The sequence below is a fragment of the Oryx dammah genome, unplaced genomic scaffold (genome assembly GCF_014754425.2).
Source record: "Oryx dammah isolate SB20612 unplaced genomic scaffold, SCBI_Odam_1.1 HiC_scaffold_21, whole genome shotgun sequence".
Classification (NCBI taxonomy): domain Eukaryota; kingdom Metazoa; phylum Chordata; class Mammalia; order Artiodactyla; family Bovidae; genus Oryx; species Oryx dammah.
In genome coordinates, this window is record NW_024070205.1 from 16,589,175 (window position 1) to 16,711,070 (window position 121,896).

The 121,896-nt window shown below is 45.6% G+C and overlaps 2 protein-coding genes across 5 annotated transcripts in view; one reads left to right on the plus strand and one right to left on the minus strand.

Moving 5' to 3' along the window:
- NMNAT2 (nicotinamide nucleotide adenylyltransferase 2) overlaps positions 1–44,319 on the plus strand; it is a 221,413-nt gene extending 177,094 nt beyond the window's left edge. For all 4 annotated transcript variants that reach the window (XM_040263835.1, XM_040263837.1, XM_040263836.1 and 1 more), the window contains 10 exons: positions 6,225–6,313; positions 7,128–7,195; positions 9,374–9,452; positions 13,054–13,180; positions 14,412–14,492; positions 15,637–15,681; positions 20,502–20,578; positions 36,477–36,578; positions 36,712–36,779; positions 39,598–44,319. In XM_040263835.1, the coding sequence (XP_040119769.1) occupies positions 6,225–6,313; positions 7,128–7,195; positions 9,374–9,452; positions 13,054–13,180; positions 14,412–14,492; positions 15,637–15,681; positions 20,502–20,578; positions 36,477–36,578; positions 36,712–36,779; positions 39,598–39,700 (839 nt within the window). In that variant the 3' untranslated portion in view covers positions 39,701–44,319. The remainder of the gene's footprint in view (positions 1–6,224; positions 6,314–7,127; positions 7,196–9,373; positions 9,453–13,053; positions 13,181–14,411; positions 14,493–15,636; positions 15,682–20,501; positions 20,579–36,476; positions 36,579–36,711; positions 36,780–39,597) is intronic.
- A 2,200-nt stretch (positions 44,320–46,519) lies between these two features.
- Positions 46,520–117,488, minus strand: LAMC2 (laminin subunit gamma 2). Its single transcript, XM_040263821.1, has 23 exons — positions 117,218–117,488; positions 94,536–94,724; positions 87,965–88,100; positions 84,911–85,009; positions 81,465–81,601; positions 80,536–80,658; positions 78,759–78,948; positions 75,140–75,252; positions 72,274–72,492; positions 71,465–71,647; positions 70,375–70,620; positions 67,970–68,115; positions 61,015–61,171; positions 60,510–60,715; positions 59,261–59,340; positions 57,360–57,509; positions 56,705–56,849; positions 55,854–56,003; positions 55,077–55,191; positions 53,425–53,624; positions 51,344–51,502; positions 51,151–51,250; positions 46,520–48,208 (listed from the first exon to the last, which is right to left on the minus strand). Exons 1-23 carry the CDS (start codon positions 117,294–117,296, stop codon positions 47,955–47,957), a joined length of 3,576 nt encoding a protein of 1,191 aa, XP_040119755.1. The 5' UTR covers positions 117,297–117,488; the 3' UTR covers positions 46,520–47,954.
- Positions 117,489–121,896: the final 4,408 nt, after the last annotated feature.

The window sequence follows — 121,896 nt, forward strand, 5'->3', positions numbered from 1 at the left end:
ATTCTTTAACTGTTTGCTGGACTTCTCCAATGAAACCACATAGGCATTATGCATTTCTTATATTTAGAATTTGATTTGATCTTCATAACAACCTTGCAAAAAAGGCATTTTACGGATATGGAAACTTAAGGCTCAGAGAAATTCAGTGACTTACCCAAGATACAGAAGTCTTATGAACCCAAGTTCAGTGTTGTTTCTACAGTATTATAGTTCCGAGTTACTAATGGATACTACTACATAGAGTTTTCCACCATATAAAATCTCTGCTGCTGCTGCCAAGTCGCTTCAGTTGTGTCCGACTCTGTGCGACCCCGTAGATGGCAGCCCACCAGGCTCCCCTGTCCCTGGGATTCTCCAGGCAAGAACACTGGAGTGGGTTGCTATTTCCTTCTCCAATGCATAAAAGTGAAAAGTGAAAGTGAAGTCGCTCAGTCATGTCTGACTCTTCGTGACCCCGTGGACTGCAGCCTACCAGGCTCTTCTGTCCATGGGATTTTCCAGGCAAGAGTACTGGAGTGGGTTGCTATTACCTTCTCCAATAAAATCTCTATGGGGAAAAAAAAACAAATGTTAATTGTATCTGCTCCTGGCCATTTTTGTTTAGCTGGGTTCCAGTTTTTTTCTTGCCTGACATTCCATTAAGGATAATAAAGGTTAATAAAAGTTATGACCAACCTAGATAGCATATTCAAAAGCAGAGACATTACTTTGCCGACTAAGGTCTGCCTAGTCAAGGCTATGGTTTTTCCAGTGGTCATGTATGGATGTGAGAGTTGGACTGTGAAGAAGGCTGAGTGCCAAAGAATTGATGCTTTTGAACTGTGGTGTTGGAGAAGACTCTCGCGAGTCCCTTGGACTGCAAGGAGATCCAACCAGTCCATTCTGAAGGAGATTAGCCCTGAGATTTCTTTGGAAGGAATGATGGTAAGACTCATTGGAAAAGACTCTGATGCTGGGAGGGATTGTGGGCAGGAGGAGAAGGGGACGACCGAGGATGAGATGGTTGGATGGCATCACTGATGCGATGGACATGAGTCTGACTGAACTCCGGGAGTTGGTGATGGACAGGGAGGCCTGGCGTGCTGTGATTCATGGGGTCGCAAAGAGTCGGACACGACTGAGCGACTGAACTGAACTGAAGGCAACAAGTGAATTGCGGAGAATAAAACCCAGTGCTATTAGTACAGTCATACATGTCTGGTCTGAAAGATTGATGACATGGCATTGATACGTCCAACTGAGGAGACCCAGAGGCAAAGCAAACAAGATGTCTAGAGAGAGGAGGAAATCCATGGTCCCTAAACGTTCCCTGGGAAGTTTTCGATGGGTCTTCTTCCTTTGGGTTTCCCTGGTGGTTCAGGCAGTAAAGAATCCATCTGCAATGCAGGAAACCCAGATTTGATCCCAGGGTCAGGAAGATCCCCTGGAGAAGAAAATGGAAACCCACTCCAGTATTCTTGCCTGGAGAATCCCATGGACAGAAGAGCCTGGCGGGCTACAGTCCATGGGGTCACAAAGAGTCAGACAGGACTGAGCGACTAAGCAGGCACACACGCATTTCTGCCTTTATTCCTCACCACCTGGCCCAAAAGTTCCTGCCAGGAATGACTGTCTCCTTTAAGGTAGGATTTTTCACCACTTCACTGTCTGTTCTGTGAGTTTTTCTTCTAGTTCAGAGCATATCATTCCTCGTGTTAAATAGCCTTCAGTGATTCCTTACTATCTGTATTTCTCAACCTTATGGTTATTGTCAATGTACGTCTGTTGCTCTCAAACTTTTGCGATCAGAAACATCACCTGCTGCTACTGCTAAGTCACTTCAGTTGTGTCCAACTCTGTGTGACCCCCTAGACGGCAGCCCACCAGGCTCCCCCGTCCCTGGGATTCTCCAGGCAAGAACACTGGAGTGGGTAGCCATTTCCTTCTCCAATGCACAAAAGTGAAAAGTCAAAGTGAAGTCGCTCAGTCATGTCCAACCCTCAGCGACCCCATGGACTGCAGCCTACCAGGCTTCTCCATCCATGGGATTTTCCAGGCAAGAGTACTGGAGTGGGGTGCCATTGCCTTCTCTGAAATATCACCTAAGGATACTAATTTTAAAAGTGAAAGTGAAAGTCACTCAGTCATGTCTGACTCTTTGCAACCCCATGGACTATACAGTCCATGGAATTTTCCAGGTCAGAATACTGGTGTAGGTAGCCCTTCCCTTCTCCAAGGGATCTTCCCAACCCAGGGATCACATCCAGGTCTCCTTCATTGCAGGTGGATTCTTTTCCAGCTGAGTCACAAGGAAAGCCCAAGAATACTGGAGTGGTTAGGCTATCCCTTCTCCAGCAGATCTTCCCGACCCAGGAATCGAACTGGGGTCTCCTGCATTGCAGGTGGATTCTTTACCAACTGAGCTATCAGGGAAACCCTAGACTAAGTCTCAATCCTAAAGATTTTGACTCAGAACTTGAGCAGGACCTAAAAACCTGCATTTTAATAGCCTCTCCCTGGTGATTCCGACCAAGTGGTCCACAGAATGCATGTTGACCAGTGACACAGAGGTCACACCCCTTGGCCTGGCTTTCAGGGCCCTCACAAGTCTGATGCCCACTTGCCTAGCCAATAGTATCCCTCCTTCACCCTCACCACACCCCTACCAGCCCCCCACAGCCTAACCCTCATGACTAAGACTAAACTAGTGGATGAGCTTTTTTTACATTGTGAAATTTCTTGGTATTTGCTGGACTTCTTGCTCTCCTTGGAAAGACAAAATTATCTCTCCTGTCCCTCCTCCCCTTTGCCCTTTGTCTCATAGAGTTGTTCAAGCAGAAGGGTGCCACACCTAGGTTGTGAGCAGCTTTTTACTTAAATTTATGACTACCAGAATAAAATACACTAGACAATATTGTAACAGTTGTTTCCATTAATTATGCATAAACATACATATGTATGTGTTGCATCAGGATATAAAATGTGTTTCTTACTGTGGATTATAGTAAAACACTACCACCGAGAACAACATTGAAAGCCGTGGCTATGGCACTCACCCGCTTTGTCTCTCATCAGAGCCATCAGTATAGCATTCTGTTTCTCCATTATTGTGAACCTGTGGAGAATAATAAATAAAGCCACTCTTATCCCTTTGGCATCCAGCATGGTATTTTGTGCTCAATAAATGTTAAATGAATTGAATTGCCTGCATGATCACCATCATGACTTTTCTGGGTTTAACTACTTCAGATCAAGAATCCTGTTTTCAGGGTTAGGGTTGGGGCTGTTTGTTTCAGAAATTGCTTCTTTGTGAGGCAGTGAGCAGTGGAGCATTGCCAGGGGAAGTGACCGCTCATATTGGCCAGAGGAAAAGGGTAGTGTTTTCTAAGGCAGTGAGGTTGCTTGGTGCAACCTATTTCTTTTGGAAATCCCTGTGTGTAGTCTGAGGAACAGAGCTTGGCTCTCTGGATCAACGTGGCCCAGTGGAAAGAACCCCTAAGGGAAGGTGGCTACATGAGCCTTCTAGGTATGAGCACTTGTTGAACATGTATTGCTCAATGAACAAGCCACTATACCAAGTGCTCAAGAGCCTAAGAAGTCTTTGGCATGGGAGACAGACTGAGCGACTTTTGGAACATGGAAATGTTTTCTTAAGCCTGCACAGTGGCAACTGAACAAGCCACGGTTGTTTCAATGTAAATCATCTTATTCTCAGCTTGTTCTCACACGTATGTTAATTGTACATCTTCTTATGAGTTTGGGACCTCTTCTCTACAGCAAAGTCCCCTGGCTTTGAAGAATTCTGTACAGAAGAGGAGCAAAGACATACACTTTCAGAAGCAATTTCTGGACCAGGTCCCTTGAACAGGGTGATCAGGGAGCTAGTAGGTCAGTAAGTCTAGCAAAAGGAGATGTTGCCAGGGCAGGCATGCCAGACATGGGGTAGAGCTGAGCTTCAAACACAAAACTTGGGAAAGTGGAGAATAAAGAGAGGACATTTTCTGTAAGACAGGGAGAGGAAACAAGGTCTGGCTTATTGCAGCACAGGATCTGTGATAGCCAAAGGCTGTACGAAAATGATCCTAAGGAAGACTGGGGTATAAAGGGCAAAGGGAAGAGGGGAGGCTAAAGAATTTATTCAGATTTCAAACAGGTTTTGTTACAGGGTCTTCAGTTAATCCTTGACCTCAAAGTAAAATTTGGAAATTAGTGAAATAGTATCAGTCATCTTTTAAAAGGCAAAAGTGGCACACTTGTTAGAATGGTTCAAATAGGAAAACAAAACTGGTAATACTGAATGCTGGTGGAGCAGCAGGAACGCTCATTCGTTGCTGGCGGGAATGCTAAATTGCGCACCCGCTTTGGAAGACAGTTTGGCAGTTTCTTACGAATTAGACATACTTTTACCATATGTTCCCACAATCATGCTTCTAAATATTTACCTGAGTTGAAATGTATGTTCACTCAAAAATCTACACGTGACTGTAACATCAGCTTTATTCATAATCTGTGAAAACTGAAAGCAGCCAAGAAGATCTTCAGTTAGTGAATGAATAAACAAACTGGTCTGTCCGGACAATGGATTATTATTCAGCAATAAAAAGAAATGAGTTCTCAGACCAGGGAAAGACCTGGAGGAACCTTAAATACCGATTGCTAAGTGAAAGAAGTCTGTCTAAAGAGGCCACATGGTGTATGGTTCCAGCTATTTGGCATTTTGGAAAAGGAAAAAACTACAGAGAGAGTAAAAAGATCAGTGATTACCAGCGGCAGTGGGGAGGGAGAGAGATGAATAGGCACAGCACAGTGGATTTTCAGGGGGAGAAACTATTCTCTACGAAACTGTAATATGGACACGTGTCATTATGCATTTGTCAAAAGCCATAGAACCTTACAACACAAAGAGTGAATCTCAATGTAAACTGTGGCCTGTAGTTAATAATAATGGGTCAACACAGGCCCATCAAATGTAACAATTATACCACACAAGTGCAAGGTTGTATAGGGGTATAATAGGGGAAGTAGGGTGTGGGGGAGATCAAAAGATAGGGGGTTGAATACATAGAACTCTATGTACTATCTGCCCAATTATTCTGTACATCTAAAACTATGCCAAAAAATAAAGTTTACTATTATTTTTTTAAGATCTCTTTAAAAAAAAAACTCCAAGATTTCACACTGAAAGAAGGAAAAGGCAAATGTGATGAGACTTATTTATTATTATTATTTTTTAAAGAAACCACAGAGAAGATACAATTTGTTTTTTGGGGTTGGCGGGGGTGGGGCGCTGTGCCGGCTCTTCTTCATTGCAGTGTGTAGACTTCTCTGGTTGCAGAGTGCAGTCTCTAGAGTGCACGGCTCAGTCGTTGCAGCACGCGGGCTCATGAGACAGCTTATTTTTAAGTTGCAAGAGAGCCAGCAAGGTAATCCCAGAACCTTGCTTGTAAACGACACAGACAGTTCTGCTGCCCAAGGCCCTGGTCCCTTACAGACTCCCTCGCCTATTCAGTAAATCCATGCCACCTTCCCTCAGCTCTAGATGCTCAGTGCTATTGGATTTGCACAATGAGCTGCCCTAGAAGAAAGATGGAACCAAAACCCTTCACCCCTTCTTAATTAGCTGTATTGGCTCATGAAAATGAAATTGGGCTTGTCTGGTAAATTTGAAAAAGCAACATCACAGATTATTTTCAGCAGAAAAAAAGGGGGAGATTTTTTTTGGCTGAACTTTTCTCAACCAACTGTAATGACAGTTTTCTGGTCTGATTGTTAATTCTCCCTAATTACGTAGAAGGCCCTTGAAATTTGTTTTGATGGATTTCCTCTTCTGAATAACTAGATGAAGCAATCAGCCCACCTTTCATATTATAAGAAGGTTCTTCTTTTTTCTTTTTTAAAAACTACTCCTCCGCTTTGGAATAATTTCTGCTAGTGATCGTAGTGGTAAATTCCAATCAGTTGCTTTGAGGCAGGTGCTTGTTTTAAATCTCTCTAAACTCATCCAGCACTGAACCTTTAAACCTGGATTAATCCCCTTGAGTTCTAAATCATTTTGCTTTGGGAACTGAAATCTGGTTCCAGCACCTTTTGAATCACCCACGTTTGCTTTGAAAGTTGGCACTTTCCATTTAAATGGCAAGAAAGATGGGGAATAAGCCTTACAGAGCTGAAGGTATTGATCTCAACGATTACTTTTAACTTACACCTTTCTTGTTTATAATATGAGGTTTTCTTCTCTTAATTAGAAAGAGCCAGGGATTATCTGCACAAAACTGGAAGGTTTATTGTCATTGGCGGGATCGTCTCTCCTGTCCACGACTCCTATGGAAAACAGGTGGGTTTCTCCTTTGTCTCCATCCTCCCTAAGCCCCGTTCCTGACCTGATGATGCCACTGGCGTAAAACTGCCCCGCTGCCGTAAAACTGCCCCGCTGCCGTCTTTGCTGCGATTCTTAGAGATGCAAAACCCCCAGTAGCAGGTGTCCTGCTTCCCGTCTCTGGACCACAGTCAGACCTGAGCCAGTGGGATTTGGGCAGCAGCTGGGAGAAACAGCTGCCCATGCCCAGCCCCAGTCAGAACGCGCTAGAAGCGGAGCTGGCCCCCCTGCTGAGGGCCAAGGATGCCAGACTGGTGGCTGGTTATGGGCCGGGCAATCTTTCCTGGGATTTTAGGAGAAAAGGCCTCTGCCTCTTATAATCTGATTTACAATTCATGTTCCCTTTCCTTCCCTCCCTGCCACACATCTCAGGAAATCTGGACGCTGTCAAAGTCCTTCACCTCCTCCCCCAGATACAACCTGGTGGACTCCGGGGAAGTCACCCAGCCCGATGGAGCCGGGAGACCAGGCAGCACTTGCCATGTTGTCTCATCCCTGTGATGGGTGCGCCCTGGCCGCCCTAGTCGGCAGAGGCTCTGACTCTGATGGGGAGGGGAGCGCACCGCTCACACCCTCCTTTCTCTTCTCCCCACTCCGGCACATCTGCTCCATGGCTGTGTGTGGCAGCCTGACATGTGGAGGGCTCCCACTCTCATTCTCTGTCATCCCTGAAAAATGGTGCCCTTTTATAATGGGCTGGCTTGGGATGGCATCTTGGGGAGGCTGTGGGGAGCAGGGCCGGCCTCTTAGCGGTCGCTCTGTTGCTTCCCAGGGTCTTGTGTCGAGCCGGCACCGTCTCATCATGTGTCAGCTGGCCGTCCAGAATTCCGACTGGATCAGGTAGGGTGGGCCTGAGGATGCCAAAGTGGGCGGCCCTGGGACTCCCTGGGGCTGGGTGGGAAAGAGGAAAGGTCCCCACAGCAGTTTGGAACCCACAGGAGTGGGGAGCATGGGGGAGATATTAGCCCCATGCAGGCGATAATCATGTAAACATTGTGGGGTGGCCTAACTGGTGACTCATTTTTTTAACCAAGCCATGGAGCCCGTGAAACTAAAGAGGGAGCTTTCAGTATTTCATCTGCTCTGGCACCTGTGGACTTACGAGTCTGCTCAGAGTTTCCAAAAATGTCATGGGGATTGGGGTGGGGGCCAGAAAACTCAAAATGCCTCTCCGCTTCCATCCCCACTCGCTTCCATGAGCTCTTCACTACCTTTCAGGGAAGGTTCCGGCCTTGGCTCTTTTCCGTTCCTGTTCAGGCTCCCTAGGGCCCCGTGCCAAGGGCGGGACAGAGGTGTGTGTTGGGGGCTGGAGGGAGGTGGGTATGAGTGCACACAGCTTTTCCCTCAGAGGGTCCCTGGATGGGCCCCTTGCTAAGATGGCAGACACCATTATCCGCTGAGCTGGCTGTGTAATTAACGCAGGCTTCCACTAAGTATGCTAATTATGCTCCCCACAGCTCCTACAGTTATAATTTGCATGAGAAGATGATGATTTTAAAAAAATAATGACACACCATGTGTCCCGTAATTCCCCCTCATGAAAGAATAAGCAGCACCTAGAGGTTTCCATGAAAGGAAGGAAATGAAGGGCCGCTGACCTCAGAATGAGGGCTGCAGAGAGTTAGCAGGGGAGAAATGAGGTGGGCGGAAATGAGAGCAGTGAAGGGAAGCAAAGATGATAATTAAACGGTGATCCGTGCCATTTGTGTGCAGTAATTTGTGGGAGCAGCGCATGCCCTTTATAGACTTTCTCATCCCCCCCCCCCCAACCGCCGCCCTGAGATAGAGGTGAGGTCGGGAGACGGCTTAGGAGAAGTCAAGGAGCTTGCGAGGGAAGCACATCTGTGGTCAAGTCTGGGTAGAAGCAAAGCCTCTTAGCTCTGCCCATCATGATCTCGGGGGAAGGAAGGGTCCAGTGGGACAGGAAACGGTTCCTGCTTGTCTGTGATTAGAAGACTCTGAAATAATTCCCCCTTTCCTTCAACGCATATTTACTGAGTACATAGTGCACGGCTCCAGGGGCTGGGAACATCAGAATTTTGAGAATTGAGATCACCAGAGAGGTCGCAGCTAGCTCTGAAGATAGGAGCTGGGCCCGCAAAGCCCCTGGGCGCCGGGGAACCTGTTCAGCCAGGTCCGGGGTCTGCCCAGCTCAGAGAGGATGCCTGTCTCAGGTCAGGGATCTGAGAGGGTCAGGCTCAGGGCAAGCCGGGTCCTCTGAGCATTTTCAGTTTGTGAGGCCTGTCTCTGGGAACCCTAATTGTGCTGCCTGGTGGGAGGTGACAGAATGCTCAACTGCTAAGAACGTGTTTGAGAAAAACGTCCCAGTTTAGCAGCTCATTAAGTTGGTAATGAAGCCGGAGCACTGCCTCCCTCTGGGCCTGGGTCCTGGCTCACTTCATGTCCTGGGTGAAGCAGGAGTGGCCGGTCTGGGAACTGTGCCTTCCAGTGTGGCTGCCGCACCCACCTCCATGCCCACCACACGCAGGAGCCGACACAGGCAGTTTCCCCAGTTCAGGTACCTGCAGTCACCACTTGATGAGGACGTGGCTAGTTTCATTCTTATCAGAATCCTGTAAGGTCCAGAAGAGAATTCCCCAGAATGGGAGCAAGATGCTATTCTAAGCACTCTGCATGTACAACTCACTGACCCCTTTTAATAACTCCACAGGAGAGTTATTATTGTTATTCTCATTTTACAAATGGGGAAAGTGAGCACCCAAAATCACATAACTTACTCAAAGCCCCACAGTTGGGAGGGTCTGGTGCTGGTATTAAACCCGGCCAGACCAGTGCCAGCATCAGTTCATGTAAGCCTGTAGCATTTTCCTCTCATTTTACAGAGGGGAAACTGAGGCTCAGGAAGGTATTTCAAGCTCATGTTTTATTTGATTTGAGATCTAAGTACACGATATGACCAAGTCTGTGTAAGCTTTTTGAGCTCTGCCTTTGGAAGGAACCTGTAAGCGAAGAGTGTGAGAATGGAAGCCAAGGGAAGTTTGTCTCTCCGATCGTCAGGGTGGACCCGTGGGAGTGCTACCAGGACACCTGGCAGACGACCTGCAGCGTCCTCGAACACCATCGGGACCTCATGAAGGTGAGCTGGGCCGGGCTCTGGGCCGGGGGCCCGCAGAGGCCAGGCAGCCTGGGAAAGGGGGACTGCCCCAGGTGTTCCCGGCTTCTCCGCCAGCCGTGGGGAGACCAGCTCTGAGCAGCATCCAGGAGGGCAGTGAGACTGGGAACCCAGAACAGCCCCAGAGCCTGCTCCCTGCCTTGAACTCCTCCTGAATATGACTGGGGGCAGCTTTCATCTCCCGGCAGCAAGTTCAAGGCTGGATTCAGAAACCCTGCAGCTGGGAAACTTCACAAAGTGATAAGAGAAGGAGGAGAAAGGAGCGCTGGGTGGAGGCACAAGGGGCCAGGTCCTCCCACCGCACCTCCGGAGGACCCGGCGGTCCCCTTGCCCGGTGCTGTGCCAGGGCTGCAGTACTGCACTCCTGCAGGCATTGTACACCAGGCACACTCTTTCCTCCTCACAGGAGTCCACGCACAGACAGTGTGTTCTCACCTCTGATTTATTTGTGGGTAAAAGGAAGCATGGGCTTCCGTCTTGGCTCAGTGCTAAAGAATCTGCCTGCCAATGCAAGAGACGGGGGTTCGATCCCTGGGTGGGGAAGATCCCCTGGAGGAGGAAATGGCAAACCACTCCAATATTCTTGCCTGGGGAATCCCATGAACCCACCAGAGGATCCTGGGGGACGACAGTCCATAGGGTCACAAAGAGTCGGACACAACTTAGTGCCCAAACAACAACAACCAGGAAGCGCAGAGAGGTGAACCAGGGTATCTTAGGACCCACAGTGACTGCCTCGCCCACCCTGACAGCTGCCTGGGGCTTGTGGCCAGGTGCAGCGACCAAAGAGCTGGTTGCTAGGAAAGCACAGGTTCCACGCCAGCCAGCAGCAGCAGTCGGCATGTGCAGAAAGTACCCTTCACAGATGGATGCCAACCCATCAGCTCCACCGTGACAGGGTGAAAAGCAGTACCATTGATGGCAAGAAGCCCGGCCCACGGAGACAAGACGCAGGGCTTCCTGCTCGCCTCCACTGGTCCTGATGCAGAGCCCCCCGCCCCCCCGCCCCAAACTGTGATCAGAGTGGCATCATCCTGACGCAGGGAGTGCGCCCATTCCCTCTGTATTCACGGTCAGAGGGCCTGTCAGAATCTTCTCCTTGGGGCGCTCTCAGCAGCCTCAACCATCCCCCTACCCCCACTCTACCCGCGTTATTTGAACAGACGTGGACCTGGGACTCCAGACCATCCAGGGAGTTAAGAGCAAGAGGAGTAGAAAGGACAAGCTGGCTGGTGCTTCATCTATTAAGCTGAAGAAAACCCAACCCCCTTCTCTCTGCTTTGAGAACCCTTCTAAGACATCCTGAGTCCCCTCGACAGGACAAGGTGGCCCTGACCTGCTCCTCTGGGCTGGTCTCAACAACAGCAGTAATAAAGATGTATCCGTCAGGGCAGGCTGAGATACACAAATATCCTTCAGATCTCAGTGGCTTCACAGAAGCTTATTTCTCACACTGTGGGTCAGCTGGGGGCGCTGCTGGGGGGCTGCGCTCCTTTCAGTCACCGGGAGCCTCAGGCTGCTCGATGGAATGAGGAATCAGGGGCCCTGCAGGCATTCCTGAGCCCTGGCTCTGCCCAGCCAGAAACCGTGGCTGCTGTTCTGCTGTCTAAAAGTCTGGGCTTCCCGAACCCTCCCTCTGTTACTCATGCCCAGAGGCATCAGTCTGGGCCTGAGATGCTTGGCCAGGAGCCACAGCTGTTGAGTGATGGTTACAAGCCAGCAGAGAATGTCAGTTCTGATGGTCCCCCGCCTTGGAGCAGGAGTGGGAGCTTGGAGCTGCTGGTAACTCTCAGTCTCCCTGGTCCCAGCATCAGGCCGGTGTTCCTGGCATGGAAAGTGGACCTGTCAGAGAGATAGACACAGGGCTTAATAGGCGAGGCAAGGCTGTGAGAACGTGGGAGCCTCTGGAGGGCAGAGCAGGGCAGGTGGCCAGCACGTTTCTTCTCCAGCACAGAACAAGTCGAATGGGACTAATGACGCATGCCGCAAGAGGAAGATGTTCCTCGGCTCCCAGACTGAGAAGGTGGCGTTTTTCTTTTCTGGAGGTGAAGTCATAATAAAAGGGAGGCAAGCTGTCCCTTCCACTCGACCAGCCACAGCCGGCCAGAGAATCCCACAAAGCAGGCTGAGATGATCCCGTGGTCCCCAACCTCGGCTGGCTCCCAGATGCAGCAGGATACTGCTATGCCCATCTCCCATCACAGAAGTGACAAGTCAGCCCACAAGATCAACGCCTGCCCTTCCAGGGCTCAGAAAGACTCATGTGCTGCTCTGCCTCCAGGGTGGCATGTGGAAGATGCCTTTGGAGGGTCACCCCAGCCCTGGGACCTGGGGGTCCCTTGGCAGCCTGTGTGCTCAGTCATGTCCGACTTGTTCCGACCCCGTGGACTGTAACAGCCCGCCAGGCTCCTCTATCCATGGGATTTCCCAGGCAAGAATGCTGGAGTGGGTTGCCAACCCAGGGGTCAAACCTGCATCTCCCTCTTGGCAGGTGGATTCTTTACCCTTGAGCCACCGGGAAGCCCTCCAGCAGAGGGAGTCAGTAATCCAGAAAGGGTGGTGGGCCAGGGATGAGGGGAAGCTGGCTCTCAGGGAAGGGACTTTGAATAAGCAACAGCCCTGTGAAGCTCAGCAGATTGAAAATTCATCCTTTGTTATTCTGTGGCCCAGAAGCTGCTCTTCCACCCTCCATGGGCCAAGGCCAGGGGTGGGTGGGGGGGTTGTTTCTGGGTCAGCTGTGAAGAATGCTGCGTTATCAGCGCTGTGTTTGCTGTGGCACTAAGAGAAGTGGCAGCCCAGATAACACAGCACAATGGATAATACACAGAGCATTTCCGTTTGGCTCTGGAATGTGTATTTACACTCTGAGCAGGCGCAGAGTTCCCAGAGCCCCTCCTCCCCCTTCTTGCAGCGCAGACATCCTGCTCCGCCCAGCACCGCTCCCTAGCCTGGCCCTGTCGCTGGCATCTCTGGCCTGGCACCGCTCCGCGGCCTGGCCCTGTCACTGGCATCTCTGGCCTGGAGAGGCAGCAGGTGGTGATAGCGCCTGGTGTTTGTGTGACCTTTCCCGAGCTTGCACAGCCCTTCTGCAGACATGACCTCATTTTGAGTCCCATGAAGCAGGCGGGAAAGGCACGCGCATTCTACGGAAAGTCACAACATGCGCAGTTTCTTTCATGTGCCAGATGTTCTAAAGGCGCTCCATGTATGGGCGCTCGTGTAAGGCCGCCACAACCCAGAGAGATGGCTCTTGTTGCCGCTGTCAGTGAGGCATTCGAGCTGAGGTTCAAGACCAGGTAAGTTAACTATCCAAGGTCACGCAGCCAGAAGGGGACAGAACTCAAACTTGAACACAGGTCTGTTCAACAACACATCCAATGCATTTCCCAGGGAGTCATCTCGCCTCTTACCAGCCTAGTGTAGTCTAGGGCACAACTAGGGTCTAGAACCCTCCCCCAGTCCACTGTCTCAGCTCTGGGACACCTCACCATGATGGCCAAGCAGATGAATGTTTGGGGATAACTGGAAAAGACTTCACTGACTGTGCTCTTCTTCCTCCCCGCAGCGGGTGACTGGCTGCATCCTCTCCAACGTCAACACACCCTCCATGACACCTGTGATCGGACAGCCCCGAAATGAGACCTCCCAACCCATCTACCAGAACAACAACGCGCCCAGCAAGCCCACCGCAGGTAGGGAAACGCTGGTGTAGAGCAGAGGCTCTCGAACTTCAGAATCGCCTGGAGTTCTTGTTAACTCAGATCACTAAGCACTGTCCCAGAACTTGATTCAGTAGGTCTGGAAGAAAGAAGAGAATTTGCATTTTTTAAAAGTCGATGGTCCAGGGACCATGCTTTGAGAACCCGTAAGAAACAGCATCAGAGAGAAATAGTCACAGTGATAGAGACAGATTCAGGGACAGAGAGAGACAGGGGTTGATGGTATGTATTTTAACATAAATATGACTGCCCTAACTGGGAATTAAAGGTACCAAAGGGAACATTTTCCTCTGCCTTTTCCAAGGAGGTTGCGCATCCTGCCAAGGTCACACGGTAGGAAGTAGCAGGGACAGAGGTCAAACCCAGGCAGTCTGCTGCCAGCCCCTAACCCCAGCCCCCCAGCCAGCTTCAGTCATCCCTTCAAGGGCCCCCAGCACTTACCCAACACTTCTGCTTGCCCAGTGCTCCGTGCATTACACAGATTCTCATTTAATGCAGTAATTCTGTGATATAGATACTATATTCCCACTTACAAAAAGAAAATAGCTCCAGAGAAGGTAAGTGATTTGCCAGAGGTTACGCAGCTCAAAGGTCTTTCCCCCGTGGCTCATCGGCAAAGAATCCACCTACAATGCCGGAGCCGCAGGAGACTCAGGTTCGATCCCTGGGTCAGGAAGATCCCCTGGGATGGGGCATGGCCACGCATGCCAGTATTCCTGCCTGGAGAATCCCATGGACAGAGGAGCCTGGTGGGCTACAGTCCGTGGAGTTGCAAGAGCCAGACACGACTTAGTGACTAAACAACAAGAAATACCTGCATAGTATGCATAATAAAAATGGAAGAAAATAAATAATATATGACTACTTCAGTGGCAGTTATCACTAGCGGTAAAATTATGGATACTTCTTTTCCTTTTAATATTCATTCTTCTATATTTTCCAATTTTTCAACACTGTCATAAACACCACCAGAAAATAGATTCTGATCTAGGGCTCAGATTGTTTGTTCCGTGGACTGGAAATGAGAAGCAGGAATGGGGCCGTCACCTTTCTGTTCTTTCTCTCCACCCTCCTGCCCCCCATGACCCAATCCCCACCCCTCCACGCAGCCCCATAGTTTCCAGGGCCCCAAGGCGGGGCTGATGAGACTGTGAGTTATGAGTGGTCCTCTCTGTCTGCCCGTCTGTCTTGCTCTCTCCCGTAGCCAAGATCCTGGGAAAGGTGGGAGAAAGCCTGAGCCGGATCTGCTGTGTTCGCCCACCAGTGGAGCGTTTCACCTTTGTGGGTAAGGGAGCAGCCACCCTCTTTTTCTCCTCCTCCCTCTTTCATGCAGCAGACACCCCTAGCACCTGCTGTGGCCTGAAGCACTTATAGCGCAATGATTGAGGGAGAATAGAAGATGTCACTGGGCCTGCAGAGCCCATCTGTGACGGGAGCCAAGGGATGCGACCATCCTGGCCTGAGGCTCCTGGAGATCTCCCGCACTCACCTTCCTTCTCTGGGCTGTGCTGGTCCCTCCTTCCATGGAATGTGTCCACCTATCTGAGAGTTTTCAGGGGCCCAGTGGCCCCTCTCAGGCCCTCCCGGCTCTGCCCATGTCAGTACTTCTGCTGAGAGGCTAAGAACATACACGCCCTTTTCTTCATTTTCTCCATTCTTTTGGAGAAAAAAAGTGGATGACTCAGCATGGATGAGAATACCCACCTTTAGGTCTCTTTCTCCTACAAACCCAGATTTGACTCTGCAGGAGAGCTGAAGGTCTAGCCCTCATTCTTTTGACTCTGGGACCAACTACTGCCATTTCTCAGGTTTCCAACTTCCAACCTTGAACCAACAGAGATGGTCGAGGAGGAAGGGAGGCAGGGGGCCAGGGTGTCATCTCTGTGGTGCTGTGCATACCGTAGGCCCCATGCGGGGCGCCCCTTCAGCGCCCATGGCAAAGCCTCTGTCTCTTTGACAATTTCCTGGGGCTTTGCCTTCTGCCATATGAAAAATCTCAGCCTACTCAGTTTTGCTTGTTCTCTGAACCAGGTAACCCTGAACAAGAGAGGGCCACCTCCTTGTGACTCTGCCAAACTGCCTCCTTAGGTTTGAGGATGCTGCTTTTGTGGCCAGCCTCCTCCCACTCCAATACAAAAGGAAACAGAAGGCTCTCGGCGTGAGTGCGTGTGTGTCCATCACTGGCTACCCAGCCAGGTGGTCTAGTTCTGAATTCCCAGAACAGTGAATCCTGCCCTGGAGCCTGAGGAAGTGTTCCCTCTCCGTTTCAAGCTGGACCGTGCTCTCCATTTATGCTACTCAGATGTCCCTACTTGCACCCACCCATCCCAGCCCGTGTTCTCCCTCTGAGAAGCCCCTCAGGCAGATTGAGAGTCAGGTACCAGGAAGCTGGTTCCCTGATGCTTCTGCATTCCCTTTTGCCTCCCTAGATGAGAATGCCAACCTGGGCACGGTGATGCGGTACGAGGAGATCGGTGAGTGGGGCTGGAAAAGTGGGAACGTTCGGGACCTCCTGCCTCCAAAGGGTACAGTGGGGGAGGGGGAGGGTTGCAACCCCTGGAGGGTGTTTGCAGCAGGGTCTGCTCTTGGAAGGGTAATTAATTGCTCTCAAGCTAAGAGCATGTTCTTAGTTATCTCACCTGTACCATCTCCCAACTGGACTCCAGCAGGTTCCCTGGAGGTAGGATGGGGTCCGTAGGTAGTTTCCCCTTTAGAGCGTCTTCATCTCATTCAAAAGACATGGAAGTTCAGTTCATTGCCAGCCAGAGATTCTTCTCTTGCCCGCAACACCATGCCCACAGAAGATCCCCTACCTTCCTCACTGGAGGGGTCCAGTGCTTGGAGCCATGTCTGTGATCTCCCCCACAGCCTTGGGTGGACACTAAGACCCTGACTGTGTGAAGGCAGTAAAGGCCCCAGGCCAGAGCAGGTGGAGGGTGGTTACACGGAGCTGTCAGGATGGGAAGGCACTGACTCCCCTAGAAATGAGATGAGTCCTGAGCAGCCCTAGGAAACAAGCCGGGAAGCACATTTTCCCAAGGTTCCAGAGTAGCTTAGAGACAGAAGTGTCTGAAGCCGGAAAAGCACAGACACGAGAATGGAGCTCGAGCTGCTGCAGGTCCCAGGTGACAAGGAGGGTCAGTGACAGCTGGAAGTCCCCAAAGGACTCAGCATGGATGAGAATATCCATCTTTGGGTCTCTCCTACAAACCCAAATTCAACTCTGCAGGAGACCTGAAGGCCTAGCCTTTGTTCTTTTGACTCTGGGGCCGACTAATGCCATTTTGGAGAAGGAAATGGCAAACCACTCCAGTACTCTTGCCTGGAGAATCCCATGGACAGAGGAGCCTGGTGGGCTACAATCCGTGGGGTTGCAAAGAGTCAGACAAGACTGAGCAACTAACACACACACTGCCGTTTCTCAGGTTTCCAATTTCCAACCTTGAACCAATGGGATCGTCGAGGAGGAAGGGAGGCAGGGGGCCAGGGTGTCATCTCCATGGTGCTAGGATGGGGGGCAGCTGGGTGTCCAGTGGGCATGCTCAATCTTCAACTTCCAGCTGCAAAGATACTCCAGGCTCCTCTCCTAGGGATGGAGGGGCAGGGGTGCACCCTGGGCACTGGGTTCTCCCAGGAGGCCCAGCAGATGTGACATCATTTCTACGAACTTTTCTGGGTCTTGTCCTCTGATCTCCGGGAGTGATGCACCTGAGTTGACTCATACTGACCTGCTAGAACCATTTGAAAATTTTCAGAAATTTTACCAGTTGGTTGTTAAACTCAGTCAAAAAAATTAAATTATACTAAGTAGCAGTTAAATGGGCTTCCTGGGTAGCTTAGCTGGTAAAGAAACCACCTGCAATGCAGGAGACCCCCTCAATTCCTAGATCAGGTAGTTCCCCTGGAGAAGAGATAGGCTACCCACTCCAGTATTCTTGGGCTTCCCTGATGGCTCAGACAGTAAAGAATCTGCCTGCAATGCAGGAGACCTGGGTTCTATCCCTGGGTTGAGAAGATCCCCTGGTGGAGGGCATGGCAACCCACTCCAGTATTCTTACCTGGAGAATCTCCACGGACAGAACCTGGCTGGCTGCAGTCCATGGGGTCCCAAAGAGTCGGACATGACTGAGTGGCTAAGCACGGCAGTTAAATACCTTGTATTAAAAACAGAGGTGATAAGTACTCAAAAACTCCTCAATTCCTTAAGTTTTAATAGTTTTTATTTACCAGCACATGGCTGTCTGAAGGCCACAGGAAAGAGTACTTCTCGGTGCTCCCCAAAGCCAGCAGGAGCATTCACCCCCCGGTTCCACAGCCACAAACACCCAAAAGCCTTGTACTCCTCCTGCCTGGCAGTTCCACAGCTGGCCAGGAACTATTGTCTTGGGACAAAGTCTTCTTGACCAGCCGCGCTCAGAGCAGTCTTCAAACTTTCAGCTGTATTCCAGTGTGTATTTTCCTCCCATACCTTGTTCCGGGAAGAATGTATTGTGAGCCAGCTTCACCTGGGACCTCGTTCACCTCCCCAGCGCCCAGGGTCCGTGTCAGGTTGCAGCCTGGGGAGTCCCCCCTTGGACAGAGAGGCAACACAGTGGCCATGCTCCTAGCATTCCTTGTGAAGCTTGGCCCCATCTGACCCCCATCTCAGAGAAAGGAAAGCTGAGTGGCCACAGTCGTGTGGATGGATTCGTGGCCTGGCGTGGTACAGGTGGCGGCTGCCTCGGGGTGTGATGGGAGCTGGGAAGGGCCTCGGGGCCTGGGACTTCACAGAAGCAGGATTCCTGGGAGGAGAGTGTGACAGAGGAGGGCTGACTCTGGCTCCCTGGATCCTGAATTGGGGAAGGAAGTGGGACCGAGAGGAGCAGCCTGGCCCCAGACCACTGTCCTGTGAGGCCCTTTGGCTCACACCTCCTCTTTCTGAAATCCCCTTGCACACTTCACGAGAAGGAAAAAGCCATTTCTCCTAGCTCAGTTAGCATCCATGGCGCCATTTCCACTTTTTTAACCAGGCCTGCCCCAGACTTGCAGGCTGAGAACGTGAGCCTTCATCTGCTAGGGTAAACCGGAGAATCCACTGCTGCCCTCCAGCGGCCACACATGGGATTCCCAAGCCCTGCCGGGGCCTCTGGTCTGTGACAAATCCATCCGTTCTGGTGCTGCAAGCAAAGGTGGAAACACCGCCCCCTGCCCCCCACTCCCCCGCTTTAACTTGCTCTGCTTTGGCTTTAAAAATAATCTTACGTTATACTCGAGTGAGAAAGTGAGTCTCTGGATCCGGAATTGAAAAGAGATTCATTTGCGTGGCCGCAGAGCCGGGTTTCTCAACCACACCACCGTTGTCATAGGAAACAGGCGTAACCCTGAGGTGTGGGGGCTGGCTGTGTGCCATGTGGACTTTTGAGCAGCGTTCCTGCCTTCCCAGCACTAGGTGCCGGTAGCACACCTCTCTCTCCAGCCTTGACGACCAAAAAAACGTCTCCTGACCGCGCCAAATTCTGGAGGCAGAATCGCTCCCGGTTGAGAACCACGGATGTAGAAAAAGCTAAGGGCCAGCATGTCTCCTGGACGTGGCCTCCAAACCAAAGGTTTAGGCCCACGGTTATAGAGCTGCAGCCTTTCAACAGAGCTGACCTGGAACTTTGGGCGGCTCAGAGCAGGGGGCAGGGAACATCAGGAACCCCAGAGTCAGCCCAGTCTGGCTCCTCTCGGCCATCCCGAGGCTGGAGGCGGACCATGACCAGGGCCTCCATGCTGCAAGAGCCGAGGCCACAGTCACCATCTGGCTCTGCCATCCCGGGCTACCCAGAAGGCTCTGAGACAGTCTGCCCGCATGGCCTCTGTGGCCAGCCTCTCTGTCGTTTGATCATTCAACACATCCTGAGTACCTACTGTGCGCAGGTCACTCTGCTAGGTCCTGGGTATATAAAGATCTATTAAGGTCCCTGGATATAGACAGAACATTAGATGACAGTGTGACGGGGGGGGGGGGGGTAGGTGGGAGGCTGCAGGAATATTTAGGTGTTAAGACCCTGGTGCTGCAGGGGACTTCCTGAGGAGGAGCTGTGCCGACCGGGACTGAGATGTTGACCCTGTCTTTCATCAGCCCAGCAGTCTCCCACTGAGCCTGCACCCGGGGCGAGCTCACCACCTGAAAGTCCTCGGCAGGTCCCTGAGCTAGCTACGGGGTCTGAGGAGGGCAGAGCTGGGGCCAGGGTGGCAGCGGTCTCTGGAGGCTCAGACTAGGGCTGTGTCACCGGTTCCGACAGGATGCCCACAGTCACAGCCCCTGATGATAGAGCCTGGTGGCTGAGACCGTAAAGAATCCTCCTGCAATGAGGGAGACCTGGGTTTGATCCCTGGGTTGGCAAAGATTCCCTGGAGGAGAGCATGGCAACCTACTCCAGTATTCTTGCCTGGAGAATCCCATGGACAGAGGAGCCTGGTGGGCTACAGTCCATGGGGTCGCAAAGAGTCGGACACGACTGAGCAGCTAAGCACAGCATCTGATGAAAGAGCCTGGAGAAAGTACCCAGGAACCAAACACATCACCTGAATCTCAACCCAGGTGGAGCTCTCTCCCCACGTAGTTCTGACAATCCCAGGATTCTTTTTCACCCCTGTTGCTCAGTTTGCTGCCTGTTTTAAGCGACAGTGGCCTCGTTGGGATAATTCAGACTGGGCTTAATGAGGGAAGAAAAACAAGTGATAAGCTGGAAATGTGCCTGGGAGTTGGGAAGCTGGGGGCAGCCTCGGTCCTCAAGCCCTGTGCTGAGGACAGTGGCCACGTACAGGGAAGACGTGTGATGAGCTGAGCCAGCTGGTGAATTGAGGGTGCACGCCATGTCCCCTGCCCCCATCACGCCACGCTTGTGATGGAAGACAAACCCCACAGGATGCCCAGCAGCAGAGAAGCCAAACTCCACTGGCACTTTGGTTTGATATAGAGCAAAAAAGAGAGCCTCTTAGACCTCACACAAGGCGTGTAGCTGCCTTAGACTATGGGTGACCAGTCTTCCTGGTTTAGCATGAAACCCATCCTGGAAATCCTTCAGTCCCAGCAAACCAGGACAGTGACTCTCTCTGTCTGCTCCATTCCGCGGGAGAGAGGTTCCTCCCGCAGGGAGTGAGAGTGGTCTGTAAATGAGCCTGGGGGAGGGGTGAGCAGAGGTTTCTGTGTAGCAGCAGCCCGGTGCCTGCTAGAAGTGGGCTCTGGAGCTTCCGTGCTGGTCGGAGGAAGAAGGCTGAGATTTGAACGTTTCCCTCTCCCTTTGCTAACCTTGTCCCCCCTCCTCAGAGCTGCGGATCTTGCTGCTGTGTGGCAGTGACCTTCTGGAGTCCTTCTGCATCCCAGGACTGTGGAACGAGGCAGATGTGAGTAGCAGGGTTATGGCCTGCCCACAGCTGGTGTGGGGCAGGATGGGGAGGGGCACTCGACTCTGACCCCTGGTCTTCCCTCCCCACCCAGCCTCCCTCCCCAGCTTGAGTTTCCCATCTCCCGTGAGCTCCCAGGAGGGCAATCCGTTCACATCATGATGGAAAAAAATTCTCACTACCCCCAAGCTTTATCTCCTCCTGTATTTTTACACTCACTCCCCCTCATGCTTGCTCCTGGAAAGCCCCTGGGAAAAAAGCAACCTGAGTCATAGAATACCTTCACCAAACAGAATTTGGAGTATGTGTGCTGGTGGGGAGAGGTGGGGGAGAGAGGTCTTTTTTAAAAAAAAAAAAAAAGCCTTTGCCCTTTTGAAATTATTATGTGCTTTGTTTTCCTTTGATTCTTTTTGAAGAGGTGGTAAATACCACCCTAGAATTTCCTTAACAAGAGAAAAAGGGTCAAGAGGGGAGAAGTCAATGATAAAAGGTCAGTAGGATCCTTCTGGCAATTGACTTGGGATTTAGGGAACCGGGAATTGAAACTTATACCATTTAGAAGCTCAGTGGACAAGTTGTTACCAGATCTGGCTGAGATGGTCTTAAACTAGCTAATCCATAAGTTCCTCACCTTTTAGACATACATTCATTTTTGTTCTTTCATGAATTCATTCATCTGATAGTCAGACCTCATGCTCGCTCCCAAGCCCATGGCCCTTTGAAAGTGGGTTTCTCCTGGCAGATATTCTAGACCTGGTACATTTTTTTGATTATTTACTGTGACCCCATGCAAATCACTCAACTCCTTTGAGCCTTGGTTGTTTTTTTAAACCTAAAGAATGTTATCTGTAGCATTCTGAGATTTTAAAAGCAATATACAATAGTCTCTGCCCGGAAGTATTAGGTAGCGAGATGTCAGCTTATGAAATTTTTTCATGTACATATATGTCTCTGAGGCTTCCCTGGTGGCTCAGACGGTAAAGCGTCTGCCTGCAATGCAGGAGACCCATGTTCGATTCTTGGGTTGGGAAGATCCCCTGGAGAAGGAAATGGCAATCCACTCCAACACTCTTGCCTGGAAAATCCCATGGATGGAGGAGCCTGATAAGCTACAGTCCATGGGGTCGCAAAGAGTCAGACACGACTGAGCAACTTCACTTGCACTTTGACTTTATGTCTCTGAAGAGAAAGAGACAACCTTCAGGGTGAAACTCAAGATCTTAGTTCTGCTCCAGCACAGCTCGTGACAAGATATATTACAAGCATCAGCTTTTCCCATCTCAAAAATGGCCATTGTAATAGTAACCCTTTCATAGGGTTCGGGAAGAATTAAATGAGATTGTCCATGTAAAGTGCCCAGCCTAGCACCTGACACCCAGAGACATACAACAACTGTTAATAAGTGAATCTACCTAAATAGACACATGAATAAACACAGAGACATTCAAGGCGAAGGGCATAAAGGCTAACACGCCGTGGGATAACCAAGCAAGGAGGGAGAGTTTCAGGGGAAACGAGTTATACTGTGTAAGCCCTTTCCTCTCCACGCCTGAACAATTTCTTGCAGGTGAAATTTTAAACCTCTTTTCAATTCTGGATTAAGTGGCTTAATTAACTTTTACTTTCCTCTCTACTTTGCAAGCTGCTTTGAGAGGAAAAAGTAATGCGGGCGAAGTTCTGTACAAGATTTCAGCAAAGCTCTTTCAAGAATCCAGGCAAATCCGGGCAGTAGCCTGAGGCCCCTTCCCACGGGGAGGCCCTGGCAGCCAGGGAGGGGATTTACAGGGATAAAGTGACAGGGCAGCAGCCTGAAGGACCAGCACGTGAGCAGGACGTCTCAGGGGCCTCCTTGCTACATGTGACTTGTAATGTGTGCCTCTCAAAGGCAGACACGGGCTTTCTGGAGCCTGAAACGGACACAGCTGGGGGCCCTTAAAGCACAGCCAGCCCCTCTGTGCTGACTGCAGGGCCTCTAGCTTCTCTCCCAAATGGCTGCTCCTGACCTTGTCAGGTCCGACTTATAGAGACCAGGGAAAAGAGCCCCAGGTCACTCCTCTTCCGGCTGGTCCCTGATACTGAAGTGGGACCAACCAGAAAGGGAATGCGTTGGTTAAAAGAGAAAAACTGAGAAACCGAAAGCTGTTGTACTGGGGCTGTGGCAGTGACGCTTATTTATTCAGTCATCTTCCCACCTGACCAGCACCCTGGGGATCGGAGCACCCAGCCTGGCTACTCCCAGAGGTGCAGCAGATCCAGACCAAGCGGGGACCCCACGTCTGTGCAGCTGAAGGGGCTGAGAATGCCCATCCACAGCACGAGCAGAAGGGCGATTGGGTGAAGCAGACCCTCAGGGCTCACTCCAGAGGATTTTCTAAAGCCTGGAGTGCCAACTTCCCCACCCTCAAGCACCCACAAAGACTCTGTGGGATCCTTAGAATCATGCCATGTGAGGTAGAGGCAAAAAAAAAAAACCACACACACACATACACACACACAAAAAAAAAAAAACAGAAAAAAACATGGAGCTGTTTCCTTACATAATGAGTGTGACTCTCAGGCCACAACAGAGGTGTGCCAGAAATATCACATGTAATTTATTCATACCAAATGAAAATTCAACTCCAAATCACTATCCCCAGGGATGATGGGAAATAGGTCTCAGTCATTGCTGACCAGCAAAACCTGAGAGGCTCTCGTGGGCTCCGAACATGACCATCTCTTCATTGGGGTTGCCACACACATCTTCCCTCTCGGGACCTTGAGGTGGGTGGCCCTCCCCTCTGTGCCCACCTGGGGAATGGGACTCCTGACTGAGTCTGGAGGCCCCGTGCTGGACCCCACCCACCTATCATCCTGCCCCTGTCGTCTTCTGCGGCTTTGCCCTTAGGGCAGGGGGTGGGCTTCACAGATCTCTAGCTTCTTTCTAGTGTGGAAGGAGCAGGGGGCAGTGAAACCTCTTCTTTCTCCTCGGAAGATAGCGCCCCTATTGTCTCTTCCCTCCTCAGGACCTCAAGGAACATGTCATCAGTGTGTTTAAAGCCAGTGACTTCAAAACGTTCTGCTTTCTGCCCTGCAAATTCCTTTCGTAAAGGCTCTGGTTCTCCGCTAGGATAGGGTGGGGACTGGAGAAAGGCGGACACGGGGAGCATGAAACTAGCTAGCAGCTCAGTGGTTATCCCACTGTCCCTACTGGAGGAAGGTTGGAGCTCACGGTCTCGGAAGGAAAGGTCTTTCTTTCAAGACTGGTCCAGGGTGAGCCCTGGTGATTCCAACAGGAAGCTCTGATCTCAGGTAGCCTCAGCCTGCAGTGGCTTGAAGCAGGGTTTCAGTCCTGCCCAGAGACTGAGGCTGGGTCTCAGAGATGAGAGCACCAAATCCTAACCGCTAGACCAGCGGTCTGAGACAAGACTCTAGCCCTTCAACTCTGCAGAAAAGAATTCCCACAAAGACAGCAAGGAGTGTAACAAGTGAAGTGTTTATTAGGAGGAGAAGAACACGGTACGTGTGGATAGACACATGGGCGGACTCAGAGGGCTGCGCCCTTGTGATAGTTTGAATCACTTTTATGAGACATTTCTTCCAGGTTTCCTTTGGCCAATCATTTCGATCTGTCTGGTTCTGGGTATGTATTTGGTATATCTCAGGATCCTCCCGTGTCTATGCACATCTCTCAGCCGAGATGGATTTCACCCAAGAGGCCTGTGGGTAGTTGGCGTCACTCCACTTTTGACCTCTTAAGGAGATTTCTAGTTGGGAGGGTTTCCTTGACTTCGAGAATGAGAAATGTGTAGTCTCTTATCTCTTATCCAGGCAGGGCTCAGCCTCCTTTCTTGATTGTACTGCTACTGATGTTTCAGAGTTTCGGTCCACAGGGGATGAATTCCAGTTGCTTTCCCTGGTGGAGGGTGGTGGGGTGGGGGCATGCTCCATCTACCTCCTGCCTCTCTTCTACTCTCCAGAGTTTGCCTGGAAGCAGCTTGTTTTAGGGGTCTCTGTTCCTAACTATGAGATTACCTGGGGTGAGGTATGTGAGACCCACTTCTGCCCCTAGTTTCATTCATTTAGTCCACCCTTTATCAGAACACATTTCTTTTCATTACCCCGTGTCCCGAGTGATACTTGATGGCCGCAGACCTGTGCTCAGTGACCATGAGCCTGAGGCTCTGAATCTGCCAATGATGGGACAGAAAGGTAGGGAAGAGAGCCAGGTTTCTTGGAAAAGTCCTAGGTCCTTGCTCCGCATTCCAGCTTTCCATATCATCTCCAGAATCCTCAGAAACAAACCAGGAGAGAAGCCACTAGTCAAACAGTTCTGGGAGGAACATAGGAGCCTCTCCGCCCTCTGTAAAGAACGCTCACCAGAGGCCATGGGGCAGCAGTGTCCCCACCCAGTCCGAAGCAGCTGGGACAGTCCGTTCCACAACAGGGCTGCCAAGGCCTCTCTCGGCACACTCACAGACTCTCCACTGAGTCAGTCTTGCTCGTTCTTTTGATTTGGATTCCTGAACCTATGCTCTCCATCCAGAAATGTAATTACACAACCACGCACCTCAACCCAAGCACATCCCTTGGGCATTTCCCAATAGACACAAAGATCCTTTAGCCCATAGTGAATTCTGACCTTCTCTGACCAGTGACACACACCCTTCTCCTTACATTCTATGGAGAGAAAATGCCATACATATTCATCACATTTCTCTCCATGGAACACAGAAGAGTTGCTTCTGCATGGTCTGGCACTTGGCATTTTCATTCTTGATTCCCTAGAGAAAGCAAGATCCAGTTCCCTGGACCCGCTTTTGGAGATGGGGACCCAGTCCCTCCCAGCCCATCCCATTCCCAAGCTTTTAAACAGAATAGTCTCCCCAGGAGACCTGATCTCCCCCCAGGAGACCTGATCTTATCAGAATAGTCCCCCCAGGAGACCTGATCTTTGCTGTGCTACATCCTGATGCTGGGCTTCCCTGGTGGGTCAGGTGGTAAAGAGTCCACCTGCAATGCAGGAGACCCAGGTTCGATCCCTGGGTCAGGAAGAGCCCCTGGAGAAGGGAATGGCTACCCACTTCAGTATTCTTGCCTGGAAAATCCCATGCAGAGAGGAGCCTGGTGGGCTGCAGACGACAAAGTCACAAAGAGTCGCTGAGCAACTAAGCACACAGCAGACACACATCCTGACACCAGCAGGGAAGCAGGGACCCAGGCCTGGACCAGGGTCTGTGAGAAGGCAAGGCCAAAGCCTAAAGGGTCAAGTCATGACAGATTTGTGAGACAGGAAACTCTTACCCTCCTCCCCTCCCTCAAACAAAGCCCATCGTCTAGTGATCTTATGCTGCCAGCTGCTTTTTCCATTACAGTATAATGGAAGGCAATCTGGCAAATTAATTCTGATTCAGGCGTTCTTTCCTTCCATCAATCTTTCAGCTAATCCTGAGTGCCCAGTATGAATGTAAGTACTTTATTTGTCCTGGCAGCACTTGCTAAAAATATCTTACAGTTTTTATTCTGTTAGCTCATTATAGTACATGAAATGAAATATACAGAAAGTTTAAAAGAGTTCTTGAACTTAGTAAGCAGTCAATAAATGTTGGCTGTTATTTATTCATGGGTTTTAAAATATCTATTGAGCACCTGTCATGTGCCAGACACTGTTCTAGGGCTGAAAGAACAAAGAAAACAGAATGCGTCAAGTTTCCGACCATGTGCTTTGCCTTCTATGGGGGAGACAGACAATAAACACTCTTCTTGTTTCTCATGGCTTATCTCGGTTAACCCCCGGAGCCCTCCTGAAAGTGGAGTCCGTTTACAGATATGGAAACCCGGGCTCACTTGGACTGGACTTGCCCGAGCGTGCACGCACATCCGCATGCTCAGTGGTGTCCGTCTCTTTGCGACCCCATGGACTGCAGTCCAGCTTCCTCTGTCCGTGGGATTTCCCAGGCAGGAATACTGAAGTTGGTTGCCATTTCTTCCTCCAAGGGATCTTCCCAACCCCAGGGATTAAACCCTCATTTCCTGCATTGGCAGGCGGATTCCTTACCACTGCACCACCTGGGAAACCAGACTTGTCCAAGACCACTTAGCTATTAACAGCAGAGCAGGACTTTGCACATGTTCAGTTCCCTAATGCAGGTAAGACAGACAAGTGGGAAGAATGACATGTAGTTCATAGCAGCCCAGCTTCCCTGGTGGCTCAGACAGTAAAGCGTCTGCCTACAAAATGTGGGAGACCTGGGTTTGATCCCTGGGTTGGGAAGATCCTCTGGAGAAGGAAATAGCAACCCACTCCAGTACTCTCGCCTGGAAAATCCCATGCACAGAGGAGCCTGGTAGGCTATAGTCCATGGGGTCGCAAAGAGTCGGACATGACCGAGTGACTTCACTTTCACTTTCTTTCAGCAGCTTGAGCTGGGCTTTGAATGATGGGCAGGACTGGATTGAAGTGAGTGCAAAGAGAAGGGCTTTGGGGGTTGAGAGAAGGCTGCCAAAGATCCGGTGGTAGGAATAAGACCTTTTGGGGAGATGGTTCTCCTTGGCTGAAAACAGAAGGTTTATCTTGATCTTTGCCTAGGAAGCTTCTGACTTCTCAGCAAGCAGACAAAATCATTTCAGTTTAATGATTACATGCATTTGCCACTTGAAAATGGTATTTGCATTTTAAATGAGCAAGGGTCAATATTTAACTCAAAGGAATGAACACCTGGAGGTGGAACATCAGGCACCAGAGATGGACTAATGAGGAAGTTTCTTATTTTATTTTTTTCTTTTTCTTTCTTTTTGCACTTTTCAAAGCCCAGCATTCCACAGGCTGGCTCTAATTGGCTGTGTTCTACATTTTTCCAGCCAACCAGGCATGGGCTAACTGCTTCCTACAGCCACCAGCTATGGGAAAACAACCAAAGAAAATAAACAGAGGAAGAGCCTGGGGCACTGGCCACTCCAGAAGAAATCCCAGGGCTCCAGGACAAATGGAGCAAAGACAAACATTTGGCTTTTCAGGCTCAGATGGTTTTTATCAGACAGTCCCGCCCCAGCCAGGAAGCGCGATGGACACTTCCACCCCGGGGATTAGGCCCCCACACTGATAAGCCTGATGCTGTGTTTCCAGCCCAGGGAAAGGCAGCTTACCTCCTACCCTGGGAGATAGGGTTCTCGTGTGAAAGGCGCTGTTGCTTCGGTTTTCAGGCTTTTGACTTGAGGCTGGAATCCCTTGCCTTCCCACACCCCCAAGCAGATTGGAAATGGGTGTGGGGTTCCTCTGGGAAATCCCCTGGAAGGGTCATTCATTTATTTGCACTAAGGAAGCCATCCTGAAAATGCATTCCCTCACTAGCCTCTGCTCAGCCCTCCCTCCAGAGAGAAGCCGGGTGCAGAACAAGGGTGGAGGATTCTTGCCTGAAATGGGAGGAGCATGTTTCAGATGGCCTTCACCTGCTGCGTGGCTTCTGCTGGATGCTCTCGCATCTGGTTTAACCTACTCACAAGTACACAAAATTACATACTCTAGGGGGCGATGTGGAGCAATGAACCGAGGACATAGCCTGGAGAAAAAAATAAAGCTAGATTATATTTTCAAACCAAAAAATTTCAAGTCACTAAACTGCGAGTCTTAAAATGGATCTAGAATTTATTTACAAAACAGAAACAGACTCACAGACTTCGAGAACGAGCTTATGGTTGCCCAGAGTGAGGTGAAAGGAGGAGTGGAAGGATAGAGAGAAGGGATAGTTAGGGAGTTTGGGATAGGCATGTACACACTGCTATATTTAAAACAGATAAACAACAAGGACCTACTGGAACACATGGAACTCTGCTCAATGTCATGTGGCAGCCTGGATGGTAGGGGAACTTGGAGGGGAAGGGATCCATGTTTATGAGTCCCTTCGCGGTTCACCTGAAAACTATCACATTGTTAATTGTCTGTACCCCAATACAACATAAAAAATTTTTTAATGGATCTAAATTAGGCATGGTGTGGTTAAAAAAAAGAAAAGAGCCTTTAAAGCAGACAAGAGTGGATTCAAATTCACTTACTAGCTGTGCAGCTTGGACTAGCTACTATATCTCAATGAGTCTTGGTTTCCCTGTCTATAAAGTGGGAACTGAAGCACAAATCTCAGAAAACGGTTGTTGTAGGGATTAAATGCATTAATAAATAAATCTCCCCGTACTATGCCTGGTGCATACAGGTACCCTGATAAATGTTGCTTCTCCTTCCTGTTGGTAGTCCCCTGTTCATCCCTGAATATTCTCATCTGGAGAACAAGTACAAGTGAGCCCAAGAGACTCAGGTCCTCTCCCTTGAGAATGAAGAACTGTCTGGGGAGATGGTTAGGATTTCGAACTCTGATCTCAGAATGATTTCACAGAGGGTCTTACCAGTTAGACTTGCCTGGGCAAGTCAATGTAAATTGGAATTTGCTGCTAAAGGAAGTCAAGCCCTCTGTTTAAAATGCTCTAATGCTTTCTCTTTGCATTTGGAATGAAATCCCATCTTTATCATGATCTGGTTCTTCTGTACTTCCCCTACCTCTCTGTGCTCCAGTTACACTTGTTTGTATAGTTTCAAACTTCCTTGTTTGAATAGTTTTTCCCACTTCAGGGCCTTTGCACTAGCTGTGGCCTCACTGGGAATGTTCTTTTCCCAAGCATTCCTATGCCTGGCTCCTTCTTGCCATTTAGGTTTGGGCTTCAAGGTCGTTTTGTTTTATATTCAACATTGTACTTAGCTCCACCTGATGTTTTCTTATTCACATATTTATTTGTTTATGATCTCTCCTGACTGTAGGTGAGTTCTATGGACACACTAAACTTGTCCATCTTATTTGGCAACACTGGGACAGTGCCTGGTTCACCATATACACTCAATAGAAGTTTTTGAATGAAAGAATGTAAGAGTACCTGGAAACAGCTTGGTTGGAGGAGTTCAGCCTCCACAGTGGGATGTGGCCCAAACTTTTGTCAGTTACCCAGAAGACAATTAGCCACTACAAGATTTTAATAGTAGTACCACTTAATAGTAACCCACCTTATCTTTCAGAGCAATACAGTTGAAATCATTCATTATTTGTTTAATGTCTCCCACTAGATAGTGATTGAGCCAAGAGGTGAAGCCATATCTGTCATGCTCAGCCCTGGGGTGCTGGGAAGCTCCCAGTTAAGTAAGTCCACAGGGCATCTTCCCGGCCAGGTATAGGGCAGGGCTGGAAATTCTGCCTCCTGAGGGAGGATGGTAATTCCGCATTCCTTCTAAGAGATCTGCTGCCCAGTTGCCCTGAGTGTTCTCCCTCCCAAGGCCAGGCTGCTTCCTGCCCCAACATGTGTCACATCCTTTCCTCAGATTCCCCACGAGGAGGGGAAGCAGAGTCTGCCCCCTCCCACTTCCTCTCCCCAGCCCTACTCCTGCTGCCCCCAGGGAGCCTTTGCCCCGGAAGACGAAAAGATGTGATCAAAGCTGAGCCTGTGAGCCGGAAGTTGAAGCAGGATGAATGGCACAGACCCCCACCTCTGAGACAGGACAGGCCAGAGCCACCCTGAGAGACCACTGTCTGCTGCAGGGTGGGGAGAAGACTGTACCCCGATCCTGCTCACCGCGGTGTGGCAGAATGAGGTCACAGCAGACACTCAGGAGAGGGACTTGCCAATCAGAATGCCTCTGCCCACCCACCTCCCCTCCCCCAGGCAAGACCAAGACCAGCAGCGACGTCTCCGTGAAGACACAGGAGGCGTTGGGCCGCTCAAGCTGGAACAGAAGCGCCATCCCAGGGCTCCGTGGGCAGGGAGAGCTTGAGAAACTCTCTATTTCCTAGGGTCAGATGTCTGCCCTCATCTCTCTAGGGCATGGGGGTGGGGGAATGTCCTCATTTTTGCTGGAATTCCCAGAGTGCCCATCCCACAGCTATCTCATTTTGACTTCATTCTACACTAAGCCAGGGTATTAGCAGCTTAGGCAGTTGCCTATATTGTTTTGTAAATTTGTGTTTTGTTTATTTATTTATTTTTGGTTGCACTGGGTCATCACTGCTGCACAAGGGCTTTTTCTAGTTGTGGCGAGCGGGGGGCTACTCTTGGTCAAGGTGCATGGGGCTTCTCATTGCAGTGGCTTCTCTTGTTGGGGAGCACTGGCTGTAGGGCAAGTGGGATTCAGTAGCTGCAGCAGGCGGGCTTCAGTAGTTGTGGTACACAGGCTTAGCTGCCGTGAGGCAGGTGAAATCCTCCTGGACTGGGGATTGAACCCATGTCCCCTATATTGGTAGGTGGCTTCCCATCCTCTGTGCTGTGCTGAGTCACTCAGTTGTGTCCAACTCTTTGTGACCCCATGGACTGTAGCCAAGCTCCTCTGTCCATGGGCTTTCCCAGGCAAGAGTACTGGAGTGGGATGCCATTTTCTTCTTCTGACTCAGGAATCGAACCCAGCTCTCCTGCATTGCAGGCAGATTCTTTACCATCTGAGCCACCAGGGAAGCCCAAGAATACTGAAGTGAGTCGCCTATCCCTTCTCCAGGGGATCTTTCTGACCCGGGAATTGAACTGGGGTCTCCTGCATTGCATGTGGATTCTTTACCAGCTGAGCTACCAGAGAAGCTCTTCCATCCCCTGCACCACCAGGGAAGTCCCTGTCTATATTGTTAAAAGCGACAATAATCCCAAAATGGGTGCACCTTGGGAGGATTAGGGAGCTTTGTAAAGACAGAGGTTTGGGTCGATTGTAGACACGTTGTATCAAAATCCCTGGGCCTGTTATTGTTTGTAAATCTTCCCCCAGGTGATTCCACTGACCAGTCAGATGAAGTTTGGGAACCTTCAGAAGTAAAATTACCCATGCTTTTCATGGAGACCTGAAAGTCTCTCTAGAGTCACTTCCTGGAGTCTCTTAGAGTTCCCATTAGGTACACTGGGGCTGCCTTCCACATCCTAAAGTGGAAGAATATATCAGCTAACTAGCTCCTAGAGAGGACTCTGCAGGAATCCTCTTCCTCAATAGTATATATTGAGCATGTATGATCCTCTTCACCCGGGAACATGGCAATGAATGAAACACAAAATTCCCTACCTTCATGAAGGTTACCTTCATAGGGAAGAGAGAAAGAGCAAAGGTAAGGTTAAACAAAGAAAATATACAAGATGTTAGAGACATATGCAATGGGGAAATGAAGAAGAGTTAGGACGTGGGGACTCAGAGGGTTGTGGGGAGGGTGAGGGTCTCTATGCAAAGGGTTGGAGGTTGAAATAGTGTGGCCAGTGGAAGTCTTTGTGAGAAGGTGGTATTTAAGTGAAGGGTTTTGAGCCAAGGAACCACATAATTTGACTGATATTTCACCTTATTGGTTTAGCTGTTGGGAATAGACTGGAAAAAGGCAAGAGAAAAACAAACCAGAGCAATCCAAGTGGGAGCTGATGGAGACGGACAAATTCTGTGGCTGCAAACTTCGTAGCTTAAAACTACACACATTTATTTTCTTTCATTTCTGGAAGCCAGAAGCCTGAAATGGGTTTCACTGGGCCAAAGCTAAGTCATGGTCAAGAGCCGTAGTCCCTCCTCAGGCCCTCGGAGAATCTGTTTACTTTCCTTTTCCGACTTCTTGAGCTGCACTTGTTGCACGCCATGGCCCCTTCTTCCATCTTCAAGGCTAACAATGTAGCATCTTCTCTGCTCCATCTTCATATCAGCTTCTCTCTCTTGAATTAAATCTCCCTCTCCTTCTTCTTGTAAGGACCCTCATTATTACATAAGGGCCCACCTAGATCATCCAGGACAATTTCAAGACCCTTAGTTTAATCACATCTTGTAACATTCAGAGATTCCAGGGATTAGGACCTGGGTGTTCGAGGGGCCTGTTATTTAACTCACCAGAAGAGGCTTGAAGCTAGAAGTGATGGAAATGATGAGGAATGAGCAGGTTCTTGGATTTCTTTTGAAGACCAAGTCAGCTGAGTTGTTTTATGGACTAAATGTGGGATATGAGAGAAAGAGAGGAATCAAGGATAATACCAAGATTTTGGCCTGAACAGTTGTAGAAAGAGTTTCCATTTACTGAAATGAGAAAGGAATAGCATTTTGGTGTGTGGGATGGCAGTGGAGGGGACTGACTGACGTCAGAGAATTCAGGGGCTTATGGAATATTACTCTTGAGACACCTCATCCAAGTGGGCCTGTTGAAGAGCCCACTGGATATATGAGTCTGAAGTTCAGGAGAGAAGTCTATGCTGAAGATATAAATTTGAGAGCCTTCTGTATGTCTTTAAAACTTTGAAATGGAATGAAATCATTAAAAAGTGCAAGTGTAGATAGAAAAGAGGTCCAAGGACTGAGCCTAGGGGACTCCAGTCATTCGAGATCACAGAGATAAGAAGGAACAGCACAGGGACTTCCCTGGTGGTCCAGCAGTTAAGACTCCACATACCCAGTGCACAGGGCGCGGGTCTGATCCCTGGTTGGGGAACTAAGATCCCACATGATGAGCAGCTGGAAGAAAAAAAAAAGAAGGAACAGTACAAGGAGAAACTCCAAAAGAGCAACTAGTGAGGTAGGAGGACGCAGGAGAGGGTGGATCCTGGAGGCCACATGAAGACAGGGGTAGGGATGAGGGTGGAGGTGGGCAGGGCAGCTAAGCTTCTGGAAGGAAATGGGCACCATGGGATGAGGGCAACGTCACTAGCTCTAGGACCTGGCACCTCCTGTCACCCCGAAACTCACACCCACATACACCTTCCAGCATAAAAATCAAGCCTGTGACCTCCAGTGTGGCCAAAGGAGCAGAACAGGTCTGCAGTCTGGTCCAGACGTCTGTAGAGATGCTACTGGGATGTGGTAAAGCTGGGAGTCTTGTCTGGTAGACCCATCTCCTCCGCCACATCTGTTCCCAGGGGGCACATCTGTCACCTGTTTCTGGAAAAGGAATCCATCTCAATCAGTGAGGCCTCCATCTGCTTGCCACCCACTGAGCAGCCTGTGTGGTTATTGATTAGGTGCTCAGGTCATCAATTTCTGAGTAGAAAGCAGCAGCTGCACTAATGTCACCCAGAGGGCCGTCCCCGTGAGGCCTGACTGCCATTCTGAGCCGTTGTTTTCATGCTTTAAACTAGAAGGCTTATTTTTTTTTAGGTTTTTAACATTTTTATTTATTTATCTTAGGCTGTGGTGAGTCTTCATTGTTGTGTGTGGGCCCTTCTCTAGTTGCTACATGCTGGGGTCTACTCTCTAGTTGCGGTATGTGGGTTTCTCATTGTGGTGGCTTCTCTCATTGCAGAACACGGGCTCGAGGGCATGCAGGCGTCAGCAGTTGTGGCACTTGGGCTTAGCTGCTCCTCAGCATGTGGGATCTTCCCACACCGGGGATTGAACCAGTGTCCTCTGCATTGCCAGGCGGATCCTTAACCACATCCCTGGACCAAGCACCAGGGAAATTCCTGGAATGCTCACTTTAAATAGACCCACTATTTCATACATCACACATGAAACATCCATCAGATTCTCAGAATCAAACTGAATTCAGATCCGACAATTGGCACCAAATATCTCAAAACACCTGCATAGCAAGGAAGTTGAGGAATCTCCACGTATACCAGCTGGATGGATTCTCTTCTCTTAACTTTTCCTTCCCATCCCATTCTCTTTCCATCCCTTCTCTTTTGTCTCTCTTTCTCTATGGTAATAATTCCCCTGGAGTTTTAATTCACTACTTAGATCACTGGTTCTTTTTTTTTTTTTTTTTAATTTTTTTAATTTTGAGATCAGCCCTTGGGTGTTCTTTGGAAGGACTGATGCTAAAGCTGTGATCACTGGTTCTTAAACTTGGTTACATATTAAAATTAAAATCTAGAGAGTAAAAAAAAAAAATACTAATGCTTGGGCCCCATTCCCAGAGATTCTGATTTAATTGATCTTGGGTATGAGCTGGGCTTTGAGGTTTTTTTTAAGCTCCTCACGTGATTCTGATGTTCAGCCAAACTTATGAGCCAGTGTCTTCGATTACCTTCTAAGTAGTGGTGCAATATTCTAAATACTATGGCAGGAGGCATTGGATCCACCTCCACTCCCTGCCTGCCCATCCCTAACATTCCTGGTTCCTAGGACAAAGACTTGGGGCTAGTACCTCATCTGAATACCACCAATAGAAGCAGCATGTTGTGTAATGTTCTGTATCTTCCAAATGGCATGATCCAATGGGGGTTCAGACATGGTACATCCACAAATTCCCTCCTGGGGCACCTTCAGTCAACCTTTAATTGCAGCTCTAGCTCCAGTTGTAAGCAAAGGGAGAAGTAGGGTGAAGGTGGCTGCAAATAGCCATGGGCACACACGTGCACACTGTGCGGGCACACACATGCATAACCAGTGAATCAGGCTTAGAAGGGGAATTCTGCTGATACAGAAATCCTCTAAAAAACCTCAACAACAAAATTCTGTAAAGCAATTATCCTTCAATTAAAAAATAAATAAAGTTTTTAAAAAAGAAATCCTCTATAGAGAAGAAGAAGCCATAGTGCTCTATAATGTCTGTTTTTGTGGCACTTGACTGGAGAATTACAAGGAAAAACCTGGTTTCTTTGCCCCAAAGTAGGTCTTGCCCAATAAGCTGCATGCTTAGAAGAAACCTGCCTCTCCCCACTTCTCCCTCCATCTGGGATCCTTAATTGGCAAGATCTAGACAGTAATATGCCCAGACTAGATCCAAGTCTATTAAATGCTACAATTTGCAGGCTCTTTGAAAATAAGAATTGGCACGACTTTCCAGAAAGCAGCTTGGTAATATGTCTCAAGAGCTTGAAATATGTCCAGTTCATATCCTTTCATCCAATTATTCTACTTCCTATCCTAAGGAAATAATCAAGAGATGTGGTAAAAGATTTATGTATACAGATCTTCAACAAAGTGCTATTATAACTGCAAAAATCAGAAGTGGCTCTATATTTTCTATAAGACAAATTTGGCTTACTGTGTCATGGTTTATCACAGTATAGTCAGGCAATGAAATACACAGACTGGAGAAAACACACTTTCAAATATTTTTAACTGTATGAGAGAATGCTCACAATATAATGCTAAATGAAAAATATATATAGGTATTTAATAAAATGATTAATTTTGCAGTTCAGTCCAGTTGTGGACATACACCCATAGAGAAGCGAACCCTGGACAGAAATACTAAGATGTTAATTTAACAGTGGTGAACTGGATTGTGTGGTTGTGATTGATTTCTTTTTTTTTTCTTTTTCTTTTTCTCAGTTTCCCAAGCTTCTATTGTATCTATAATTGGGGTGGAGGGGGAGGATTAATTTTTAAATGACAAGGTGTCATTTCTCATGATGGCAGCAGGCTTCTATCAGAGGCTAATTTCAAAAGTGACCCCATAGTAATCCTCCCCTATCACTGCTTGTGCACACACTTGGGCGTTCCAAACCCTTCCCCTCTTTTCACCACCCTGAGTCCCACAGCATTTTTGACATAGGTGAGCTCAGAGAGCCTCCCAGCCCCTCTCAATAAACCAACCAGGGGCTTGAGTCTGGTTGCTGAGCAACGGGATCTGTGTCACCCAAAAGGATACTTACCAGGTAAGGACCATGTTTTATGCTGCCCTTCAACATTATGAGCTCAACGGGAGCCTCAGGAATTGAAGAGATCTTGCCCAGACATGCAGGAGCGCATTATTAGTTCAGTCTACAGGTATTTATTAAGTGTGCCAGGTGAAGTTCCCACTCATTCCACGAACACAGTTACAGGTCGTTACTTGAAGGAGCTGACTGATGGGGCTGAGAAGGCAAGTTTGGGACTAAAGCTTAGGGTTCCAACAGGAGGTAGCTCCACCTTGCTAGCTAGTTGCTTGGTAGGGGTTTGGAGTCAAGGTCTCACCAAAGGCTACTTCCTCCCTCTCTCTCCCCCCTCCTTTGGTTTCTTCAGATGGAGGTGATCGTTGGGGACTTTGGGATCGTGGTGGTCCCCCGGGACGCAGCCGACACAGACCGAATCATGAACCACTCCTCAATACTCCGCAAATACAAAGTGAGTCCTCCAGCTCCCTGCTGTGTAGTAAGGTGATGTGGCCCTTCTCTGAGAAGCCTGGGGGCTGGAGGCATGAGGACACAAGAGTTTAGTGTGAGGGACTGGCAACCTACTCTCTCTGCTCTGTCTGCAGAACAACATCATGGTGGTGAAGGATGACATCAACCATCCCATGTCTGTCGTCAGCTCAACCAAGAGCAGGTACGTTTGACAAACGACCAGAGAGACCTTGGTCAAACTGGCTTACAGGTTCCCATACAGCTCTCCTCAGTCCAGGCTGACTGTTAGGTTGGCCGACACCGGCTACCCCGGTATGTAGCCTTCTTTTTAGACCTCATTTATTTGTCTCTAGTCCTTGATTTTTAAAAGGGGGACAGGCTGTTAGTTAGTTTTAGGTGACTTGAGTGGGGGGAGAAGTTAGTTTTAGCTTGGACTCTAGTTTGAGGTGAGGAAGATCTCCTGGAGAAGGGAATGGCAACCCGCTCTGGTACTCTTGCCTCGAGAGTTCCATGGACAGAGGAGCCTGATGGGCTAGAGCCCATGGGGTGGCAGAGTCAGACATGACTGAGTGACTAACACTTCCACTTCCACTCTGAGGTACCCACAGAATTAGTAAGGGTTTAGGTTAACAGCCATAACAAAAAACCCTAAATAGTTAGAATTTTAAATGAGAAATGTTATTCAATGTTATTCAGTGTCAGAAGGGATTGAATCTCTGTTCTCTTCAACATGAAGCCTCCCTCTCTTGAGTCCACGGCTGCCGCAATGACTTCTCTTCTCAGCCAGTGGGGAAGGGCAAAGAGCTCTATCCTTTAGAAGACGACCCAGAGTTTCACCCATCACTTCCCTTTCATCCCCCTGGCTCAGCATCAGTCACATGGCCATTCCTAGCCTCCAGACAGGCTGGGAGTAGACTTTGAGGCTTGGCAACCATATGTCCAGCTAAAGCTTGGGAGGGTCTATTACTCAGGATAAGAAAGAGAGACTGGATACTAGGGGCCAGTTAACAGTTTCCACCATAACCTCCAAGTGGAAATATCCAATGGAAGGATAAGACATGTGGAATACAGAGGTCTGGAAGTATAATAAAACTGAAAACCATGAGCACCTAAGTGTAAATTAAAGTTTAAGGGTATGGCTGAGTTCACAGGGAGTGTCAGTAAGAGCAAAGAAGGCTATGGGAACATTTAAAACATATTAACATCTATTTAAAGGAAGGCTGAGGGGTCAATTAGAAGTTTGGGATTAATATATATACAGTACTATATACAGTAGTGTGTATATATATTAATATATAACTAGCTAATAGCTCAGATGGTAAAGCGTCTGCTTACAATACGGGAGACCTGGGTTCGATCCCTGGGTCGGGAAGATCCCCTGGAGAAGGGAATAGCAACCCACTCCAGTATTCATGCCTGGAAAATCCCATGGACCAAGGAGCCTGGTGAGCTACAGTCCATGGGGTCGCAAAGAGTCAGACACGACTGAGTGACTTCACTTCACACATTACTATATATTAATATGTACACACTACTATATATGAAATAGATAACCAACAAAGACCTACTGTATAGCACAGGGAACTCTATTCAATATTTTGTAAGTGTCTACAAAGGAAAAGAACCTGAAAAAGAATTATAGCTGTATATGTATGACTGAATCACTTTACTGTACACCTGAAGCTAACACAACATTGTGAATCAGCTATATTCCAATTTAAAAAGTAGTAAAAAAATAAATAGAAGACGACTAAGGGGCAGTCAGAACCACCAGCATTGGTGGCCCTGGAACCAAAGCAGCAGAGGGTACAGAGAGAGAGAACACTGTCATTGGTCATCTATGTCATATGTTTCAAAGAAATCAAGTGAGCCCAGCGTTTGAAAAGGTCCACTGGACTTCTTCCCTGGAAGGGGATTATGCAGACCCTTGAAACAGTAGCATCAACTATGAGGTGAGAGCAGAAGTGGCAGTGGGCAACGAGGGAAGAGGGGAAGATTGTGGCTCCAACCATGGCTGCATAATAAAATTACTGTGAAAACTTAAATGGCAACATAAATGTCAGTGTCCCATTCATTCCCACTGAATCAGAATTTGGGGGGGTTGGGTCTCTGGGGAGCTGCTTTCTGGATGATTCTCGTGAAATTGGGATTGGCATTTGGAAACCACGGATGTAAACCACTTTTTCAAGAAGCCTCCCCATAAACTGTGTGGGGAGGCACTTGGGGATCTAGTTTGCTGAAGGTCAGGACACTGTGTGCATTGCAAAGGCCCTGAGGCAGCCTTCGGGGAGATCTCACAGCGCAAGGCACAGATGCATTTTAGAATCTAGGTGTCCGGAGGAGTGTGTGAACTCTTACAAATGGCTCCTTGGGGCCTGACATTCCCAAGACCACCATGTGCATAGAGAATGGGAAGCAGCCAGGCCAAGACTGGAACAAAACTGTGCTGAAAGTGAAGTGTATGATGAGAGTTCTTCTGTACATGGTAGTGCTTCCCCTCCCCAGGGCTTGTGAGAAGAGCCTCACGAAGGAGGGCCGCTTCTTCTCCCTCAGGGCTTCCTTAGGAAGGAAAAGAAGGAATCAATCATGATATTCCTTTTCCTGAGACCTTGGTGTAGAGAAACACAAAGAAATGACATAAGAATAGCTAACACCTTGAAATGCCTCCTGTGTGCTTGAGCTTTTCTAAGTGCTACCTGTATGACATTTAATCATTCTGATAGCTGAGCTCGGCCCCAGGCCCCAGTATTACCCCTGTTTTACAGAGGAGGAAATGGAAGAATGGATGGGTTTAAACAACTTGCCAGAGGGTCTTCAGTTAGGAAGTGGCACAGTCAGGATGGAGGAGGAATTAGAGAGGAAAAGGTTTTTTTCTGATAGGAACGCCATGCACTTAGCCTAAGCAAAGACTGGTAATGGGTGTTGGGTAAACCCTTTCCTCAAAAGGGAATGGGCTGGCCAGTCCTCTGGCCTTGCTTTCCGAAAAGGATGCCTGCTGATTAGCGTCTCTTCTCAACCAGGCTGGCTCTGCAGCACGGGGATGGCCACGTGGTGGATTACCTGTCCCAGCCGGTCATCGACTACATTCTCAAGAGCCAGCTCTACATCAACGCCTCGGGCTAGCGGCCACGGGGCGCTGAGCTCCACTCTCCCCTGGGCCTCCGCCAACACACCGGCCCCTCGCCGCCTCTGTCCATCCCGTTTCTCTCCCGCCTCCGTTTTTCCGTCTCCTCATCTTGACTGTTTTCCCCACCTGCTGACTCAACCCCCCACAGTGTGGGGGAACCTGCAGAGAACACCACAGCGTAGCCGTCCTCCGCAGCCATCGTTGGACAAACTCTCCTCTCGTCTCCGGGTTGGGGGTGGGTGAGGGGGTGGGGGTGGGGGAAGTGCGGTCCTTGGAGATGTGCGGGTGCCCGTCTCCCAGCATGCTCTGGGGAGGCGGCTCTGGCCCTCGCCTTCCCAGCATGCCCTTTACCACAAAGGGCTATCTTTTTCCTTTCTTTCTTATCTTTCGTTTCGTTGTTTCGTTTGTTGGTTGTTGTTGTTGTTCACTCCTCATAGAACTTGGATCAAATCCGTGTCCGCGGTTCTTTATGTCTGTCGCCTTGTTGCGTTTCTGCTGCATTCCTTCCCTTTTGACAGGATACCGAAGCCAGGCCTCAGCTCTCAGAAAGTTGCGTGAGGGCTATGCCCGTTGAGCCAGGCCGAGACAACCCCCACCCACCTACCCGCTTTCTCCCCGCCTCCGCCCTACACACACACAGCAGTCTGGGGTCAAGACTGAGACTTTCATGTTCTGAAACCTGGGACGCAAGTCTGGGAGTAGTAGGGTTGCTCAGAAGGATTTGAGTCCATTTCATTAGTTTCCGAAGACCTCTCCTTTTTGATGCTCTGGGCATAACGATCACCTAAAGCCGGTTCCTTCTCATTTCTTGGTGGCATCCGTTCAGATACTTATTTGAGCTGTGACTGACAGAGTTGTTCCCTGTCAGCTCCGACGTTACCAAGGGGACCTTCAGATCACCATCAAAGCCCTTGGAGGCCAGGCTTAGTCACATTCCTACATCTGAAAAGAAACACATATGCAAGGCCAAGTCCTAAAAATCCAGCCGTTTCTGAAATAAACATGCTAAGAGTTCACTCAAGCTAGAGGTCTTTCTAATTGGAATTATTTATTGCCTGTTTGGCTGGGAAATGTCTCTGTCGTAATGTAAATCCAGGATAACCTAGGAGAAAGTGATTCCCATTTCCCGGTGGGAACTAGTGATTCTCACCCACTCTAGTTTGGTAACAGAGATGGTGCCTGAGATCAGTTCCTTCTTGAGAAGCAGAGCCTCAGCCTTTTTTGTGGGTTTAGGGTTACGACTCATGCTGAACCCAGAAGCCACAATCGTAGCCTGAGGAAGCCTGCCTGGCAGGACCACGATTCTCAGAACAGAGATCTGAAGGGATTGTCAAGAGCCACTAAACTCATTCACCCCTTTTGTCCCCAGTTACCCACCTGTCTCTGGTGCTCTGGAAACAGTTTTGACAGACTCTGTTCTAGTTGTTCAGGTCTCATTCAGGTCCTGCCTGGAGAACCGAAAGGAAATTACTCTCTTCTGCTCTGTGTCTCTTTTCCAGTCTCTTGGCTCTTGGGTTTTTGATTCTTTGAGAAATGGTCCCCAAACTGTAGGATAATTTTGTTGATACCTAGTACCAGCCCTGGCCTGGGAGGCATTGGGTGGGATCTGATGCCAGGAACATCTGTAGGATCCTCCAGTAGCATCCTCCAGGAAAAGAAATTCAACAGAAGAGTAGCATGGTTGCAGGGGGTGGGCTTATCCTCTTGGATTATGGAAATAATCTCCAAAGGACAAAAGTAAGATACTGTTCTTGGCTCTCGGTGTTCAGCTAAGAATCATGGAATCTGAGAAGATCTTTAGAGATTAATTGAGCCAAGGTTTCTTTTAAAAGCTGAGGAAGCAGAGATCCACTGGATTAAATGACTGGTCCAAGGTCACACAGCAAGTGTAAAGCCTGACAAAAGGCTAATGTTTCCCTGACCATTAGGTCATCACACCACATGATCTCTGCTCCTTTGGTCCCCCATGATACTGACCAGATAAGATGCAGCTTTCAGTCTTTACCTGGCATCTTTCTCTTAACTTATGTTGTCCCAGGTGCTCCCTGTATACAGCGTTGTGTATGCTAGTCCTGGCAGGGAGGATGTGATGGTGAGGAAGGCTGTAGCTAGGTTTCCCTTGGAAATGAACTGCTACAAATGGCAGTGGCTTAGAGGAAATCTGAATCCAAGAAAGGATTGCTTTGTGGAAGGCAAAGACCCAGAAAGTGCTCAAGATTGCACTAGTGCTAAGGAGAGAAAGACAGAAGTACCTTTGTCTAGGCAAGGCGTTCAGAAGCCAGGAAATGATACAAAAGAAATCAGGGAGCTGGATTCCCTGGGGTAGCACGCATCATCAAGGATATGAAGTTTATGGGTAGAGTTTATTCTGAAGATCCTCGTGGACAGATCCGAGAAAGACCAGCTGTCTTTTGTTTCTTTGGTCCACTCTTTCTTTGCTGGGCTTTGTGGTCAAACCCCATTTCATTCATGACCCATGAGAAGAAACAGGGCTGACTCTCGCGGCATTCAGTGTGGGGATGGAAAGCACGTTTGTAGGGAGAGTGAGATGAGCTAAAGAAAATAACAGGGATAAAAGTAGACTTCTAGGAATGAAATGAGGCAGAGTCTATCTTGGTGAATCAATCACAAGGATCATGATAAAATAGCTTTCCCTTAATACAAGGAAAAGTGACTCCCCTTTCGGATGGAAGTCCATTTCCTGCCCTGCCCTCTTCTTCACTTGCTACAGGGAGGTCAGATCCCCTCTTTCAATCCAGGGCAGAACACATGACTGTGACCCAGCCAAGGCCAGTACCAGAGAGATGACTCAGAGTTGGAAGCGGTGCCCCCAGGTGCCCACAGGATGACCTCCCGGTCCTGACTTCCAGCCTGAGGTCCTGCTGCTTCTTACAATGGCTGACCCAAAGGTTCAGAGATCATGAGAAAGGCATGGGCTAGAATGACTGTCTCAAGAGGGGGTCTGGAGCCTCATTTCCTGCCTACTGATAAAAATGTCTCTCCCGCTTGCATGAAAGTGGCTGATATGTAAGAACAGGCATGAGGGAAACCCTTCGTGTCAATGACTCTCTCCTCAAGGAATGGCCCTCTGGGGGGTGGTGACTGTGCTGCCAGAGGGGACCTCATTCACCACCTCCCTCTCCCACCCAGGCAGCCTTTGGGGCCTTCTTGCTTTCATTTTCCTTGAATGTACATGGGAACAGGGGAGGAAAGTCTCTTCCTGAAGTGCCTGAAACCCAGAACTGGAGCTTCTAGAGAAGCTGTTCTTCCTGTCCCGGCTTGGCCAACCTTTCTCCCACATTCCCTAGTCTCCTGCTCCAGCTTCTCAGAAAAAACAAAAAACATGGTCTTCTAATTCAACTGGAAGTGAGACTCCATAATCAAACTACAGCAAGAGGCAGAGAATTCAGGGAGAAATGACTTGTATTTTACTAGCCCAAATCTACTCCCCTAAACAGACAGACAGACACACACACACTCTCTCTCTCTCCCTTACTCTTTCTCTCTCTCTCAGATTAAGAGAGAGAAGCATGTTATTATATTTTATTCATCAAAAGAGTAATTCAAAAATAAGTCAGTATGTGAAAAGCTCAGGATCTTTTCCAATGTGAAGGCGGGCAGGTGAGAGGGGAAGGATGGGTCCAGGGATGGATTTTGTAGCTCATCCAATCTGGACACCTTAGGAATAGCATCATGGTAAAGGTAATGAATGTGTTCTGTCCATTTTGTTTGGTTTGCACCTTCCTATAGCTGCCCAGTAAATGCGATTTTTCAAGTGGTTTCTTTGTTGAGTATGTTTGGAATGTTCTATTAGCCTGCAACAGTCAGTTAGGAATGAGTTACTCTCCTTCCCTCCTCCTTCAGTCTAGGCCTGGGGCCCAAACCTCAGCTTGATCCTAGCAGTCTCAAGGATTGGCATGGGAAGAGGGAAGCTTTTTTGAATCACTTTTTTGGTCACCGAATCTGCCATTTTAAGAATAAGATTTACTTTGTGGAAATCAACACATTAATAAATACTACACTGAAGTTGCAACACCATCTCACAGTGCAATATTTTGAGTAAAATTTTGTTGCTAGAATAGTCACAGACAAAAGTTTTATCAGCAAAATGGTTCAACTACGTTAATAAATAAGATGATGCTACTAGAGCCTGTGTCTTGGTCTAGAATCTCCTCTGTGAGTTGCAGAATTAATCACTTTTTCTTCACAGTCTTACTTGACAGGAGCCAACAGTTGCTAAGAATGCTCTTATAGCAGGAGATTTTCTGCTTGGTTTAGCTAATGTCGCATGTGTAATATGAAAGTATACACAACCACACCCATAAGCAGGGAAGAATAATTAGCAAATTTGTTCAATTGTGCCTAAGTTTTCTCAGTTTTTTTTTTTTTTTAATGAAATCTTCGGTTCTACCTAACCTGCCCAGTCTGGTATTGGTTAGCTTTGGATCCTTGAAGAAGTTAGTTCTTTGTGAATTAAAAATGTATTTGTGAAAATTAAAAACTTAAAACACTTACTTCTTGACATAAAGGATATCAAGTAAGACAGAAATTGTTAAACTCATAATTGGTTTGGTTGGCAAAGTGAACAAGCTAAAAATGAATAAGTTAATTGTTCCACCCTGCTGTGACTATTTGATCTTTTTTAACTTTTAATTGTGACAAACGTTATGTATGGGTTTAGGTCTGAATGGTGATTCAGAAGGTAAAATAACAATTCTCCACTCCGCCAGCTCACTTAAGGTTTAGGTACTGGTTTGTCAGATTATTTGTGTGTGTGTGTTTATCATTTTGGTTCTTGGTATCTTTTTTGTTTAAGACTGAGATTAGTCAGCTATGTGGGTCTGGTGGCATATCATTGTGGGACTTGCCATGACTTATAAATTGATGGTTCGTATTTATATTTGCTACTTTAGTCACAAAGCGAAACACTCTGTCCTGAGAGTATGTAATGATGAGCTCTTGTTTAATATTGGGTATAAACATTGGTTTATTTTGCTTACTTATACTAACTTACAAAATATATACTGTATCTGTAAGTTAACAGACATGTACATAACACATTTTTTCCCTTATGACCCGTAAGTAAACTTCAGATCTTGGAATTTCCTAGAAAGTTCCATGTAGCCCATAGTACAAAGAAAACAGAGGAAAAAGAGTCTAATCTCTGCTTTTCAGGTGGGAAAACTGAGCCACAGCAAGAATTTACAACATTCCCATGACCATGTGAAACATTAAAAAAAAAAATGATAAACACATTCCCAGTCCTTAAGACTTGTTCCAAACATTGGACATTACCAAGTATCCATCTTAATTTTGTCCAAGCATACTGAAAAAAACTCCACATCCTGGGATAAGATCAGAAGTACATTGACTAAGAAGTTACAGTCCACATCCGTTTCATTTCTACCCACTTCTCCAGACAGAAATCCCCATGAGTCAAAATAGATGAAAATATGTGTGATAGCTTACCAATGGCACAATTAGTTAGATAACTCTGAGAGGCACAAGAGAGTTTCCACTACAAATCACAAATACTGATAAGAAAGAGGAAGGAACATGCCCTTAACTTGGCAGGGTCAGGTCAAGACTGGTGACAGAGTCTAAGTCCTGGGGAGGCTATTTCTAAGTCACATGCTCCTTCTCTCAGCTTAGGGACAATCTACCACAACCTCAGAAATGAGGGAATCATTTCGGTCCAAAGAGAGTCACATGAGTCGCTTTTCCGTTTCCCATCTCTACATAGGGATCATCTCCCATGTGTCAGGGAAGACAATCTTATGACTCGCTTAACAGTCAATCCCACGAAGGAATCCTTTTATGATTGCAGGCACCCTTGGATCCCCCACCAAGTACCCTGGAATATGTATACTTGACAGAAACAGATAGCCAATCACTAAGATGCATTCTCCCCTTTCATAGTAGAGAACTGTCAGAGAATCGGCTTCCTACCAAGGACTCTATTTCCCAGACACCTTACAAGTTAGAGGTGGGCATAATAATACTGGGTTCTGGACCATTAAATGTGATAGAAAGTGATGTTCAGCCTTCACCAGGCCTGCCTCACAAAAACTTCCATGTATCTCCTTCTTCCATGTCTTTTTTCCTTTCCACCCACTGGAAGGGAGATGCTGCCTAAGGCAACCTTAGAAACCTTATAAACGGCAGGGCCTCTGAAATGAGTATGTGGAGGGCTACTCTGCCAACTGTCCATCCAGTATGTGATGAGAACGAGAAAAAAAAGTCAATCATGAGTGAATTATGCATATTTTTAGGTCTGTGTGATATTGTAGTTAATTGAATCAAATTTGTAAGATATGTGATTGAGTATGCCAAGACAGGATTAAAAATGCACTTTCAGAGAAAGCAAAGCATAGTGATTAGATCTGTCAGAATTTGGGGAGTCGGTGTAGGCAGGAGCAGAATTCTATCTTCAGTCACTTGGGTAGATGGCCAATTCAGGATCTCCATTTATTAAATTTTAGTTTATTAAAAAGCATGACAATATACCACAGATGATTGATTTTTGCCTTTATTTTTTTTATAGTTGATAAAAAAAGAAAAAACATTAATTATCACCCTCACCCTGATCAGGTTGTTCCAGAAATAAATCCTTCTTTATGCTTAGGAGACAGAACCAGTTAAATCTCATAAAGTGCCTGCCTGGTTGGAAAAGGCAAACAAGATACTCAGAAAAAAGAATTAAAGATGCTAATTCTGGGTGCTCACATCTCTTTCTCAAGCATTTTTTGTTACCACTCCTTTGGTACCTACACCTTAAGCTTAGAGTTGAACAAATTAGAAACTGACCACAGGCATCTACGAATTGTTCTTTATTAAAAAAAAAAAAAAACAGGTCGATGAAAAGCCAAGGAAATACAGAGGTGAGGCAGTACCAAAGTCTACTGAGCAGAGGCTAGAAGGGCTTCTGATTTTTCCAGAAATTCCCACTGGTATTATGACTCAACAATCTATTGCAATCAGTTGTAGAAAGGAGCAGAGCAACAGCTGAAACGCAAGAAAGGGTGCACAATCCAGAGTCATTTCAGCTATTTACCAAAATTCAAGTGCCCCATGGGAATGTCTTGCAACATATGTTCCGTTGAAAAATGAGGTTGCAAATCAAGGGGTTATTGCAATGACTTGTGAGGAACAGGATTTGTAAGTTTAATTTTTTTTAAGGTTTGTCTTCCTTACTATTCAGTCAACTCTATGAGGACAGAGACTATGTCACCACTGTACCCCAGCCCCTGGCACACAATTGGTACTCAATAAATATACGTTGTAAGGATGGATGGATGGATGGATGGATGGAAGAATGGAAGGATAGATGCTACCCAGTTCAAGTATGAATAGGAACATTGTCTGTTATCAAAAGAGAGAGTGAGAACAAAACCCACAGGCGCATATAATTTTTAGTGTTTGAAAATGGCATTGAATTAGGACTAATACCTCTTCTTAGACAATTGCACCTCTTTCAGAGCCCAAGCTACATTTTTCTATCACTTTGAAACTCGAAAGTAAATACTTTCCCAATGTTTGCTTCACTGGTAAGAAATGCTTTAATAAAAACATTGTCTCTAAGTTGCCTGGCATCATCAGGGGAAAGGTGGTCATTTCCAGGCCCAGAAGAACTCAAAGGTAGCAGGATACCAATGCTCCAAACATGCCAGGCTTACAGTTCACCACTTCCTCCAGTTTGAAAGTGGAGTACGTGTCATGGATCGGGCAGTAAGTGGGAGGAACTCTGATCAACAAGAACACATTGAACGCTATGAGGCAACAGTATTTTACTGACCACAGCATGACTTCAATTCACTCTCTGTTCTGACATTAGGAAGAATTTTATGCGTGGGCAAAGTCAAAAAAAATTTCCTTTGGTCACATTTACTCAAAGAATAAGCTGCCTACGACATGGCAACACTTGTTCGTACTCCAGAAGTTGGTTTATGACTATCTGCCTGTGCAGTTTGTCCTTCCATCTGGTCTACCCTTTGGGTGTCCAGGCCCTTGATGAGTCTCATACTCAATGCTATTTGCCTCGTTGCCCCACATCAGGAAGCAAAGAGCATCACACTAGTACAATAAGACACTGATCTTGGCCAAGGTCTCAGGGTGGGGCCAGGTTCAGTTGAGCTGAGAATGCCCATCAACACCTTCAAATGTCCCCATCCCACCCCACCCGCGTGAGATGGCTTCCGAGCCTGAGGTCTTCATCCTAAGAACCCCAGTTGGGAAATCTCGAAGGCAGCTTCAGTGTTGCTCAAGAGCCTGGGTATTGTAGCATCCCGGGGGCAGGTTGTCTCGAATGTTCTCCAGGTTCTTCACATCAGCCAGAATGCCATCTATGCTTGTCTCCAGTGAGCGGAGGTGGCCCCTCTGCCAACGCACTCTCTCCTCCAGCTCTGACATCAGCGGCCGCAGCTGGCTGTTGATCTGGGTCTTGGCTCGAAAAAGCTTCTGCTCCAGTAAGATCAGCCCCTCTTCATCTACACTGCCAGGCTGGTCTATTTTTAGAGGACAGGAAAGGAGTTAACAGAGGAAAAAGTTGTGATTAGATTCCCTTGAATGCATGCAGGCCCTTTCGTAACTTTAATTTCTGTTTCCACCTGCTCAGAGTCAATAGTATGCCATTCTTTTAAAAAGGCTTATTTTAAATTAGAAATAATCTAGAAAAAATTTTGAGAGCACAAGCCTTGTTTTGAAAAGGTTTTGAAAAGCCCAGTTTAAGCATCTGGGCTCTTTAGTTAAGCAAGATGAAGCTTGGGCTTTGGTTTTCATGATAGAGTCAACAGCTTCTGCTCTGAAAAGATGAAGGCTGAAGGTCATAGGGACTGAATACTGTCCAAGGTGTCTGCCCAACACAGCTCATCCTAGAATCAGAATCAACTCCAAATTCTGCTCTCTGAATCACCCTTAGGAAATTTCTTGCTGTTTTCTATTAGAAGACCTTTAGAAACTGGCTGGGTTTCAGGGCTTAGGGAGGCCAAGGTAGGCTTTGCTATTTAAGGGATGCATTCCAGCTGTATGAAATGATGGAAGACTTCATTCTGACCTGGAACAGTGAGGATATGGCTAGACATTAGTTTATTTCCAATATGAAATGTGGTCACATTTGTTCAGGTATGCTTTACTCATAAATGCTCTGACACGTCAGCATGAAGGGGACCTGACAAGGCCCGTTTGGTCTGAATAGGTTTGAGTGGACAATTCAAGGTCAGATCCATTTGACTGCAGAAGTTTTATCCCAGCTAAAGAGATTAAACTGTAATTTTTCTAGGACTCAAGAGACCAGACAGAGTAGAAACAGCACAATAACCCAAATGTTGATCCAGTAGATCAGTCCTTCCCCTGGGGACAGGGGAGGATTCTAGAATTTAGGGTTCTAAGACGTGCAGCAGAAGTGAAGCAGGCTTGCAGACAAAATGTCCATGGGGAGGCAGCATGAGCTTCTTGCAAATGGCAGGAGCATCAGACACGGAGACCTCGGGTGGAATCCTGTCTCCCCCATTTACTACGTGATCTGTGGGGCAGTATTAAACTCCTTGAGCTTCTGTTCACTATTCTATGAAATAAAATAATAAAATCCACCTCATTTGTTGTTTCTTAGTTGCTAAGTCATGTCCTACTCTTGTGCAACCCCATGGACTATGTAGCTCCTCTGTCCATGGGGTTTCCCAGGCAAGAATACTGGAGTGGGTTGCCATTTCCTTCTCCAGGCGATCTTCCCTCATCCCCTGCTTGGCAGGCAGATTCTTTACCACTGAGCCACCAGGTAAGCCCTAAAACCCACCTCATAGAACCTTTACAAATTTTACACAACCATGCACCACAAAAAAACCTGGCATAGTGCCTGGCACACAGAAAATGCTTGACAGTTCTCACCCAGCCTCCCTCCCCATGCTCTCATTTCCTCTAAAGGCCCTGTTAGTTTCATTGCCTTTTTCAGAACACTAAGCAAAGCTGCTAAACTCTCAGCTGGGGATTTTTTTTACCTTAAGAGGGCATTTTACTCTTTGGGACTCATTGGATCAGAAAGCAGAGCTATCAGGAAAACAATGTAGACAATACTTGTCTCTTGGGGTGATGATGACACTCTACAGGAAAGCCAAGTTTGAAAGGGGCTCTCCTAAGTATGGCTGGAATCCCTGGCCCTAGTTCCGTATCTGCTGTGGTCCAAGCTTGATGTAACAGGCCACAGAAGGTTTGATATCAGGTCCACCCAAATCCAGGCTTTTCATTTATCTGAACTTTCTTCTGGGAGGGATGCTGTGAGGTAACTGGAGCTGCCATCATGGGGTGCCATCAAATCTATTTTAGCCTAAAATGTCTACAGTGTCTCATGGACCTCTCTCTTTGACATTTCATCTGGATCTTCTACCAGGCAGCTCAAGTTTCCACAACCAGTCACAGCACGGTGTAACTGTGGTTTGCATGTGTGTGCATGCGTGTGTGTGCTCAGTAGCATTCAACTTTTTGCGACCCTATGCATTGTGTTTCCCACCAGGCTCCTCTGTCCATGGGATTCTCCAGCCAAGAATACTGGAGTGGATTGCCATGCCCTCCCCCAGAGGATCCTCCTGACCCAGGGATTGAACCCATATCTTATGTCTCCTGCATCGGCAGGTGGGCACCACCTGGGAAGTCCCAACTGTGGTTTGGGGAGGGACAAACAGCAGAATCAGCAAGTAATTCTTTTTCCTTAGTATTTATGTATTTATTTGACTGTGCCAGGTCTTAGTTGCTGCACACAGGATCTAGTTCCCTGACCAGGGATCGAACCTGGGCCCCGTGCATTGGGAGTACAGAGCCTTAGTCACTGGATCACCAGCGAAGTCCCTCAGCAAGTGATTCTTGATCTCATAGGCTGGCAGAATCTTCCTCCTCACCACTCTTACTGTCTTAGAGCTCTCTCACCTCTCAAATACTACAGCTGTCTCCAAAATGATCTTAATCTGCCTCTTGTCTAAGCCTCCTTCAAACTCTCCTCCACCCAGCTGCCCCAGTGATCTGTCCGAAATATACAGCACTGATGCCATCCCTCTGCTTGACACTGTCCACTAGATTCTCAGGATCAAGGTCAGAATCCTTCAAGCCATTCATTATTCTCTTACACTGTGAAGTTCGAATCCTACCTCCACAATTTACTGTGTGATCTGCAGAACATTATTAACCTCTCAGCCTCAATATACCTTCCCAGTTCTTTGACCTACAGACTTTCATCTCCAAGGGCAATAGGCAGATGCCCAGTGACCCACCTTAGAGATGGTAAAATAGACCACAGCAAATGAAAAGCAACCTGCCTAAGGTATCTGAGCCTGGAAACAAAGCAAATTTCCTGACACCCTTAAGGGAAGTTGAGATTCCCACGCATCGGGTCTAAGTCTAGTTAATCTTCTGGGGAGAAGGCCTGGAACACAGGTTGGAAGGCTGGGGATACTCCACATACCTATTAGATGTAGGATGCCATCCAATGTGTTGAGTGTGTCTTGGATCGTAACTCCAGCATTCTTGGCTCTGCTGTCAGCTCTCTGGGCTTCTGTAATTACCTGAGAGAAAAATAAGCACAAGCCCATCTGGAAAGGGTGTTCCCACAGTGGGCAGGTTACAGGACTCTGCCGTGGAAAACCATGGGAACTCACCGTCTGCACTGCGTCCATATCCACATCAAACTCCCGCTCCTTCCTTGCCAGCTCTCCTTCCACTTTCCTCATCTCACTCTTGAGAGTGGCCAGTCCCTTCTCCATAGCCAAGGCTCCATCTGCTGTCACGTTGGCCTCCAAGTTCAGACTCCCAATCTCCTGGGAGAAGAAAGGGAGCCAGGGACGGAAGGAGAGAGGGGTGAGGCATAGAAACATCCCAAAGACGACCGCAGAAAAAATACAGCTGCGGCCAGGCTCTGATGGAGTAAGTGAGATGAACAACAAGAGAATCAGACTTGGGGACATGCCCTTCCCCAAGCTCTGCCTCAAACAAATCAATTTGGGGGTATGTCTCCAGACACTAGAAGGGTCAGCTGTGAGACACTGCTTCCCTCCCGGTCAAGCTCAACAAATGGTGAGTGAAACAGGAACCAGTTGGGAAAACCCAGAGGGTGAGAAACTCAACTCCTTCTTTGTCGTGTTTCTTTACTGCCATCATCTTTTGAATGGCTTTGTTCCCCAAGACACTTGAGTTTGGGGTGCAGAGAATGAATGGGCTACAGCTTTGAGTTTTGTTTTTACTAGGATGAGTGAATCTTAATATCTTTATCAACAAGCTACTATTAGGCATCAAGTCACAGGTGTCTCTGTGCTAGAAGCCATATAAAGAGAGGCATAGAAAATTGGTCTCTACCCTAAAGGGACCTAAGATTGGAGATTATTTTTGGAAGTGGTCCAAGAGTGAGACCACACAATCTAGATACCAAAAGTCCCCTCTGGGCTTTCTAGAGTTGCTTATGATTTCTAAAAGTCACACTTAAATCAGAACTAGGAAGCTCTCTTCCAGTTGAGAGGCAATCTTTCTACTGTAGCACTTAACATTTGGGGTGTAAATCCAACTAGTCTGTCTTTCCCTTACACCGAGTGCTCCTTAAAGAGAAGGACTGAGTTTTTCCCATCTCCATATCCCCAGCACCAAGCACAGTGCTGGCACAGAGTAAGTGGAGCTTACTCTGAAAAATGAGTAAGTGGAGCTTAGACCCAGAACTCCAGAATTTCACAATCTTGAATCAAAACACTGGGATAGTTGCTGCAAGTTGAATTGTGTCCCCCCGCCCAAAAAAGTTGAAATTCTAAACCCTAATACCTTAGCTGCTGCTGCTGCTAAGTCACTTCAGTTGTGTCCGATTCTGTGTGACCCCAGAGACGGCAGCCCACCAGGCTCCCCCATCCCTGGGATTCTCCAGGCAAGAACACTGGAGTGGGTTGCCATTGCCTTCTCCAATGCATGAAAGTGAAGAGTGAAAGTGAAGTCTCTCAGTCGTGTCCGACTCTTAGCGACCCCATGGTCTGCAGGCCACCAGGCTCCTCCGTCTATGGGATTTTCCAGGCAAGAGTACTGGAGTGGGGTGCCGCTGCCTTCTCCCTAATTCCTCAGAGTATGACCTAATTCGGAAATAGGGTTGTTGCAGATGTAATTTATCAAGAAAAGGTTATGCTGGAGGAGAGTGGGCCCCTAATCCAACCAGCATCCTTATAAGAAGAGCTGGAGAGATCCAGGAAGAAGGGCCCCAGGTGACGACAGAGGCAGGGACTGGAGAGAAGCCACTGCAAACACAAAGGGTTGACAGCCACCACCGGAAGCTAGGAAGAGGCACGGGAGGTTTCTAGCCAGTCTTGGAGGGAGCATCACTCTGCTGACACCTTGATTTCAGACTTCTAGCCTCCAGAACTCTCAGAGAATAAATTCCTGTTGTTTTAAGCCACCCAATCTGTGCTCCTTTTTGATAGCAGGTCCAGGAAACTAACAGAATAGTCTAAATAAAAAGCAATCTTCCGTGGTTCTTCTCATGGTGTTGTCTAAAAAGGGGGCTGAAAATGGCGAGGGTGGGACTCCAGCCCCCAGTCAATGACAGGGTTGTGAACCAACCAACCAAAAGGCCAGCCAAGTGGATCTGGGAACACCATGGACCATAACAGGACGCTGAGTCTTACAGGTCAGAATGAGCCCAACGTTCTCGCTCATTCAACATGACCAGTATGTTTGAAGCTGCTCCCGCTGACCTACGATTTCTCTTTACCTGTTCTATCTTGCCAGCGATATTCAGGGCCTCCCCGGCTGCAGTCTTTGCCCTCTGGGTGTCGGTAGCAGCACCCCCCAGGGCTGTTTCTGCTCGCCTGGTCTTGTCGCTGGCATCTGCAACCTTCTGGCTGATGTAAGAGAGTCTCTTCATGGCCTCTTCAGCCTCTGCTTTTCTGTCTTCAACCTGCAGATCAAACTCTGGAAAGAAGATAAGAAAACATTGCCATGAAGATGAAAATTAACTTACAACTGAAGATGAAAGGGACTGAGGCCTTTAAGAAAAATCAAGAGTCCGAAACAACTGAAGCGACTTAGCATGCACGCACTGCAAGGCACAAACCCAAATAGCACCCAAGGGATGAGAGAGTGGAAAGTTGTGGTCGTGACTCTTTCCTGTCCGAGAGAAAGTATTGAACTGACAATCAACAATCAGGCTGCCCTGGGTCCCCATCTTTGCAAAAGTGAACCTCCAAATGAATCAGAAGCAAGTAGACTCTTTGAAGCCCAAAGTTTCAAGCCAGAGCCTTAAACCCTAAGCTACCAATGGCAGTAGTTAGCAATTGAATAGAATGGGTAGAGAGGTACTTCCTGTGCAGAGGAAAATCCCAAGACTTGAAAATGTCTTTATTGTTGTTCTTTCGTGAAGAAGCCTGAAACTTTAACCAAATCTCTGCAGGGCTTCCCAGGTGGCGCTAGTGGTAAAGAACCCACCTGCCAGTGCAGGGGACAGAAAGGAGTCGGCTTCAATCCCTGGGTGGGAAAGATCCCCTGGAGGAGGGAACGGCAACCCACTCCAGCATTCTTGCCCGGAGAACCCAATGGACAGAGGAGACTGACCAGCTACAGTCCACAGGATCACAAAGAGTCGGAAACAACTGAAGCGACTTAGCATGCACGCACTGCAAGGCGCAAACCCAAATTTCCTGGAATCTAGATGCTATGACAAAGCTTGTTCTATATCATTTATCACAAGGCAACCTCACTGACTATTGGAACCAATCAGGCCAAAGAAAGAAAGAGAGAGAGAAAGGAAGAAAGAAAGAAAGGGAGAGAAAAGAAAACTATCTATATGGTAGTGAGATATTAAATCTCTGCAGGACCTTCGAGGCAGTTTAGTTCAAGAGAAAGGGAGAGATGGGAAAATCAGAGTCTGGAAAGGTTATGTGACTTGCTTACAGTCACACAGCCAGCTCAGCCTAATCACATGATTGAGCATAGATCAGAACTCAAGCCTTTTGACATTTAGTATAATATGGGTTTCCCTGGTGGCTCAGATGGTAAAGAATCTGCCTGCAATGTGGGAGACCTGGGTTGGATCCCTGGGTTGGGAAAATCCTCTGGAGAAGGGAATAGCTACCCACTCCAGTATTCTTGCCTGGACAATCCCATGGACAGAGGAACCTAGCGGGCTACAGTCTATTGGGTCACAAAGAGTCGGACACAACTGTGTGATTAACACTTTCAGTTTTCACAATTGTTTCTACTATATTAAATATTTTAAAATGTTCTTCCTTACAAAGATATTTACTGAGTGTCTATTAATACCTCAACATGCCTGCCACTTACAGAGATTTATGAAGATTCAAAATAAACCAAAGTCATGTTTATACCTTTAAAATACTCAAGTGATCTGAACCCTGAAATACTCACCTCTGAGGTTCTTTAAGATGTTCTCAACTTCATAAAAAGTGGCATTGCCCATACTTAGTGCTTCTTGGGCTCTGCTTTTAGCAAGGTTGGCACGGGAAAGCAGCTGATCTGATTTCTGTAAATGGGCAGGCAGAACAAGGTTAGAGTAAATGTAACACACACCCAGGCAGAGTCCTCCTGCCAGCATAGCCGCTCTGACACACTGCTCTTCGCAACCGAGAACTGTGATTCCTGGAGTCTAGGGGTGCTGTAGCACACCCCTCCACAACCTGAGACCACAAACTTTATAACCTGATGACCCAATAGGATTCCACATTGTGGACAGACTCGAGCTCCATTCAGGGACAAGAACAGTTTTGCAAATCCTAATTTTAAACTCTAGATACTTCCTGAAGTATGGACATACACTTCACAGACCTATGTCATATATGCCTAGGAAGTACAGACATATGTCTTCAGAGACAGAGCTAGATCAAAATTGGGCCCAGGAGACTTCAGTCCTATTCCTACATTTGAGGGCTGAAGGAAATGGCAACCCACTCCAGCATTCTTGCCTGGAGAATCCCCCGGATGGAAGAGCCTATAGGCTACAGTCCATGGGGTTGCAAAGAGTCGGAAATGACTGGGCGACTTCACTTTCAGTGAGTGGAACTGAGGTAATCACATTAAGGTCTCAGTAAGCAACAATACCATGACCTTTCGAGAGTTTTTGATGGCTCCTCTTACTGGCAGCCATTCACTATGGGTCTGCTGAAGGAACGGAGTAACAAGGGGTACCTGTCTCTCATTCTTCCCATCCTGTACGAGCTCCTGGGTTTCTTCTTCCCAGTTTCCCAGACTGCTTTGCACACGCTTGAACTCATCCATTCGCTCAGTCACCAGGCTTGAGAGAGAGTCAGCTTTTTGTCTGATCCTCTTCACTTCTACCTGTGAGCCCCCCAAATGAAAAAGCCTTACATTCTGCTCACCAGTTGCCACACCAGTCTTCCCAGGACCTGCCATTATTATCTGAAAACAACAATCCAGGCCCAAAGTCCTACAGAAACGAGGCAATATTCCTCATGCAAGTCAGGCAGCATGCCCCCCAACTAGCAAACGAATTTTATGTCTGCTCTGCGTTTTTTTATTATTGTTTCCTATATGTGAAAATCATTGTGAATGCTTTTTGCTGTGGGTAGAAAGCTGAATCTTAATCCAATAAATTTGGAATAGTTAAAGGAATGGATGACAGAAACAAGGCAAACCTTTGAGGGAAAAAAAAAGCCTTCCCAGTGGCTAGAGGTGAAGATATACTATAGGTTGGACCCAAAGGTAGATATCAAAAGTTCTATAGTAATTTCTCACAGGTTTCAACAGCCCCCCAAACGAGGGAAGAGACAGAAAACTTGTATTCACTAACAGAAATAGGCTCAGAATATGAACCAAGGTGTTATCAGGGACCAAGATTGGAGTTTAAGAACAAAGATAAGAGGAGGATAGTGAGAAGGATAAATGAGCTCCCTAATTTAAAGCAAGAAAGGTAAATATGGAGGACAACACTGGATGATTGAACAATTCAATGGAATCCCAGAGAAGAAAGCATTCTGGCCCTTCTTCTGTACATCACTGCATAGGTTAGATGCTCTTACCAGGAAGGACCGATCACTGACTCCCTGAAGCTGAGTTGCTGAACTGAGAAGGCGGAGACTATGCTGATATGACGTATCTGCTTCAGTGTCAATTTGAGTGGCCTCCCTCGATAGCTGCTGGGCCAGAGACTTGGTTTTCTCCAATCTGCAGGGAGTGAAGAGAGCAGGCTTTGAGAATTCGCTCTTCTTATTAAAAGCAAAAATTCATTCTGTTAAAAATATGTCATCAGGATTATCCGAAGAACCAGACAAGCATAAATGTCTGATATGTGTCTCTTTCCACATTTTAAACACAGGCATTAAAGTTTATACAGGTTGGGTCAGAAAAATTCAACCCAAGTTTCCCAATTCTTAATCACATGAATATATTATGTTTTTACGCTCCATGCCACCAGATGGGTGTGTTCACCTCCTTTAAACACCACAGATGGTACCATATCTACAAATATACAACCTCTAAATCAAAACTGAAACTTTACTTAGAGTAATTGACATTTTTCTTCCAGTCTTAAAGGTATCTGCTTTCCTCCAAAGTAACACTCTCATTTCTCGTCCTTCTTACTATTGATACTTTTAAAGGAACACAGGTGGTTTGCATTGTACCCTGGGAGGGAGCAGATTATATTAGCCGGTCTGAGGACCTGCTGAAACGTACTTTCCCATAAGCTCTTGCACCACGGAGCCACGGAGGCTGCCGCTGCTGCCTTCTTCAGTAGCAGCCTTGCGCGCCAAGGTCAGGGCTTGCTTGGAGTAGTCTTCAGTTTCCCTGACTAATTGCTCCATGTTATTGGCTGACTCGACATGGCTGAAAAGATAAAAAAGAATGAGTTTTTATAGCAAAGGGCTTTCTTTATTATTTAAAAAAAGTTTTTTTGCCATACAACAACATTTTTATTTTGTATTAGGGTGTAGCCGATTAACAACATTGTGCTAGTTTCAGGTGAACAGCGAAGGGGCTCAGCCATACATATATATACATGTATCCATCCTCCCCTAAACTTCCCTCCCATCCAAGCTGCCACATTGAACAGAGTTCCACATGCTATACAATAGGTCCTTGCTGGCTATCCATTTAAAATATAGCAGTGTGTACATGTCCATCCCCAAGTCTCTAACTACCCCTTCCTCCCAAATAGAGCTACTATATATGACCTACAATCCCACTCCTGGGCATATATCTGGAGGAAAACATGATGAGAAAGGATACATGCGTTCCAATGTTCACTGCAGCCCCATTTACAATAGCCAAGCCATGGAAACAAACTATATGCCCCTCAACAGGAATAGACGAAGAAGATGCAATACATACATACAATGGAATATTACTCGGCCATTAAAAAGAATGAAATAATGCTATTTGCATAAACATGGATGGACCTAGAAATTGTCAAACTGAGTGAAGTAAGTCAGACTGAGAAGGTGAAATATCATATGACATCCTTTATATGTGGAATCTAAAAAGAAATGATATGGAAGGATGCAAAGAGCTTACTTTAGGCCTTTTATTTAAATAAGTGGAGAGGAGTAAGAGAACTGCTTTGACTCAAAAAAAAAAAAAAAACCCACAATAGAATTGACCCAGATGAGATGGAGCTCCTCTATTAGAGGTGCTATAGAGAAGAGAAGGTGTTCTGAGACGTAGCCTCACGTCCTAAACTTTTTTGATGATCTACTTCATTTCTAGCATAATCAGGGGAAGTGACGGAGATGGGCACGAGAAATCTCAGGGTGATAAACACTGCATTTATAAACTTTTCTGCAGGAGAAATCCCTAGGCTTTATTTTATCCAAGATCCAACTCCCTCTCCACTTTTTGCTGCAACTTTAAACTTAGCCCAACATTAAGGGGGACAAAGTCCATCAATAACATTTCCCCAGTTGCTTTTGTCCTCTTGGTTCTAGAAACTGATGAAAACAAATCCAGGAAGCAGCCCACGCTATGAGAGCATGAGCCAGCCCCCTTCTGCTGACTGAATTCCATTCGGGATTAGCAGAGCCTGCCACCTTGCTGAGCCCTCTGCTAGGAGCAAACCTCTTTAACATCAATCCTGATTGTAGGATTTGCAATCAGGCAAGGACTAAGGAGCTGCCTGTGATTACCAGGGCCCTGCAGAGCCGGTTTTCAGAAGGGAGTTCTCCCCCTCTGCACTCTTGGCCCCCACAGGCTAGCAAACAACTCATTGCTGCTTGTTCCCAGGCTTGGTGTGGGAGCCTGGGACTCCCTCAAAGCTGCAAAGTACTCTTTTCCAAGGGCTGATTCATGTCCCAGGGCCCAAGGAATTACATCTGACATACACCGAAGCCATACCATGAGTCATAGAGAAATCTGGAAAAGAAACACCCCACCCCCAACTCCTGCCAAATGACCTTGCCCAGTGGCCACCTACATACACTGAAAACCAAGCGGTTAAAAAATGGCTTCAGGGCAGGGGGATGGCTGCAAAGGAGCCTGGAGGTAATCAGTATGGAGCTTTAGTCCTGAATACTCAGCAGAGTTGTTCAAGTCTGGCCTCACAGAGGTGGTCTGAAGCAGAGGTGCCCTCCAGTACTACTCACCTGTCTGCCAGTCTTGTGGCCTCCTGAGCTAGACTTTTAAAGCCATTTGGCCCCGTGTAGTGCTCTGAGGGAGGAATATTCTGTGGGAAAAGGACAACTGATTAAGGCTTTGCTGGGAGCCATGGAGCCTAAGCAGGTTCTGCAGCTGTCCTGTCTGAATCCCTGACTCATTAAGAGTCCCTGGTTTACCATGGTCATTACAGCAAAAAAAAAAAAAAAGTAGAGCCTGAATCAAATAGAAATCCAAGTTCAAAAAAAGTCTGTATATATAAATGGATTTTAAAATATATGCATTTTTATATCTTCATATATATTTAAAGTCCAGAACATAGGCCAAGTTTTAATGGTAGTTATTTCATAGCAATGAGATCATAGGGGACATTTGTTTTCTGAATATTCTACAAAAGGAAAATCAATACACACTATTTTTAAATCTTTCATTTCCCCGGCATTATATCTGATTATCTTCCAACTTTCTTTATCTACCTCCCATCTTACATTATTGTCACCATTTCCTCCTTTATTCGGAAAAACAAGAGTGTTCATTCAAATCTCCTCCTCCTATCACACCACAAGCTACATCCTTAGGAAAACCATACTGTAATAAGTTTTCCCCTATTTCCATCACCATGTTTTTATTGGTCTCCTTCCTTCCCTCCTAATTCCTTCCTTCCTTCTTCATTTTCTTCATTCACTCCTTCATACAGCAAACATTTATCAGAGCCATACTTGGTGTTATGGGCTGAGAAAGTACAGATGAACAAAATTGAATCCTGCCCTCCAAGAGCTAACAAGCTAGAAGATAGGAAGAAAGAAGGGAGCAGACAATGCTACAGGTACCAAGGAATGAACTGGTGAAAGAGAAAGGCTGTCCCTAAGTCGTGTCCGACTCTTTTGTGACCCCATGGACTGCAACCTGCTGGACTCCTTTGTCCATGGCATTTCCCAGGCAAGAATTAGGGAGTGGGTTGCCATTTTCTCCTCCAGGGGGGTCTTCCCGACCCAGGGATCGAACCCATATCTCCTGCTTGGCAGGTGGATTCTTTACTACTGAGCCACCTGGGAAGCTATAAAGCATAAAACAGGAACTGGCAGGAAGCCAAAGAAAGCTGTGACTGCTGCAAGGAAAAGAAGTCCTACTGACTACCAGAGAGACCAGAAAACCCGAGAGAAAAAGTGAGCCCATGAGATGCGCCGTGGGTCCCTCAGCACAGCAGGGACTCTCACCCCCGAACCCAGCGCCACCTACAGTGTTCCGCAGGGCAGCCTCGCTCTCCTCCAGGCTCAGGCGCATCTGTGTGATGAGCCTGCGAGTATCCTGAACTCGGTCCTGATGCTGGCTGCCCAGGGTCCGAAGTCTCTCCACGGTCATCTTGAGGTCATCCAGGCGGGTCCGGTAGCTATTCTCTTGGCTCCTGGCCTTGGCCAACTGGAGACTGAGGGATCTAATAGCACCTGAACATCAACAAGGAGAGGGAGGATGAGCACGTTGAGGGGTCAAGTCATCAAAGATAGAGGGCTGAAAAAGTGACTTTGACTGGTTTTTGGCAAAACGGTAAACACCCAGTATGTGAATGCATGCTCTTTTATCTCCATCATTTCGAATCTCAGGAGAACATCGCAGACAGTTCTGCCCCCTCCGCAAGGGCGAGGCAAAGACATCTGCTGAACTGTTACCACCAAAGATTCTATGACCCAGGGGACTGCTTTCTAAGCCCCTGAATTCTCTCCTGTGTGAAACGGGCCTCCATCACCTTCTGAAACCTGGGCTTCTCTCAGAAGGTCCTGAAGGGCCTGTTCAGCTTGCTGCATCCTGCCCTCCAGCTCTGCGTCAGGTACTGCTCCTCCGCCAGCCTGAGCCTTCAAAAGCAGTGTCTCGAGGCTCTCAAGTTGCTGCATAAACTGATCCATCTGAAATCACGAAAGAAAGAGGATTAGAACAGAGGATGGAGTTCATGGTGGAATATAGTATGCCAGGAATCCAGGGGCTAAGGCTTCCCAGGTGGCACTAGTGGTAAAGAACCCACCCGCCAATGCAGGAGACAAAAGAGACACCGGTTCGATCCCTGAGTCGGGAAGATCCCTTGGAGAAGGACATGGAATTACTGGTTGCCACTCCAGTGTTCTTGCCTGAGAATCCCATGGACAGAGGAGCCTGGTGGGTTACAGTCCATAGGGTTACAAAGAGTCAGACACGACTGAAGCGACTTAGCACACAAGCATGCATCCAGGGGCTAATGGCTGCAAGTCTGGAAACGCTTGGCATGTCGTGGTAAAATTCAGACTCTAGAGCCTAGACTTTCTGAGTCTGGATCCTGGTTCCACTACTCACTAGCTGTGTGACCTTAGGGAAGTCACTTTCTTTATCTGTAGGATGAGGATAATAATATCGCACAGACTTATTATTTGGACTAAATGAGTTAGTATTTGTAGAATAGTGCTGGGAATAGAGGAAGTGCTATAGAGGCTGGTTAAATAGATAAATTTTAAAAAAACAGGTTGAGTTTGTTCTACATTTGGGTTCTGTTTGGACCCTTCCCTCCCCCGCCCTTCACTCCAGTAAAAATAATAATTCATAATTAACAACAACAACATCAATTTCACTCTTCTCTGGAATTTGAAGGAGAAATTTCTGGAGGCCATTTCTGTTTGGAGCCCTGACACCTTTAGATTCCTCTTTTGTGGAATAAAACACAACAACATATCTTTTCTGTTGTTGTTGTTCTGTCGCTAAATCGTTTCCAACCTCTGTGACCCCATAGACTGCATCACGCTAGGCTTCCCTGTCCTTCACTAGATCCCGAAATCTGCTCAAATTTGTGTTCATCGAGTTGCTGATGCCACCCAACCATCTCATCCTCTGTCACCCTGTTCTCCTCCTGCCCTCTGTTTTTCCCAGGATCAGGGTCTTTTCCAATGAGTCAGCTCTCCACATCACATGGCCAAAGTACCGGAGCTTCAGCTTCAGCATCAGTCCTTCCAATGGATACCCAGGGTTGATTTCCTTTAGGATTGACTGGTTTGAACTCCTCGCTGTCCAAGGGACTCAAAAGTCTTCTCAAGCACCACAATTCGAAATCACCAATTCTTTGGCTCTCAGTCTTCTTAATGGTCCAACTCTCACATCTGTACGTGACTACTGGAAAAACCATAGCTTCGACTACATGGACCTTTGTTGGCAAAGTGATGTCTCTGCTTTTTAAATACGCTGTCTAGGTTTGTCATAGCTTTCTTTCCAAGGAGCAAGCATCTTTTAATTTCATGGCTGCAGTCTCTATCCACAGTGATTTTGGAGCCCAGGAAAATAAAATCTGTCACTGTTTCCACTTTTTCTCCTTCTATTTGCTGTGAAGTGAAATTTTGTTGTTAGTAATGCTTCCTAAGGCCCACTTGACTTCACATTCTAGGATGTCTGGCTCTAGGCGAGTGACCACACCATCATGGTTATTTAGGTCATTAAGATCTTTTTTTGGTATAGTTCTTCTGTGTATTCTTGCCACCTCTTCTTAATCTCTTCTGCTTCTGTTAGGTCCTTACCACCTCTGTCTTTTATCATGCCCATCTTGCATGAAATACTCCCTTGATGTCTCCAATTTTCTTGAAGAGATCTCTAGACTTCCCCATTTTATTGTCTTCCTCTGTTTCTTTGCATTGTTCACTTAAGAAGGCTTTCTTATCACTCCTTGCTGTTCTCTGGAACTCTGCATTCAGTTGGGTATATCTTTCCGTTTCTCCCTTGCCTTTTGATTCTCTTCTTTCCTCAGCTATTTGTAAAGCCTCCTCAAATAACCACTTGGCCGTCTTGCATTTCTTCTTATTGGGGATGGTTTTGGTCACTGCCTCCTGTACAAGGTCATGAACCTCCACCCATAGTTCTCTAGACACTCTATCAAATCTAATTCCTGGAATCTATTTGTCACCTCCACTTCAGTATTCTTGCCTTGAGAACCCCATGAACAGTATGAAAAGGCAAAATGATAGGATACTGAAAGAGGAACTCCCCAGGTCGGTAGGTGCCCAACACGCTACTGGAGATCAGTGGAGAAATAAGTCCAGAAAGAATGAAGGGATGGAGCCAAAGCAAAAACAATACCCAGCTGTGGATGTGACTGGTGATAGAAGCAAGGTCCGATGCTGTAAAGAGCAATATTGCATAGGAACCTGGAATGTCAGGTCCATGAATCAAGGAAAATTGGAAGTGGTCAAACAGGAGATGGCAAGAGTGAACGTTGACATTCTAGGAATCAGCGAACTAAAATGGACTGGAATGGGTGAATTTTACTCAGATGATCATTACATCCACTACTGCAGACAGGAATCCCTTAGAAGAAATGGAGTGGCCATCATGGTCAACAAAAGAGTCCAAAATGCAGTACTTGGATGCAATCTCAAAAACGACAGAATGATCTCTGTTCGTTTCCAAGGCAGACCATTCAATATCATGGTAATCCAAGTCTATGCCCCAACCAGTAACGCTGAAGAAGCTGAAGTTGAACAGTTTTATGAAGACCTACAAGACCTTTTAGAACTCACACTCAAAAAAGATGTCCTTTTCATTATAGGGGACTGGAATGCAAAAGTAGGAAGTCAAGAAACACCTGGAGTAACAGACAAATTTGGCCTTGGAATAAGGAATGAAGCAGGGCAGACTAATAGAGTTTTGCCAAGAAAATGCACTGGTCATAGCAAACACCATCTTCCAACAACATAAGAGAAGACTCTACACATGGACATCACCAGATGGTCAACACCGAAATCAGATTGATTATATTCTTTGCAGCCAAAGATGGAGAAGCTCTATACAGTCAACAAAAACAAGACCGGGAGCTGACTGTGGCTCAGATCATGAACTCCATATTGCCAAATTCAGACTTAAATTGAAGAAAGTAGGGAAAACCACTAGACCATTCAGGAATGACCTAAATCAAATCCCTTATGATTATACAGTGGAAGTGAGAAATAGATTTAAGGGCCTAGATCTGATAGATAGAGTGCCTGATGAACTATGGAATGAGGTTCGTGACATTGTACAGGAGACAGGGATCAAGACCATCCCCATGGAAAAGAAATGCAAAAAAGCAAAATGGCTGTCTGGGGAGGCCTTACAAATAGCTGTGAAAAGAAGAGAAGCAAAAAGCAAAGGAGAAAAGGAAAGATATAAGCATCTGAATGCAGAGTTCCAAAGAATAGCAAGGAGAGATAAGAAATCCTTCCTCAGCGATCAATGCAAAGAAATAGAGGAAAACAACAGAATGGGAAAGACTAGAGATCTCTTCAAGAAAATTAGAGATACCAAGGGAACATTTCATGCAAAGATGGGCTCGATAAAGGACAGAAATGGTATGGACCTAACAGAAGCAGAAGATATAAAGAAGAGGTGGCAAGAATACACAGAAGAACTGTACAAAAAAGAGCTTCACAACCCAGATAATCATGATGGTGTGATCACTCACCTAGAGCCAGACATCCTGGAATGTGAAGTCAAGTGGGCCTTAGAAAGCATCACTATGAACAAAGCTAGTGGAGGTGATGGAATTCCAGTTGAGCTATTTCAAATCCTGAAAGATGATGCTGTAATATGCCAGCACATTTGGAAAACTCAGCAGTGGCCACAGGACTGGAAAAGGTCAGTTTTCATTCCAATTCCAAAGAAAGGCAATGCCAAAGAATACTGAAACTTCCACACAATTGCACTCATCTCACATGCTAGTAAAGTAATGCTCAAAATAGTCCAAGCCAGGCTTCAGCAATACGTGAACTGTGAACTCCCAAATGTTCAAGCTGGTTTTAGAAAAGGCAGAGGAACCAGAGATCAAATTGCCAACATCCACTGGATCATGGAAAAAGCAAGAGAGTTCCAGAAAAACATCTATTTCTGCTTTATTGACTATGCCAAAGCCTTTGACTCTGTGGATCACAATAAACTGTGGGAAATTCTTCAAGAGATCAGAACACCAGACCACTTGACCTGCCTCTTGAGAAACCTATATGCAGGTCAGGAAGCAACAGTTAGAACTGGACATGGAACAACAGACTGGTTCCAAATAGGACAAGGAGTACATCAAGGCTGTATATTGTCACCCTGCTTATTTAACTTCTATGGAGAGTACATCATGAGAAATGCTTGACTGGAAGAAGCACAAGCTGGAATCAAGATTGCCGGGAGAAATATCAATAACCTCAGATATGCAGATATGCACCACCCTTATGGCAGAAAGTGAAGAGGAACTCAAAAGCCTCTTGATGAAAGTGAAAGAGGAGAGTGAAAAAGTTGGCTTAAAGCTCAACATTCAGAAAATGAAGATCATGGCATCTGGTCTCATCACTTCATGGGAAATAGATGGGGAAACAGTGGAAACAGTGGCTGACTTTATTTTAGGGGGCTCCAAAATCACTGCAGATGGTGATTGCAGCCATGAAATTAAAAGACGCTTGCTTACTCCTTGGAAGGAAATTTATGACCAACCTAGATAGTATATTCAAAAGCAGAGACACTACTTTGCCAACAAAGGTCCATCTAGTCAAGGCTATGGTTTTTCCAGTGGTCATGTATGGATGTGAGAGTTGGACTGTGAAGAAAGCTGAGCGCCGAAGAATTGATGCTTTTGAACTGTGGTGTTGGAGAAGACTCTTGAGAGTCCCTTGGACTGCAATGAGATCCAACCAGTCCATTCTGAAGGAGATCAGCCCTGGGATTTCTTTGGAAGGAAGGATGCTAAAGCTGAAACTCCAGTACTTTGGCCACCTCATGCGAAGAGTTGACTCATTGGAAAAGACCCTGATGCTGGGAGGGATTGGGGGCAGGAGGAGAAGGGGACGACCGAGGATGAGATGGCTGGATGGCATCACTGACTCGATGGACGTGAGTCTGAGTGAACTCCAGGAGTTGGTGATGGACAGGGAGGCCTGGCGTGCTGCGATTCATGGGGTTACAAAGAGTCAGACATGACTAAGTGACTGAACTGAACTGATTTGTCACCTCCACTGTATAACCATCAGGGATTTGATTTAGGTCATACCTGAATGGCTTAATGGTTTTCCCTACTATCTTCAACTTAAGTCTGAGTTGGTAATAGGGAGCTCATGATCTGAGCCACAGTCAGTTCCCCAGTCTTGTTTTTGCTGATTGTATAGAGCATCTCCATCTTTAGCTGCTAAGAATACAATCAATTTGATTTTAGTACTGACAATCTGGTGATATCCATGTGTAGAGTCGTCTCTTGTGTTGTTGTAAGGGAAGTGAAGTGAAGTTGCTCAGTCGTGCCCTACTCTTTGAGACCCCGTGGACTGTAGCCCACCAGGCTCCTCCATCCATGGGATTCTCCAGGCCAGAATACTGGAGTAGGTTGCCATTTCCTTCACCAGGGAATCTTCCCGACCCAGGGATTGAACCCAGGTCTTCCGCCTTGCAGGCAGACGCTTTCACCTCTGAGCTGCCAGGGAAGCTGGTGGAAGAGAGTTGTTGGAAGACATTGTTTGTTATGACCAGTGTGTTCTCTTGGCAAAACTCTGTTAGCATCTGCCCTGCTTCATTTTGTACTCCAAGGCCAAACTTGCCTGTTACTCCAAGTATCTCTTGACTTCCTACTTTTGCATTCCAGTCCCCTATGATGAAAAGGACATCTTTTTTGGGGGGTGTTAGTTCTAGAAGGTCCTGTAAGTCTTCATAGAACCAGTCAACTTCAGCATTGTGGTCAGGGAATAGACTTGGATTACTGTGATGTTGAATGGTTTGCCTTGGAAACGAACTGAGATCATTCTGCCATTTTTGAGACTGCACTCAAGTACTACATCTCAGACTCTTGTTGACTATGAGGGCTACTCCATTTCTTCTAAGGGATTCTTGCACAGACCGTTGTAGTTACAATGGTCATTTGAATTAAATTCACCCATAAAATATCCGTGTTCACTCTTGCCATCTCCTGCTTGACCACATCCAATTCACCTTGATTCACGGGCCTAACATTCCAGGTTCCTATGCAGTATTGTTCTTTACAGTATTGGGCTTTACTTTCACCACCAGACACATCCACAACTGAGCATTAGAACCACTTTGGCCCAGCCACTTCTTTCTTTCTGGAGCTATTTCTCTGCTCTTCCCCAGTACCATATTGGACATCTTCCAACGTGGGGGGCTCATCTTCCAGTGTCGTATCTTTTTGCCTTTTCATACTGTTCGTGGAGTTCTCGAGGCAAGAATACTGGAGAGATTCGCCATTCCCTCCTTCAATGGACCACGTTTGTCAGAATTCTTCACTGTGACCCGTCTTGGGTATCCCTGCACAGCACGGCTCATAACTTCATTGAGTTATGCAAGCCCCTTTGCCATGACAAGGCAGTGATCCATGACATCTCTTTTATACATTTAGGTTTCCTTTGTTTGTTTCATAAGGACATTTCTTGGGAAAAATCCATTGAGAAAGTGGCATATTATAATAGAGCACTGAATTCAGATTCAGTGGACATGGGTGGCATTTTTGGTTCCACCTATGTGACTTTTGAAGAATAACACATTTTTCAAAAATGGTAAATATAAGAACATAACTCTGAAGTATTATTACTACTATGTGGAAAATTTTTTCAAGAGAGAAATAGTAATCCCCACTTCTGTCCTCAGGAGACTAGGAGGAGCCTGGGTTTGTGACAGAACCACCCAGAAGATACTTCAGGATTTTACTTGTGAAAGTGAGGGCTGGCTAGCATGCACACCTGATTCTTCACTTGATTATAGCAAGCTGGACAGTTGGTTAATGCTGCATGGTCACAGTTGAGGCCATCAAATCCCGGCTTGCAAACACAGCTGCCATCACTTCTACACTCCACGGGCTCTGAGCCCATTGGGTTGCAGTTGCAAGCTAGAGACAAAAGACAAACAGGAAGCTTTCATGTCAAACTAATTCTGGAATCTGGAGGTATAGCAAAGATAAAAGGAAGATCCAGTTACCCAGAGCAAAGAACCCTTCTTTGCCCTTGTTGATTCATGTTGTGTTGGATTAGTTTCTTGGCTATGTCTCCAAGCACATTCCCAACACAGAGAGGTCTTGGGAATCATCTGGCAGGTTTGTTTGGTGTGTGTGTGTGGATGAAGAGACACTTCAACAGCCCATCCTTTCTAGTGACACTGATTTACTTCCCCCCATTAAATTGTAAGTCTCTTGGATATTCCACAGACATTCTGGGTTTGCTCACAGGAAGAGTAACATTTCTTCTGGGCCTACAATATGCCAGATGTAGACACCTCTCTGCATATTACGGATGAGAAATATGGGCTCAGAGAGATTGAGTAATCTGTCCTAGGACATACAGCAAGAAGATGGCAAGAATGAGAACTTGGAAAGAGCCAGTGCTGTTTTCCTTCTGCTCTGCTGCCTTTGACATAGAGAATTCAGTAAAGCAGGACCTTTATTCAGTCAAACTGATTCAGTAGCGCTATGCGTCACATTCTGTTCTAGGAGCTGAGGATATAACAGTGGGTGAAACACTGCTCAAATGGAGTGATTCTCTGGGTACTTCAACTTCAGTGATCACAAAACACTTGGAATAATGTCTGAGCATATGTTATTATTTGCTTCCATATTTATGCGTCTTCCTTATTAGCATATGAGCTCTTTGCTGAGCTGGGCTGACTTATTCATTATTACAACCTCGGGATCTAGCTCCACACTGCACACTTGGTCAGAGCTTGATAAAAGATAGTTCAGTGAAAAAACTGTACTGTCTAAACGCAGTGAAATCTCTATTAATAGCACTTTATAGGTATGGGCTTCCCTGGTGGCTCAGACAGTAAAGAATCTGCCTGCAATGCAGGAAACCTGGGTTCAATTCCTGGGTTGGGAAGATCCCCAGAGAGGGAGATGGCAACCCATCCAGGATTCTTGCCTGGAGAATCCCATGGACAGAGGAGCCTAGTGGGCTACAGTATATGGAGTCGCAAAGAATTGAACATGACTAAGCAACTAACAATTTCACTTTTCTTTTCAGATGGAATTATATAGTTTACAGTGTGCTTTCTCATATGCTATTTTATCTTTGCAACCACTTTGAGTAAAATATTAATAGTCCATATGAGGAAACTGAGACTCAGAGAAATTAATTGGCAAGATCAGAATAATACAAGAGGTATGCTAAAAAACTGGACTTAAATTCATACTGCTGATGTCATGTGAATGCTTCCTATCATATGACATCACAGCTAACCCACAAGCTGGGGTCAGGGCAGGTGGAATTTGTGCCCCTGGATAGAAGCCCTAAGTTGCACAGAGGTCCTCAAGCATTCCCAGGGCTGGGCACTCTGGTGTGGATGAGGGGCTCTGGGCGCCCTGCAGACCTCCTGGGGAGCCTCCAATCTGGGTCCCCAGAGCCACTCTGGACCTTAAAATAAGCAAGCCTGAGTTCTGGGTACCAGGCTGGTCTGGGACCTTGGTGACTGAGGGGTGAGTCTAAGTAGCAGGCCAGCTCCCTTGAACTGAATTTGCCTCTAGAACAGAACACGTGCAAAGGCTTGAAAGAAGGGCTGAGCAAGAGGCCCGGTGTGCACATTCATGCTTTGATCTGATCTGAAGCAGCCCCCAGGAATGCTCCACGAGAGCTACTGCTTTGAAGCCTGACCTCCTTAGGAGACGTGTGGACTGTCACCTTTCTATGCATCAATCACACTGACTTCCTGAGAGGGTCTCTCCAACTACTTTACAGCCCACTCCCCTCCCACTTCAATGTGTCCAGGCTTTGTCTTGAGTCATTTATTACCTTCCTCTTACGGGTCTGGCGGCCACTTGCCTGCCTACCAGCCTGGGGACTAGCATAGGAGGCAGCCCCATTTTATCTCCTCTTCCCATTTGGAATGTAAACCTGGCCCTTCTCCCTTCTCCCACTCAGCCTTAACCCTTTCGGCATCCTCTGGCTCTGACTGCCAGAGCCCTGCTGCAGGGGAAATTGGTCTTAAGACTTCTGATCAGTGAAAGGTCCAGGCAGGTCTGAGAAGCCAAAGTAGCATCACAGTATTACCTGCGGTCAGCCTTGCCCATTTGTACGTTCTCACACATGTACATACACACACACGTGCACACACACAAACACACAGAGCCTGGCGAGTCTGCGTAGGGGTGCAGTCCTACCTCGACACTTGTCCACTGGGTTGGGAGCCAAGGGGTCCCCATAGTAGCCGGCTTTGCACTGGTCGCAGTGGGCACCGGTCGTGTGGTAAAGGCACTTCAGACACCTGCCTGTCAGGCGGTCGCAGTTCCCGGGGGCATTGGGGTCCACATTGTTGCTGCACTGACAGGGCTGACAAGGCCTCACCGGACCATGTTCCCCAAAGGGGTCCCCAAAGTAGCCGTCGGCACAGAGCTCACAGCGGGCGCCTGGAAGGAACCACGAGTCAAGCCACGGACGTGATCATCGATTAGCAGCAAAACCAGAGGCAGAGGCTGAAATTATGCTACTCCCCAGAAGAGCTTCCCCCACCTGGGACCCCGGAACAGCAGGCTCAGGCGCAGGAACCCACAGCAGGAAACTGACTCTTCCACACCACAGTGGTCACAGATTCTAGAACACAAACACCACCAGGGGCCTTCCTGCCAGTTAACAAGCTGGCTAGGGAAAAGTCAGATGGAGCACCAAATCACCAAGGCTGCGGCTCAAGACAAGCTCTTCTTTGAGACCAACCAGCAGAGAGGTGTGACACGTATAACGTTACTAAGTTTCCCTTCTTTAGCTTGGTTCAATTTTTTTTTTGTTGTTTTTGATAAGGACCGTTTTTAAAATCTATATTGAATTTGTTACAATATTATTTATCTTTGGGTTTTTTGGCCATGCAACATGTGGGGTCCTAGACCCCCAACAAGAGATCAAACCTGCATCCCATCCCCACCCCCCATCTTCACCCCATTGGAATGTGAAATCTTAACAACTGGGCCACCGGGGAAGTCCCTCCTTGAGGTTCATTTTTTTAAAACTTAGTTAAACTCTATATTTCATCTGACAACTTCACCTCCTAATTGCAAACCTCTTAAAACAGCTTTAGTTGTGTCTTCCCATAGCTCTACGCCCCGCCCTTCTTCAATCCACTTCAGCTCTTGGGCATCGATGTCTCCTTATTTTTAAAACGAGCCCATTGAGAATAACCCTGAGTCATGAGCAGTCCCTGGAGATCCCTTGGATTGGACAGATGCATGGCAGGAGGACAGGGTGGGCAGCTGGCCTCACCAGTGACGCCGTGGGGACAGTTATTGCACACCACCTCCTCTGTCTCCGGCATCACGGAGCAGCTGAACCCATCGCGACAGGGACAGGGTTTGCAGCTGCGAGGGTCGTGCGGGTCGTTGTAGAAACCGATGGGGCAGTCCGCACACTCGATGTCGGGGTTCTCATCCCCCGAGTAACAATCTCCTGGGAGGCAGAGGGAGAACCGAGGGGCAGAGAAATGAGCAGGTAAAACTACCCACTTTCTTTAATACAGAGGACGACGCGTGGGAGGCAGGGCTTGGTAATTCAAAGCCTCCCTTTCTGCAGCTTTCCCCAGAGTGCCTGAGCGCTGGCCCTCCCCTCTGCCCTCCTACCAACTCTAAACATGGCCACGACCCTGAATCTCACACCCCCTCTCCCAGGCTAGGCAGACTCCCACTCCTTTTACCACCATCCATAAGTTAACACCGCTCCCCTCTTCCCCACCACTTGTCGGCACATTCATTCAGGTCCTGACACCGCCTTTGATCTCCCCAAACAATTCTTGCAATTTGACACCAGCTCCCCCACCCAGCACTGAACCATGACAGCCATTTCCTGTAACCTAGCACCTTTCTCACAACCTTGTAGCATTTCCATCATGAAAAGGATGGAATGTAATAAAGCACTGTGTCCATCTTCCCTTGAGTCCAGCCCTGCTCTCCTTAATCCTTTCCCATCTCTGAAATGAGTTCAGGCACCGCCTTTCCTGCACAGCTCTCTCTTCCACGGGAGACCCCGGTCACCTGGCTGCACCCCGAACCACCTGGTTCAGGTATCTTTTCACTCACCTGTGTCTGGATCACAGGCCCCTCCCCCTTGGCAGTTACAAGGAATACAGGTGCCAAAAGGTCCCAGTCTGGCTGAATCTCTTTTGTAGCCAGAAGCACATTCCTGGCAGAACTGTCCCTTGTACCCAACAGGACATACACATTGTTCAACCCAGGGTGCTGGGGTTCCTGAGATGGGGCGGGCTGAGATCAAGGTCACGTTGTCGAGGTACCCAGTACCTGCAAGAGAGAAGACAGGTGGGAAGCAACAAGTGGTTAGGTCCAGGGATCTAAAGTCAGGCCTCACTATGGATTTTTTTCTTAACTCCTTAATGAAAAGAAATTCACATTTTTAAGGCAAGACAAGGAAAATTTAGACATAAAACTTTCTCTCTGCCCTTTGGCCTCCTTCTTCCCCTCTACTTACATTGTGCAGCTGCCTTATGTGGTAAGCAGACCTCCCATGTGGCAGAAATACCTGCTCAACCACAAAGATCAATTTTTCTTCTCCTGGCGCCAGCCATGTAACTCCTTAGACATAACATTCCTTTGTCAATCCTGGTAAGGGGTCACAGTGACCTCCTGCTTACTTGCCTTGTATGTGCAGACATCTTTGGTGAACTTTATGTCAATGCCAATATATCATTTCCCTTAAAGACAGCGATTGGTGCAGAACGGACTAGTCAGAGAACCTGGAGAGATTGGGTCACACCTAATGGAAGTTCTTAGTTTAAATACTTGCTTATGACCTTATTAATGTTACTAGTTATATCATATGCTGCCTATTTTACAAGATTAAAGTTCCCTGCAAATGTATGCATGCATGCTCAGTCACTCAGTTGTGTCCGACTTTTTGTGACCCCCATGGACTGTAGCCTGCCAGGTTCCTCTGTCCATGGGATTCTCCAGGCAAGAATACTGGGGTGGGTTGCCATTTCCTCCTTCAGGGGATCTTTCCGACCCAGAGACTGAACCCATGTCTCTTGCATTGACAGGCAGATTCTTTTACCACTGAGCCACCTGGGAAACCCACCAAATGTGTGACTGAGCCTCAGATAAAATTAATGATAATTAGATGACTAGAAACAAGTTGATCAAATATATAGTTTTACAAGATCAGTGGTTGTAATAATGTACAGTATGGGAAGAAGCAGCAAAAGGGAACTGTTCTGAGGACCGTAACAGACTAGTAAGACAGGTGGTCCAGAGGCTTTTGGTTACTGTTAACAGAAACTGGTCCAGTAACAGGACTTCCTGTGGCCTATCAAAAAAGTCCTCACTTGACTTGGGAATGTGCATTTCTGGTGCCGTGGGACAAACTGGTCACAAAATACCTCCCAAACCATGACTGAAATTAAGACAGAAGGGAAAGGGACTGTAAACTAAAGAACACTGCTCACTATCCTGTTCTACAAGAATCAGGTCTTTAGCCACTGCGGTCGCTGACCTGCAACACATCCTGAAAGGAATTCAAGACAAAGATCAGAATGAAGTACCTTGTGCTCTAAGAAACCGGACAAAACCGGCCCTTAGATAGATCTTTTCAGGAAAAAATTTTATGAATCCAGTTTATTGCATCTTCTCATACTTAGAAAAGCACTAAAACCATTAATTAAGATATCTGTCCCCTGGGAAGAGCAGTAACCCTTCTACCAAGACTTGTGCTTGACTGCACGCACTCCCTTCCAAGGTCACATACATATTGGCTTCCCCTTTACCTCTTTGTAACTGCTCTCAGAACTTTCTGAGAGACAGCCTCCAGGCTCTACTTCTTATATTGGCTTGAATAAGATTTTCCATTTCTTTCTTAGATTGACTCTTTTTTTAAACTTTTTATCTTATATCAGAGTATAGATTGACTATTGATTAATTTTTTCATTGATAGCACAGATGACATTCACTCACTCTGGCATGCATAATGGTATAGCATTTCATCATCACTGAGTGCACTGGTTCTGGTGTCAGAAAAATCAGGATTTGAATTCTGGCTTGATCCTCACTACCTCTGTGAATTGGACAAGTCACATAACACCTCTGACTGTGTTTCCTCAGCTACAGAAGAGAAATGACAGAGGTATCCACCTCCCACGTTGTTATGAAATTAAATGAGACAATGCATGTATTGTAGTGTGCTTGGCACATAGTAAAGACTAAATAAATTGTTAGTAAACACCTTTTCCACTTCCTGCTTTATTCACTGTATCAGTGACATGGAAATGGTGCATGTTAGCTATGGATCCTTTTTACATGGATGCTAAAAAGCTTAAGCAGTCTCATTTAAATAATTCCAATCACGATAAGGAGAACCCAACATAGTGCATAGTATGTAGAAAGTTCAATAATAAGAATTTATAAAATACATGGTGATGTCCAAACATGGTAGCACCAATATAAACCCAAAGGAAAACTACTCAAGAAATAAAGAGAACGGTGTTGTAGATGCCACTTCTGAGCTAAGGGAACGTGCCCTTTTGCTGTAGGTTACCTTCTTCAAATAATCAGCTTCAATCTAAATTCAGAGACTCTCTGGCAAGGCAGCATCATTTATTCTTCATTGATGTGACCTCTTTTCAAGAAATACTCCTTCTTAATTCTTTATTGACTGGGAGATTTTTGCAGAAACTAAGGCTTGTGGTTGGTGATTAGTTATATTGAAATATTCTGGTCAATAATGTTTGGGTAACAAAAGATGTATTAATACATCTCTGGTCAATAATGTGTTAACAACATCTTGTAGAATGTAAAAATGTAGACCCAATCGGAGATTCTACATCAAAACCATTCATAGTTTGTCTACTTGTTTGGAGACTGTCACCAAGTTAGAGAGCTGAAGCAAATTAAACGAAAACCTAACAAGGGAGGAATTCCTTTTCTTTTAGTCACTTACTGTATTCTCCGTAGGTAGCTCGGATCCTCAGGGCTGTGAGGTTCCGCAGTAACCTCCGATACTCAAAGTAACTCAGCTGGGGTCTCCAATTACTGCTTGGATGTTCATTTAATCTGCAATGATTTAAAACCAAAAGGTAAAAAATCCAGCTCTTATCAAATCTTATAATGTGATTACCTGATTCAATTATGCCTGAGAGTGCAGGAACAACTAAGCCCCTTCACAGCCCTTGCTGCTGCTGCTGCTAAGTCGCTTCAGTCGTGTCCGACTCTGTACGACCCCATAGACGGTAGCCCACCAGGCTCCCCCATCCCTGGGATTCTCCAGGCAAGAACACTGGAGTGGGTTGCCATTTCCTTCTCCAATGCATGCAAGTGAGAAGTGAAAGTGAAGTCGCTCAGTCATGTCCGACTCTTAGCGACCCCATGGACTGCAGCCCACCAGGTTCCTCCGTCCATGGGATTTTCCAGGCAAGAGTACTGGAGTGGGGTACCATTGCCTTCTCCGTCACAGCCCTCAGAGGGGGATAAAGGACAGGGAGCCATATCCCTGTAGGCACAAGCCTGGAGCTTTCCCACTCCATGGGGAATGCAAGCCCCACAGGATGTGATGGAGTGTAGGAAGCTGAACTCCAGGGGTTATGGCATCCAGTGTGGGTCCAAGTCCTCAGAGACCACTTTCTACTCTTGGTCACACGAAACCTAATAGCAGGAACATCTGAGTTCCAGAAGCTCTGATTTTTAAGAGCTGTCATTCATGTTTGGTTTTGTTGTTTAAGTGATTTGTTATCTGAGCATGTTTCACCTCCTGTTCTCACAAGTCAGTGTCCACCTTTTACACTGTCCGTGTCTAATACTTCTTAGTTTTGGCATCATGTTGCCTCGGTGTATCACATCACCAGCCCCTGTACTATTTTTTTATTTTAATGTTGTTTTTTGGTTTTTACTGGAATAGCTCTTTCCGGAACAACCCTAACCCTTTTGCCTCATCCATTGATTCATGAAATAAGTATTTACTGTACACTTGTTTTGAGCTAGAAGCTGTATTAGGACAGAGAATACAAAGACAAGTAGAGTGAGGTGATCAACGTCTACCCAAGATGGTGAGTAAATATGTAATTATGATACAAAGTAGAGAGTGCTGTAACAAATGCATGAACAGCACGCCACAGAAATTCATGATGTACCTTACCTGGGGTTCTGAGAAGGCAAATACAAAGGGAAAACCTGTAAGCTGAATCTCAAAGAGTGGTTCACCAAGCTGAGAATGTGGGAATGGGTGTTCTGGCATGGAGAGCTAAGTGTGTGTATCAGAATAAGCTGCAATTGGTTATTTAAGAACACAGTGTGTGTTGTGGGTCTTCTATACATTATTGTCTTTACTTCTGCCCTGGGGTAGGCCCCCAACAACCTTCATTTGAACCACTGTGAATGTGATCTGATGGTTCAGTTACCCAAACTGTCCTCCACACAGGATTTGCACCCAGCCTTCACATCTGATCATGTCACTCCTCTACTTCTAATCTCTCAATAGATTTCCATCATCTTGCAGGCATGGGCCAGATCTTAGACAAGACGTCCAAGAACCACCATGCTGGGTCTTTTCCCAGCCCGTTTAACTTTATCTGCCCATCTCCCCTGTACTAGCTGTGTTCCAGCCCTAACTACTGCTTACCAATGCCCTATGCTATGCCTGTACATTCCCACATATACTCACATAGGCAGGTTGTCCAGATTTGTCCCTGGCAAAGCCTTGTGCTTATTCCTGTTCTCAGTCCACACAGTCCTCCTAGAGAAGCTTTTCCTGACTTCTTCAGACAGAACTAAGCCACTCCTTCCTTTCTTCCCAAGTCCCCATGAGGGTGAACCACCACAGAAGTGATTTTATACTGTATTATGTTTGCACAAATAACATACCCTATGAGACAAGAGCTCTTGGAAGACAAAGACCATGTTTCTTCATCTTGAATTCTCAGCCTCTGATACACTATTAAGCATTTGATAGGCACATCCCCTCCCCTGAACTCTCTGTACCCACCATTCAAACTTCCCGTACTAAAGAGAAATATTTGCAAATGACGTATTTGATAAAGGATTATTATCCAAAAAATACATATAAGTTACACAACTCAACATCAAAAAAACAAAGAGCCCAATTAAAATATGGGCAGAGGACCTAAATAAACAGTTTTCCAAAGAAGGAATACAGATGGGCAACAGGCACATGAAAAGATGCTCAACATCACTAATCATCAAAGAAATGTAAACCAAAACCACGATGAGATACCATCTCACACCTGTCAGAAGGGCTATTATCAAAAAGACAACAAGTAACAAGTGTTGGCAAGGATGTGGAGAAAAGGGAATGTTTGTGCACTGTTGGTGGGAATGTAAATTGGTTCAGGTGCTATGGAAACCAGTGTGGAGGTTCCTCAGAAAGATTAAAAATAGAACTACTATATGATCCAGCAAGTCCACTTATGGGTATTCTTCTGAAAGAAACAAGAACACCAATTCAAAGAGAAATACACCTATATGTCACTACAACATTATTCACAATAGCCAAGAAATGGAAAATGTCCATCAACAGCAGATAAAGATGTGGACTGTGTGTGTGATGGAATACTACTCAGCCATAAAAGAATGAATTCTTGCCATTTGCAACAACAGGGATGGACCTAGAGGGTGTTATGCTAAGTGAAAGAATTCAGACAGAGAAAGACAAATATCGTATGATTTCATTTATGTGTAAAATCTAAAAAGCAAATATAATGAAACAAAAACAGGGTCATAAGAAGGGAGGGTGTGGGGGATGAGTGAACTAGGTAAGAGAGATTAAAAGGTAAAAACTTCCAGGAATAAAATAAATGAACCACAAGGATGAAATGTACAGCCTGGAAACACAGTCAAGAATGTACTAACACTGTATAGTGGCAAGTGGTAACTAGAATTGTCGTGATCATTTTGTAATGTATAGAAACATTGAATCACTCTGTTACGGACCTGGAACTAACATAGTGTTGTAGGTCAATCATATTTCAAAAAACTCCCATTTCACAGGATAACGTGTAACTTTCTTAGACACACACAGGACCATCCATGACCTCACCTCCGCCTCTTCTCTGACCTCACTTCTCACTGTATTCCTCTTCCCCACTCCATGTTCCACTCATGCCTAATCACTTCAGTTCAGTCAGTTAAGTCGCTCAGTCGTGTCCGATTCTTTGCATTTTCCTCAAACACACTTTTTCTGCCATGTTAACCTTCACTCCTTTTCTTTCCTTAGAAAGCTACTCCTCATTGTCACATCTTCTCGGTAAGCTTTCCTAGATCACTCCAATGCGAGTTACTGATGCCGCCTGCATGTATTCAAAACATTTGTGTCCACTTTGTCTCTTACAAGCTGCACTGTAATCATCAGTTTATTTTTCTCCATTAGCCTGTCAGGGGCTTGCGGGCAGCAATCATGACCTGTCTCAGCACATAACACCATATTTGGTCCATAAAAGGTGCTCAAAACACTTGTTGAATAAATGAATGATCATTGAATGAATAAACAAAGGAAGCAGACTTCAATCACCGTTTGCTCTATTGGACTCACTAGTAGTCTTTCTGTTTACCTGAACGTGTAAGTCTTGGTGATCCCACAAGGCAGTGTCTTGTCACGCGGCATCAAGGGAGCTGTGATCTGTAGACCAGCACCTTCCAGAATCACGTCATGGGCAGATGGGTGTCGGCCTCCCCTGTCCACACGGTAGTCAAAAGACAGGCTCTGCCCATAGCTCACCTGTTGATTCCCAAGAAATTTGGCTGTGAAACAGATCAAAAAGACTAGGATCAGCTGTGAGACTAGAGAAGAAAAGGAGTGAGCAGGTTTGCATGGATGGTGGCAATTTCTTTTGGAGCTCTGTATTATTCACCCATCACTCCCCACAAACTACTCTTTCAGAAGAGCCAGTTCATGGCACTGGACATGGCCATACTGCTATTGGCTATGAAGAAGGATTAATTAATGAAATGCCAAAAGGGCCTCATTATAAGACAATTCCATCTATTACATGATTCACAGCATGGCCCTTATCAGTTCAGTTCAGTTGCTCAGATATGTCTGACTCTTTGGAACCGCATGGACTGCAGCACACCAGCCTTCCCTGTCCATCACCAACTCCCGGAGCTTGCTCAAACTCATGTCCATCGAGTCAGTGATGCCATCCAATCATCTCATCCTCTGTTATCCCCTTCTCCTGCCACCTTCAATCTTCCCCAGCATCAGGGTCTTTTCAAATGAGTCAGTTCTTCCCATCAGGTGGCCAAAGGATTGGAGTTTCAGCTTCAGCATCAGTCCTTCCAATGAATATTCAGGACTGATTTCCTTTAGGGTGGACTGGTTGGATCTTCTTGCAGTCCAAGGGACTCTCAAGAGTCTTCTCCAACACCACAGTTCAAAAGCATCAATTCTTCTGTGCTTAGCTTTCTTTATAGTCCAACTCTCACATCCATACATGACCACAGGAAAAACCATAGCTTTGACTAGACAGACCTTTGTTGGTCCTTATGACAGACGGATATGTAGGGACTTCCAGGTCTATCAGCAATAGTACCATCTGTCACATAGTGCTTTCTAGTTTATAGAATACTTGCACAAACATCATCACATTTGATGGCAATAATTCTTGGAGTTAGTCATTATTCTTCCCATTTAATAGCTGAGGGAATTAAAGTTTGGAAAAGTTAGGAGGCCACCTTGCCCAGGAATCACATATTAGCTAAGGATATGAACTAGAAATTCTAGCCAGAAGGACTTCCCTGGTGGTCCAGTGGTTAAGACTTTGCCTTCTAATGCACGGGGTGTGGGTTCAACCCCTGGTCAGGGAACTAAGATCCCACATAATCTCATGGTCAAAAAGCTAAAACATAACACAGAAGGAATATTGTACTAAATTCAATAAAGACTTTTAAATGGGCCACATGAAAAAAAAAAGAAATCTAAAAAAAATTTTTAACCAGAGCTTTTCCATCCAACTTTTCTGATTTTTATATTTTTAAAATTTACAATTGGTTTAAAGCTTTAAGAAATGCTTTGTCTTCACCTTTCCATCTGCTTCCTGATAGACCCACAGATCTGACCCCAGTCCTTATTTCCTGTCTTGGTGGGAAACTTAGAAATTTGCCATTTTTCTGAAGCAGGAACCTGCACCGGGATCTGACCAGCTGGACACCCAGTTCTACTCTACTGGGACGTGACTTTGTCAGTAGGACTGAAGCTCCAGTTGTCTTCTGGAGATGCTACTGCCCTGGACACTAAGTGATAAGATTTTCACATTTTCTAACCCCATTCTTCTACCCTGTCTTCCTAGTCTTCTAAGTTGACTTCTACAGGAAAAATACCATACGTACCAGGAGCTACAAAATAGACAGGGTCTGATCGTCGTGCTGAGCTAAACACATCTTGATGGCGCTGTGACCATTGGAGCTTTGCAGGAAAGCCATTTCTCTGGACAGCCTTCCAGCCATCAACATCTGGAACATAAGTAAAACCACTCGTCATTAGAACAAACCTTATCATCTATTGAGTTAAACAAGGCAAGACTTGATTGCTACTCACTAACAATGAGTGAGTAACAAGTGGGTTTTCTTTATATTTCCACATTCGTGCACCATCCTCAGAATTTCCTATGCACCTTTCTACTTGGTTTTCACCTTCACGTTCTCCTGTTTACACCTGCTTTAACTTCTTGTCTTTGAGTCTGACTCTTGGAATAAGAGAACATGTTTTCATCTGCCTGTAATTTGCATTTTTATTTCACTTACATAAACACGGTCTGGCCTTAGTGAGGTAAGAGGGTCCAATATGTTCAGAGAAAAACTCAGAGTTGAGATCATATTAATCTCCCATATTTTTAAAGTGCTTTGTAGCTTGGTAACTGATTTTGCATAAATTAACTCATTTGGCATACATGAAAGAAGTAATATTAGTGAATGTGAATTCCATTCCAAGACTTGTGTTAAGCCCCTCAATCCAATGATTCGATTGTGGTTTTAAAGTACATTAATAGGAAATGCAGGGAGTTGAAAAATCTGTTCTCTTTTTAGTTATTTTTATAAGTCATTCAGAAGCTGGTCTGAGTAAACTGTTCAGATATAACTTTTCCAAGACACCAGGCTCTTTCTTATTGCCTGAAAAAATAATGTACATTTAAAGCTAAAAGAGAGTCATCCTGTTAAAGATGACTCAAGGACCCCATCCTGCAGACAGAAGTCTATAAGCACAAAGCGCTATACAGCAGTAAATAAAAGCAAAACACCTAGAAAACAGCAGGCTTTACCTTGATGGAAGGTAGATATGATTTTATGGACACTGTAGTCTCCAGAGCTTTGGCAGCTGGCTGAATGCCCGTAGCAAAAACACTGAGTACAGCCCTCAGGGTTTCTCCCATCCAGGTGATAGTAACCTGGTCGGCACCTGCAGGGGCATTTTAGAAATTGGGACAATTTCAAAACAAATATTCAATAACAAATTATAGGTTATTTCTCCTCCCCACAGAGAATATGCTGACTGATCATTTCTACTTTCTCTCCCACCCAGCCCATTAATTCCCAAACATGAGAAATACTCAGTTGCACATACCACTCTCATTCCCAGACCTCCTGATGGACAATCACAGGCCCCCATTAAGAAAGCAAGAAGAATATTCACTTTCTCTTGCTCTAGCAGAGCAGTAACACATTGGGTGTGATGGTCTGGAAACGGTGATTTTTCCCATCCTTGGTAAGGAATTCAGTGGGCAAGATGGGGAGGGGTCACGTAGGGCTGTGCAGAGTTGGCCCAGTCCTAGAGCAAGTGTTTAAAGTGGGTAATAGGGTGGGAAGTGGGGACCAGCAAAAGACAGGCAAATGCCCCTGGATTGGGAAAATCCCCTGGAGAAGAGAAAGGCTACCCAAACTAGTATTCTGGCCTGGAGAATTCCATACACTGTATAGTCCATGAGGTTACAAAGACTTGGACACGACTGAGCGACTTTCACTTTCACTTCACTTTCATTGTGCAAAATCAGAAAGGCAGGCAAGCTGTGAACTGTAGAAGCTACATAAAACAGCAGTAAATAAATATCTTTTTTTTCTCCCTCTATAGATCAAGGGTTTAAAAACTCATTATAGTTTCTGTGGAGGAAAACTGCAGATTAAAAGAGATTAAAAGACAAGGAAAGAAGGAAGGGGGAGGGAGAAAGGAAGGAAGAAGTGAGTAGGAGAAAGGGTGAAGAAGGAATGATGAAGGCAGGAACGGAAGGGGAGGGCGTCAACAAAACTAAACACACAGCACTTAAGGATGCACTTGGGAGATAAACTGTGAAGAACAATGGTCACTTCTAGGAAGGAAGGAGGATATTGTGGGGCTGGTACATTTTTAGCAAAGGCCAATTTCATAAAAAAAGCAAGAGAGTTGCAGGAAAACATCTACTTCTGCTTTATTGACTATGCCAAAGCCTTTGACTGTGTGGACCACAACAAACTGGAAAATTCTGAAAGAGATGGGAATACCAGACCACCTGACCTGCCTCTTGAGAAACCTATGTGCAGGTCAGGAAGCAACAGTTAGAACTGGACATGGAACAACAGACTGGTTCCAAATAGGAAAAGGGGCACGTCAAGGTTGTATATTGTCACCCTGCTTATTTAACTTCTATGCAGAGTACATCATGAGAAACACTGGGCTGGAAGAAACACAAGCTGAATCAAGATTGCTGGGAGAAATATCAATAACCTCAGATATGCAGATGACACCACCCTTGTGGCAGAAAGTGAAGAACTAAAGAGCCTCTTGATGAAAGTGAAAGAGGAGAGTGAAAAAGTTGGCTTAAAGTTCAACATTCAGAAAACTAAGATCATGGCATCTGGTCCCATCACTTCATGGAAAATAGATGAGGAAACAGTGGCTGACTTTATTTTGGGGGGCTTCAAAATCACTACAGATGGTGATTGCAGCCATGAAATTAAAAGACACTTGCTCCTTGGAAGGAAAGTTATGACCAACCTAGACAGCATATTGAAAGGCAGAGACGTTACTTTGTCAACAAAGGTCCATCTAGTCAAGGCTATGGTTTTTCCAGTAGTTAGTCATGTATGGATGTGAGAGTTGGACTATAAAGAAAGCTAAGCACAGAAGAATTGATGCTTTTGAACTGTGGTGTTGGAGAAGACTCTTGAGAGTCCCTTGGACTGCAAGGAGATCCAACCAGTCCATCCTAAAGGAAATCAGTCCTAGGTGTTCATTGGAAGCACTGGTGTTGAAGCTGAAACTCCAATCCTTTGGCTACCTGATGTGAAGAGCTGACTCATTGGAAAAGATCCTGATGCTGGGAAAGATTGAGGGCAGGAGGAAAAGGGGATGACAGAGGATGAGATGGTTGGATGGCATCACCGACTCAATGGACATGGGTTTGGGTAGACTCCAGAGTTGGTGAAGGACAGGGAGGCCGGACGTGCTGCAGTCCATGGGGTCGCAAAGAGTCGCACACGCCTGAGTGGCGGATCTGAACTGAATTTCATATAATTAGTGCGGCTGACAACATTTGTTTTCTGAGACTTTCTATTTCTCTGGTCTATTTTGAAATTTAAAAGGTTTTCAGAAAGTGACTCCTCTTGTAACACTTAAGCTATGTTTCACCACCCCCACCCCAGTAGCAAAGAACTGGCTGAAAACACAAGCTAGGAATGTACCTGGCATTGCTTCTGCCCAGGTATAAGTAATTGGCCGCGTGCCAAAGAACTGCTTTCTTTCTTTGAAGGAAATATGGGGGAAGGTTTTACCTCTGGGGCCCATCTCACAGCCCTCTGCTTAAACAGTCTCAGGGGAGCAAAGAGTTTTAAGTCCAGGCTCAGTTTGTATTTAAGGAATTTCCTGCAGCAGCAACTGGAAGTGGATCGGCCTCACTGTACCACCTGCCCCAACGTGGCTCTGACATCCTCCCCCGGTTTGTGTATGTGCACATAACCACCATCCCATCCCTGGGCAGGTCCTCGTCTGCACACATTGGTTATTTATGGCCACACGCTGCGGTATTTCCACTGACTAAGATTTTCCCAACATGTTTACTTAGGCCAGGCCTTCCCTGGGACTGAGTTGAGTCATGAGGCCTCATCCCTGCATACCTTGCACAGAGCACCTGGGACTGAGAGCCAGCTGGCCAGGGACTCCCCAGGGCCCTGTCACAGCATACACAGAGAAGGCACCCAGAGCAAAAGCTTGGAGTCTAGTGAGACTTGGGGCCTTGCTTGCATTTTTAAAAAAATATTTATTTAGTTGCCTGCACCGGGTCTTAGCTGCAGCATGTGGGATCTTCATCTTCATTGTGGCAATGTAAACTCTTAGCTGTGTGACATGTGGGATCTAGTTTCCTGACCAGGGACCAAACCCAGGCCCTTTGAATTGGGAGCATGGAGTCTTAACCACTGGACTACCAGGGAAATCCTTAGCTTGTATTTTTTTTTTAAAGACTAGTTTTTGCAGGACCTCCCAGTGGTTAAGACTCTGTACTTCCAACATAGGAGGCTTGAGTTCCATCCCTGGCGAAGGAACTAAAATCACACATGCCGGGCAGTGTGGCCAAAAGACAAATTTTAAAAAATAATAATAACAAGGTCTAATTTTTGAGGCCAGGGAGCAGGAAGAAGGTCATCAACATTGCTTAAGTGTCCCTTTTTCATGAACCGCATTCATGCTGGTTGTCAGGGGACCTCCTGCTGTGTCCAGGGGGCCACAGTTCACACAGACCTATCACAGCGCTCTCCCGTGACAGCTGGCTTGCAGACACAGCGGCCCGTGTCACAGGGCCCCGCGATGCCGGCTGGATCACAGTCACACTTGGAGTCTCTGGAAAGAAGAAAAAGAAAATTAGAGCTGTGTTTCCAAATGCTCTGAACTACACACATGAAGATCAGGCGCTCATAAGCAAATGTCACCAACTTGAGTCAATCTTTCATCTTCAATGAGGCCTCTCTTAGCTATTCTTATCCATACTAATCTCTCTCAGACCCTTTAAGAATTCATCTGTCCATGCTACTAGTGCTACTCAAAGTGTGGTCTGTGGCTGGCAGCCAGTCCAAGAACTGTTTACTACCCACTCCTAGAAAGAGGAGGTGTTTGCCTCAGAATGTAAACCAAACTCATCGTGAAACTGTTTAGTTTGGTTGACTGTTTGCGTCAGTTGACTTAAAAATTTTTTTATCACTTGTTTCTCTATTGTTTAATCCAGTGGTGTCTGCTTTCATCGCGGTTGATTCCACCTATTTGCTTCTTGTTCCTTTAGTTCTTTCTTCTGGTAGCACTTCTATTTCACATATAGTTCATACCATGCAAATCATTATTTAAAGCATACAACTCATGGGGTTTTAACTGATCCTCAGAGTTATGCAAAGACCACCACAACCAACTTTGGAACATTTTTATCACTCTAAACAGAAAGCCGGTGTCCTTTAGGAATCACCCTCATCGCCTTCCCCCAAATCCTAGGCAACCACTAACCAGCTTTTTGGCTCTGGAGATTTGCCTGTTCTGAATGCTTCCTATAAATGGAATTGTACAACATGTGGCCTTTTGTGTTTTGATTCTTTCACTTAGTATGTCTTCAAAATCCATCCATGCTGTATCATGTATCAGTAGTTCATTCTTTGCATGGTTGAATAAAATCCCATCATATGAATATACTACATTTTGTTCATCCAGTCATCAGAATGCAAATTTGGGTTTCCACTTTTTAACTATTATGAATAATGTTAATTATTCATAGTAGATAATTTGTATACATTAATGTGAAAATTTGCATGCGAGTTTTTGTGCAGATACATACGTTTTCATATCTCTCGAATGTATATCTAGGAGTGAAATTGCTATCAGTTTCACTGATTTTTTTTTTTTTCTGGTTGCAAGACTTTCCTCAGTGAAAAAAATCAGTATTTTCATTATTTAATTTTGGCACAATCTCCTTGTCTTGTGCAGACTAGTGCTTTGACTGATGACTGGTCTCTGACTAACCAAAGCCCTGGTCTCTATCACCAAATTTGCCCCATAAGCACATGTGTTTATCTCATGCATCTAACACCAAGTTTGTTCTCTTCCCTACTGACCTGCTCCTCCTGACTGCCCCATGACCCCATCAGATCCTGCCCAAACCTGCGTCTGACTCCTCTTCCTTCACATTTTTCATCTAATCAGTGTCAAGTCCTATTGGGCTTCCTGAAGATTTCTTTTCCAATCTCCATCTTTTAGTTGCCATGGTCTCCTCCCTATCCTGGCCCCGCCACACTATTATCTGGACCCTCTGAGAAACACATATTCAGCATCTACTGGTTGCTAAGCACTGGGGATAGTAAAAAATAGGAAACAGTCCTGCTCTCTAAGAGTCTCAAGGCAGGGCAGATACATGAACAGCAATGGCAAGAAAGCACAGCTGCAGCTGTAGCCGAGCTGGAACACGCTCACGGGCCTCTCCCCGCGGCAGTGAACACAACAAAGCCCAAACCAGGCTTCCATTCTAGTGGGAGAGACAGACAGATACACGCAGAAAGCAAGAGAGTGTAAAACAGCAGAGTCAGCACAGAGCGGTGGGTGGGGATTGGTCCGGGAGGCCTCTGAGAGCAGATGGACGAGGTGGGGATGGAACCCGTGAAGTTCTGTGTGGCTCTGTGGGAGGGAAGAGGACTCCAGGCTACGGCCAAGGTCACATATACTCGGCTCCTTTGAAGAAGGAAAGGAAGCCTGGGAGGGGGTGAGAAATGCAGAAGCCTCAGGTGGCAAATGGAGAGGGCAGGAGGGTCTTGGAGGCCCTGGCTGCCTAGATCGGAAGTTTGGATCTCATTCTAGGTGGGAAAGGAGCGAATGGAGGTTTGGAGCAGAGCCATGATGTCATCTACTTCACAGTTTACAGGGATTACCAAGGGAGACAGGGCGTGGGAGGGGTCAGGGAAGGCGGGGAGGGAAAGAGAATCGGGGATGGTGGTAACAAGGATGGTGCAGGCAAGGCTGGCGGCTGGGTCTCACATGGACAAGGGGCTGGAATCATGGGTGAAGATGAAGCGGTTTCTCTGTGGGCAGACTTCTAGCCCATGGCTTCGCTGCCAAGCTCCTCCTCCCCAAAGTCAGCCCAGCACCTTGCTGGCTCTGCACCTCTATAGGCTGGCCATGTGACTTATAAGGTACACTTCACCTTTTTCCAGAAAGGTAAGTTGAGGAGGACTAGAGAATGCTTCAAGCTAAAGGAGATTCAAATTATGCAAAAAGTTCTTCTACTCTAAATTCACTTATTTATAACAAGTTCCAGGTTAAAACATGAAGGACTCTTAACTTCTGCCCTAGTTCGCCTATAGGAGGGGTAGTTGTCAGGGTGATGAGCATGGCCTCCACAGACAACATTCTGAGTCTGAGTATGAAGTCCACCAGCAACACTGGGCACCTTATTTATCCTCTCAGGATTTAAGTTTCTTATCTTTAACATAAGTATAAAGCTTTAACAAAGTTTTTAGGGTTATTCTGAGGGTTAAATGAGATAACCCACACATAGTCCCCAGAAGACTTCCCTGGTGGTCCAGTGGCTAAGACTACAAGCTCCCAATGCAGGAGGCCTGGGTTTGATCCCTGGTCAGGGAAGTAAGATTTCATATGCCACAACTAAGACTCGGTGCAGCCAAAAAATAAATAAACATTGTTCTTAAAATAGTGTTTCCATAACTCAGTTACTTAGTAACAGTTACTCAGTAAATGTAAGTGGTCCCTAATGTTGTCCGATTGTCATTAGTCACAGTGCAACCAGCGGTGGGCACAGGTACTTACAGGAGCTTCCGGTCTTGGGTGCACCCAGCATCGGTGAGGGTGTGGAAGCCTGGCAAACAGCGGTCACACCTGTCCCCTGTCACACCTGGCTTACAGCGGCACCGTCCAGTGTTGTCACATCGAGGGCTAAGAGAACCTATAACCACAGAGGAGGGGAAAGGAAAGAAGAAAAGGAACTATTTCATTCATATGACATTAGAGGGCAACCATCACCGTATGGGAGCTCAATAAATACTAAGTAATGATCTTCTTGGAGAAGGAAATGGCAACCCACTCCAGTGTTCTTGCCTGGAGAATCCCAGGAACGGGGGAGCCTGGTGGGCTGTCATCTCTGGGGTTGCACAGAGTCAGACACAACTGAAGCGACTTAGCAGCAGCAATGATCTAAAAGAGATCAGCCCTGAGTGCTCATTGGAAGCACTGATGTTGAAGCTGAAACTCCAATACTTTGGCCACCTGATGCAAAGAGCTGACTCATTTGAAAAGACCCTGATGCTGGGAAAGATTGAGGGCAGGAGGAGAAGGGGACAGCAGAGGATGAGATGGTTGGATGGCATCACTGACTCGATGGACATGAGTTTGGGTGGACTCCGGGAGTTGGTGATGGACAGGGAGGCCTGGCGTGCTGCAGTCCACGGGGTCACAAAGAGTCAGACATGACTGAGCGACTGAACTGAACTGAACTGAATCACCACAACCTGCTGCCTTGGGCAATTCTTTCACATCATTGGGATATGCATCCACCACTAGGGAAAATTCTGACAGCCAAGGATGGCTTCTTCAGGGAAAGAAATGGAAATGACTCCTGAAATCATTATTATTTATATATCTGCTCTGGTTTCAACATTAAGTCATTTGTCAAATCCTTGAGATCTTAAGAAGGTACATTGGTGACTGAGCACATGAGCCTCCACAAACACAGGAAGCAAAAGTGAGCCGCCTTCTCCCTTATCTCTGGCAGGCAAACAGCAGCTTTCAAGGGTCAGTGCTCACATGGGATGACTGCAAGAGTAGAAAAAAAGCCTCTTAACCAAAAATATCTCTGTCTACCTGGAGCGGTAGAAATTCTCACCTTTGGAGCATTACCTCTTGTGAGAAGTGAAGACCCTGTGCATCTTACCTGGTTTGGGGCACTAGAGCACTTTCCTATGATTAATTGTTTATAGGTATGCTCTATAAAATGACCTCTCAGACTACTGCTGAAAGGTGAGAGGTGCTCAGGATAACAAAGTGTGCCATCCTGGAATCCAGCCACCCTTAGCACCTCCCCTTCAACTACCCCCCAGTTCAAGCTTCCTCCTTCTCTCCCCTACCTCCATCCTTGACTCCCTACACTCGATTCTCTTTATAGAAGCCAAAGTGCTCCTTTCCAGTGGAGTTTGAATCATATGACTGGTCTGTTTAGGTCTTCTGATGGGTCTAGGTCTTCTGATGGGTCCCTGCTATGAGTGGAATAAAGTGCAAACTCTGTACCATGACCTACAAGCCTCAACCTCTCTTGCCTCATCTTCTGCTCTTCCACTGAGGTCCAGCATCCTCGCTCCCCTCCCTGTTCCTGGAATATGCTGATTGCTTCCCTCCTCAGGGCAATTGCACCTTCTGCTTCTTCAGCTTGGAATGTTCTATCCTGAGAACGCACCCTAGTTGGCTCGTTCTCAGCACTTAGTCTTGATTAACTTCTCTAGAGAAACCTTCTCTGACTCTCATGTCTATAATATTCAGCCCACTGCTCCCTCAGTCCTTAGCCCTGCTTACTGATAATTTCATCAGCTTGTGTTCCCTGCTGAATTCCCAGTGCCCGAAGCAGAGTCCTAGATGTCTGTTGCATTAATTAACCCTCAGGAAGGAGGAGATGGCTATTGTGAAAGGAGGAGGAAGCCAAAAGATGAGGTAGAATGTGGTTCACCTACTTGATAATTTCCCTAAGGCTGGCAGTATTATAAATAATACTATATCTGAACTGTGATAACCAGGCTATTCATAATCTATAAAGCCAACAGAACACTAACCAGTTACTCCTTCTTTCTCCTAATCTCTTACTTGACTGTGAACTTTTAATTCACTTATAGATACAAGTCAAATCAATAAAAGTGTTTGGCTCTGTGTCTATAGCCGCAGGTGGAACAGGAAGTAAAGTAGTTACATTCACAGTCAGAGTCTGTGAGAGTCTCCGTGTCAACCTTGCAAGGCTTGAAAGGACCCTCAGTGACAAGAACACAAAGTACCTTTTATGCTGTGTGTGAGACACTGAATTGAGCTTTATATATACATATATATATTAGTTCACCATATTTATTGGTGAATTAAGAGCTGATAAGATATCAAATCCATTTGTGGATCATCGGGAGCACTTAGAGGATCAAACCGGGAGCAGATAGAGAGAGGAGGGGAAGGCACCTCGGGCAGAAATTGAATCTCACTGATTAAGCAAAGGGAAAGGGTGATCGGAGTGGGGAGAAGTCTCAGAATAGTGGAAGCCAAGGGAGGAGAATTCCAAAGAGGGTTAAGGGAGGAAGAAGATGGAATAGTTTCCAATATCTAAGACAAGAGAGCACTTAAGATGAGAGTGAGGAGAGGCCACTGGGGTTGGCGTTTAGAGACACACAGTAGACGGAGCTAAGAAGGTAAATTTCTGTTTAAATTTATACAATTTAATTATTTAAACATAAATGAGTCCATCTGGGACCCAGAAACATCATGTTTTTTTCCTCCATTCAAATTAATGGAAATTATGTTTTTAATTTAAGAAAACTCTCCCCCAGGTCTCCCACATTGTAGACAGACACTTTACCGTCTGAGCCACCAGGGAAGTCCAATTTAAGAAAACTCTCCCTACAATAGTTTTTCAGAAGCAGCTCTTACTAGTCCATGGTCTGTAGCCTGCCAGGCTCCTTTGTCCATAGGATTTCCCAGGTAAAAATACTGGAGAGGATTGCCATTTCCTTCTCCAGGGGATCTTCCCAACTCAGGGATTGAACTTGAGTCTCCTGCACTGGCAGGTGAATTCTTTACCACTGAGCTACCTGGGAAGCCCAAACTAAAATATATGAAGTACCTAACTCAATATCTCACATATAGTAAGTGCTCACAAAAGTGGTTTATGCTTGAATCTTCTAGGCCTCCTTCAAGCCTTGCAAAGTTGACATGGAAACACGTACAGGCTTACTATAAACAGGATTGATTTATTTCATGTTCCCAAACTTCCAAAATAATAGCACTGGGTTTTCAAAGTATCTCATTAAAATAAAAACACCTGTCCCAATTCCTATATCATGAGCTACTCTTAGGGATTGTGAACAAATGGGTTTAAAGGATAGATGAAGAAGAGCTTCTTGTTTCAAGTGTGTCCCCAAAAAGCACTTCAGGACTTAGGTAGTACTGTCTAGAGGAAATTATGCATTAGAGGGCTCAGGAACATATTCTAAAATGACTAAGAGAGCTTGCTTCCTTTTGAGGATGCTTTAAAAATATAGACACTTGCATTTTAAATAGCACTATTATTATTATTATTCATCACTGTATTTAATAATAATTAAATTATTATCTAAGACATGTTTCAAAACAATAACTCAAATGTTATAGTCTGAGTAATCCACTGCATGGCTTGTACATATTAAAAAAAAATAAAATTAAGAGAACAAACCCAATATCATTAATGTCTGCGCAGATCTCAAGAATTTAGGTATCAGGGGAGGAAAACACAAACACACAGTGAATTTCAAAGTATCCACAGAAAGTTATCAGGGTTACAAGAACTGAGGATAATTCAGCCCTGTTCAGTTCAGTTCAGTTCAGTTCAGTCGCTCAGTTGTGTCCGACTCCTTGCAACCCCATGAGTTGCAGCACGCTGAGCCCCTAAAATCATCTAAAAATAAGTCTAGTTGGTATATTTAGAAGAAACTGGTGTAACATCCAAAACCTGTGACCACTTTGGGGGTTATAAATGCTGCTGGCTTCATTTGCCATACATACAATGGAAGCTTTTGGTAAGATGAATTCTTCTGCATTTGAAATTGAATATACAACAAATTCCCTTGGGAAGTTATATTTTGAAAGTGAAAAATACCCTCTGGCTGATGGGGAAACAGAAATCACACAGAGAATTAAATTCTTGCTACTGATTTGGTGACCTGTGCAGCCAACAGGTAGCCGGAGATGGCACACAGTGGGGACAGCCCCTGCCACCAATGCGCCACTCAGCCCTCGACAAGTTCCATCACCTCCCTCTCTAAGCCTCTGCTACCTCATTTGTAAAATGAAAATAATAGCACTGTCTTCATAGGGTTATTTGTGAAGATTAAATTAATTAGTGGATGAAAGTGTTTAGAAAAGTGCCTGGCACAGAGTAAGCGTGTAATTCATGTTAACTATTAATATCATACAAGACATAAATCATCACTGGGCCCACTGCTTCCTACTAGGCTGTTCACCCTGAGTCCAAGATATCTATTCCCCCAAAGAAAAGAAAGAACCAGGCTCACTGTTGCTAGGTAGCAACAAACTATAGAGTGGGAAAGAGCCGGCGTGGTAAAGCCTCTTCACCGTCTCGCTTCACGATGCAGGCTCCTTGTCTCCTCCCAGACTAATAGCCTTGTCTTCAGGCCAGTCTTTCCAGCTGAGCCAATTACACTTCTCATCATATTCACGCTGATTATTTTCCTGGGATGACCCAACTCTAGTGACTCACAACAAAGCCGCATCACCTAAGGGGATACGGGCTTGTCAGAGAGGTTAAATGCCCATTAAAGTGAAATCATTTTTCTTTTAATTTTTCTTTGGTTCATAAGGAGAATTACTAAACCCCAAAGATTCTGGATGCTGAGTCAAAGCCACAAAACTGAGCAAATCTGACTCAAACCATATGGTAGCAGCAAGTCTGGTGAATCTGAGAATGATGGCTGGTGTATGGGTTTGTATCACCATAGGGTCACCCCAGTTTTCAAAGCCTCCCCAACACACGCTACTTGCAAGACATGCCTGGGCCAAAGCCTGCCCATTTTTAGATTCTTTCAGCTGCTGCTAAGAATTGGCTCCACAGAACTATACTGAGTCATAAGGCTATACCTTTTTGGTAAGTTAACATTGATCACATTATACTATTAAGCATCTTTTGGCAAAGAGAAATAGATATGCCAAGGAAGAAAACAGACAAATAAGGTAGCTTTACAAAGCCAACTTTAGGGACTTCCCTAATGGTCAGTGGTTAGGACTCCCCACTTCCACTTCAGGGGGCACTGGTTCAATCCCTGGTTGGGGAAATAAGATTCCATGTAACACATGGTATGGCCAAAAAAAATTGTTTTTAATTTTTAAGTCCCAATTATTTATCTCTCTCTTCCTCTTTATATTTACTAACTTGTCTTTACTGTCCGCTCGTGACTATGATGATAAAGATTCTGCCTCAATGAGGGAGACCCCAGTTCAATCCCTGGGTTAGGAAGAGTCCCTGGAGAAGGGAATGGCTACGCACTGCAGTATTCTTGCCTGGAGAATCCCCATGGACAGAGCAGCCTGGCGGGCCACAGTCCATGGGGTCGCAAAGGGTCAGACATGACTGAGCAACTAACACTTTTCATGATGACCTCAGCAGGACATGTGCATCTGTGTACACATAAACCACCTATAGTTCTGAGAATACAGCAGTGGGAGACACATTTAAACAAGACCCAAAACAGGCTCTCCTATGAACCAGCCACCCTATTAGGTCTTCTTATTTCTTGTTCTATTTTCTCTTGCTCACAACCCTGTGAAGGATTCTAATCTACCTATTCTGTGTCTGTCTCTTTTATCAGTCTCACTTTATCTTGCCAGCACCCGGCATAGCACCAGAAACAAATCTTTCTAATCTCTTATTTTTGAGAGGTTGGTCAAAGGGATAGTTATGGAAATGAAGAACTATCACTGGATGAATACAAGCTTCTTTGTGGGCAGCCATTTCCTTCTCCCACGTCAAAGACTGTCATCTGCTGGGAAAAGTCATTGGGTGCCTCTCTTGGGGCTGGAATTCCAACTAATGTGCCCTGAAGACCACAGCTGGTTCCTACAATTAGCCTTAAGAGAAACATGTTTCCTTTCAGATTGAAATTGCTAAAAAAAAAAAAAAACAAAAACAGTGTCTAGTAGATTCCCAGTTGTTCTAGAAAATTTTTAATAAACTTTATTTTTAGAATTATATGTTCATATGTTGAAAGGAAATTATTAGTTTTGCAATATATTTTTCTGTTCTGTTTGTTTACTTTTGCCTGTGCCATGGGGTACCTTAGTTACTAGTCCAGGGATCGAACCTGTGCCCATGCATTGGGACTACTGTGGTGTCTTAAGCACCAGACCAACTGGGAAGTATCTGTTCAAGAAAACTGAACATCTGCCTCTTGGTCTGCTCTCTCTCTCTTTTCCCTTGCCTCCCTCCCTCCCCATTCTCTCCCCTCCCTCTCCTCCTATTATCTCCCCTCCCCCTCCCCCTCTCCCCTTTCTCTCTTCCTCCCTCTCCTTCCCTCACCCCATTCTCTCCCCTCCCCCTCTCTCCCTCCTCCCATTCTCTCCCCCCCATTCCCCCCTTTTATCTAACTACCTTTGGAGTTGCAGTTGCAGGGCAAACAGCGGTCTCTCTCCCTGTGTCGGTAAAATCCTTCCCTGCACCTCTCGCAGTGAATGCCACCAGTGTTGTCACTGCAGTGGAGGCAGCGGAATCCATTTCCTGTCAGTCTGTGAAGTTCCTGATCAAAGATGCATTGCCTGGACTTCCCATTGCAATCACAGACTAGGGATTAGGGGGGAAAAAAGAAGACATCGTCAACAGAAAACAAGTCAGGGCAATTCTCCCAGGTGTTTTATTATTATTATTATTAATAAAAACGATGCCCAGGGAACTACATACTAGTTTAAACTGCTCAGTGGCCAAAGGTAATGGGGTGAAATTGGCCGCACGATGATGGAGGGAGTTCTCAGTTTACCTAAAGGAAGCGGTGCTGGAGGAGTGTTGCCTTGGAGAACACAAAACAACGTGCGGTCAGGGTAGCCAGACTGCCAGACCCCTCAAGACAAACCAAAACTCTAATATTACCTATTTTTATGTGAAAAGTCCTGGTTTAAGTATATGCAAGGAATTCATTTTTAAAATTCTGTGAAACCCCATAGTACAAGTCTATGGGCTGGAGAAGATCTGAGGACTGCTGGGACGTGCACTCTGGCACGACTGTGAAACAGCTGAACATGTTATCCGTTCAAGACCTATAGCATCTGTCCTTCCAGTGATGGTCAAGGCTGAGGAGCTAATTTTTTTAAAAAATTTACTTTATTGAAACACAGTGACTTGCGGTGTTATATTAATTCCTGGTGTTCAGCAAAGTGATTCAGTTATACATACATATATACATTCTTCTTCATATCCTTTATTATGGTTTATTACAGGATACTGAATAAGTTCCCTGTACTATGAGTAGGACCTTGTTTATCCACTTGCATCTGCTAATCCCAAACTCCAATCCATCCCTCCCCGACCCAGCCCCCTTGGCAACCACGAATCTATTCTCTCCGCCTGTGAGTCTGTTTCTGTTTCATGGATAAGCTCATTTGTGCCACATTTTAGATTCCACACATAAGTGAAATCATATAGTATTTGTCGTTCTCTTTCTGACTGACTTCAGTCAGCTCGATAATCCTAGGTCCATCTGTGTCGCTGCGAATGGCATCATTTCATTCTTTTTGTGGCTGAGTAGTGTTCCGTTGTGTGTGTGTGGATCACGTCTTCTTTATCCATTCATCTCTTGACGCTCATTTAGGTGGTTTCCATGTCTTGACTACTGTAAGTAGTGCTGCCATGAACACAGGGGTGCATCTATCCTTTTAAATTACAGTTTTGTCTTGGTATATGCCCAGGAACAGGATTGTTGGATCACATAGCAACTTTAGGTTTTTGAAGAACCTCCATTCTTTTTCCCAAAGAGACTGCACCAATTTACACTCCCACGAACAATGTAGAAGTGTTCCCTGTGCTTGAGGAGCTAATATGACTATCTGGACAGGTATTTCCTCCCCTCTCACTGTGCCATAAGGGTCTCCCCCAAAAACAGGAGTCAAAAAGAACCACAGTCCCATTAAGAAGGATTTTCCCCAGGTGTCTAGGAAAGTATACGTTGTGCATGTTCCAAAGAGACTCGTGGGGTGACTAACATGTCCACGCGGGACCGGAACAGCCAGTGAGTTAACAGGGGAAGTCCTTAGTGTTGTACCTGGCACGTGGCAGACCCCCAACAAATATTCCAGCCACGGTTTGGAAATGATGATGAGCCTAAAAGAATGGTATCAAGTACCAGTTCTGCTGCTTCCTCAGGCAATCACTTCCACTCTCGGAATCTTATTTCTTTTATAAAAGTAGGCTGCATTTTCTACCTCCCTGGATTGTCAAAAAGGATCCCACTGAGAAAAGATCAAGTCCTTCGTCTATGCTGTTTCGTTCCTCACTCACAGGAGAGAGGTACTGCCTCAGATGAGAAAAATGCAGCTCACAAAGGTTAAGTAACTTGACCCAGTGGAAAGCTGGGATTTGAACCTCTGTCTGTTGCCAAAACCCACTTTCTTTCCCCCAGAGACACTGTCTCTATTGGCCATGCAAACCCTAGTGAGAGCTTGTCTCTTGCAATGTCCAGGGCCGTGACTTACCCTGGGGACTCATTTTAAAAGTCAGCAAATGTAGCAACATGTACAGAGCAGCTGCCTGTGCAGGCCTTGCCAGCTCTGGCGGAACAAAGGTGGCAACGGTGGCTAAGTATAGCTGCCGACCTTCTTAAGGGACTTCTTTGCAATAACTCCTAAAACTCATTCTCTTACTCCTGTGGGTGCCCCTAATCTGAGCAAAGTCAAGAACCTATCTCCAGAGACCAGCATGTTTCTGGGACTTTACATTCAGCAGCTCAGTTAATTCTTGCAATAACATTTTAACATGGGTTTAATAATCCTCATTCAACAGATGAGGAAATGAATGCATAGAGGGGGTAGGTGTCTCACCTCAGCTCACACAGCTAAGTGGCAAGGGTGTAATTGCTCCCAGGTGTGTCCAATCACAAAGCTCTCACCTTTCTATGCTACTCTTGTGTCTCAAGACTCTGGTCTGCTACTGTATGTAGGTATTCTTCCTATGAATCCCTCATGGAGAGTTATTCAGCCTCTTCTCCAGTTCTTCCTAATCTGGCAAGATGTCCCATCCCTCCTGAGACAGCTCTGGTTGTTACAAATTATTTGTATGCAGTTTTATTTTTTAAACTATAATTTTTAATTGTTTCCCCTCCTTTTCTCACTCATCTGATATTTTATTTATTTTTGGCTGCACTGGGTCTGCATCGCTGTGCACAGGCTTTCTCTAATTGCAGTGAGCGTGGGCTTCTCATTGTGGTGGCTTCTCTTTTGCAGAGCACAGGCTCAGAGGCTGTGGCACATGGTCTTAGTTGTTCCGGGGCATGTGGGATCTTCTCAGGCCAGGGATGGAACTCATGTCCCCTGCATTGGCAGCAGAGGATTCCCTGGTAGCTCAGACGGTAAAGCGTCTGCCTGCAATGCAGGAGACCCGGGTTCAATCCCCTGGTCGGGAAGATCCCCTGGAGAAGGAAACGGCAACCCACTCTAGTACTCTTGCCTAGAAAATTCCATGGATGGAGGAGCCTGGTGGGCTACAGTCCATGGGGTCGCAAAGAGTCGAACATGACTGAGCGACTTCACTCACTCACTCTTATCCACTGAGCAACCGGGATGTCCCTGCAATTTTAAATGTGCCTCTGTCCCTGTAATTTTATCATGCATTCTGTTCTTCTGAGGAAAACAACACCACCACGTACACAGACACACCTAATCTCTTCTCTATTTATCGACTCATCAGACATTTCTCACATTTACATTTACAAGCCACTGCATCAGCCAAGCCCTCGAGTATCTGAAGATAGGACCATCTTCGTCTTTAGCCTTCTCTTCTTCAGGTTAAGCTAAAGATCTGTCACGTCCAGAACTTTCAGCCATTTCGCAGGTCATGATTTCTAGATTTCTTGACTCCTTTCCTAGGAGCAAACTCTCATTTTCACTACCTTTCTTTAAATGACCAGAATTTATTACAGCTCTTCAAATGTGGCTTGAACAGCTCAGCTTACAGCAGGACCAGATATTTTAATTCCACGGATGAGCCTAACATTTCACTAAACTCACAGCCCATGAAGTTTGCATTCAGTTCAAACTCCCAGGGCTTTTTCACAGAACTGATGCCAAGCCGAATCTTTCCCAATGAATGTTTGTATAACGGATTTTTCTGGATCTCCAACAGATGTGCCACACAGCTGCCATGTGCTGTGAAATTTCTGCCAAGCAGCTCATTAGGCACGAACAAGAACTAAGTCCACCAGCCAACGATCCTTGTGAGGCTGTCCAGTTGGATCCCACGCTGAGCCAGTGCCCTCCCTGCCCTGGATGACCTTTGGGAACAATCTCGAAATAATTTCAAACATCTCATTGCTTTTTTAATTTCCTGCTTTTTGTGTGGTCTCTGTTTTCTTTTTGTGTGTTTATTTTATGCTTATTCTGTTTATTTATTTGTCTGCACTGGGTCTTGCAGGACCTTCGATCTTTGTTGCAGCGTTCAAACTTCTAGTTGCAGTTTGTGGGATCTACTTCCCTGACCGAGACCCGGCTGCATTGGGAGCGTGGAATCTTAGCCACCCAGACCACCAGGGAAGTGTCTTTTTTCATTCAAAACAAACATTTTGCTGGTAGAAGTTAATTTCATTAGGAAGTGATGTATTTTTAGAGCATTATTTTAAAAATAGAAAACCCCATTATAATCTTTTTTTAACCATTTCCCTTTCCTTCTGTCCTTTCTGCTTTAAAGCTCTGTTATGAAAGAAATGATGTTCTTCCTTTAAAATTCACAGCCTTCCATGGAGACACCTTCATATAATTCCAGTACAGGAGGCCTATAGGTAGCATCTCTCCACTCTGGAACTCTGCGGCAAACCTTTTGTAAGCTACCCTCCTCTCTCTCTGTTGGGCTTCTCTTTAAGCCTAGGGTTATGTACGTTTCCCAGGTGGCTCAGTAGTAAAGAATACGCCTGCCAATGAAGGAAACACAGGAGATATGGGTTCAGTGATTCCCTGGAGTAGAGGAAATAGCAACCCACTCCAGTATTCTTGCCTGGAGAATTCCACGGACAGAGGAGCCTAACGGGCTATAGTCCATGGGGCCACAAAAAGTCAGACGTGACTGGGCACACACACCTATAACACATTTTAAAACAAGAGGAAACTCTAAAAATGTTTTTTTATTATACTTCCTTTTTTTCTGTTTAGCCTTGTTTAGCTTTAAATCTGTTATAGACTTTTAAAAAAAAATTTTGTTTTGAAATCTACTTGCTATTCCTCTAAATTTGGGGCCAGCTATAAATTTTCTAACTATATTGTCTAGTTTCCATCAGGGAGCCTTGACACAAAAGCCAGTGATACAAGTATAAAGATGGGGGTCTTGGACATGTCCTGGGTCCACTGGGAATCATTTGTCAAATCCTTTCATCCAACAAATATAGACTGAGCATCTATGTGCCATACCATTTTCAGGAATTTAGCGGTAGCCGGAAACCAACAGATGGGACTACCCTGGTGGTCCAGTAGCTAAGAATCTGCCTGCCAATGCAGGGGACATGGGTTCCATCCCTGGTCCTGGAAGAGCCCACATGTTGTGGAGCAACTAAGCCCACACGACGTACCTACTGAGCCCACACAGCTAGAGCCTGTGTTTTGCAAGAGAAGCTACTGCAATGAGAAACCCATGCACCAAAATGTGGCCCCAGCTCACTGCAACTAGAGAAAGCCCACGTGCAGCAATGAAGACCCTGCACAGCCATAAATGAATACATTTTTTAAAAAAACCAATAGCTGTCCAAGACTTCATGGAGTTTTCACGATACTTAGAGGAAAAGACATACATTTCATTCATTCATTTAGTTAAGTATCACTTCACATCTAACAGGGGCAGTGCCCTGGTGCTCGAACACAGGGCTTTGTGAGCCACCAAGATTTTAATAAAGGGAATCATAATGTTTTATACGGGCGTCCCTGGTGGCTCAGCCAGTAAAGAATCTACCTACAATGCAGGAGACCTTGGTGCAATCCCTGGGTTGGGACGATCCGCTCGAGAAGGAAATGGCAATCCACTCTAGCATTCTTGCCTGGAGAATTCCAAATAAGATATTAAATATACACTTATTTGATATATGGAGAGGGCAATAGCACCCCACTCCAGTACTGCTGCCTGGAAAATCCCATGGATGGAGGAGCCTGGTGGGCTGTAGTCCACGGGGTCGCTGAGGGTTGGACACAATTGAGCGACTTCACTTTCACTTTTCACTTTCATGCATTGGAGAGGGAGATGGCAACCCACTCTAGTGTTTTTGCCTGGAGAATCCCAGAGACGGGGGAGCCTGGTGGGCTGCTGTCTATGGGGTCGCACAGAGTCGGACACGACTGAAGCGACTTAGCTTAGCTTATTTGATATATATTGGGCTTTGTCACATACGCATCTTGGACATGTCCTTTGTCACATACACATCATATTATCACAGTTTTCTTCATTCTACCATGGACAGGTATAGGTCCAGGATCTGGCATTAAGCTATTACTGTATGAGAAAATACAGAAACAAATCCGACTCAGACCCTGAACAGACCTGAAGACTTATAGGGTCTAGGAATTAAGAGTGGTAGAATCTTTCTCCCTGTCTCACCGATTCTGTATCACAGGAACCAGGTCCCACCCACTACCCTTATTTGACTATTCATTTCTATGGAACTCTTTCCAAATTAGGGATATCTTTTCAAGGTTTTGACTTCCCTGGTGGCTCAGACAGTAAAGTGTCTGCCTACACTGCAGGAGACCCGGGTTTGATCCCTGGGTGGGGAAGATCCTCTGGAGAAGGAAATGGCACCCCACTCCAGTACTCTTGCCTGGAAAATCCCATGGACTGAGGAGCCTGGTAGGCTCCAGTCCATGGAGTCGCAAAGAGTCGGACACGACTGAGTGACTTCACTTCACTTTCAAGGTTTTGTCCTATCCCCTTGCCATCCCCTCACTCCACCCCCTCCCCCTAAATCCTTGCCCTGTCAGCAGGGATGCTCCCCAGGAGCTAAAGAAAGGAGATTCAGCAAGTTCACCTCAAGCCCCGCATAAGCCGAACATGCCACTCAGACTTTTTGTATTTCTTTCAGTCTAGGAAAACGTGGGTAGTAATTGTGTCTGACTGCAATGTATGCTCCTTCTTTGGCACTTAAGCATTTATTATCATAATAACTGTAATAGCACACCATTGCTGACCCTCAAGGTACTTCTTAGAAAAGCCTGAAGGGCAGCCAGAGGCAGGCTGATCCACCCACCCCCCCCACCCCCACGCTCCCCACCAGGAAACACAGTCCAGGAGCTGCAAAGTCTGCAAACAATGCAGCAAGGTGTGCAGACCGCCTCGGGCCCACCTAACACTCCCACCCTCACTCAAACACACAAATCCAACCGGTTGGGACAGGAAGCTCGGGGCCAAAGGCAGTTTCCAAGCTGTATCCTTCAGAGAATGAAAGGAAACTGGAAATATTTCCTAGGGTTGTACTGGGGCAAGGTCTTGGAATAATCAGCATCAGGGGCTGCAGTTCATCAAGACCTCATTTTAAATTCTCCAGAGGAAATGTTGAAAGCAATTACGAGAACGGGTCAACCATTTGGCATTCCTGTGACCATTTGTATACAAGCAAGTCCTCTTTCTATTGTTCTAAACATAAAAAACGTGGCTCTGCTTTTCACCAAGCTGATCTAATTTCCACCTTCATATGATGGACCCTTGTGCTTTTTAGTGCTCTAACAGTAACAACAAAATTTTAAATCCAAACTCCTTTCAAAACCCTCTAGATCTGGCCCTGCTGACCTCTCCACCTTGACCTTGGTCCTCTTTCTATCTCTTGTTCATTGGACTCCAACACATAGACCCTGGCATGCACTAATCCTGGGGTGCACAAGCTATTTCCTTTTAGGCCCTTAGGCTTGCTGTTTCCTTTGCCTGGGCACTACCTGCTCCCACCCTCTCTGAACTCACTCGGCAGGAGAGCAATCTTAGGAACAAAAATTAGATGGCATTGGTCCATAATGATAACCGGTTAAGAGCTTCTCTTTCTGATTGCCCGCAGGTCTTCATCTCCATCTCTCTCACAGCACTTGTCACTTTCTATCCTGAGTCATCCCTATTCATGTACATGACTAACTTCCTCTATAGCACTTCTCACTTTTGTATCTGAGAAAAGGAATATTACTTGCCATATCAGTAAACAAGCAAGTCACAGTCATTCATCAGAGATTACAGCCCTCCAATGTGAGCCAGTGAACTCTAAAGGATCTCAGGAAGAAGAACACCTGCCATCTAGAAGCCATCAGACTGCAATCACTCCCTACGCTGAGCCCTAAGGAAAGGGAGCTCAGGATATGAAAACACAGGATACTGGCCCCAGACAGATGAGGTGCACATCAAAGGAATAGTCTCAGTGAGTCCTGACTCTATCTTTCCATACATAGAAAAGTGCTAAATTCCTTAACATGGGATATCTAGTTTTCTTTAGTTTAAAAAAAAAAAACAAACAACCTTTTGACATTCTGGCTACCTGCCCTTTGTTACAAAATTTCTATATACCTGCTCCTCCCACCAACCGACCCACCCACCCCACCTCCTGGGAGCAGTTCTCTCAGGATTACTTGAGATGCTGCCTCCTGGGTTTAAATTCTAAAAGATTCCATGAAATAAAACATAACTCTCAACTTTTAGGTTGCATGTACTTTTTTCAGTCGACATAGCCCATCGTACCTAGTACAGGGCTTGTGACTGTGACTGTTAGAGGAAAGTCTGGCTGAAAGGAAGGATGGATGGAAGAACAGACAGAAGAAAGGAAAGAAGGAAGGCAGTCTGATTCTAAGAAAAGCCAAACAAGAACGGGAACGTAGAGAAATTTCTCAGGACTCTAGGGACCCAATATGAAATTTTCTCAACATCAATACATAAAGTTTTCATTGTCTACATATAAGGCATTCAGTGTTAAAAAAAAAAAAAAGTTAATGTTTGTACCCCAAAAGATAAAAACTATGGGGAAACGAGAACAGCATGAATTGCGAGAGGAACATGATAATTTTGTTAGAAGGAGCGTATGAGACTTCCAGTTTGCTGCTTTCATTGGATGAACCATTTCAGCGCCAGGATGTCCCGAACTCTGTGTGTGAGCCTGAAGCTGCCATTGCAAAGGGCAGCATGCCTAGGACCGCGTGCAAGGAGGGGCAGGGGCGAGGCAGGTGTGAGACCATGAGGTCAGTCTGCCGCGATCAGGCAGTCTTGACAGGCAGTGTACTTGGCCCCTGTGCGGGACTATCTCAGGAGCCAGGAATCTGAGCGTCATGCTGGAGCCTGACAGTGTGTGCTGGCTCCTGTTACGCAGAGCCTCGCTGCTCTTGTTGCCATTTCAGCTGCTAAGAGCATTAATACTGAATCACTTAAATAGCAGCAAGTTGAGAATAAGTGACCTGCAATCTCCTGGGGATAAGTCCACATATAAACCGCTTAGGGATGGTGCTTAATTCTCTTCCTAATTTAGAGGATTAGACAGGTATGTGCCTTCTGTTTCCTTTCTTGTATTTTCTGCCTCTCATTCCCTTTCTGAGACATCGAATCTTTTCTTCTGCTTCCTTGTTGAAACTCTCTTCCCTTGGATACTATGATGCCATACTGCCAGGCTCCTCTTGGCTTTTCACCTCTTCCCTTACCCCATTCAAGTCTTTGTGGGATCCTCTCCTTGCCCCATCTCTAAGTGTTGGTGCTTCTCAAGTCTCAATCCTGAGACTCCATGCCTCTCACAATAGAACTCTAGAACTCTCATCCAAGCCAAGGACTTCAATAACCACAACAGGCGTGGACGTACCAAGATACTTCCCTAGCCCAGACTTCATTCTCAATTTTAGATCCTCATACGCAGCCATCCACTTTACATTTTCAACTGGTTGTCTCAAAAGCCTTTTACACAAAACATATAAAAACTAAATTTATAAATAATACTGCAGTGAACTTTGGGGTGCGTGTGTCTTTTTGAATCATGGCTTTCTTAGGGTATATGCCTAATAGTGGGACTGCTAGGTCATATGGTAGCTTTATTTTTAGTTTTTAAAGGAACTTCCATATTGTTCTCCATAGGAAGCAATCTAAATGTCCATTGACAGATGAATAAAGAAGATGTGGTACATATATACAAGGGAATATTACTCAGCCATAAAAAGGAATGATATTGGGTCATTTTTAGAGACAAAGATGGACCTAGAGTCTGTCATACAGAGTGAAGTAAGTCAGAAAAACAAATATCGGATCTTCACACATATATGTGGAATCTAGAAAAACGGTACCTCTTTGCAGGGCAGGAATCGAGATGCAGACGTAGGGAATGGACATGTGGACTGAGGGGACAGGAGGATGGGATGAGCTGGGAGAGTGGGACTGACATATGTGCACTATTGTGTATAAAACAGACAGCTAACGGGAACCGGCTGTATGGCACAGGGAGCTCAGCTCAGTGCGCTGTGATGACCTAGGGGGGCGGAATGGGAGGGCAGTGAGAGGAAGGTCCAAGAGGGCGGGGATATGTGTATATATACATATAGATGATTCATTTGTTTGTACAGCAGAAACCAACACAACATTGTGAAGCAACTATACCACAATAAAAAAAATAATATATTAAAAAAACAACCACCAAGTTGTTGTTTCCCTTCAAGTCAGAAAGCTGAGAGCTATCCTATAAGGATCTCCATCTTTTTCATTTGCCGATATTCTATTCAATGGCCAATTGTATTGATATAATCCTCTAAACAGCTCAAGCCCATCCAAGTCTATCTCCACTACAGCCACGCAAGACCAAATCCCAGCTGTCTCTTGTCTCTTGGCATAGCTTCCTAACTGAATCCTCTGCAACTTCTCTTGCTTCCCTCCACTCAGTATAGTCAGAAAAGCTGTTTCAAATACAAATTTTACCAATATCTGTCCTCTATAATGCCTTTTAAAAAATTTTAAGATAAAGACCAGAACTCCCAAACATTGCTTACAAAGACTTCCACTGTCTAATCCTATCTACTTTTCCAGCCTAATTTCATCTCTCTCCCATTCATTTCACTTATATTTCATTTTACACTTTTACTTCCTCTGCTTCTTAATATTCTTGCTTTAGAGGAAAAGCATCATAGTGGGCAGACATGAGTTGGGGCTATCAATCCTAACCACCCTCCTCCCTTTTGTTTGAGAAATTCACTAAAAATTCAGTCTTAATTTATTATTATTTAGATATCATCCCCTTCCTCTGAGTCAAAGAACTGGCCTCATGTACTGACAACTCTTTTCTGCTCAAAGACAGCAATCATCACCTCTGGGAAGTCAGCTGTAATGAGGCTCTTCATCAAGAAGTCCAAATATAAATAAATAGAAAATGGTGAATAAAAGTAAAGGTGAGGATAGCATACTCACTTTAAAAAGCTGGTAAATGCCTATTTTTAGAACAAAAACAATTAAAGTGGGTGTCCTTTAAGTAGCAATCTATTATAAAGTATTTTAAAAATTATTTTTACAAATACTCCAATTGCACATTACTTATGAAGTCTGAAGCAAGAAAAACCAGACATATCTATCGGTTTGGTATCAAGGGCATTGGAAGCTATCATCCTATTTGCAAAACTTGAAAGTCTCCATGTCTGTGATACTCAAGATGATAAGATGAGTATTTTTATTATAATTTTTAAAAAGATGATGATGAAAACGCTCATATTTTCCAGTTTTAAAATCTTCGACATGAGATTTTTCTTTCCAAGGTTTCATTTGTTTCTCAGCTTGGGTAAATACTTTAAAGCAAAATCTGAACACTTCATAATTTATTTATTTATTTTTAAATATTTATTTATTTGGCTGCATTGAGTCTTAGCTGCAGCTCACATGATCTGCATTATGCCACGTGAGATCTTTCATGACGTTGTGCGGACTCCTCTCTAGTTGTGAAATGAGAGCTCCAGAATCAGTAGTCGATACACGATGAGCTTAGGTGTCGTGAGGCATGTGGGATCTTAGTTCCCCGACCAGGGATGGAACCCATGTCCCCTGCATTGGCAGGTGAATTCTTAACCTCTGGACCACCAAGAAAGTCTCCATTTCATCCTTTAAAGTGATCTTGAATTTTACTGCTTCTAGTTTTAGCTTCTTCAGGTATGTCGCAATATATTTCTAATTAGCATAAGAAAACTGAAAAGGCACTTCTCTCTGTAAGAGCTTTTTAACTGAATTCAGTTCTCTGCCTCGCCTTTTTCACAGCTTCCTTTTATGCCAACGCAGCTAGAACCACTGGTGCTGTAACCTACCTGATCATTTGTTTTCTGGGACATGTAAATGCCCAAGCAGTACAAGTAAGCCTGCAATGTGAAGGGCTCTGAGACAGCCAGCAGAAGCCAGCCATGGAAATTTTGGAAAATTTTGAATGACCGAGTACAGACACATCTTTTCAATTCTAAGTGGTCTAGTCATTGAGAGCCAATGAGACTGTTTACCACGTTTTCCTTTTCAATGATTAGGGCTTACAAGGAGTCACCTACTTTGATCACAAGTTCATAGCACATTGTATTGTAATCTAGACTTAGAAATGGCACAAGTGGATATGGATGACTCAGCCACGGAGGACTAGACCAGGGAGACGACTTTCCTAACACCCCACCAGGATCCCAGCAGACAACGGGGACAGGGAAAGAGATCTCAGTGAATAGGAAGGTTGGGGAGGCCAATTTCTGTCTGACTAGCAAACCTTAGAGGGAAGAGGTTAGGATGCAAAGGATACAGAAGAGGCTCCCTTCTCTTACACATGGTAGCTTTAAGGGCTTGACCCCAAGACAACAGGAGTCAGCTACAGGGTGTGATCAGCAGTGATCACAGTGAGGATTCTGTCTGAAAGTTCATCACCCTCTTGTTACTCTACAACCTTCTGACCACAGAAATTGCTGCGAAAGTCAGCGTTAGTCGCTCAGTCTTGTCTGACTCTTTGCAACCCCATGGACTGTAGCCCACCAGGCTCCTCTGTCCATGGAATTCTCCAGGCAAGAATACTGGAGTGGGTAGCCATTCCCTTCTCCAGGGGATCTTCCTAACCCAGGGATCGAACCCAGGTGTCCTGCATCACAGGCAGATTCTTTACTATCTGAGCCAGTTGCTGCAGGAATGTCTGTTTTTCGTGAGATCATCAAAGAAAAGCATCCCAAGACAGAAAGCACATCTGACTACTACTTAAAGAGCATAGTGTTCTTTCAGCACTTGCTACATGGCCCAGCGAAAGGTGTCATCTGCCCCTTTAAGAAATGGCTGAACTAAAGGACATTAGAGAGTCCATGAAAGCTAGAGGTGACCCCTGAAGTGATGAGGACTAAGAGGAAAGAAATCATGTATGAGGACTCTGAATAAAGAAAAGTTTAAAAGGAAATTCCGATTTGCACCAAAATGCTTTATGGAGTATACATTAAATGTGGTTTTTCTATTGCTTATATTTGTGTTTTTTTGGCTCCTTAGAAAAAGTTACCTAATGATTCTTCCTTTTTAAACCTTTCGTTGCTTTCATGAACAAGATATTTTTGTACAAGGAGATTAGCCACAGATTTTTTTGCTATCACTACATTCCTTCACAAAGATACACACATTTAGGTATGTGCATGCTTACCAGGCAGGCACCATTTGAATTCTTAGTTTTGCCAAAAGAACATGGCAACTTGTGTACGTTGTTGTTGTTCAGTCACTAAAGTCATGTCTGACTCTTTGCAACCCCATGGGCTACAACATTCCAGGCTTCCCTGTCCTTCACTATCTCTCAGAGCTTGCTCAAATTCATGTCTATTGAGTCAGTGATGCTATCTGACCATCTTATTCATGTACATTACAATGTCGGAAAAGGTATGGAATGCATTTTATAGCACTTTCCTTCAAAATTCATTGCTGGTAAAAAAAAAAAATCCACTTGAAAATAGTAAATTAAAATTGTGGTGCTTAAAGTGAGAACAGTGAATTAAATGGTCTTTTAGGAACCCAATCATTCTGATGTATCCACGAAAGAGAGGTAACAGTTATTGTAAGAAGAATTTGGACCGTGAAACCTCCAGCAGAAGGTAGGATCGACGTGTCCTACATCCCAGCTCTTAGCAAAGGAAGTGCCTTTCCAGTCTCTTACTCTAATTAGAAAATGAAGAAGCTAAAACTAGAAGCAGCCACACAGAAAACCGTAAAATTCAAGATCACTTTAAAGGATGAAATGGGGACTTCCTTGGCGGTCCAGCAGTTAAGACCTTCCTACAAGGAAGATCCTTCCCTGTAGATGGTCCTACAAGCTCTGGAGCCCTCATGCCACAACTAAAGAGAAGCCCGCACGATGCCCACGTGACGCAGTGAAGTTCCCACATGCTGCGACTAAGACGCAATGCCGCCAAGTAAATAAATACACAAAAATAAATAAATGATGTTACTTGCCATGCCTGGTCAGCTGTGGCCTGGCCTCTGTCCTTGAAGATCTCAGCCTGTGAAGGTCCCCTCCTACCATATCCCACATACAACCCCTTGGAAGAGACAAGAGCCACTGCTTTGGGGTGCCTCTGGATCCACTGGGCCCACAAAGTAAACCGGCCTATTGAGATGAGAAATGATCTTTAAACATTAGAAATCCCCTTTAACCAACAGCAAAATGAGTAGTGACTTGAAATAACAATAAGTATGTATAAAGCTTAGTGGTCAATGTTCTAGCCATGAAACAGACAGAATCCTGAAAAACTTCAAAACGTCTTCTAATAATCTCCAGCCAGGGAGAGAAAAATAGCCTCTGGACACAACGATGCTTTAATAGATTCCAAACATTGAGAGGTAGCATTTCCCTGATGGTCTGGTGGTTAAGATTCTTGAGCCACTTGGTCAATTACAAGCTATGTGATAAAAGTAAAAACAAACAGAAGAGGAAACTTGGTAATCTGAAATTTGCTCTCTTGTCAGTTCTCCTAGAAACTGGAGTTTGTGCTTGATTTTACCCTGTTGTTCACTGCCATTTTTAAAGGAAAGGCTACTCTAAGGACTCACATACACAGAGCTCTGAAAAGCCAGGACACAAGATATCCCAGCTAAAAATGTAAGGGATGTTGTTATAATAGATCAAGAGTCCATCAACTTTGAAAATTGATTTAAAAGAAAATCCTTAAAAAGAATGAGAAATAAGCCATGGTGGTATCTTGTTAAAGAACATTAAGCTAGCAACTGAAATCCGGTCCTGTTACTAACTGCCTGGCTCTGGTCAAGGCAATCACTTTCCCGTGCCTCAATTTTCCAATCTATAAATGAGGGTCACATGTCCTGGAGCCCAGCTCTGCTCTAGCCAGTGATGAGGATTTGGACAGTCACTTTGCCTCCCTGAGGGTCGTTTTCCTTAACTTTAAAGGAGAGGCTCTGGTAGAGAACCCTTAAGAGTCATTCTCATTTCGGTCCATGATGCTGTTAATAAAAGAAGAAAGTGGTGAAATGTGCAAATCTTTTCATAACAAATGCCCAATATAGGTACAGCTGAAGATCTGGTCATTATTCCAATGTTTAAGTTAGTGTGGGAAATGATCTAGCTGCAATTTTATTTTTTCTAGGATGTGAAGATCCATATTCACACAATGAAAGAAAATAAAATCTGGAAAAGAAACAGTCAGGTTTCTGTAAAGAGGTCAACAAAACTGAAGAAGTCCAGGATACATATATGTTTGCCCAATTGATCTCCACCTTCTTCTGATAGAGAGGAAGTCCTCACATTGATAAGTGCTGGGAAAAGAGCCATTCTTTTCTTCTTTTATGACGTAAGGAAGCCCATGTTTGTTGGGGAGGCATATATACAGACATACAGTCACCCACAGACACAGAAAAAGACTCAGCTTCTGGCTTTGGGTGTGGCTCAAATATTACATCATATACCTGGGAATTATATTAGAACACAGCTCAGTATGATTCAGTAATCTATTTAGTCTAATTTGTGACTAGAGTATTCTAGAATCTATGGTGTTATTTCTACACTGGTCTATAATAGATTGTTAAATCTTGTCGTGGCAAATTTCTCTAGGAGGAAAAAAAAAAATCAAAATAGTTCAGCCACTAAGAACTTAAATGGGAAAAAATGTTCCCAGGATGGCCTCAACATCTTGATTTCATGCTCCTGACTTTCCCATAAACACTGATCACAAATCAACATTTTTCCTCAGCTTCTTGGGTCAGTGGAGCTAAACCAGTGGCTCCCCCAGTTCGGGACACTCAGAATTTAAACCTACATGGGAATTTTCAGCTTACACTCCAACACATCTCTATAGGCCCATTTATTATACATACTTGAATATAAGATGAATATGAGGCCACATTTAAGTCTTTCCAAAATCTCTGTTACACAGCACTTTCTCAATTATTTTATTTTTAAAATTATTATTTGGGGAAGACATGTTAACCTGAAATGACCTCAACCAATGTTTCAGATAATTTTTAAATAAAAAAGAGGCCAAGCTATCAAACACAATTCTCCTAACAGTTCATCATCCCACAATTGAGAGCGCTTGAAAGTTATCCTAAGTAAGTCTTTTGAGATGATTATGCTATGATGATCACAATGAGTGCTTGGGATAGTTTTTAAATCTTTTTCATGTCTTCTGAAAATGGCATACTTTTCAGTGACAGCAGCAAAAGATAAGACAAATAGAGCCATGTCTCAATTCACCTGATCCAAAATAGAGAAAAACTGCATTAAAGTGGCTTTCAGTTCAGTTCAGTTCAGTCACTCATTCACGTCTGACTCTTTGCAACCCCATGATTCGCAGCACGCCAGGCCTCCCTGTCCATCACCAACTCCTGGAGTTCACTCAGACTCACGTCCATTGAGTCAGTGATGCCATCCAGCCATCTCATCCTCTGTCGTCCCCTTCTCCTCCTGCCCCCAATCCCTCCCAGCATCAGTCTGTTCCAATGAATCAACTCTTCGCATGAGGTGGCCAAAGTACTGGAGTTTCAGCTTCAGCATCATTCCTTCCAAAGAAATCCCAGGGCTGACCTCCTTCAGAATGGATTGGTGGGATCTTCTTGCAGTCCAAGGGACTCTCAAGAGTCCTCTCCAACACCACAGTTCAAAAGCATCAATTGTTCAGCGCTCAGCTTTCTTCACAGTCCAACTCTCACATCCATACATGACTAATGGAAAAACCATAGCCTTGACTAGATGGACCTTAGCAAAGTAATGTCTCTGCTTTTGAATATGCTATCTAGGTTGGTCATAACTTTTCTTCCAAGGAGTAAGCGTTTTTTTAATTTCATGGCTGCAATCACAATCTGCAGTGATTTTGGAGCCCCCCAAAATAAAGTCTGATACTGTTTCCACTGCTTCCCCATCTATTTCCCATGAAGTGATGGGACCGGATGCCATGATCTTCATTTTCTGAGTGTTAAAAATGGAATTTGAGAAGTGACAGGTCATCTAATGTGGGGGTCATCTTATACATGGGCATGTTCCAGAAAGTAACATATGTTGAACCTGTATATGATGAAGTATGACGGTTGACAAAACGTAAGAAGAAATGATATGAAACTGAATCCTGAAATTCCAATCTGCTTTGGGTTCCTTGTGAGGAATTCTGTTTGTTTCATTGGGTAAAATTTAGAGCTCATTTCAGCCTGAGCCAGAGGACTCCTCATCACCTTTCCTGGACTAATGAAAGGAGCCTCTTCCAAAGCTTTACCACTTAAAACTCAGAAGGCATGATACTGACATTTGGTACGGCAGAGCAATTAGTTGTATAATAGTAATACTGAACACTCTGAGTGTTTACTAGGCATTGTGCAAAATGCGGTACGTGCAATAATCACAGCAATTCATTATCTTCACCTTAGAGATGAGGAAACCCACTAACATGGGGGGCAGCTTGCGTCACTCCCTTAAGTAGGAAATGATGCAGCTAGGATTTGAACCCCACTCTGTGAGGCTTTCCAGGTAATGCAGTGGTAAAGAATCCACCTGCCAGGGCAGGATACGCAAGAGATACGGGTTCGATCCCTGGGTCGGAAAGATCCCCTGGAGGAAGAAATGGCAACCCACTCCAGTAGTCTTGCTTGGAAAATTCCGTGGACAGAGGAGCCTGGTGGGCTATAGTCCAGGGTGTCGCAAAGAGCTGGACATGACTGAGGACACACACACACGTAAACACAGTCTTACTATAGAGCCTGTACCTCTAGGCAGGATGCTGTACCTTTCCAACAAGCTGTGTGTGTGCTCGGCCACAGTTGTGTCCAGGTCTTTGCAACCCTATGGACTGTAGCCTGCCAGGCTCCTCTGTCCACAGGATTTTCCAAGCAAGAATGCTGGAGTGTGTTTCCGTTTCCTTCTCCGGGGGATCTTTCCAACCCAGGGATCAAACCCACATCTTCTGCATCGCCTGCATAGGCAGGTGGAATCTTTACCACTGAGCCACCTGGGAAGCCCACCACTCCACAGGTTAAATAACAGAATCTACAAGAGTGTAAATCTTTCCAGGGGCCCTTCCCACTAATCACAACATAATCCTAAGTACCTCTTTTCCAGCATCAGGCTATGGGAGAAACTAAATTAGTGATCTGAGTAATCTTGGATGCTGAGTTCACCATTCTAGAACAAGAGATTCAAAACTGACCTAGTGGCTGAATCCTATAGTGTCATCTTAGCCTTCATCCTTTGTGTATTCATATTTCTACCTCTGAGTAGAAATTATGACTCCTAAAGTAGAAATTTATGATTCTTACGTTTTTTAACTGAAGTATAGTTGAATTACAATGTCATGTTAATTACTGCTGTACAACAAAGTGACTCTATTAAACAAATATATATATGTATATTCTTTTTCATATTCTTTTCCATTATGGTTTATCACAGGATATTGAATATAGTTCCTTATGCTATACAGTAGGACCTTGTTTATCCATTTTATGTATAATAGTGTGCATCTGTTAACCCCAAACTCCCCATCCAACCCTCTCCCACCACCTTGCCCTTGGCAATCACCAGTCTATTCTCTATGTCCCTGATTCTGTTTCTGTTTCATAGATAGCTTCATTTGTGTATGCCTCAGATATTGTTGAAACTCTTCCTTGCTCTAACAAAACTCTCCACTTTCTTGATTCTTCCTAGCCTTGATGCCCCTTCCTCCCATTCCTTCACTATTCTTCCGTCTCCTTGTTAAGTATTGAGGTTTCTTTTACCTCTTTCTCCCAGGTAGTCTTTTTCCAGTGGTCATGTATGGATGTGAGAGTTGGACTATAAAGAAAGCTGAGCGCTGAAGAATTGATGCTTTTGAACTGTGGCGTTGGAGAAGACTCTTGAGAGTCCCTTGGACTGCAAGGAGATCCAACCAGTCCATCCTAAAGGAGATCAGTCCTGGGTGTGCATTGGAAGGATTGATGTTGAAGCTGAAACGCCAATACTTTGGCCACCTGATGCCAAGAGCTGACTCATTGGAAAAGACCCTGATGCTGGGAAAGATTGACGGCAGGAGGAGAAGGGGATGACAGAGGATGAGATGGTTAGATGGCATCACCAACTCAATGGACATGAGTTTGGGTGGACTCCGGGAGTTGGTGATGGACAGGGAGGCCTGGCGTGCTACGGTTCATGGGGCTGCAGAGTCGGACACGATTGAGCGACTGAACTGAACCCAGATAGTCTCATCTATTTTCAAGGCTTTGTTGGACTCCCAACTTTATATTGTTTTAATTTCTTCTAAATTTCAAAATTATAGTTCCAGCTGTTCACTGGACATGTCCACTTGCAACTCAAACTCAACATATCCCCATGGAAGCTCACCTCCTTCTCTTCATTACTGCCGACCTTGCTCTCAAACCTGACCCTTTTGTTCAAGTCCTCATTTCCTTTAGTGGCATCACTGCCTAACCAATTACATGAAGTTGAAGCCTTGGACCCATCTTGGACTCTTCCTTATTTCTCACAGTTTCCCCTTACTATTATCCCTAACGCACATACTCATTGGATCACCAAATTCTTCCAATTTCACCTTCTAAATGTCTCTGTGATCTGTTTCCTCTTTGCTGTTCCATGACCATGATGAAAACCCTCATCAAGTCTCATTTGGATTATTTCAATGGCCATTTATTTGCCTCCCCTAGCTCAATTCCATCCTTTAAGCCCTTCAATGAGTGACCTTTCCCACGTCCACTCTTCTTAGAAACCACCTGCAACCTGGAGACAGTGCTTTGGAAAATCAAGTGTTCCTTACTTGCTGCAAATTATAAATCCTTCCCTGGTGGCTCAGAGGTTAAAGCGTCTGCCCACAATGCGGGAGACCTGGGTTTGATCCCTGGGTTGGGAAGATCGCCTGGAGAAGGAAATGGCAACCCACTCCAGTACGCTTGCCTGGAGAATTCCATGGACAGAGAAGCCTGGTAGGCTACAGTCCACAGGGTCGCAAAGAGTCAGACACGACTGAGCAACTTCACTTTCCTTCTCTGGAAAAAAAAAAAAAAAACCAACCTTCTGCAACCCTTCTTTGCCACAAGGCACTAATCTAACTGCATATCCTAATCCTGGCACGTAAGGCTCTTCACCACCAGATTCTTGGCTACATTTCTAGTGGCATTCCAACCTCCCTTCTCCAGTCACACCTCCTCAAGGGAACTATGATGCAGACCATTGGAGCTACAGCCACATTCACATCAACAGTGAGCTCCTGAGGGGGAATCTGTCTTTCTTAATGATCTCTAAGCATCCAAGTTCACTACATTCGCACTGTTGGCATCAGACATCTTCAAGAAATGTAGTTCTAGGCATTTTAAGGTTCTTCACAATAACATCTCTTCCTTTCAACAGCCCTGCAAGGTTACACAGCACTATTGCCTCCATTTAACAGCAAAGAGCCGACTCCGGGCAGCTGAGGTGCCTGAATGGTTACTAATAAGGAACTAGTGAACAAAGCAGTCAAAAATTTAAAGCCAGGTCAGGCTGACTCTAAAACATGTGCTTTAGCTAAGACCAACTCTGATTATATCTAATACTATAATTTCACCTGCAAGGTAGCACCCAGGAAGCAATGTCCTTGCTTTAGGCTCTCAGAGGTACACAGACACAGGTCACTTTGGGAGATGGCAAGCACCATACTTTCAGTCCAACTCTCACAAGATCCCAGGCATCCCATAAATAGAAAAGCATGGGTGCTCTAGCCTAACACAAACTTTTCACACTCTCATTGAACCCCAAATGAAGCCCTTTGAGGAAGCAGCCTAATACTTTTAAATGGCCTATCTTTGAAAGAGGGGAAAGTCTGGAAATGAGCCTAAACACTGCTTCTGACTTAATAATTCATTAAGTCCTTCTGACTTACTGGACACTCTGAGTTTCTCCATCCTTGAGGAGTTAGAGTCTAAACTCTTTCCTCCTGACTCTAATTTTATTAAACAATTGATGTTGTTGTTGGTTAGCCACTAAGTCATGTCCAACTCTTTTGAGACCCTGTGAACTGTAGCCTGCCAGGCTTCTCTGTCCATGGGATGTCCCAGGTAAGAATACTGGACTGAGTTGCCATTTCCTTCTCCAGGCGAACTTCCCAGACCAGGGATAGCACTTATGGCTCCCAAATTGCAGGCGGATTCTTTACCACTGAGCTACAGGAGGAGCACAAAAAAATTGATATTTCCCTACATATTTGTTTCTTTTATCTAATGCTAACACACACACACATACACTCAACTATAGACCAAAGGGAAAGTGCTTCAACAATTACTCATTATGCAAAACATATGTACCTGTTCCCTTATTACTTTTCTAATAAGGTCCCTGAATTTCCAGTCTAAGAACTCATGGATCAAGTTTCAGATGCGTCTCTGCCAGTAGCTGCTTCTGTAGCTTTGCACAAATCCATTTCCATATTTTCATTTATTAAGTCAAGGGATTCTAAGAGTCGATCCATAAGCAGTCTCTTTGAATTCTGATACTCAAAGAGTATTCTTACTTTTAGGATATTTCTCACTAGGTGAAAGCTATTTATTCTAAGGGAATCTAACCTACATGATCATTTTCATAAGTGATTTTTAAATGGTAGTCAAGGACGATGATCTGGAAGTTAATTTCAAGATTATCTTAGACAAAAAAAGACGGAATCAAATGCATTCAAATACATGCTAAAACATTTGTGCCACTCAAATACCATTCAGGCTAGCGTCACCCAGACTGCAAAGTAATAAATGGAGTATCTAAGATAATTCCACGTACCCATGAACTTGGTCTCATGTTCACACATGTTCACATGTGTGAAAACGGATATTGGATGTGTTGAGATAATTATCCAAGTGCCATCAGATACAAGAAGCAAAAATAAACCCCAAAATTTGAGGTAATTAGGCAAATATCATTGGTAAAATTCAGTGACTACTAAGTAAAACTTAAGAAAAACACCCGTTATGTGTTGTCATGGCTGATGCATGCATACAGTATACCGTTGCTAGGTGCCCAGGAAGTTTTGTTTATAGGAGTTGAACTTCTCACAACGTGACAGCCACTGGGTGCCCTAGATAAGATCAAATGGTCTATGACATAGGTGCCCAATAAATGCCTGCTGAATAAATATTATGTGAAAATACTATTAAAAGTAACACTATGCAAAAGGAAAAGCATTGTTAAGACGCTTAAGTCTCATTTTCCATCCCAAAGAAACGGGAATTCCAGAGGGATGATTAAAGAGGTGCCGTTTCAACCTTCATGGGGTTCAAGGTCACAGAAAACATTCCCACCAAAATTCCATCAATAAAAACACACTGTGGGAAAAGAATTTATATACCCACATGTTACTGATTAAACCAGAGCCCCTTGATCAATCAATCAATAAATAAACACTCAAGAAGGCACTTTTTAAAGAGAAGAAAACCCTGGTTTGGCACAATCCATTGGCTTCACATTTTAAAATCAGACAACTTTACATAGTATTGGTAAATAGTATATACCTATTGTGAACCACCCTCTGGAGGAGCCCCACAGGAAGGAGCAGGAGGGAGCTCTGAAGAGGTTTCTGCAAAGTGGGGCGCCTTCTTGCAAAGTGCGTGCAGCCATCACGCTCTGCAGGGCAAGGCCAGTTCCCGGCCCAGGGCTGCGCTGTTTCCTCCGGGAAGGGACTCACCTGGCGTCCTGGAGTTGGCCCAGGCTGCAGGCAGGAGGAGCGAGAGGCAGAGGCAGCCGCTGAGCCAGAGCGCAGGCATGGCCAGGCCGGGCCGCGCTGTCCGCCGCCGCTGCAGGGGAGCTGCCCGGCGCCTCGCCGCTGGGAGCTTTCACTCTGCGCTCCGCTGTGCCTTCCTTTTCCTTGATCAGGTGGTTTTATCGACTCTTCTACCTGACTCAGTCCTGACAGGAAGAGAGCCTGTGTTTCAGGGTGTGACTCACCTGTGAATAAGGAGGACCCAGCCCTCGGGAGGCAGACAAACGCACAGCACACAGGGAGCTGTAAAAGCGCTCACCCCTGCTGCCGGGCTCCCCCCTCCCCGCGAGGAGCGCGCACACCTGGCCTAGGCCGAGGGCGTGGTGCGGAGGCTGCGGCCCAGGGATCTTGTGGGAGGAATGTGCCAGGTCCCCCAGAGCCCTCCTTTTCTCTCAGGGTGGTCCAGAGCAGCATGGGGAGGGAGCTAGCAGCCCGCCCCTTCCTCCAACTGGGAGGCCCAGTCTCCTGTGCGGCAAACTCAAATAAGTCAGCAGCTCTGATCAGCTCCGGGCTAAAAATCAACAAGGAAAACAGGCCAGTCCAACAGTCACAACAGGGTCCCCTCCACCCTCTGGCCTAGGCTCAACCTCTCTCTGAAATACAGTAACCCTACCCAGCCTACCCACTCTGCTGACACCTCATTCCTTCCCTCACCATCATCTGGCTGGACCAGGGTTCCTCTCCTGGGTCCCCAGAACGTCCTGATCACTAAGTCGTCTGTTGACTGGTGGGCCTCCCTTATGAAGGATAGGTACCTCTCTGTATCCGTAACAACTGGTATAGTATCTAGCACATAATTGGTGCTCAATAAATGTTCTGTTGGACTGAATAAGAGGATCCAGATTTCATATTCCTTTTACATCATATAACATATTTCTCATGCCACTCTCTATAGGCCCTTTAGAAAATATTTGTTGAGTCCAGCTTTGAGTATCACCCAAGTTCAAAGTCCTAGGTGAGTGGGTGGTGTCTAGAAATTGCAAGTAGTATATCTTACATTGTCACTTTCCCCAGGGAGGCTGAGGTCCATAATTCAAGGAGTTGGCTGTCAAGGAGAAGGCGTTGGTTCCTACTAGAGATTTTTAAATAGTCAGAGGTAGATAGATAGATAGTTCCATAAATGATTAACAACATAAGGCAACTAACAATGCAAGATTGTATTAACGGGTGTAAGGATTTCAGTTTATGCAGGTAATCAAGACCAGAGTGGGCTGCCTGGACAGCTAGGGATGACTTTGTACAGACCATGGAGTATGAACCAGGTGTTCATGGATACCTGGGTTCTGAACACAGCACCAAGGAACCATAGGAGCGAGGTAGATTACTGTACCTACTCTAAAATCTCCAGCAACAAAAAAGGAGGACTAGAAATGAAGCTCCAATTTTCTTATCCCAAGCTTGATTTTCTTTTACTCTGTCCAGGATTCAAAGAAATAACGTAAAGATTCTTCTCTCCCCAAACTCATTGTATCTGATCACTGTTAAAGTTTCAGGTCACAGAGATCAGGTATCTAGAATTTTCCCTTCTAGCATTTGGTACGTTGTAGCGGCTGAAATCATGTCCCTGAATTGTCTATTCCCTGTGCATCTATTCATCAGTGATAGGTAATGTTCTGCAGGAACAAGGAGCAGAGCCCTGCAAAATAAACTTTTGAAGGTAATTTCATTTTAGTACAGATTACTATAGTTTATTATATTTCAGAAGTTCATAATATCTCAGGAGCAGATATTTCCACCTACCATAATTTTCAGATAGTAATAATAATAGCTAAAAAAATACAGTACCTATTTGTCATCACTGTTGTAAATGGTTTATACATAACCCTTCAGTCTTCAAAACAATGCTACAAAACAGATGCATTATTAATTTCCCATTTCACAGATGAGAAAACAGAGGCATGGAAAGGTCAAGTAACATGCCCAAAGTCCCATTGCTTATAAATGGCAAAACCAAGATTCAAAATCAGGCAATCTAGTTCCAAGTCCACAACCCTTTGTTAGATCAGATTAAAAGCATCATAAAAAAAGACAAGTTCACAATATTGAATGAATTCAATGTGCAGGTCGTGGTGATTTATCAGTGTCTCCATTATAAGCCAACCAGACTGTGGAATCTTGGCCTACATCAATAAAGCCAAGTCACAATGAACTCTGAACAAATACTTCTGATTTTCCTAACGTGTTAGCTCTGAAAGGACCCCCAGGGGTCACCTGGATCTGGGGTAGAAAATGGGGAGCAGGCTCCTGGGTACCAGGCCAATAGTATCCTCTTGGATGTAGGCAGAATATTGCAGTGTTTCTCAGTTCCTCCCTCTTCTCCTTGCCTTATTCTGGGTCTCCTCATACATCTAAACAACCAGTCTGCTCTGGCTTTATTTCATATCTTGCTCAGGGACCATACCAACTCCCTTTGCCGATTTGAATATTTCTGTAATACATTGCTGCAGTTGAGAGTGCTCTAGAGGTCAAAGATCAAAGCTCTGGAGCCAGTAGATTCCCAGGGCCAAATCCTGGCTGCTTCATCTAGGCAGGTTAGTTTTCTCTAAGTCTCTGTTTTTTTTTTTTTTCACTTTTGTAAAATGGCAATAATAATAGAATACTTAGCTGGTAAGTTTGTTGGGAAAATTGAGTTAATCACCTGTATTGGGCTTCCCAGGTGACACTAGTGGTAAATAACCCACCTATCAATGCAGGAGATATAACAGAGGCGTGGTTTTGATCTCTGGTTGGGGACGATCCCCTGGAGAAGGAAATGGCATTTCCAGTCCAGTATTCTTGCCTGGAGAATCCCATGGACAGAGGAGCCTGGTGGGCTACAGTCCATGGGGTCGCACAGAGTCAGACACGACTGAGCGACTAAGCACGCTCAGTGGTTGACTTCTCCTTCCAGTGCAGGAGGTGTGGGCTGGATCCTGAGTTAGGCAGCTAAGATCCCACATGACTTGAGGCCAATGAAACAAGACATAAAACAAAAGCAGTATTGTAACAAATTCAATAAAGACTTTAAAAATGGTCCACATCAAAAAAGAATCTTAAAAAATATATGAGAAAAGTTGGGAGGGTTTCTTTTGTTTGTTCTTTGCTTTAATCCTTCTACTAATTGATTATTCCATCATAATTTTAAACTTCTGTGAAATGCTTGGTCTAATCCCGGTTCATGTTCTGATTACACTTACTTGGAAGTTGTTAATTTGTATTTTTGCTGCATCTCTGGAAATTTCCTTCACATTCATATTCACCTGGCTAATGTTTCAAAAATTTTGCATTTGAATATATATCCTTATGATTAACTTCAATTAACACGTGTTTTTCAAAAAAGTAACAAAAATCTATTTGCTTTTTCATGTGACCCAAATAAATATTTTTTCAGCTTCAGACAATAATCAGAAAGGAAATTTTAGGTTGTGTGTATTTTTACACAAAAACTGTAAAAAAAAAAAATCTTGCTACTACTCAGCAATAAAAAGGAATGATCAACTGATACTTACAAACATGGATAAATTTCAAAGCATTGTTCTAAGTGAAAGAAGCCAGGCACAAAAGACCAGATTCTATATGATTCCGTCTATATGAAATTCTAGAAAAAGTATAACTACAATAAAAGAAAACAGATCAGTAGTTACCAGAAGGGGTAGGGAATTGCCTGCAATGGTATGTAAGGATAATTTCGGGGGATGTAGGACATATTCAGAAATATGAGAGTGGTCAAAAATAATCAAACACTTAAAACAGGTAAATTTGATCATATGTAAATTATTCCTCAATAAAATTAGTACTAAAAAATAAGAGAAAAATCTCAAAAACAGCTATTTGATGATTAAAATGAGTGAGTGCATGCTAAGTCACTTCATTCATGTCTGACTCGTTGAGACCGTATGGACTGCCAGGCTCCACTGTTCATGGGTTTCTCCAGGCAAGAATACTGGAGTGGGTTGCCATGCCCTCCTCCTCCAGGGGATCTTCCTGACGCAGGGACTAAACCCCTGTCTCTTACATCTCCTGCATTGGCAGGTGGGTTCTTTACCACTAGCACCACCTGGGAAGCCCAATTAAAATGATACTTTAACTAAAATATGCAAACTCAAACCCAGAACTAGACATACACCAGCATCTGCATAAATAGTGACAAAGCCAGAGCACAATTCAGCCCTGACATTCTGCTGTTTCTGACACTCTCCAAGGAGCTTCAAGTGAAAGGCCATCCCAGGCCTTCAGGCCCATATACCAGGGAATTGCAGGGACATCCCTCTCCTGGTTGTTGTTGTTAATTTATTTTACTAAAGCATAGTTGATTTAGGGGTTTCTCTTCTGGAGATCTGTTTCAGCAGTTTACAAAAACTAAGAGATGCCTTTCTGAAATGTTTGCTTAGGACCGTGAATGCCAAACCCGTCTTGGACTTTTGTCCTAGGAAGTCAGCCCTCGGATTTTCCTCTTTTCTTTTCAAGTTGTCGCATTCATCTAGAGTGGAACCCCTGTATCAGTGGGGTAATGTTTTGTGCAGAAGTTCTCTGATCAGAGATGGAAAGGTACTGGAGCATTCCCACAGGGCGTGGCCAGGAAGGCTGAAGCCTTGGAAGTCCCCTTTGTCCATTGTTTCTTTTGC

Coding starts and splice junctions, on each gene's coding strand:
- LAMC2 (XM_040263821.1), bottom strand. CDS start 117,296: ATGCCTGCGCTCTGGCTCAGCGGCTGCCTCTGCCTCTCGCTCCTCCTG. Junction 78,949..80,535: donor TGTCTATTTTGTAGCTCCTG/GTACGTATGGTA, acceptor TCTGTTTCACAG/CCAAATTTCTTGGGAATCAA. Junction 48,209..51,150: donor TGGCATCCTACATCTAATAG/GTATGTGGAGTA, acceptor CTCTAAAAATAG/ACCAGCCTGGCAGTGTAGAT.